This window comes from Saccopteryx leptura, chromosome 3, assembly GCF_036850995.1.
Source record: "Saccopteryx leptura isolate mSacLep1 chromosome 3, mSacLep1_pri_phased_curated, whole genome shotgun sequence".
Lineage (NCBI taxonomy): Eukaryota > Metazoa > Chordata > Mammalia > Chiroptera > Emballonuridae > Saccopteryx > Saccopteryx leptura.
Window position 1 is genome coordinate 182,723,855 of NC_089505.1, and position 144,179 is coordinate 182,868,033.

At 39.9% G+C, this 144,179-nt stretch overlaps 2 protein-coding genes and 1 pseudogene across 4 annotated transcripts; 2 read left to right on the top strand and 1 right to left on the bottom strand.

Moving 5' to 3' along the window:
• Positions 1-10,219: 10,219 nt before the first annotated feature.
• CAGE1 (cancer antigen 1) lies at positions 10,220-57,027 on the bottom strand. Its single transcript, XM_066372679.1, has 14 exons — positions 56,994-57,027; positions 55,731-55,927; positions 54,003-54,078; positions 52,402-52,830; positions 48,599-49,647; positions 39,621-39,770; positions 38,303-38,413; positions 32,553-32,633; positions 32,214-32,321; positions 30,069-30,173; positions 21,049-21,119; positions 15,759-15,827; positions 12,532-12,571; positions 10,220-10,285 (listed from the first exon to the last, which is right to left on the bottom strand). The coding sequence occupies exons 1-14, from the start codon at positions 57,025-57,027 to the stop codon at positions 10,220-10,222; spliced, it is 2,586 nt and encodes an 861-aa protein (XP_066228776.1).
• Positions 57,028-58,842: 1,815 nt separating this feature from the next.
• Positions 58,843-89,673, top strand: RIOK1 (RIO kinase 1). Of its 3 annotated transcripts, XM_066376989.1 has the most exons (18): positions 58,843-59,127; positions 62,028-62,226; positions 63,001-63,042; positions 68,988-69,078; positions 70,608-70,677; positions 71,819-71,861; positions 74,432-74,524; positions 75,582-75,694; positions 75,796-75,876; positions 76,944-77,030; positions 77,428-77,565; positions 77,807-77,910; positions 78,158-78,264; positions 82,413-82,478; positions 83,634-83,753; positions 84,567-84,620; positions 86,293-86,445; positions 87,452-89,673. In XM_066376989.1, the coding sequence occupies exons 1-18, from the start codon at positions 59,057-59,059 to the stop codon at positions 87,560-87,562; spliced, it is 1,743 nt and encodes a 580-aa protein (XP_066233086.1). In that variant the 5' UTR covers positions 58,843-59,056; the 3' UTR covers positions 87,563-89,673. The 3 variants fall into 3 exon arrangements, with proteins under 3 accessions (XP_066233086.1, XP_066233089.1, XP_066233090.1); XM_066376992.1 differs by lacking the exon at positions 63,001-63,042; XM_066376993.1 differs by lacking the exons at positions 62,028-62,226; positions 63,001-63,042.
• LOC136398381 (cAMP-dependent protein kinase type I-alpha regulatory subunit pseudogene) lies at positions 89,106-96,911 on the top strand (annotated as a pseudogene).
• The last annotated feature ends 47,268 nt before the right edge of the window (positions 96,912-144,179 follow it).

The following is a 144,179-nucleotide window of genomic DNA, read 5'->3' on the forward strand; positions in this document are numbered from 1 at the left end:
AACCTGAGGAGCCCTGTATTTTGAAACTTCTTTTACCTAGGCAGGTATAAGATAGTTAATAGTTGATCAACATGATAGTAACAACAGTAAGAAGATTTGTTGGCTTCTGCTCTGATGGGATGCCTGTCCTGAGGGAGGGGGGTTCAGGTGGGGGTCAGAAAAAGATGACTACTGTTATATTTCAAAGGCATGTTATCAGGTACATTATTGTAGATGCAAAAGACAACAGACAGGCTAGATTAAGGTATCGACCTTTGCTAGAGAAAAATACCTCCCTAGGACATGACTACCTACTATGAACTACTTTTAGTTAAAAAGCTTTAATTTATTTAGAAAATTTTTTAATTTTTCTGACTATCCTGTGTAGTTACTTTAGGTCTCTGAATTTGCAAGGCCACCATACAGACTTTCCTTGAGTTTGTCAGGTTCAACATGTAGTCCCTTTTTCATCCATAGACCTAACAGTTTGGTTCCAGCCTCAGTGCTCCACTGGACTAGAATATCTTCATTCTGCAACTGCATTAACTCTGCTCAAGGCCTTATTGCCTCAGGGCCTCTTATACAGGCACTTGTGGCTGCTGCAGCCACTATTCTTGTCTGCTAAAGTCATCACCTGACTGGGCTGGGCTAAACCAACTCTTCTCCACTCCTCTCTGCCAGGCCACTAATGCCCCTGGGGCCGCTGCCACCAGGGCACCATGTAGAAGTGGAGGAACTCCCTAAGAAGGCATCCTCCCACTTTGCTGCTGCCTCTATTCCAATGCACAGCTACGAAAGCTGCCTCTCTGTGCCCAAACCACCAGGACTGCTGACCCACTTTGATGTGACTGAACCTTGCTGAATATACCCCACCAGAGCAGGAAGACTCTTCCTGCCCAAGCCTGAGGCACTTCCTTTTTCAGACTTGCTCTGAGTTCCTGAGACTGATGGGCTTTTTGACAAACATATCCTTCTTTTTAACTTGCTGCTTTTTCTGAGCACCAAAAAGAAACCAGTGTGGACTGGAGGAAAAAGATATAGACATACTGGTATACTCAAAGTCCCTTCTTTTTGTCACTGGACTGATACTAGGTGGCAAAGATTCTCATTTTTTATTTTAAAGAGATTCCTAGTAGTTCTGTCTCTCCAGCTTTTATGACATGTTTAGACATAGTCTAAACCTGTGAGGGTAATCCAGTTTAGGCTTAAACCGGGAATTTCAGTCCAATTTTATTATTAAATGATCACTAATGGATTTTATTTGGGACTTGAATTTTGGACCACCAGCTACTAATGGTACAGCAGACACAAATAAAAGTGTGCTTACTGTACGTGACCGATGTGAGGAACCTAGGGAAAAGAAAAACATACAAACTGAAAACAGAGACCTGTGTAATTGTCCAGTTGGCATAAAAAGAGTAGCCCATGAATCAGGAAAATAAAATCCTCACCCTAATCTTAGTGCTCACAAGTTTTGTGTTTTGTGATCTGTGTTCTCCCTTTAATAAGCAGCTTTCCCTTGGTGCCCACCCAAGAGCTCTCTCCCTTAGCTGGTTCCAACATTTAATTTATAAAATTAAGAATTCCATTCATTGGCCCTGGCCGGTTGGCTCAGTGGATAGAGCGTCGACCCAGCATGCAGAAGTCTTGGGTTCAATTCCTGGTCAGGGCACACATGAGAAGCAACCATCTGCTTCTCTCCCCTTTTTTCCCCCTCCTCTCTGTCTTCCCTTATAACTTATTTGGTTTGAGCATTGGCCCCAGGCGCCAAGGATAGCTCAGTTGATTCAAACATTGGCCCCAGACGGGGTTGCCAGGTAGATTGGAGGGGGGCACGCAGGAGTCTGTTTCTCTATTGCCCCTCCTTTCAAAAAAAAAAAAGGAATTCCATCTATTAATTTACTTAGGTTCTCCCAAATATTGCCCCATGTTCTCTCACTGTCACCTCTGACCTATCATCTTGAAGATAATTGTTTTCCACAAATGTGCCACATTCGGTTATTCTCACACATATAGCTCGGGCAAATCTGCAGTTGATTCTCCACTTCTATTACTTTACTCACTTAGAATTTGTAAAATCAGAGCCTTCTTTTACTTTGATTACTTAAGATTTACTTCATCATTTTTAACAAATGTGCTTAATGTAGCATGCACCGGGTACGAGAACAGACGTCGGAGACTTTCAGGAGTATAGATGTTTCTTTATTGGCCAGTTTAACCTGCGCAGGGGCAAATTCCCAGGTGTCCGGAGACACGGTACCCACAAGGAGCTACAAACGGGAATCGCCCCTGGCACTTACAGCTCGGTCCTTATATATCCTAAGTAAGCAAGCATTATACAGAAGCAAATGTAGTAGTTACCTATTCGCTAAGGGGGTCGCACACAGCATAGCAACAGGGACTGGGTCTAGCTCATTGGCAAATTTCAAACATAAACTTCTGATAAGGGTCTCTGACCAATGGAATGCAAACGTTTGTCTTCCTTTGTTCTCAGCCTCACAGGGTCCCTATCATTACCTCCCTGTCTCTGCTTCTACACTCTGGTAATCCCAGCACACTTTCCTGAATCTAACAATTTGATCTTTTCTTAGTCCTTACACTTAATAGCATTGATTTTTGCTCTTTTGTCTTCACTCAGGTAATTGTGTAGCTAAGGAACTTCCTCTTGTTAAACATTTGCTCAACTGTCACTTGTCAGTGAGTGTAAGGCCAGTGGCCACGGCCAGGGCTACCATCACAGCAGCCCGGCCCATGCAGGTTCGCTTTGGACTCGGACAGTCGGTAAAGAAACAACGGAGCCAAAAACTGGTGGGCCATAGTCTTTAATCCTAGCTTGCACCCGGCGGGCAAGTAAAAACACACACTGGGCTCCAAAACCCACTCACATTCAGTGCTCACAAAGCCACTGACTTATCCGAGTTTCCTAGAATCAAAGGTTTCTAGCTCACCAGCCTTATTTTCCTCAGTTCCCCATCTCCTTCCTTCTCTCTACTCAAACTCAACACAAACTGGCATCTCACTCAGCACTCCACCATCTTGGCTGCTTCTCCTGGCCACATGGCCTCTTTCCGCTGCTCTCTGCTCTGCTCCCTCTGCTCTCTCATGCTAATCATCCCAGGAACCAAGAGAGCAAGCTCCCGCTCCATCCCCATTTTATAGTGTAGAAATCCAAACCCTTAATCCAATATACAAAATAGGGAAGTCTCTAATACAAAGTCACCCTCTGAGGCATGATAGGATTGTACCAACCCACATCAAAAATGAGTGAGAAAGGCTTAATCCCAAAACCAAGCCCCAGGCTACAAGGATTCTCAACACACATTAATATCACCTGGGCAACGGCCTCTTTAACAAAGTGAGCATAATACATTTTATCTGCCCAACAGTGAGGCTTACCATTACCTCCCAATTTAAAACTATAGCCTTTTCCCCTCCTCTCTCACTCTTTCTCTCTCTTTCTCCCTTCTCTCTATTCTCCCTTTTCTCATAGCACTTGTTATCTTCTAACACAATATAGATTTCATTGTCCCCTTCTTGTCTCTTGTCAACATCCTGAGGCTGCGGATCTTTGCACCTTTGTGATAGAACAGTGCCTCATACCCAGTGGTAACTCAGAAAATATTTTTTGAATTTGTTATATTTTAAAAAATGACATTTTTCCTCCACAAATTTGCAACCCAATTTCTATGTAAACCTGATAAGAAATGAAAAAAAAATCAAGTAAAAGAATAAGTTATGTCTATTATGCAAACAAAGACGGAAGTGTTCTTCCACCTGGCAAGGGCTAAAAAAAAAAACCCCCACAAAAAAACTAGATTTTGTGTACTGTATTTCTGACAGAAAAAAAAAATTCTGTGACCCTTATGAAAAGGGGGCATAATAGGAAAAGGAGACAAAAAATAAGGAAAGCTTTCAAAGGAATCCTGGCTCTCTGGACCAACTCCTCACTTAGAAGGAGGGCCTTCCTTCCTTCCCGCCCTCACAGAGCACTATTCCTACCTGGTCCTCTTTTCTCATAATTCATAGACCTGCCCCATCAGCTCTTCCCAGCTCACCTTTCAAACTGAAGAGAACAGACAAAATCACAAGTACTTGATCATTCACCATGAACTGCCACTGACCCCACCTGTACATGTGTGGTCTGCCCTTCTTGCTGTCACAATTAAAAATGGTTATAGGGCTATCAAAGGCCACCTGTCATTTGAGGTTAGATCACATTTCCTGCTCAAAACATGTGATTCTGAAAATGGTCCTCTCTTTGCTACCTCCTAATAAATTTCTACGTCGCCACTTCATTGCTCCTGTCAGCATACAAATGAATTACCGTATTTTTCGCTCCATAAGACGCACCTGACCATAAGACACACCTAGGGTTTTAAGGAAGAAAATAAGAAAAAAAATATTCTGAACCAAATGGTGTGTTAAAATAGTTAATAAAATATACCACAATAATATTTCAACAATGTAAACTCAACAGCAGTATTAACAACCATTAGCACTGTTACTAACAACTGAGAAGAGACTTTAATGTTCAAATACTCTTCCAGTTGTCCAGGATCCCGCAGCAGCTAAAAAAACATGAACGTTCGCTCCATAGGATGCACAGGCATTTCCCCCTCCACTTTTGGGAAAAAAAAAGTGCGTCGTATGGAGCAAAAAATACAGTATAACATTTCCTGTGTACTGAAAAGCAAACTTTTCCTGTGGCCCCATTCCCTTTTCGGCAGCAGCTTCACTTCTCCACTCTCTTACACAGTACAATTTTGCTAGCTCATTTTTTAGTTTTCTTCTCTGCCTGTTCTGGTTGGACTGTGATTTTCATCCCCACACTAAAACGTGTCCATCTTGTTGAATCCAAAAGTCATCATCTGAGCTGTCCTTCCCCAACCCCTTCTTAAACACTTGGTTCTCTAAGCTTAATGACAACCATCTTTCCTAGCTTCCTTCCACCTCACTCTGGCCTCTCCTTGTCTCTCACTGGCCCCTATATGTGGGCCTGTTAGAATGGAGATAGTAGCAAGGCCAAAAGTTCAGCAGTACATGTTCTGTGAGAGGATCTGGAGGTCACTCTGTTACCAAAACAATAAGAGCATGGTGAGGGGCACTCCAGGCTTGCTGAGGCCAGTGTCAGCTATCCTCCACGGAGTAGGAAAGAAGGGAAGAGATGCTGTTGTGGAACAGGGCCGATAGCAATGGGGATGGGAGAAGGCCTGTGGCACTGCTTGACCATCAAAAACAAGGTGGGCACAAATGATCACCGTGAGCTGCATGGTCAGAAAGGGGGTGAGGCGATGGAGCTAGACAGGACAACTAACCTGCAGAGGCCACGGCAACGATTAGTAAGATAGAGGGGCACTCAAATTATTGCTTAATTTACATAATTAAATATATCAAGAAAGATTAGAAGGCTGAGGGCAGTCACCCCAGTAAAAAGTCAGGATCTATTTCTGAGCCAGGCCTGCATCAGACCTCACTCCCAGAAGCCAGTAGCTGAAGAGAAACCAGCTCTCTGTGATGAGGAGCCCTCAAACCCACAACAGTAGTCATTGTGTAGTGAATACCTACCTCATCCTTCCCCAAAGGAACCTATGGACATGGACATCTACTCACCATATGTATGCATTGAGAAAGGGAAACACCCAGATTTTAGAGGACTGTTGGACACAAGGTCTGAATGACAGTATAACCATGACTGGAAAGACCAACATGAGCCCCCTTAGCATTTGAGTATATGGGAGCCAGTCCAGCTAACATTGGAACTTTCAGGTTATCAGACCTAGCCATCTCTGGACCCTGAAAATGCAGATGGAACGGTGTTTGAGAGAACTCTCCCACAGATTCCTAGTAAGCGCTATTAAGAGTATAGAGAATACGAAAGGCCTAGTGGAAGCTTCTGAAACTGCTGCCACCATTCCCATTTCCAGCCAAGATAGTGAATTAAAAACACAACCACACCCTAGAGAAATGGCAGAGATGTGTGCCATTCTCAAAGTGGTGCTGATCTCTGGCAAACTCTGATTTAACCTGCCAGCTGGTCTCTAGAAAAATGAGAGGGACCGTGGCAGAGGACAGGGAAATACCAAAGCTTTACCAAAGGATTGCCTCAATGCCTCGTGCTCAAACACAGCAGTTGATCAGTTTGTCCGACTAACCCTTCTCCGGGATGTTCCCTGAAACAAGACTGACCAGAATCTTAGTGATTGACTGCAAATAGGTTAAAGAAAAAGGTAACATTTAAAGTAGGCCTTGAAAGATACAAATGTTTTAAATATGAGGAAATAAGTGATGGAGCTGGACAAGGGAGGAAGTTTGGTTTAGTTAGGGCAGCGACAGGTGTTCTCAGAAAATGAAACAACACGGGCCAAGGCACACAATTAGTTTGGGGCCATAGCATGTAAGGCAATTCTACAAAGTAAGAACTTGAAACCCTGCTTGTAAAATATAAAAATAGAATTATATATAAATATATTTATATTTATAAAAATATAATTATATATATTTATTTTTTATTTATAAAAATATAAATATATATATATTCCATGAAATATTATACAGCCTTTAAAAATGAGAGTGACCTATTGAGACTGCCACTGTGAAAAAACTGTGTTTCAGAAACACTATGAGACAGCCAGTTGATTAAGAAAATATGCAAAAGTGCTTTGTAAACCATAAATAAAAATGTTTCAGAAGGTATAATGTGAAGTGAAAAAAGAGGAACCATGACAGTTTTAGAGGAGAAGAGGGCCCAGGATGTTTTTTAGTCTAGGGTAGGAATCCAGTCAAGAGTTATAAACTAAAGGTGTAAGAGGGTAAACATTACTGATGGAGCAAGTCCTCCAGAAGATGCAATGAGTCAGAATCAAGGGAACAAGGGACTAGAGGGAAAGAGAAGAAAGTGAATAAAAGTACAGAAATTGTGAGGTGGAGAGGAAATTGCTACTCATAATACCCTGTGAAGGCAGGGGCTGTGACTATTTCAAACCTGCTAGAATGAGTAAAGCTCTCAGCCTCATCCAGGCTCCCCCAACGTATCCCGTCCCAGCTCACGGTTGCTGAGCATGCCTGCCCTGATTTCCTCCCTTCAGTCTTAGAGGAAGAGCTGTCCTTGTGTCGTCCTATGCTGGGCTGTGGAAGGAACCTAGTTCTCCTTCCTCCTCTTGAGACACTGAATCATCAAGTATGCCTACTTTCTCCCTCATCTTCTGTCCCTTCCTAGACCACTGGATCCTTCTCAACGTTTTTGTAACTGCTTACTAACTGCCTCCCCAATGTTTCAGAGCAACTTCACACTCAGGAGTGCATATCTTTCTTCAAAACCAGCTGTCCCTCTTATACTCTCTCCACCCAGGACCCTGTCAGGCTTCCTAGACTCCTCTCTCTTCAGTCCCAGAGTGAACCAATTCCCCCAAAATTTTCATTTTGCCTTTGAAATCACTTTGCGTTTATATCTTTCTCTTCATTTCCACTGCCACTGTTTTAGTTTCTGGACTCAATTTTTCTTGCCTGGTGCACTATCTTAACTGGTACTTCGATTCTAGCATCACTCACCATTAACCTCCCTATCCTTTGTATCATTATTAGGGTGATCTTTCAAAAATGCACATCTGACCACACTACTCCTGTACTTAAAATCCTTCAGAGCGTCTCATAATGGTGAAGCCCAAATTTCTTAGCATGACATATAATGTGATCTCCTCTTATAGGAATATTATGGGTTTGGACAGTCCTTGTGGCTCAGGGAATGTAACAGGATTATCTCAGGCCTCCGTGATTTGAGAGTGATGTTGCTTTCCTCTTCTGTCTAAGGAATGTCCAGCCAGCTACAATGATCTGGCTCAGGTGACACCATTTCTGTAAAAAATCCCCTGAGGTTTGCTCACATAATCCAGGACCATTTCATCTATGTTCTTAGAGCACCATGGGCAGTTACACCATTCTGGAGCAGTTTATTGATCTATCTCCCTCATTGGAGTATGTAGTCCTTGGTGATCTTTGCTTGATTTTTCTTTGTATCCTCCACATCTAACACAAAAACTGTCACATACTTTATTGAGAGTCACTAAATGATTGTCTTAGACTCTGCATCCTTGATCCATGCACCATAGGAGGTACATTCATTTACCCGTAAGTTAACTATCACAAATGTCTAAAGCTACATTAGCCATCTTTATGTTAGTATTTGTCTTTCTCCTATAATATTTTAATTTTCCCTAGAGGATACCATGAAACTAATGATAATAATAATACCTCTTTTTTAAAACTGGAATTACTTCCAAAGCCTTCAATGCTTAATTTTCTTAAACAATACAGTTATACCTGTAAATTCTCTGTGTATTTCTTATAGTTTGTCATAAATTTTACTGCAACTTTGTGAACTTGAGAAATTAACAAATTTTGTTTCAAAATTCATATAAAACCTGTCTTAAAGTATTCCCCAACAAAAATAACAATAATAACAGCTTTAATTTATTCAGCACTTCTTTCAGGGCCAGATATATTATATATTTTTCTCTTGTACTTACTTGAATAATTTAAGTAAAAAACTAATTTCAATGAGATGAAATAATTTCTTCCTAGTTCTGGCCAGCTGATTCAGTGGTAGAGTGTTGGACTGGCATGTGGATGTCCTGGGTTCAATTTCTTGTCAGGGCAAAAAGGAGAAGTGCTCATCTGCTTACATACCCTCCCTCTCTCACTTCTCTCTTTTTCTCTCTCTCGCTCACCTCCTCCCTCCTTGCAGCTATTGCTCAATTGAAGTGAATTGGCCCCAGGTGCTGAGGATGGCTCCATGGCCTCTGCCTCAGGTGCTAAAAAATGGCTCTGGTTGTAAGCAATGCCCCAAATGGGCAGAGTATCACCCCCTAGTGGGCTTGCCAGGTGGATCCCAGTTGGGGCACATGCGGGAGTCTGTCTCTGCCTCCCCTCTTCTCACTAAATAAAAAAGGAAGGAAAAAAGATAGTATGTGTATTATGTTCATTTATTTTTATGATACATCTCACAAAATTAGCTACCTCTGGTTCTTTTGTTTAAATTCAGAACTACTGTATTTCCCATGTATTAAATGATCCCATGTGTAAGACACACCTTTATTTTGGGGCCTGAAATTTGAGAAGACAACAAATGTGAAAAAGCAGGAAATGCAAGTAAAAAAACTACAACCAGCCTGACCAGGTGGTGGTGCAGTGGATAGAGCGTTGGAATGGGATGCTGAGGACCCAGGTTCGAGACCTCAAGGTCGCCAGCTTGAGCACGGGCTCATCTGGTTTGAGCAAAAGCTCACCAGCTTGAACCCAAGGTCGCTAGCTCGAGCAAAGGGTTACTCGGTCTGTTGAAGGCCCGTGGTCAAGGTACATATGAGAAAGCAATCAATGAACAACTCAGGTGTCGCAATGTGCAACGAAAAACTAATGATTGATGCTTCTCATCTATCCCTCTCTCTGACTCTCTGTCTCTGTAAAAAAAAAAACCCAAAAAAACCCCAAAACAAAAAACTAAAACCACGCCTGACCTGTGGTGGCGCAGTGGATAAAGTGTTGACCTGGAAATGCTGAGGTCACCGGTTCGAAACCCTGGGCTTACCTGGTCAAGGCACATATGGGAGTTGATGCTTCCAGCTCCTCCCCCCTTCTCCCCTTCTCTCTCTCTCTGTCTCTCTCTCTCCCTCTCTCTGTCTTCTCTAAAAATGAATAAATAAAATAAAAAAATTAAAAAAAAAAACAAAAAAAAACAACAAAAAAAACACTACAACCACTGTATAAGATGCACCCAGTTTTTAGACCCCAAATATTTTGAAAGGGGGTGTGTCTTATACATGGGGAAATAGGTAATTCCTCAAAACTTGAGTTAATGTGAAAAATAAATAGTCTCAAAAGACTAGTCCTCTCTTTTGGCTGGGGTTTAATTCCAAAGTATTTAAAATTAATGTCCTTTTAAATTAGGTTGGCAGCAGGAAGAGCCCACCTGCCTGGAAAGTCAAAGGGTGTTGGCCAGGGAAAAAAGTTGAAATGAGATACATGATTATTTTTGTGTGTCATTAAAGACCTGATAATATGGGGATGATATTCTGTGAAAATGAAAATAGATATTGGGAAAATAAGCCATTGTAGAAATAAAGTAATCAATCATATTTTTTGAATGTAAAATTTCACCATTTGTATAATTTTAATGTATCATTTGTGTGGATTAGTCTAAGTACTATACTTAGTAGTGACTCGGCTCCTGAAGTGGTTGACAAAATGATTAATGTTTAATCTTCAGTCCCGTTTTATCTAAGTCATTTCTATTTCCTTCTAAAATATTTGGCATCTAAAAATGAAAGGAAAAAATGTTAAGTTTTCAGGAAAAGACAGGCATTCAGTGACAGAACAGCTGGTTCTTGATTACATATGGAATTCTATTCCATAAACAGCTCATTCTTGATTACACAGGAAAAGGGGATACAAGGAAACCTATAGACAGATGAACATAACACATACTGTATTTTAATCATTATTTTTGTCTGTTTCACCCTTTTTCTCATTAAGGAACATGATAAGGAACAAGGCTGGTTGCGTTTCCTCTTCTTTGGTTTGGCTGCCAGCTGGCAGAATGAAGAAACAGGAACAGAAGCAAGAATCTAAATAGTTATGAAGTGACTCACCAGCCTAGTATAGCTAAGCATTGGTAGTACTAAGGTATCTTCATAACTCAACTATTCTTTTTTTTTAATATATAACTCAACTATTCTAATGGCTGGTTCTCAGTGGGGCATGTAGAGTGAAGACCTTTGATTGTATCCCTCTGCCACAGAGCTATGTCACAAGTAAGCCACTGAGTTTATGAATACAATATATCCATGGCCTTGAGTGAGACAGAGGAAACAACAGCTGTATCTTCTATTAGGAATTACTCCAGCAAACGTAGCTTTGGCCCTGAGTTCCAAGCCAGTTGAACATTCACTCCTATTTGGTACTTATTATGGTATAGGTGATTTGGGATACCAAAATGAAAATGAGACAATCCCTACACTAAAAGACTTCTAGTCACATCAAGGGATGTGTAAGAGAGAACTGTAATGAAATGTCATAGGAGTTTTTGCATCAAAGGTACAGTGTGGGCACATGGGAGGAAGCAAGTCTGTTCTATCTAGTAAACTGGGCAGGAAAGGCTTCATAGAGGAGATGGAGCTAGAGCTGGCAGGTGCTTGTGAGGTGAGGACTAAAGTGAGGAGAAGGGACTCAAAGGAGAGAATTCCAGGTAAAGAAAGGGCAATATCAAGAAGACAAAAAATGGCCCTGGCTGGTTGGCTCAGTGGTAGAGCGTCAGCCTGGCATGCAGGAGTCCCGTGTTTGATTCCCGGCCAGGGCACACAGGAGAAGCGCCCATCTGCTTCTCCACCCCTCCCCCTCTCCTTCCTCTCTGTCTCTCTCTTCCCCTCTCGCAGCTGAGGCACCACTGGAGCAAAGTTGGCCCGGGTGTTGAGGATGGCTCCATGGCCTCTGCCTCAGGTGCTAGAATGGCTCTGGTTGCAACAGAGCAACACCCCAGATGGGCAGAGCATCGCCCCCTGGTGGGTGTGCCGGGTGGATCCCGGTCAGGCGCATGCGGGAGTCTGTCTGACTGCCTCCGTTTCCAACTTCAGAAAAAATAAAAAAAAAAAAAAAAAAAAAAAAAAGAAGAAGACAAAAAATGCCAGAGCCTGTCAGAGGTGGATTAAGGTCAGTTGAGACCCCCGGCACAGAAGAAAATATTGGGCCCCTTAAAAAAAGAGAGGGGGGGGGAATAAAAATACATGTTAACCATATTTTAAAATAAATAAAAAATATGATATACAATTAATGTTAAAATTGCACATATGAAACCAAACTTGATGTCAGAAAAAATATAAAGTTGGGGTTTTGCGGGGCCCTTCAGAAGTCGGGGCGCAGGGCAGGCACCTGGTGCGCCCGCCATTTATCCGCCTCTGGAGCGCATTTAGAAATTTTCAAGTGGTTATATATGGTTGCTGTGTATGATGACGAGAAGATCGGATAGGAAGGAAAGGGCTAGAGCACAGAGGACCTGACGTGCCAAGCTAAGGAGACTAGATTTTATCTTGAATGCAAATGAGAACCACTGAGGTTTTCTGTAGGGGAAGGGCATCAACATATTTTTGCTTCTGAAAGATCACTATGTCTGCTCTGTGGAAGACAGAACGAGAGGAGCTAAACTGGAGGCAGAAACACCAACAACAAGGTGACTACGATAGGCCAGAAGAAAAATGATGAGGCTGTAACATGGAGCAGTAGCTGTGGTAACGAAGTGAAGAGGACAAATACAAGGGCTTCCAATTACAGGACAGACTATGAACAGAGGGAAGGGCTTCCAATTACAGGACAGACTATGAACAGAGGGAAGGGCTTCCAATTACAGGACAGACTATGAACAGAGGCCAAAAGGCCCTCTTCTGAGGAGGGAGGGGAAAGCTAAGCTGAGCATTACTAAAATGTAACTTCAGAAACTAATATTTAATATTTATTGTCAAACTACATGGAAATATAACACTCTTTATAGTGATCATTAATATGACCTACCATAGTCATGGATTCTGGATGATTCTCTAATCTTCTTGGTCTGTAGGAAACAGAAAGAGAATAATGTAAAAAAAGAAAAAGAGAGAGATAGTGGTGGTATGAAGAACTAAAATAGTGAACCAAGCATGGTGTTGTTTAATATATTCCTTTCCTCACTCAAGGAGAAGCTGTCATTTAGGATAGAACTATTAGGAAAGAACTAAAAGATTAAGATAAAGCATTTCAGTATATAATATACAGATCATTCTTACTGCAATTAAATAAATACATTGAGTTACAATCTCATTATATTTTAACATTCTCATAGATTTACTTAGGATAAAATTCTGGCTATGACTTGAAAACCTAAAAAATTTTCTTGAAAGTGATTAAAGACTAGAAACAAGAATAAGACATCTGACAATATTAAAGTGCTCACTTTTCTCTCCCAATTGGCGAAAGCTGAACCGTCATTTTGAGATGATGCAGTCCAAAGCATGTCTCCATGCTGACGTCAATAGGGTCAATCGGACAGTGAGAGACTTCATAGACAGTGGTGGCTGAAGGCAAGTCTTAAGTTTTCTAAGAAAGAGCCTTGAGACCTGTTCGCTCCACTTCACACTTTGGCTTCAAGGCCAAGCTAAATCTATACAAATGGGCCTCAAACTTGTGAAAAGAGGTACATGGTATTTATACAATAAACGAATACCTGAACAAGTGAAAAATATGTATATTTATGTGCAAATTTTCTTATTTTAAAATAATTCTAGAAAAAAAAATTTCACAGTTTCTCTTAGCTACCTAGAAGATGCACATTCAGTTTAAATCAGCAATTACTGAGCATCTGTAATACGCCAGACATCAGATCATAGTCTTTCATATTAAGAAAAAAAATTGTAGTTAACCTATCACTTTGCAGATACTAGTAGAAATCAGCTAAGGGGTTTTGCTTTTTTTTTTTTTTTTTTTTTAAGTGCAAGAGAGGGAGAGACTGGAAAGGAAAGCGATAAGAAGCATCAACTCATAGTTGTGGCACTTAAGTGGTTCATTGATTGCTTCTTGTATGTGCCTTGATGTCAGGGTGGGGCAGGTGGAGGCTCAAGCTGAGCCAGTGACCCCTTGCTCAAGCCAGCAACCTTGGGCTCAAGCTAGCAAACATGGGGTTATGTCTATGATCCCACACTCAAACTGGTGAGCCTGTGCTCAAGCCGGCAACCTCGGGGTTTCAAAACTGGGACTTCATTCTATCCCAGGTCAACATTCTATCCACTGTTCCACCACCAGACAGGCTAAGGGGTTTTTATTTTTATTTTTTTATTTTTTTTATTTTTATTTATTCATTTAGAGGAGAGAGAGAGATAGAAAGAGAGAGAGAGAGAAGAGGGGAGGAGCAGTAATCATCAACTCCCATATGTGCCTTGACCAGGCAAGCCCAGGGTTTTGAACTGGTGACCTCAGTGTACCAGGTGAATGATTGATGCACTGCGCCACCACAGGTCAGGTGGGGGTTTTGATTTTTAAAACAGTTGTATTTGCAAATGGTATGCTGAACAAATGTGACCCATGATAAAATCGAAATGCAAATTTAATGTCTGCCTCTTCCTTCTACTTTAGGTTTTTGTTAATCAGGGAAGAAGCTTTTCCTTTGCCATTAGCTGGCTACACTGTGGGCCCAATGATTTTTACTCAATTTAAGGTGTCAGTCCTCAATGTAAGACATAAACACAGTTTCAATTCAATAAGCAGAATGTCCAGTCTTAAATAATAATCAACCTCTCAGTCTTCATTCAAAGGTAGGACTTTTCCTCCTCTTTTGGCTAAAGCTTTAGTTGGTGGACACCACCTGCCCTGGTGGTCAGCTTCTGCTCTTTGCTCATGACCTCCTCCATTTACATCAGGAGAGAGGGGAAGTAAGGCTGTAGGACATTCTTACTTGCCTGGGTGGCTACAGACTCTTTGGGCTTGGCAAATGACTAAAAGCTGATTCTCTCTTTGGAGCTTGCCTTTGCTAAGGACCTCTTTCCTACAATTTCCTTGACCTAGGCTGATGCATCTCTCCTGCGGTGGTCACTTGGTATTTCTTGATCAGCCCTGAGGAATTGGGTGTTCTCTTTCAGCTTCTTGCTATTGGTACCCTTCTAGGCAGCTTTGAGCAGAGCCTAGAATAACTCAACACTCACCTACATGGTTCTTAAGGCATACTTTATATCCAATGTGCTGATCATAACCTCAGGGAAAACAGGCCACCCCAACACAGCCCCTCTGTCCTGCGCTGCCACAGCTTACTTTATTTAGTTTTCTCAGGTAGGAGTGAGTCATTGATGCTATTTCCCAACTTCTGGGAAAAGCATTTCAAAGCTCTGTAGGTGATCTCCTGGAAACCCCTTCACAAGCTTCTATGTAAAAGAGGTAGAAGTACTTGGTGTAATGGAAGCTCACAACTTGATGGAGTCAGAGAAATCCATTCTCTTTTCTTTTCCCCTCTTTTATATGTTAGATCTGGCCAAGGGATAGGAGTCATAAAACAAGTTCCCTGACATTTCCTTCAGAATCTCTTCACCTGGAGAAAACTCACTCTTATTTTGGGAATAAATGATTTATTAGCACCTGAGGAATCAGACCAGGAACAGTCCAATTTAAAAATCCTACTGTTGCCTGACCTGCGGTAGCGCAGTGGATAAAGCGTCAACCTAGAAGGCTGAAGTCACTGGTTCAAAACCCTCCGGCTTGGTTGATCAAGGCACATATGAGAAGCAACTGCTACGAGTTGATGCTTCCCGCTCTTCCCCTCCACCTTTTTCTCTCTCCTCTCTCTAAAATTAAAAAAAAAAAGGAAAGAAAATCCTTCTGTGGTCTTAACCCCATTAGATTTACAAATATACCTTGTAGCATTAAATACAGACTACAATAGTTAACATTAGTGCCACAAAATCTGGTCTGTTATATATTTATAGCAGGGTAAGCTGTTTTATGGTAGACAAATCTTTACTCATAATCTTTATAGGATCTTCCTTGGAAGTGATCAGAAGATCCAAGAGGACAGGGAACCTGGCTTTCCAGTTCAGATCCTACAAAAAACATTTATCAAGCAATTATTTTTTGCTAGGCAAAAGAACCCCAAGTATTTTCATATAATATCATGTTTATCTTAAATTGAGATAAAATCTTTTTAAAAATTTATTACTTATTATTATACATATGTTCTAAAGTTAATGACATTATTTATAAAAAGAAAAAGAAACACCTACCTTGGTTTTCTAGCTCTCTCTCGGGGTCTCCTAATTAAATCTTCCAAATATTTATTTCTCTCTTCTAAACTGAAAGAAGAAATAATACAAATTTATGACTATAATTGGCTTTTCTACACTAACATTTTTATAGATTCTTTGGAAGATCTGAGTAGATAAATTCAAATGTGATCTAGCCTTCTCCACATTATGCATCCATCTCACTATATGGGTGTTTGGGATTCTTTCCTAGCAACTCAAATTATTTAAACAGTTTTTCCTTTTATAGGTTCCAGTGGTGATGCAGGAAAGTAGATAGTAGCAAACCTACAAAGTGACACTTAGATGTTCTATTTATTTACACAGTGGTAGAGAACTGATCACCCTGTATGAGTAAGTAAACACAACACTATCCTGGGATTACCTATGAAAAACACGCCCTGAGCAGTGAACTGCTTTAACATGGGGAAGTGTGCAGTGGTGTTACAGGAAGAATCAAAGCATTCAAGGGGCATGCTAAAGATTTTCTTGTGTTCCATTTTTTGTGTTTTAGCAAAAGAGATACTAGTAGGTACTCTTGTTGCCCCATGAAGGGCAAATTCAATTGAGATAACCTCCTCCCAAACTCCATTCCCATCCAGGGAGGGCATATTAGTTCCCTGGGGCTGCTGTAACAACCATACAAGTGGAGGCTTCAAACAACAGTTATTCTCCCATGTCTGGGGGGTCAGAAATCTGAAGTCAGTTTCAATGGGCTGAAATCAAGGTGTCTGCAAGGAAAGGCTCCCTCCAGAGGCTCTGAAGGCAAATGCTTTGCAGTGCTTTTCCTGTCTTCTGTAGCTGTCTTCATTCCTTGGCTCACGGCCCCTTCTTAGCATTGTCTTTTCTACCCCTGCTCCTGTGCCCACAATGCCTTTTTCTGTCATCAAATTTCTTTCTTCCACCCTCTTGTAAGGATAATTGTAATGCATTTAAGGCCTGGTGCACTACACAGGATAATCTCTCATATCAAGATCCTTAATTCAATCACATTTGCAATGTTTCTTTTGTCATGTAAGATAACATTCACAGGATCCAGACACTAGGATTTGGATTATCTTTAGGGACCATTATTCAGCCTGCCATAGAGTGTATTACAGACCCTTAGGGGACAGGAAATTCTATTGCAAGGGTCTTTACCTCAAATGCTATGGGAGAGTCAGGCAAGTATGTGACATGACTAAAGCTAGATAAATGTGGATTCAGACAAACCAGAGATTACCCTATCCCCTGACTAAAGAAAGAAGTTGTTGTCCCTGACCGGTTGGCTCAGTGGATAGAGTGTCAGCCTGGTGTGCAAATGTCCCAGGTTCAATCCCTGGTCAGGGCACACATGAGAAGTGACCATCTGCTTCTCTATCCCCCATTCCCCCTTTCCTCTTTCTTCCCCTCCTGTAGCCAGTGGCTTGATTGGTCCAAGCATCAGCCTCAGGCACTGAGAATAGCTCGGATGATTCCAGCATTGGCCCCAGATGGGGTTGGGTTGCTGGGTGGATCCTGGTTAGGGTGCATGTGGGAATCTGTCTATCCCCACTCCTCTCACTTAAAAATAAAGTTGTTATTCAGCTCTTGCCAAATGTTGCCATGTGAGATTGCTGCAGCTATGATGTCAGGTCTTATATTTAAAGAAGAGAGGCAAATCTAAATTTTTACAGAAAATCATTCTTTTAAAATTTTGGCAGTAATTCAAAAATACTTTAAATATCATATGGACCAAAAAAACAAAACAAAACAAAACCCAGAACTGACTCAGGATATAACTCGTAGGCTGTCATTTTGAAAACAGCTTAAGAGTCCAGAGTTATCAAAATTTTGTTTTCAGCCCTGGCCAGTTGGCTCAGCGGTAGAGCGTCGGCCTAGCATGCGGAGGACCCGGGTTCGATTTCCGGCTAGGGCACATAGGAGAAGCGCCCATTTGTTTCTCCACCCCTCCGCCGCGCTTTCCTCTCTGTCTCTCTCTTCCCCTCCCGCAGCCAAGGCTCCATTGGAGCAAAGATGGCCCGGGCGCTGGGGATGGTTCTGTGGCCTCTGCCTCAGGCGCTAGAGTGGCTCTGGTCGCAACATGGCGATGCCCAGGGTGGGCAGAGCGTCGCCCCTGGTGGGCGTGCCGGGTGGATCCCGGTCGGGCGCATGCGGGAGTCTGTCTGACTGTCTCTCCCTGTTTCCAGCTTCAGAAAAAAAATGAAAAGAAAAAAAAAAAAATTTTGTTTTCAAAGGGTAAAGACAAGAAGTTGTCCAACCCAGGAAGTAATGACAATATTTATTATTTATTAAATATGTCAGTCCTTTGTATACCAAACCTGAGTCTATCATGGTTCATTATCAGAGAAATGGCATGGAATAAATGTTTTGTATTTATAGAGTTGAAAAAAAAAAAGGCCAACCCTTGGGGGAAGAGGATACTCAGAGAGAGAAAGTGAAGAGTTTTTCCAGGTGTGAGCAAAGCACCAGTAAAATATATTCTCACACAGTGTTTCTGTGTATAGAGCTGAGAGCGAAAAGCGACAACCCAAGCCTAAGTAGATGGAGGTCCCTGGTTTACTGTGGCGGGACGGATGTCCTCCCTTAGAGGGTGAAATGATGATGCTAACTGTACCATGCCATCAGGTGGTGAGATCTCCCGCTTGGGAGGTGACATCTCCCATTCAAGAGTGGAACTCAGACTTCCCCTCCATTGAGTTGGCATGTATTTAAAGTGTATAATTTAATGTTTTGACACACATATACAAGTGGGTAGCAATTATCACAATCAGGATATGAACATATCCATAACCCTCCAAATTTTCCTCATATACCTTTGTAACTTCTACCTCCCATTCCTCCTCGCTCCCACATCCACAGAAAACTACCGATCCATTTCCTTTCACTATAGATTAGTTTCTATTACCTAGAATTTTATATAATAGAATCTCATACTCAGCTTAATTATTTTGAGAGTCATCTATGTTGTTTTATGTAATATCATTCATTTATTATTATTATTATTATTATTATTATTATTGCTGAGTAGTATTCCACTGTGTGGCTACATCACAATTTGTTCATCATTTCACCATTAGAGGGACATTTGGGTTGTTTCCAATCTGAAGCTTTACAAAAAAAGCTGCTGTAAACATTAATTTTTGTGTAAACATATGCTTTCTTTTTTCTTGGATCAACACACAGGAGTGGGGTGGCTGAATCATAGGGTGGTGTATATTTAATTTTTTAAGAAGCTGCCAAACTGTTTTTTAAAGTGGTTGGGTCATATCGCATTTCCACCAGGAGGGTATGAGTACTTCAGTTGCTCCATCCTCTCCAAGACTTGGTATGGTCAGTCTTTTAGACATTCTAATAGGTGTATTGTGGTATTCGTTGAAGTTTTAATTTGCCTTTTAATCATTTCACATGCTCTTCCTGGTAAAGTGTTCAACTCAGTTTAGTTTTATTGGGCTGTTTTCTTTTTCTTTCTTTCTTTCTTTCTTTCTTTCTTTCTTTCTTTCTTTCTTTCTTTCTTTTCTTTCTCTCTCTCTCTCTCTCTCTCTCTCTCTCTCTCTCTCTCTCTCCCTCCCTCCCTCCCTCCCTCCCTCCCTTCCTTCCTTCCTTCCTTCTTTGAGAGAAGCAGGAAGGGAGAGAGATGAGAAGCATCAACTCATAGTTGTTATTAGTGTTCAACTCAGTTTAGTTTTATTGGGCTGTTTTCTTTTTCTTCTTTCTTTCTTTCTTTCTTTCTTTTTCTTTCTTTCTTTCTTTCTCTCTCTCCCTCCCTCCCTCCCTCCCTCCCTCCCTCCCTCCCTCCCTCCCTCCCTCCCTCCCTCCCTCCCTCCCTCCCTTCCTTCCTTCCTTCCTTCCTTCCTTCCTTCCTTCCTTCCTTCCTTCCTTCCTTCCTTTTTTGAGAGAGGCAGGAAGGGAGAGAGATGAGAAGCATCAACTCATAGTTGTTATTACTTTAGTTGTTCATTAGTTGCTTCTCATTATGTGCCTTGACCAGGGGGCTCCAGCCAAGCCAGTGACCCCTTGCTCAAGCCAGTGACCTTGGGCTCAAGCCAGCAACGTTGGGCTTCAATCCAGCAACCTTTGGGCTCAAGCCGGATGAGCCCATGCTCAAGTCAACAACTTCGGAGTATCAAACCTGTGATCCCAGCGGCCCAGGGGGATGCTCTACCCACTGCACCACCACCAGTCAGGCAATTTGATATTGTTTTAAAAATATTTGGTTATTCATTATTTTTGTATTTCATGAGCCCCTGATGATTGGGCTGTTTTCTAGATTCTAAAGTAGTGGGGAGTCTAATTTTATTGCTCTCAAGTGTACAACAATGTTGCCTGCCCCTACCAAATTTAAAACTTGCCTACATCAGTCTGAAAAGTAAGAAAAAAATTTAAATCACTCATTCTGCTTAGAAACAATAGTAAAAAACAAAAGAAAACTTTCTGAATTACAAAAAACTATGCTGTCTTCAATTATCTTGTGGTGAGTTAGCCTTATACAAAGTTCATATATTGGGAGGTGCCTAAGCTCTAGAAATAGCCAGAATAGTATAAATAAAATTGGAGAGAGGATAAAGGAAGAAGCACATGAGAAACTAGGATAATAAGTAAGTAGAAAACTTTGCAGAATGTGAAAACACCAATTTGGGAGTGTTTCAAGCTAAATTTCATTGTAAAGAAAAAGTTTATTTGATTCTTTATATACGTATGCATGTTTCATTTGGGGTACATTAAAAAACTCTTTGTGAATAAATCCTAAGCATTTCAATGTTAGTTTACTGAATACCACAGCAATGTTCTCCAAAATTCATTGGATGTTTCTCACTGATTCCTTCACTGCTCACGCCCGTACCCTCCTTCCCTGAAATCAAAAGGAACTCTGAGAACAGAAGATGAAACTCTGGTGATTCAAATAGTCCAGACATTCAACAGACTAACTGTATTACTGAAAAATGGTATTAAGTTATAAAACTGCAGCCCAGGTTGGGTAGCTCAGTTGGTTGGAGTGTTGTTCCAATATTCCAAGGTTTTGGGTTTGATCCCTGGGGTCAGGGCACATACAAGAATCAACCAATGAATACATAAATAAGTGGAATAACAAATAGATGTTTCTCTCTCTCTATCCTTTCCTCTCTCCCTAAAGAAAATACATACATACATACATAAATTTTTTAAAATGTATAAATCTTCATTTTTCTTCTTTCTAAGGGTCTAAGGACAAATGAATCTAACAAGCCAGAGAGCAAAATAAAACATCAGCAAATGTTTACAAAATTAAAAATTAAGCTTTTTTTCTACTTACTGTGTAATATGGGAATGAAATATCTTGAGCCGTTGGTCAGCACATTTAATAATTTCTTCATATGATGTAACCTTGAAAAAATAAGTTTAAATTATTCTTGGATAAATTCTAGAATTTTAATTTTGTGGGTTTTTTTCTTTTGAAAATCTCGACAAATTGAAGTTCCATTATGACTCTCATGAATGAAAGTTTTATAACAGGCAAAATATGATTATATTTTGAAAACAGAAATAGAAATGGAATTATAATGTGTCTGTTCATCATGCCGATAGTGACAAAAAGTAGACAAATGCAGTGAGACAACTATGATCTTGTTGTCTTCCAGACAAGTGGTGCTAAGGAATACAGTCCATTTGGTTAAAGTTGATGCAGTTTATTTTTAAAAAGTTTTTATTAACCATTTATTAAGATATTATTCACATAGTATACCATGTACAATGACTTTTCATGTATTCACAAATATGTGCATTCATCACCACAATCAATTCTAAAATAGTCTTATTAGCCCAAAAAGAAACCTCACATCCCTTACCTGTCACTCCCTACACCCTCCATGTCCCTAGCCCTGGGCAACCACTAATCTACTTTCTGTCATAGATTTGACCATTCTGGATTTTTCCTATAAATGGAATCATATACAGGGGGTCATCAGGTTACGACAATTTCAACATACGATGTTTTGAGTTTACTATACTCACTCCCATAAAACTTAAAAAAATTAAGATGAGAAATAACTGAAAACTGGAGGCAGACAACACCAAGCCTAGACTCAACCAACTCTACAAATAAAAACCCCCAAAACAGACAATGAGAAAACAAAGAAGTGCAATCCAAATGAAACCACAAGAGACACCTTCAAAAGATGAACTGAGTGATATGGAAATAATCAAACTTCCAGATGCAGAGTTCAAAATAATGATTGTAAGGATGCTTAGGGATCTTAGAACAACAATGGATGGTCATTATGAACACCTAAATAAAGAAATAGCAAGTATAAAAAAGAATCAGTCGGAGATGACAAATACAATATCAGAAATAAAGACCACAATGGAAGGAATTAAAAACAGGATAGATAGAGCTGAGGATCGAATCAGCGAGTTGGAGGACAACTGGAATGAAGCCATGAAAGCAGAGAAGAAAAGAGAAAAGAGACTCAAAAAGTCAGAGGAAACCCTTAGAAAGCTCTGTGACAACATGAAGAGAAATAACATCCGCATCATAGGGGTTCCTGAAGAAGAAGAAAAAGAACAAGGGATAGAGACTTTGTTCAATCATATCATAGCTGAAAACTTCCCTAAATTAATGCAAGAGAAACTCTCACAAGTCCAAGAAGCACAGAGGACTCCATTAAAGAGAAACCCAAAGAAACCTACACCAAGACACATCATAATTAAAATACCAAAGCTAAGCGATAAAGAGAAAATATTAAAAGCTGCAAGAGAAAAAAAAGCTATCACCTACAAAGGAGCCCCCATAAGGATGATATCCGACTTCTCAACAGAAACACTTGAGGCCAGAAGGGAATGGCAAGAAATATTCAAAGTAATGCAGAACAAGAACCTACAACCAAGATTACTTTATCCAGCAAGGCTATCGTTTAAAATCGAAGGAGAAATAAAAAGCTTCCCAGACAAAAAACAACTCAAGGAATTCATTACAACTAAACCAATGCTGCAGGAAATGTTAAGGGGCCTGTTGTAAACAGATCAAAGTGGGAAAAGAATATAGCAAAAAAGGAATACACCTTTAAAGAAGAAAATGGCAATAAACAACTTCATATCAATAATAACCTTAAACGTAAATGGATTAAATGATCCAATCAAAAGACATAGGGTAGCTGCGTGGATAAGAAAACAGGACCCATACATATGCTGTCTACAAGAGACACACCTTAGAACAAAAGATACACATAGATTGAAGGTAAAAGGATGGAAAAAAACATTTAATGCAAATGGAAATGAAAAAAAGCTGGGGTAGCAATACTTATATCAGACAAATTGGACTTTAAAACAAAGGATATAGTAAGAAATAAAGAAGGCCACTACATAATGATAAAGGGAGTAATCCAACAGGAAGATATAACTATTATAAATATCTATGCACCTAATATAGGAGCACCCAAATATATAAAGCAGACTTTGATGGATTTAAAGGGCAAGATCAACAGCAATACTATAATAATAGGGGATTTCAATACCCCACTAACATCACTAGATAAATCCTCAAGAAAGAAAATTAACAAAGAAACAGCAGACTTATTGGAAACACTAGATGAACTTGATTTAATAGATATCTTCAGAACCTTTCACCCTAAAGCAGCAGAATATACATTCTTTTCAAGTGCTCATGGTACATTCTCTAGGATAGACCACACGATAGGGCACAAAAGTGCTCTCAACAAATTTAAAAAGACTGAAATCATATCAAGCACTTTCTCCGATCACAATGGCATGAAACTAGAAATGAACCACAACAGAAAAGCTCAAAAATTCTCAAACACATGGAAACTAAATAGCAGGTTGTTAAATAATGAATGGATTAAGAATGAGATCAAAGATAAAATAAAAAAATTCCTAGAAACAAATGACAATGAGCATACAACAACTCAAAATTTATGGGACACAGCAAAAGCAGTACTAAGAGGGAAGTTCATAGCACTACAGGCACACTTTCAGAAGCTAGAAAAAGCTCAAATAAACAACTTAACCCTGCATCCTAAAGAACTAGAAAAAGAACAGCAAGTAAAGCCCAAATGTAGTAGAAGGAAGGAAATAATAAAGATCAGAGCAGAAATAAATGACATAGAGGCTAAAGAAACAATACAGAGGATCAATGAAACTAGGAGCTGGTTCTTTGAAAAGGTAAACAAGATTGATGAACCTTTAAGTAGACTCACCAAGAAAAAGAGAGAGAGGACTCAAATAAATAAAATTAGAAATGAGAGAGGAGAAATAACAACTGACACAACAGAAATACAAAATATTGTAAGAAAATACTATGAAGAACTGTATGCCAAAAAACTAGACAACCTAGATAAAATGGACAAATTCCTTGAAACATACAATCTTCCAAAAATCAATCTGGAAGAATCAGAAAACCTAAACAGACCGATTACACCAAATGAGATAGAAACAGTTATCAAAAAACTCCCAACAAAGAAAAGTCCGGGGCCCGATGGCTTCACAATGGAATTCTACCAAATATTCAAAGAAGAACTAACTCCTATCCTTCTCAAACTATTTCAATAAATTCAAGAGGAAGAAAGACTTCCAAGCTCCTTTTATGTGGCGAGCATAATTCTGATTCCAAAACCAGGCAAAGACAACACAAAGAAAGAAAATTATAGGCCAATATCTCTGATGAATATAGATGCTAAAATCTTCAACAAAATACTAGCAAACCAGATCCAACAATATATGGAAAAAATCATACACCATGATCAAGTGGGATTTATTCTGGGGAGGCAAGGATGGTACAATATTTGTAAATCAATCAATGTGATTCATAACATAAACAAAAAGAAGGAGAAAAACCATATGATAATTTCAATAGATGCAGAAAAAGCATTTGATAAAACCCAGCACCCATTCATGATCAAAACTCTCAGCAAAGTGGGAATACAGAGAACATACCTCAACATGATAAAAGCCATCTATGAGAAACCCACAGCCAACATCATACTCAATGGGCAAAAATTAAAAGCAATCCCCTTAAGATCAGGAACAAGGCAGGGGTGCCCCCTTTCACCACTCTTATTTAACATAGTCCTGGAAGTCCTAGCCAGAGCAATCAGACAAGAAGAAATAAAAGGAATTCAAGTTGGAAAAGAAGAAGTAAAACTATCATTATTTGCAGATGATATGATATTGTATATAGAAAACCCTAAAGTCTCAGTCAAAAAGCTACTGGACCTGATAAATGAATTCAGCAAAGTGGCAGGATATAAAATCAATACTCAGAAATCAGAGGCATTTTTATACACCAACAATGAACAGTCAGAAAGAGAAATTAAGGAAACAATCCCCTTCACAATTACAACCAAAATAAATAAATAAATAAAGTACCTAGGCCTGACCTGTGGTGGCACAGTAGATAAAGCGTCGACCTGGAAATGCTGAGGTTGCCGTTTCGAAACCCTGGGCTTGCCTGGTCAAGGCACATATGGGAGTTGATGCTTCCAGCTCCTCCCCCCTGTCTATCTCTTCTCTCTCTCTCTCTCTCTAAAATGAATAAATAAAATAAAATTAAATTAAAAAAAAAATAAAGTACCTAGGAGTAAACTTAACCAAGGAGACTAAAGACTTATACTCGGAAAACTACAAAGCATTGATAAAAGAAATCAAGGAAGATACAAACAAGTGGAAGCATATACCGTGCTCATGGTTAGGAAGAATAAACATCATTAAAATGTCTATTTTACCCAAAGCAATCTATAAATTCAATGCAATACCAATTAAAATACCAATGACATACTTCAAAGATATAGACCACATATTCCAAAAATTTATATGGAACCAAAAGAGAACACGAATAGCCTCAGCAATCTTAAAAAAGAAGAATAAAGTGGGAGGTATCACACTTCCTGATATCAAGTTACACTACAAGGCCATTGTACTCCAAACAGCCTGGTACTGGCATAAGAACAGGCATATAGATCAATGGAACAGAACAGAGAACCCAGAAATAAACCCACAGTTCTATGGACAACTGATATTTGACAAAGGAGGTAAGGAAATACAATGGAATAAAGACAGCCTCTTTAACAAATGGTGTTGGGGAAATTGGACAGCTACCTGCAAAAAAATGAAACTAGATCACCAGCTTACACCACTCACAAAAATAAACTCAAAATGGATAAAAGACTTAAATGTAGGCCGTGAAACCGTAAGCATCTTAGAAAAAAACATAGGCAGTAAGCTATCCAACATCTCTCGGAGCAATATATTTGCTGATTTATCTCCACAGGGAAGTGAAAGAAAAGACAGGATAAACAAATGGGACTATATCAAACTAAAAAGCTTTTGCACAGCTAAAGACAACAAGAACAGAATAAAAAGACAAACTACACAATGGGAGAACATATTTGACAATACATCTGATAAGGGGTTAATAACCAAAATTTATAAAGAACTTGTAAATCTCAACACCAGGAAGAGAAACAATCCAATCCAAAAATGGGCAAAAGAGATGAATAGACACTTCTCCAAAGAGGACATACAGATGGCCAATAGGCATATGAAAAAATGCTCAACATCACTAATCATTAGAGCAGGGGTCCCCAAACTATGGCCCGCGGGCTGCATGTGGCCCCCTGAGGCCATTTATCCGGCCCCCGCCACACTTCCAGAAGGGGCACCGCTTTCATTGGTGGTCAGTGAGAGGAGCATAGTTCCCATTGAAATACTGGCCAGTTTGTTGATTTAAATTTACTTGTTCTTTATTTTAAATATTGTATTTGTTCCCATTTTGTGTTTTTACTTTAAAATAAGATATGTGCAGTGTGCATAGGGATTTGTTCATAGTTTTTTTTATAGTCTGGCCCTCCAACGATCTGAGGGACAGTGAACTGGCCCCCTGTGTAAAAAATTTGGGGAATCCTGCATTAGAGAAATGCAAATTGAAACCACAATGAGGTATCACCTCACACCAGCCAGAATGGCGCTCATCAACAAAACAACACAGAATAAGTGCTGGCGAGGATGTGGAGAAAAGGGAACCCTCCTGCACTGCTGGTGGGAATGCAGACTGGTGCAGCCACTGTGGAAAACAGTATGGAGATTTCTCCAAAAACTGAAAATCGAACTGCCTTTTGACCCAGCTATCCCACTTTTAGGAATATACCCCAAGGACACCATAGAACGGCTCCAAAAGGAGAAATGCACCCCCATCTTTGTGGCAGCATTGTTCACAATAGCAAAGATCTGGAAACAGCCCAAGTGTCTGTCAGAGGACGAGTGGATTAAAAAGCTTTGGTACATATATACTATGGAATACTACTCAGCCATAAGAAATGATGACATCGGATCATTTACAATAACATGGATGGAACTTGATAACATTATACGGAGTGAAATAAGTAAATCAGAAAAAAACTAAGAACTATATGAATCCATACATAGAAAGGACATAAAAATGAGACTCAGAGACATGAACAAGAATGGGATGGCAACAGGGTGGGGCGTGGGGGGAGGGGGGATGGGGTGAAGAAGGAGAGAGGGGTTGGGGGATGGGAGGGTCACAAGAAAACCAGATAGAAGATGACAGAAGACAATTTAACTTTGGGGGAGGGGTACACAGCACAATCAAATATCAAAATAATCTAGAGATGTTTTGTTTCAACATATGAACCCTGATTTATCAATGTCACTGCATTAAATTTAATAAATAAATTAAAAAAAAATTAAGATGTGAGTGTCTTGGTTTACGCTGTTAGCATCGTACTTACAGACTATGTGGATGTACTACTTAGTTTAGAAGTACAATGTACAGGACAGTATATTTATGTCTTTTTCCTTTTTCTGTGGTTTAGTTGTGTTTTTTCGTTCTAGATTATGATTTTACAACTGTGTTAGGACAGGTAAATGACATAGGCTAGGGTGTGTTTCAACTTACACCAAATTTCGGGTTATGTTACTGTCATAGGAACAGAACTGTGTTGTAACCTGAGGATCCCCTGTACTGTGTGACCGTAAAAAAGAAGAAAACCTTGCTTTTTAAAACAGCATGGATGGACTTGGAGATTATTATGCTAAGTGAAATAAGTCAATCAGAGAAAGACAAGTACCATTTAATTTCACTCGTATGTAGAATTTAATGAACAAAATGAACTAACAAGCAAAATAGAGACAGATCCATACATAGAGAGCAGGCTGACACATATAAAGGGAATGATGGGGGGTTGGCCGAGGGAAGTGGAGGGATAGACCAAAAAAACAAAACTCGTGGACATGACCAACAGTGAGGTGATTGCTAGGGGCATTAGGTAGAGGTGGGTATGGGGCATAAATGGTGATGGACAAAGACTTTACTTGGGCAGGGCGTTAATACACAATACAGTATACAGAGATGTGTTGTAGAATTGGGCACCTGAAACTATATAATTATGTTAACCAGAGTCACCCTAATAAATCCAATTAAAAAATAAACAAAAGTGTTTTATTAAACGCCCCCCCCCCCAAAAAAAAAGAAAAACTCACAATACCCATAGATTCATGTAAAGGGAAAGTTACCTTTTTTTACATTCACATTATTTTGTATTGGTTTCAGGTATAAAGCATAGTAGTCAGACAATCATATACTTTATAAAGTATTTCCTTGTTATTTCTAGTACTCACCTGGCACCACACAGAGTTATTACAATATTATTGACTATATTCCCTATGCTGTGCTTTATATGACTATTCTGTGACTATCAATCTGTACTTCTTTTTTTTTTTTAGTTTTTTTTTTTAAATTTATTCATTTTAGAGAGGAGAGGGAGAGACAGAGAGAGAGAAGTGGGGGAGGAGCTGGAAGCATCAACTCCCATATGTGCCTTGACCAGGCAAGCCCAGGGTTTCGAACCAGTGACCCCCATTTCTAGGTCGACGCTTTATCCACTACGCCACCACAGGTCAGGCCTAATCTGTACTTCTTAATCCCTTTACCCTTTTCACCCAGTTTCCCAACCTCCTTCTCTGGCAACCATCATTCTGTTCTTTGTATTTATGAGTCAGTTTCTGTTTTGTTTGTTCATTTATTTTGTTCTTTAGATTCCACATATAAATGAAATCATACAGTATTTGTCTTTCTCTGACTGATTTATTTCACTTAGCATAATACCCTGTAGTTTCACCCATGCTGTTGTAAATGATAAAATTCCATCCTTTTTATTGTCAAGTAATATTCCATTGTATATATGTATCACTGCTTTTTTATCCACTGGTCTACTGATGGCTACTTGCACTGATTCCATATGTTAACACAGTTTCTTTTTTCTTTTTTATTTTTAGTGAGACAGACACACAGGAAGTGAGAGAGATGAGAAGCATTAACTCATAGTTGTGGCACTTTAGTTGTTCACTGATTGCTTCCTCATAGATGCCTTGATTAGGGGGCTCCAGCCGTGCCAGTGACCCCTTGTTCAAGCCTGCGACCTTGGGCCTAAACTAGCAACCTTGGGCTTTAATCCAGTGACCTTTGGGCTCAAGCCAGCAACCATGGGATCATGTCTATGACCCCACGCTCAAACTGGTGAGCCTGCACTCAAGCTGGATGAGCCCATGCTCAAGCTAGCAACCGCAGGGTTTTGAAACTGGGTACTCAGTGTCCCAGGTTGATACCCTACCACCCGGTCAGGCTGTTAACGCAGTTTTTTTTTTTTTTTTTTTTTTTTTTTTTCTGAAGCTAGAAACGGGGATGCAGTCAGACAGACTCCCGCATGCGCCCGACCGGGATCCACCCGGCACGCCCACTAGGGGGCGATGCTCTGCCCATCCGGGGCGTCACTCTGTTGTGACCAGAGCCAGTCTAGCACCTGGGGCAGAGGCCAAGGAGCCATCCCCAGGGCCTGGGCCATCTTTTGCTCCAATGGAGCCTCGGCTGCGGGAGGGGAAGAGAGAGACAGAGAGGAAGGAGAGGGGAGGGGTGGAGAAACAGATGGGCACCTCTCCTGTGTGCCCTGGCCGGGAATCGAACCCGGGACTTCTGCATGCCAGGCCGACACTCTACCACTGAGCCAACCGGCCATGGCCAACGCAGTTTCTAAAAAACAAACTAGAACACCGAGAAGGCAAGATTTTAAATTACTCTCAAAATGAAGTAGCAATATTAAGACTTAAAATTACTGATAGCAAGATAGACACATCCTGTTGGTAACTTTCAGCTAAAAGGCTAATGGAGTTTGTTTTATATAATGCCATTGCAAAGTAAAAGGAAATCAATATAAATGTCTCTCTCAGATCCTTTTTAGCTCCAAGATTCTATTTTTTTTATATTTGGCACAGTTTTTAAAAGAGAAATTTCTGTAAGAATATTTGTACCTGATTCATTAAGTTGCCTAAATGTCTTTGATACTTGTCATTTTCTTCAATGAGTTTGGTGCAGTGGTCGTCTTTTGACTCTAGATGATTTCCCAATTTTGTAATCTATGGAGAAACACAAGTAAAAATATTAACCTGGAAATAGCTGTGAAAGTATGGATGCTAAGGACAAATGGGAACCGTGAGCTATACTTTATTCCAATATTCTCTCAAACTGAGTTGTAGTGTAGATGAATCAAGAGATACTATGGACCAACACAGACAATAGTATGGTATTTATCAAAGGGACAGGGGAGAGAGAAAAGGGTGGCAACAAAAGGAGACTTGATTTGGTTGGTGAATGCACAATGCAATATACAGATTATGTATTATAGAACACTTGAAAGTAGAATAATTTTCTTAACCAATGTCAACCCAATCAATTTAATAAATTATTTTTTAAAGTTGCTATGAACCAGATCTTAGATTGCATTTAGAGCAAAGGAGCAGAAATTATGTTTTAGCTTTTTTCCAATTTAACACAATGAAATAGTTTTGCAAATCATTAAACACCTATTGGTGAATACAAATATTTGTTAGTCCCAACCCTTCACTACCTTCCTTCCATATGTTACCAATGTAGAGACTTACTTGCTTCTGAGTAAGCACTGATGTTGTGGATGATGATGCATTTCCAGGTTGCTGGTTTTTTTTTGTTTGTTTGTATTTTTCTGAAGTGAGAAGCTGGGAGGCAGAGAGACGAACTCCTGCATGCGCCCCACTGGGATCCACCTGGCAAGCACACCAGGGGGCAATGCTCTGCCCATCTGGGGCGTTGTTCAGTTGCAACTGGAGCCATTCCAGTGTTTGAGGCAGAGGCCAAGGAGCCATCCTCAGTGCCCAGGCCAACTTTGCTCCAATGGAGCCTTGGCTGCAGGAGGGGAAGAAAAAGATAGAGAGAAAGGAGAGGGAGAAGGGTGGAGAAGCAGATGGGCGCTTCTCCTGTGTGCCCTGGCTGGGAATTGAACCCGGGACTTCCACACACTGGGCCAACGCTCTATCACTGAGCCATCCGGCCAGGGCTGCATTTTCAGGTTTGATAAGGATTCTCACTTGCGTAAATGATTGCTGGTTTTTAAAAAGATTCAGCTCATGTGGAAGTCCTGGGTTCGATTCTCAGTCAGGGCACACAGGAGAAGCACCCATCTGCTTCTCCACCTTTCTCCCTCTCCTTTCTCTCTGTCTCTCTAAAAATCAATAAAAATTAAGCCCTATCCAGATAGCTTGGTTGGCTGAAACATCGTCCTGGAGCACAGAGGTTGCCAGGTTTGATTCCCGGGTCAGGACACATACTGGAGCAGCTCAATGTTCCTGTCTCTCTCTCCCTGGCCCTCATAAATAAACAAATAAATAAATAAAACTTAAAAGAAAGAAGTATGGTAGACTTCTTTGCTGTGAAAAATAAATTATGTTAATTAACCACCTTTTCATTATAGTGGGATCTAATTGGATTGTAACTCTATAACTACTTAGCTACCAAGATCATATTTTTATTTACTTCTAATACTTTTCCTGTTTTATCTGCCTTCATTTTTTTCCAGCCTCATTGAGATATAATTGGCATATAACATTGTGTAAGTTTAAAGTATCCAATTTGTTTATCTGATACACAAATATACCATAAAATAATTACTACCATTCCATTAGCTAACACCATTAAGTAACATTACCATTTCTTTTCTGCAGTGACACCTTTATCTTTAAATGCCACCTAAAGTAAACTATGAGTGTTGTTTCCCAAACCACCCTTAATCATGGTTGTTGTAAACAGCTATTGCTATAAGAATGGTGGTAGCACAATGATGTAAATATGCTTCATTCACTATGAAAGAATTGCACATATAATTTGATTTCTACATTTTGAAAGAAATTAATCTGATCAGTCTAAACAGAAAGCAGATGGGACATTACATAAAATTTCAAAACCTGAAGATGCAAACTTCAATTTTATAATTTCTCAGTGAATTATACTGCCACAATGCCAGTGTGTGACCATTTTTATGGGCAAATTTTTTTTGTAGGTTGATAATTTCTTAAACTTGTTAATGAAATGGTGTTGTGTATAAAAATGATAGCAAAGCAAAAAAGAAAAACAAATTTTCTTACCAAGATATTAAGCTCTGCATTTAGACTGTGGTACTTATCTAGTTTGGCTTCCAATAAGGTAGGTACATCTCTAACATTCTTGGCTTCATTTGAATCAAAGTCTGTAACCTGAGATTAAATACACTTGTGCTGACTTTCAGTACTTTCACACTCTTTTGAGCATTTGAAAACAAATACTTTCTTAGTGAAACAAACAAAGAAATCTTTAGTGGCTAGAATAATAGAAGTATACAACTTAGAGTTAGAAAGATTTAAACAAATTTACTGAAAGAATATAAATATCTGAAATTATGATTTTTATGTCAAAGACAGACAGTACATAGTAAAAGTTAAACTCACATCAATAACCTGATCTTGAAATGCTTTCTCATTAGCAATTAATTCTCTGAAAGTTGCAATTCTGTCTTTATGTTTCCATAGCTAAGAAAAAAAATGCATTTTATATTTCAGAGGAGAGAAAAATAAAACTGCATTCTGTAATATTTATGATATCATCAAACCATACACCAGGGGCCCCCAAACTACAGCCTGCAGGCCGCATGTGGCCCCCTGAGGCCATTTATCCAGCCTCCACCACACTTCCGGAAGGGGTACCTCTTTCATTGGTGGTCAGTGAATGCATCCTGTGCTCCCGGAGTACTGTATGTGGCGCCGCTGCAAAGCACTGCGTCCCTCACGTACAGTACTACTTCCGGTGACGTGGGGTGCACATGTCACGACTCCGGAAGCATGTCATATCACTTGTTATGGCTAGCAGTGACAAATATGGAACTGGACATTGACCATCTCATTAGCCAAAAGCAGGCCCATAGTTCCCATTGAAATACTGGTCAGTTTGTTGATTTAAATTTACTTGTTCTTTATTTTAAATATTGTATTTGTTCCCATTTTGTTTTTTTACTTTAATTTTTTTTAATTTAATTTAATTTTTTTTAGAGAGACAGAGAGGGATAGATAGGGACAGACAGACAGGAATGGAGAGAGATGAGAAGCATCAATCATCAGTTTTTTGTTGCGACACCTTAGTTGTTCATTGATTGCTTTCTCATATGTGCCCAGACCACGAGCCCTCAGCAGACCGAGTAACCCCTTGCTGGAGCCAGCGACCTTGGGTCCAAGCTGGTGAGCTTTGCTCAAACCAGATGAGCCCACGTTCAAGCTGGCGACCTTGGGGTCTCGAACCTGGGTCCTTCCGCATCTCAGTCCGACGCTCTATCCACTGTGCCACCACCTGGTCAGGCTTGTTTTTTTACTTTAAAATAAGATATGTGCAGTGTGCATAGGGATTTGTTCATAGTTTTTTTTATAGTCCGGCCTTCCAACAGTCTGAGGGACAGTGAACTGGCCCACTGTGTAAAAAGTTTGGGGACCCCTGCCATACACAGTCCAATCCCTGGTCTCCAAAAGATACACTGTTTTTACAGCTCTTGTCCAGAAAAGAGTTGGCAGAGCAGGCTAGAGGTTGCTCTTATAATGATCTGCTAACCAGGTGGCCCCCTGACTGTATCTGGGGACTTGAATGGTGGGAGGCTTCACTGTGCCTAACATATTTGTACAAAGACTGTGGTTTGCACTGAACACCTCTTTGCATTTGTAATTTTGGTGAGTGCTAGGCAGAAGGTGCCTATGTGAACAAGCCCCCAGGAAAAACCCAGGGTACAGTCTCTAATGAGCTTCCGTAGCAGACAACATTTTCACACATGTTGTTGCAACTCACTGCTGGAGGAGCAAAGTTCATCCTGTAACACTCCCCTGGGAGAGAATTCCTTGCATATGGTTTCCTCTGGACTTAGCCCTATGTGCCTTTTCTGAAATTGTATTTCTGCTCCATCCTGCTCCAATCCTCAACTGTGTTTACTTTTGAAGACTGGTTTAAGAAGTGGAGGACAGTAATTTCTGAGCATGTCTGTCTATTTCTTGATCGTTTTCTCTACAGCAGGGGTCTCAAACTCAACTCAGCATGTGGGCCGCAGAGCAAGATCACAGCCATTCGGCGGGCCGCACTAGGTCTACAAAAGGCAACTGTTACGCAACACTTTTCTCACTGCAGTTGAAAACAAAAAAAAATCAGTACAACAAGCACAATCGTACATGCAGTTTACTCAGTGTCACAAAACGACCAGAAACTGTAGTTCGCATCACAACTGCTGTTAACTAAGCTAATATCTAGCTAGGATGCTAGAGAAATGAAAAATACAAGTAGGCCCCTAGGCTTACTTAATTTTATCCAAAATATTTTGAACTTCGTGGATTAGTCTGCGGGCCGCACAAAATTGTTCGGCGGGCCGCAAATTTGAGACCCCTGCTCTACAGGTTAGATAGGAGATAAAAGATTCCCCAGGATACCTGCAACACATTTCCTATCTACCTCAATTCGGAAAAGTAATTTCCTTATAGTACAGGACTAAATTTGTTTATAGTGATCCAAGATCCCAGATTTGAATGCTTTTATTGCTTTAGTCAAGATAAATTTGTCACTTTTGTATTCCTCTCAGATTTAAAACAGCACAAGTTAACATACTATTATCACCTTCCCTAGTTAACCTACACTCTTTTGTCCTTTAATCTCTGTAGCATTATACTAAGAAAAGAATAACTGAAGAAATTTCAGGAGCCTCTTCCTTTACTCTTGTCCCACATCTATATAAATAAAAATGTAAATGTTCGTTTGTTCAAAATCTTAAATCTCTGAAAGTTCTTCACCAATTGCTTTGAAATTTTGCTATAACGTTGCATTTGAATATGTGCTCTTTTTTATATACCTACTATTATATAGATATAGATGTCACACCTGTGACAGGTAAAAACATGCTTTTTGTTTTTTGTTTTGTTTTGTTTTGTTTTTTAACAGAGGCAGAGATAGACAGGGACAGACAGACAGGAACGGAGAGAGATGAGAAGCATCAATCATTAGTTTCTCGTTGCGCATTGCGACTTCTTAGTTGTTCATTGATTGCTTTCTCACATGTGCCCTGACCGTGGGCCTTCAGCAGACCGAGTAACCCCTTGCTGGAGCCCAGCGACCTTGGGTCCAAGCCGGTGAGCTTTTTGCTCAAACCAGATGAGCCCGCGCTCAAGCTGGCGACCTCGGGGTCTCGAACCTGGATCCTTCCTCATCCCAGTCCAACGCTCCATCCACTGCGCCACCGCCTGGTCAGGCAAAACATGCTTTTTTTGAAAAACAGCGCCATCTGTTGTTTTTTAAAAGCAACACACGCTATACTAAATATTTTATGATTCCATTTCAATGTTTCTGATTTACGATCCATTTACGTGCACTCAGACTTGGGGATGCACGGTTGTGATCACGGCAATTGTGTTCTGCAGCTTCAGATCTGCTTTGTTCTCAACAGAATGAACGCAACAGGCTGACAGTGGCTGAAAGACGTCAACAAGAAACAGCAGATCAGCATCAAACACAACTCCGTGCTCATCAATAATGCAATTACAATCACCTTGCATTCTGGTACAACCCAGCTGATGATTATAGTTTGAGCCGGCATGTTCTCATTGGCACTATGACTGAAGTGTGTCCTTATTGCAAGGCTCTGAAATTTAATGGAGAAACAAAAGGAATGTGTTGTGTAGCTGGAAAAATTAAACTGCCTCAATTTGGAGAACTGCCAGAGCCATTAAAAATTTGCTTGCCAGATATACCACTGAATCAAAGCATTTCTTATCTAACATCAAGAAATAGAACTCATGCTTCCAAATGATGTTGTTCGGCGCAGAAATTGTAACAGCTCAATTCATGCCAACTTTCAAAGTGAAAGGACAAATTTATCATAAAGCCGGCTCCCTGCTTCTGTTCCCAGATGGTCAACATAAATTCCTACAGATGTATTTCATCTGTGATGGCAATGATGAATTAAATTCATACTGCGGAATTTCTACTGGCATAAAAAGGTCCATCGTTTCCCAACTGCAAGAGCTTCTTCACGAAAAAAACAATTTAGTGCATTTGTTCAAAACAGCAATTGACATGATGCCATCTGATACACACAAGATTGTTATTCATGCTGACAGAACGGCTGCTGGAGAACATGTGCGAAGATTCAATGCTCCAACTATAGATGGTGTGGCAATTGTTATAGTCGGAGATCAATTCCAACCTAGAGATATTGTTCTTCATTGGAGAAACAATCAATTGACAAAACTTGCAGAAACTCATCGATGCTACGATGCCCTGCAATATCCAATCATTTTTTGGGATGGTGCTGATGGATATCACTTCAATGTTAAGATGATAAATCCAGTCAGTGGTGAAGAAACAAATATGAAATGCAGCGCAATGAACTATTATTCATACTGATTAATGATTCGAGAGAATAAAGACAATCACATTTTAAAATGCCGTCAATTGTTTCACCAATACATCATAGATATGTATAAAAAAATCGAAACAGAACGTTTGATATTCATCCGTTTGAATCAGACCAAGCTTCGCTCTGAAGAATACGTTCATTTGTGAGATGCAGTTGTAAATGATGGTAATACAACTAACGTTGGAAGACTAACAATTTTGCCATTTTCATATACAGGCAGTCCACGTCATATGCATGAGTATGCTCAAGATGCAATTGCGTATGTTCGTCACTACGAGAGTCCAGACCTATTCATTACATTCACATGCAATCCACCTTGGGACGATATACAACAGCTCTTACTTCCTGGCCAATCACCTGTGGATAGGCATGACATCACAGCACATGTTTTCAGACAGAAGCTGAAATCACTGATGGATTTCATGGTAAAACATAAAGTGTTGCCTGACCTGGTGGTGGTGGTGCAGTGGATAGAGCATCGGACTGGGATGCGGAGGACCCAGGTTCGAGACCCTGAGGTCGCCAGCTTGAGCGCAGCTCATCTGGTTTGAGCAAGGCTCACCAGCTTGGACCCAAGGTCGCTGGCTTGAGCAAGGGGTTACTCAGTCTGCTGAAGGCCCACGGTCAAGGCACATATGAGAAAGCAGTCAATGAACAACTAAGGTGTTGCAACAAAAAACTGATGATTGATACTTCTCATCTCTCTTTGTTCCTGTCTGTCTGTACCTGTCTATCCCTCTCTCTGTCTCTGTAAAACAAACAAACAAACAAAAAAACACGAAGTGTTTGGGTTTGTGCACTGTAAAAAATTAATGAGCAATGTCGTAGAAGCAACAATCTTGACAGGACCTTTCAAAGGTGAAATGTCCTTATTCCTCGCATTCCTATGATTCTAATGGATATGCCATTTCAATTTAAGAGATTGCAGTTCTCAATCCGATTGGCGTTGCAATCACCATCAAGAAAGCTCAGGGCCAATCTTTAGAATTGTGCGCTTTAGATCTACACACAGATTGCTTCTCACATGGACAATTATATGTTGCGTGTTCTACACTCGGCAAACCAGACAATCTCTATATCTGCACAGACAATGGAACAACAAAAAATATTGTATACCCACAAGCATTGTGAAATTAAACATATTAGAAACGTGCGCTTTCTCTTTTCTTTCTTTTCCATTTAACCAGACTGAGCCACAGCAACACGTGGCTGGGTACAGCTAGTGAGAAATAGAATGGCTTGTTTCCAGTTTACCCATTATGCCAAGTGATAAAGTTTGAAATCACTACAGAAATGTCAAAATACATGTAAAAGTGAAAAAAAATCATACCATTTTTTTTGGTAGATGAATGAGAGTTTCTAATACAGACTTACACTATAAAGTAAGTCAAATGTTGATCAATATATCTCCTAGTGAGGGCTACAGTAAAGCTAACCTGACCACAAAAACAATTCTTTTTTTAATCCAAATTTTAGGAGTATCTTTGTACTTTTCTGCTACCTCTTTTTTATTTAATTTTTAATTATTCATTTTAGAGAGGAGAGAGAGAGAGAAATGGGAGGCAGGGGGAGGAACAGGAAGCATCAATTTCCATATGTGCCTTGACCAGGCAAGCCCAGAGTTTTGAACCAGCGACCTCAGTGTTTCAGGTTAATGCTTTATCCACTGCACCACCAGAGGTCAGGCCCTTTCTGCTACCCTTTACTTTGACTATTTTTCACTGAAAATAATACAATTTTTAGAATGGAGAATACATACAGTACCTCTTCATCTAAATTTTTCTTTTTAAAATGGAAGTTCTTCAATTTTTGTAGCAATGGATCACTAACTTTCTCACTCTCTTTGAAAGGTTCAGCATCAGGATTGTTGATGTCCTAAAGATAACAGTTTGAGAAGCCAGATTAACATTGTTTTCAGTAAAGCTAAAAGAAGGAAAAAACACAAATGAAACAAATCTCCCTCCCAAAATTAGTAACCAAACCAAAGGAGATAAAATAATATTAAACACAATTCTTCAATCACTCATTGTAAGACATTCAATAAAGGGTTAGTGTGGAAAGAATTAATATAGATTTATACTCATATATAAATTGTTATTGGGACAGATTAGTATAATCAATGGAAGGTTAACACTCATTTATAATAACTATACATGCTCGTGAACTCATACATGTATCCCTCTTAACCTAGTCAGTTTACAAATCCAAATTTTAGACATACTACTGTAACTGACACAAAAATAATCAGACACCCTCATCAGTACTGAAACTCTAGATATTTTCAGAGTACCCAGAATGAAGGTGCTTGTACCACAATAACCTAAGGTCAGAAGCTCATATATATATTGGAGTCAGACGACTCTGCCACTTTATCATATGTGAGACTTCAAACAAGAAAGTCAGTATTCTAAGCTTTGGTTTGTTTTTTCATGCTTTAAAAAAAGCTGGATAATATAAAGAACGGTGTAAGAGATAACCTATGAAGATCAGAAACAGTAAACTTAAAAGGCTCCAAGAACAGGTTGGGAAGTCAGCAAATATTTGGTGAGTGCTTCTTAAGAGCTTAACTTGTATTAGGTACAGTGTAAGACTACTGCTCTGAAAAGCTTTCCTGAAACATGGAAAGTACCAAGTGAAGCATTTCTCTGGGAATCTTTATTTTTTTAATTTTATTATGTTACTATGTTGTAGACTTGAGAGAATTTGGTGTTGAAGAGAGATAAACAGAAAAAATCAGTAGGAGGAAGGAAAGACTAATTGGCTTATCAAAGGATCTCTATTCTGTCTTCCATTCTTTTCTTTTTTTCTTATAGGGGGGGGGGGGGGAGGGAGAGAGATGAGAAACATCAACTTGTAGTTGCATCAAGCTGGTGAGCCTGCGCTCAAGCCAGTGACCTTGGGGTTTCAAACCTGGGTCTTCAGTGGTTCAGGTCAATGCTCTATCTGTTGCGCCACCAACTGGTCAGGCTGTCTTCCATAACTTAATTCTGTCATCTCACATTGCCTCTTTTGGTTTAAGTCCAACCTTTGTATTGCTCCCACCACCCAATAAAAATGTCCTCTTTTAAATTATTATTATTACCTGGCATGTGAGAAGTCTTGTGATCAGAGCCAGCAGATTGTGAATTTTGAAGGCTGGCTGAGAAGTCCTTTTCATATCTGGAGGATTCAGGCTCTCTTCTTCACAAAGTGAGCAATTCAGGAACAAATTAGAATGTATTAACATCGCATCCTACATGTACACAATTTAGATGTGTCACAATAAAGGCAAACAATCTGGATTACTCTTAATGTAAAATGCTGAATAGAATATCACTCTTAAAAACTCTGAATAGTTTTCAAACTTTTTAATTTTCAGGCTCCCTTCATACTCTTAAACATTATTGAGGACCTCAGAAACATTTTATGTAGGTTAAATCTATCAATATTTATTGTACTAGAAATTAAAAGTGAGAACATTTAAAAATATTTTACTTTTAGCCCTGGCCAGTTGGCTCAGTGGTAGAGCGTCGGCCTGGCGTGCAGAAGTCCCGGGTTTGATTCCCGGCCAGGGCACACAGAAGAAGCGCCCATCTGCTTCTCCACCCCTCCCCCTCTCCTTCCTCTCTGTCTCTCTCTTCCCCTCCCGCAGCCAAGGCTCCATTGGAGCAAAGATGGCCCGGGTGCTGGGGATGGCTCCTCGGCCTCTGCCCCAGGCGCTAGAGTGGCTCTGGTCGCAACAGAGCGATGACAGGGAGGGGCAGAGCATCGCCCTCTGGTGGGCAGAGCGTCGCCCCCTGGTGGGTGTGCCGGGTGGATCCTGGTCGGGCACATGCGGGAGTCTGTCTGACTGTCTCTCCCCGTTTCCGGCTTCAGAAAAATACAGAAAAAAAAATTTTACTTTTAAATAACAATAAATCTATTGTGTCAATATAAACAACAATTTGATAATAAAAATAAAAACTACCACATCTTCCAAAACAAAAAAATAGTGAAAATAATGGGACTATTACATTTTTGGCAAATATTTTTAATGCTGACTTCATAATGGAAGACAGCTAGATTCTTATATTTGCTTCACATATTGTATCAAATATGAAAACAATTACAGCATCACATGTCATTTAGTTTCTGGAAAATTTCACTGTATATTAATGAAAGAATGAGAATGTAAAAAGCAAGAACTCTTCCTATTAATATTTTTTACCTCACAGACACTCCCAGACCACACTGAGAAAATGGCCTAGATGTACCTCAATTTTTTTTCTTTTGTTTCCCCTGCCCAAGGAGATATATCAGCAAAAATATTGCTATGAGGGATGACTGAGATTTTACTACCTATGTTTTCTTCTAGGATTTTTATGGTTTTATGACTTACAGTTAAGTCTTTTATCCATTTTGAGTTTTTACTTGGATATAATGTAAGTTAGTGATTGAGTTTCTTTTCTTTTTTCTTTGCATGTACTTGCCCAATTTTCCAAACACCATTTATTGAAGAAAATGTCTTTACTCCATTGTATGTTCTTGCCCCCTTTGTCTAATATTAATTGGCCATAAAGGCTTTGTTTATTTGGTTTATTTCTGGGATCTCTTGTTCTATTCCATTAATCTATATGCCCATTCTTATGCCAATACCAGGCTATTTGGATTGGTTGAATGGACTTGTTTTATAGTTTGATATCAGGTAGTATGATACTTCCAACTTTGTTCTTCTTTCTCAAGATTGCCAAGGCTACTCAGGGTCTTTTTTGATTCCATATAAATTTTTGGAGTATTTGTTTTAGATCTGTGAAATTTGCCATTGGTATATTAATAGGAATTGTGTTGAATCTATAAATTGTTTTTGGTATTATTGACATTTTAATGATGTTAAGTCTTCATATCCATGAACACAGTATATGCTTCCACTTATTTTTATCTTCTTCAGTTTCTTTCTTAAGTATCCTATAATTTTATGAGTACAGGCCTTTTACCTCCTTGGTTAAATTTATTACTAGGTACCTTATTTTTTTGTTGCAATAGTAAATAGGATTTTCCCAATTTTTCTTTTTGATAGTTCATTATTGGTGCATAACAATGGCACTAATTTTTGAATATTAATTTTGTACCCTGCTACTTTGCCAAAATTCACTTATTAGATCTAATAGTTTTTGGTGGAGTCTTAAGGGTTGTCTACGTACAATATCAGGTCATCTGCAAATAATGACACTTTAACTTCCTCCTTTCCAATTTGGATGCCTTCTATTTCTTCTTGTCTGACTGCTATAGCTAAGGACTTCCAGTACTATGTTGAATAAGAGTGGTCAAAGCAGATATCCCTGTCTTATTCCTGATTGTATGGGAAACACTTTTAGTTTTTGCTCATTGAGTACAATGTTGGCTGTGGGTTTGTCATATATATATGGCGTTTATTACACTAAGATTTGATCCCCCTATTCCACTTTGCTGAGAGTTTTTACCATAAATGGGTGCTGGATTTTATCAAATGTTTTTTCTGCATCTCTTGATATGATTATGTTATTTCTACCCCTCATTTCATGTGGTGTATCACATTTATGGATTTGTGGATATTGTACCAACTTTGCATCTCCACAATAAATCCCATTCGTTCATGCTGTATGATCTTTTTCATGTATTGCTGGATCTGCTTTGCTAGTATTTTGTTGAGGATTTTAGCATCTATGTTTATCAGGGATATTGGCCTATAATATTCTTCCTTTGTAGTGTCTTTATCTGGCTTTGGAATTAGAATGCTGGTCTCATGAAATGAGCTTGGCAGTCTTGCCTCCTCTTGAATTTTTTGGAATAGTTTGAGAAGGATAGCTATTAGTTCTTTGGATGTTTGGTAAAATTAACCTGTTAAGCCATCTGGTCAATACTTTTGTTTGTTGCAAGTTTTTTGATTACTGCTTCAATTTCATTAGTTGTAATCAGTCTATTAAGGTTTTGATTCTTCCTGATTATTTTAGATTATGTTTCTAGATATTTATACATTTCACCCAAGTTGTTCAATTTGTTAGTATATAGTTGTTCATAGTATTTTCTTATAATCCTTTGTATTTCTGTAGTGTCAGTTGTTACTTCTTTTTTATTTCTGATTTTACTTATTTGGGTCCTCTCTTTTTTTCCTGATGAGTCTGGTAAAGGTTCATAAATCTTTTTTTTTTTTAATTAAGTGAAAGGCAGGATGGCAGAGAGACAGACTCTGGCATGTACCCCAACAGTATCCACCTGGCAAGCCCCCCATAGGGTGATGCTCTGCCCATCTGGGGCCGCTGCTGCCTTGCACAGCAACTGAGCTATTTCAGTGCCTAAGGCAAGGCCATGAAGCCAAACTCAGCACCCAGGGCCAACTTGCTCAAATTGAGCCGTGGTTGTGGGAGGAGAAGTGAAGGAGGGGGGAGAAGCAAATGGTTGCTTCTCCTATGTGCCCTGACCGGGAATCAAACCTGGGACTTCCACACGCTGGAATGATGCTCCACTGCTCAGTCAACTGGCCAGGGCCAATCTTCTTTATCTTTTCAAAGAAACAACTCTTGATTTCACTGATCTTCTCTTTATTTTTTTTTAGTTATATTTTTGTTATTTATTTTTGCTCTGATCTTTATTATTTCCTTCCTTCTACTTAGTCTGGTCTTTGTTGTTCTTTTTCTAGTGTATTTTCTAGGTGTAAATTTAGATTGAGATTTTTCTTGCTTCTAAAGGTAGGTCTGTAATGCTATGAACTGCCTTCTCTCAGGACTAATTTTGCTGTGTGCCACAGATTTTAAGTTGTGTGTTCACGAAAAAGCTTTTGCATAGCAAAAGAAACCATTAACAAAATGAAAAGGGAATCCATTGAATGGGACAATGTATTTAACAATGATACATCTGCTAAAGGGTTAATTTCCAAAATACAGAAAGAACTTATATAACTCAACATCAGTAAGAAACAATGCGATGACAAAATGGGCAAAGGACCTGAATAGACACTTCTCTAAAGAGGACATACAGAAAGCCAATACACATGTGGAAAAATGCTCAGTGTCACCAATCATCAGAGATGCAAATTAAAACCATACCTCATACCTGACAGAATGACTATCATCAATATATCAACAAACAGCAAGTGTTGGTGAAGATGTGGGGAAAAAGGAATCTTCATGCACTGTTGGTGGAAATGCAGACTGGTGCAGCCGCTATGAAAAACAGCATGGTGTTTCTTAAAAAAATTAAAAATGGAACTGCTTTTTGACCCAGTGATCCCACTTCTAGGAATATAGCCTAAGAAACCTGAAACATTGATTCAAAAGAATATATGCATCCTTATGTTCATTGCAATGTTATTTACAATAGTCAAGATCTAAAATAGCCCAAGTGCCCATCAGCCAATGAATGAATAAAAAAGCTGTGCTATAAAAAAAAAAAGCTGTAGTACATTTACATATGAAATACTATGCAGCTGTAAAAAAGAAAATCTTACCTTTTGTAGAAGCATGGGTGGACCTGGAGATTTTTTAAAAATTAATTATTTATTTGTCTCAGACATAGAGGGAGGAGGGAGATTCTTTCTTGTATGTACTCTGTCAAGGATTAAACCTGCAACCTTGGTGCACTGGGACAATACTCTACCCAACTGAGCTATCCAGCTAGGGAAGATCTGGGTATTTTTATGCTAAGTGAAACAAGCCAGTCAGAGAAAGACAAATACCATATGATCTCACTTATCTGTGGAATCTAGTGAACAAAATAGAAACAGGCATGGATACATAGAACAGACTGACAGCTGTCAGAGGGCAGGGTTTGGGGAACTGAATGAAAGAAGGTGACGGGATTAAACAACAACAAAAACATATAAAACACACAGACACATTGTGATAGCCAGAGGGAAAGAGAAGTGAAGGATAAGTGGAGATGGGTAAGGGGGGGGGATAAAAAATTACTTTGCTTGTGGCGATGGGTGCACAATGCAGAGTGCAGATGATGTTTTGAGTTGTACACTTGAAACCTGTATGGTTTTGTGAACCAATGTTTCCCCAATAAAGTAGTTTTAAAAAAATGGACCTAGAGCCTGATTAGGCAGTGGCACAGTGGATAGAGCGTCGAACTGGGATGTGTCGAACCCAGGTTCGAGACCCCGAAGTTGCCAGCTTGAGTGCGGGCTCATCTGGTTTGAGCAAAGCTCACCAGCTTGGACCCAAGGTCGCTGGCTCGAGCAAGGGGTTACTCAGTCTGCTGAAGGCCCTCGGTCAAGGCACATATGAGAAAGCAATCAATGAACAACTAAGGTGCCGCAACGAAAAACTGATGATTGATGCTTCTCATCTCTCTTCATTCCTGTCTGTCCCTATTTATCCCTCTCTCTGACTCTCTATCTCTGTAAAAAAAAAAAAAGGACCTAGAGTTAATATAAAGATTTGAGGATATTAAAGTAATTGATTAGTTGCCTGACCAGGCGGTGGCGCAGTATCCACTGCATTGGACTGGCACGCAGAGGACCTAGGTTCGAAATCCCGAGGTTGCCCGCCGGTTTGAGTGCAGGATCATCAGCTTGAGCATGGGATCATAAACATGACCCCATGGTCGCTGGCTTGAAGACCAAGGTTGCTGGCTTGAGCAAGGGGTCACTCGCTCTGCTGTAGCCCCCCAGTCAAGGAAATATGAGAAAGCAATCAATGAACAACTAAGGAGCTGCAATGAAGAATTGATGCTTCTCATCTCTCTCCCTTCCTGTCTGTCTATCCCTATCTGTTCTTCTCTCTGTAACAAAATAAATAAATAAATAGATAAATAAATAAAGTAATTGATTAGTCAAGATAAAATGAAACTTTTTCCTGTTAAAAAAAAAAAGCTCAAGGCCCTGGCTTGTTGGTCCAGTGAATAGAATGTCAGCCCAGCATGTGATGTCCCAGATTTGACCCCTGGTCAAGACACATGAGAAGCGACCACCAGCTTCTTTTCCCCTTCCTCTCCTTCTCCTCTCTCTCTCCCCCTCTTGCAGCCTATGGATCAGTTGGTTCTAGCATCAGCCCTGGGTGGTAAGGATAGCTCAGTTGATTCAAGCATTGGCTCCGGATGGGGGTTATCAGGTGGTTCCTCGTCGAGGCGCATGTGGGACACTGTCTCTCTATCCCCACTCCTCTCACTTATAAAAATAAAAATAAACAAAAGCTGAAGTCTGACCTGTGGTGGTGCAGTGGATAAAGTATCAATCTGGAATGCTAAGGTCACCAGTTAGAAACCCTGGGCTTGCCCAGTCTAGGTACATCAGAGAAGCAACTATGAGTTGATGCTCCCGCTCCTCCCCCTTCTCTCTCTCTCCTCTCTCTAAAATCAATAAAAATCTTAAAAAACAGCTCAAGAAAAAAATTATATACTGTGATAAACTTCTGTACAGTCACACTAATTCATTCAGAATTTACCAATTTAGCCTGACCAGGTGGTGGCGCAGTGGATGGAGCATCGAACTGGGATGCGGAAGGACCCAGGTTCAAGACCCCGAGGTCGCCAGCTTGAGCGCGGGCTCATCTGGCTTGAGCAAAGAGCTCACCAGCTTGGACCCAAGGTCGCTGGCTCCAGCAGGGGGTTACTCAGTCTGCTGAAGGCCCACGGTCAAGGCACATGTGAGAAAGCAATCAATGAACAACTAAGAAGTCGCAACGCGCAACGAGAAACTGATGATTGATGCTTCTCATCTCTCTCCGTTCCTGTCTGTCTGTCCCTATCTCTGCCTCTGTAAAAAAAAAAAAAAAAAAGAATTTACCAATTTAAAATTTGTCATAATTTGGTGTGCAGCTGAACCTAGTTATCTTTGCTTAGGTTAGTGGTTCTTAAAGTATGATCCCTGGGCCAGCAGCATTAGTGAGACCTATGATCTTGTGACAAATGCATAGTCTCAGGCCCCACCACCTACCTACTGAATCAGAAACTCTGGGGTGGGCCCCAATAATCTGCATTTTCACAGCTGATGTTGGTGAATGCTAAAGTTTGACAACCACTGGCCTAGACAATCCTTCTTTCTTTCTGGAGAAAAGATCATACAGAAAATTTTTTAAACAGAGAGAATGTTTTCCTAAGAATCATTAAACTACTTACCTGCAAATAATACATATATGTACCGATTAGAGATTCAGGAAACAGTCTACTCAGGACATCTTCCAAGCGACATATCAGCTAAGTTCAGGTTACTATAAGAAATATAGGCCCGCCTGACCAGGCGGTGGCGCAGTGGATAGAGCATCGGACTGGAATGTGGAGGACCCAGGTTTGAGACCCCGGGGTTGCCAGCTTGAGCGCAGGCACATCTGGTTTGAGCAAGGCTCACCAGCTTGAGCCCAAGGTCACTGGCTCGAGCAAGGGGTCATTAGGTCTGCTGTAGCCCCTCAGTCAAGGCACATATGAGAAATCAATCAATGAACAACTAAGGAACTGCAACGAAGAATTAATGTTTCTCATCTCTCTCCCTTTGTTTGTCTGTCCCTATCTGTCCCTCTCTCTGACTCTGCCACACACACACACACAAAAGAAAATATAGGCCCTGGCTGGTTGGCTCAGTGGTACAGTGTCAGCCCAGTATGGGGAAGTCCCAGGTTTGATTCCCAATTAGGGCACACAGGAGAAGTGACCATCTGCTTCTCCATTCCTCCCCCTTCTTTCTTTCTCGCTCCCCCTTTTGTAGCCATGACTCAAATGATTTGAGTGAGTTGGCCTGGGGTGTTGAGGATGGTTCCATGGCCTCCACCTCTGGTGCTAAAATGGTTCAGTTGCTGAGCAATGGAGCAGCGGCCCCAGATGGGCAGAGCATCTCCTCCTAGTGGACTTGCCAGGTGGATCTTTGTAAGGGCACATGCGGGAGTCTGTCTCTGCCTCCTTGCCTCTCACATAATAAAAAAAAAATTAAAAAGAAATAAATATAAAAATAAACATATATTATTCTTGCCAGACTAGCCTTTCTAAGAAGTCAGTTAATAGAATTGTACTATAAATATTTTAAGGCAGGCCTACAAAAGTGAATTAGCTGTGCTGTGTCTTGTGCAAATTAGCACTTCCAGGACATACTTCCAGATTTTTGAGTGCCAAAAAACCCACTTGAACTGCAGAGAACACCAAATTACAGCCCTTCCACAAATAGTCATACAAGGCTTTTATGCTGTTTTTAACTGACATTAAGTGGATCTCCTGTGGTGATCATTTGCTATGTATACAAATATCGAATCATTATGATGTACACCTGAAACTAATATATTATGCGTCAATTATATCTCAATAAGGTTTATAATTTTATAAAATTAATATGTGGTATAATACAGATTTGTTTTACCATGTAAACTAAATGTGCCATTATATTATTAACTTTTATTGTTGAAAAGGAAGACATGGTATAAAAAGATTGAGATCTCCACTTAGAAAAATCTTTTCTCAAAGGATGTTGCAGATGATTGGTCAGCGGTACCAGAAAAATTCTCATGTTAATTAATTTTCATCTTTACCAAAATAATCACAAGAGGCCATAAATAGCTGTTCTTCTTCTTTTTTTTTAGGTGAGAGGAGGGGAGATAGTAAGGCAGATTCCCACACATGCCCCAACTGGGATCCACCCAACCTCATCTTGGGCCAATGCTCCAGTAACACGCTATTTTTAGCACCTGAGGCTGATGGCTCCAACAGAGCTATCCTCAGCACCAGGGGCCACGCTTGAACCAATTGAGCCACTGCCCAGGGCAATGCTCGAACCATTCGAGCTACTGGCTGCAGGAGGGGAAGAGGGCAAGGAGGAGGATAGGGAAGGGGGGGGGAGAAGCAGATGTTTGCTTCTCCTGTGTGCCCTGACTGGAAATCGAACCCAGGATGTCCATATACCAGGTCGATGCTCTATCCACTGAGCCACCAGCCAGAGCCATAAATAGTTGTTTTTTTAATGTGAGTATCCAAGAACCAAAGAAACTTCTCCAAAGCTGTGGTGCACTTTCCATTCTCTCTCTTTTTTGGTTAATGAGTCTCTCTGCAAACAAATCTGTATAAATGTTATACTTAAATATGCATCACCAGATTATTAGAAACTCCTGAAACTCTGCATTAGAGATTTTGAATTTGTGAAAATACCTTTGTTATATCTGACTTCATTACTTCCTCTAAGTGCTCCTTTAACTGAGCTATCTCAAACTTAGGGATACAGTTTTGCTCCTTGCTCCTTGCAACCTGCTGCTGAAGTTTTGCGTTTTCATTTTTCACTTCATTGATCTGCTGCTGAAGCTTTGTATTCTCAGCCCTTTCACTTTCAGATACAGATTGCAGATTTTTAAGTTGGGCCACCAATTTCTCAAGTGTACATTTCAGCTTTTGTCTTTCTTCCAGGTTTTCCTTTTCACGTTTCTGAAATTCTCCCTGGAAAGACAGAAACTCTTGTTCTTGGGTCTCTCTTTCCCTTTTCAATAAGTCCAAAGCAGAAGTGGTGGCATTTTCCAACTCTCCTTTGAGTTGTTGCAGCCTCTCTACCTCTTCCTCTTTCTTGCTTAAGACTTTACCCATCTCTATGTACTGACTAACAGCTTTGCTTTTTTGTTGCTTTTCTGTTATGTACTTGTCCTGTAGACAAGCATAGTTTTCCTTGATCCTCTTAAACTCCACTTGTAAGGTTTCCTTCTCTTTCTTAGATTCCTGAAGATGCTTTTGGGTGTTAGTTAAAATATTATGCATGTTCTGCAATGTCTTATCAGTTTCATTCTTCTCTAGCATTACTCTGTATTTGTCTTCAATTAATTCTTCAATGTTCTCCTTTAGCTTATTTATGATGTCAACAGATACTTGCTGCTTGTTAGTCTTCGCCTGTAGTTCTTCAACCTTCTTCTCTAAATACGTGTTAGAACGCTGTAGGTTTTGGATCAGAGTTTGCTGCTTTTTGTTGGTATGTTTTAATTTCTGTAAGACTTCATGTAAAGCCATATCCTCTTCCAAAGGCTGTAAGCTTTCCAGGCTTTGATCTGTCTCAGGTGTCCTGTAGTCTTCCTGAGATGCTCCACCACTCCAAGAAATGCCTGCAGGAGAATGACTGGACACAATCCCTGGACTCTCCATGCCCTCCACTGTGACTTCCTTTTGGTGACTGACTGCCATCTCAGGAATCTCCCCAGAATTCTGTATTCTTTTTGAAGAAAGTACAACCTGTAAGTTATAATAAATAAATGTGAAAGAGTAGAATTACCTCAAACTTTGAAGTCAAGCTGGCACTGAATTACAGATCCCTAGTTTGGTTTCTTCACCTATAAAATAACAACTATAATATCTACTTTCAACAATAACATGTACTTAAGAAAAATACTTAAATTTTAATTGCTAAATGTACATATAGCACCTAACAGCATAGCAAAGCACAAACAACAGGTATATGATGAAAATGTGTATCGAATTTACTTTAACGAGAAAACTAAACTTTGATATATTCTCACCATTTTTTTATGATGCAAACTTTTCTGGACACATAGAACATACTTTGACTTCACATGAATAAAAAAAATTTATAAATTACCCTATAGTCCATGAGGCTTTTTTAAAATACTTTTTTTATTCCTCATTAAATCATTACCTTAATGTACTATGACTCTTATGAATATTAGAATGCCAGATGAACATGTCTTGTAATTGATTTCTGTTCACAATACAGGTTTTGGGGGGTTTAAAAAAGGAAAGTAAGTGGCATTAAAACAAAGTTGAAATAAATATGACATAAAACCCAGTAAAAAATATCTGTATGAGTGGGCTGCATGACTTTCTAGAATTTAGATATTGGACCTCTGTATTTTAATGTTTCTTCATTGTAGTAGAATAAAGACAACTATCCTTACTGAAGCCTACAAGGTCCTACATCTGACCTTGATATTTGACCCATGTTACCTCTCCACCCTCATCTACTACATCCCTCTTGCTTCTTCCAACCAGCAATCCTGGGATTCCTTCAAGACCTACCGGGACCATGCTCCCTGAAGCCACAGGTTTTTTTTGTTTTTTGTTTTTAGATTTTATTTATTCATTTTCAGAGAGTGCAGAGAGAGAGAGAGAGAGAGAAAGGGGAGGAGCAGGAAATATCAACTACTCTCATATCTGCCTTGATCAGGCAAGCCCAGGGCTTTGAATCGGTGACCTCAGCATTCCAGGTCAACACTTTATCCAGTGCGCCACCACAGGTCAGGCATCGAAGCCACAGGTGTTTTTGCACACGTTACTTCTGCATGGAATGCTCTCCCATGCCCGGTGACCTAATTAACTCCTACTCATTTTTCAGAGGTCAGCTCAATTCCCACTACATCAGGGAAGCCTTCTCCAAACTCCCGGATCAGGGCAGTAAGACAACCATCATACTTTTATTTGCAACACTAATCATTGCTGCAAGTTTATATGTAACTTTCTATAATATTATATACATTTTACATATACTTTATATGTAATTTTTATTCACGACACTTACTATAGTTGAAAATTATGTTTATTTGTGTGATTTTTTATTAATGTCTACTTCGTCTACTAGGATGGGATGACAAAATCCAGATTTTCTTAACCTTTATATATCCAACATATAGCACAGGGCCTAGTGCATAGTATATGCCTGAAAGTATTTATTGACAGAATGAATAAATGACTAAATACAATGGAAATAGTAAGGAAGAACCTTAGAAAATCCTGATTAAACAGATTTTTAAAATGTTATTTTCAAGAAACTAATATAGGGGAATAAAGTCCACTTTTTTTTTTTCATTTTTCTGAAGCTGGAAATGGGGAGGCAGTCAGACAGACTCCCGCATGTGCCCGACTGGGATCCACCCGGCATGCCCACTAGGGGGTGATGCTTTGCCCCTCTGGGGCGTTGCTCTGTTGCGTTCAGAGCCATTCTAGTGCCTGAGGCAGAGGCCACAGAGCCATCCCCAGTGCCCGGGCCATCTTTGCTCCAATGGAGTCTTGCTGCGGGAGGGGAAGAGAGAGACAGAGAGGAAGGAGAGGGGGAGGGGTGGAGAAGCAGATGGGTGCCTCTCCTGTGTGCCCTGGCCAGTAATCGAACCTGGGACTCCTGCACGCCGGGCCGACGCTCTACCGCTGAGCCAACCGGCCAGGGCCAAAGTCCACTTTTAAATGCTGCTTTAAAATAAATAACAAAAAAAAAAAAACTAGTCATACTTGCAAATTAAATATAATAATCATAGCTTTTCTCATCAAACTCACAATGAAATGGTATTATTTGTTCTATTCTTTAATTATTTCTACTTGTCCATACAATGCTTAAAATTTTTTTTTTTTGTTCGGAGCACATTGCATTTACACTGTTAGCATGTTCAGTGCTCTTAGGATATTACATGCATGCCTAGGATTAAGAAACCAAAAGACAAGTTAATGTTTTCGCTTTGGTAAAAAATATCAGTTTTGCTTGTCAGTAGAGATCCCACATGATAGAAAAAAATTGTAAGTTTTCACTGTCAAATAATTTAATACTCCTGTACTGCTTCTTAATATAAACTGAATTCTAGCCAATTTAATTCACCAAATATAAAAGCTTGTCATAGTCAAGGCACCATGTAGATGCTAAGATGCACAAAAGCAGTAGAGACAGAGCCCTAATCCTCAAAGAAATTATCATTTGGTAAAGCTAATCCCCAAGTATGGACTTGGTTTTATTAGAAAAATCTGTTTCTAAATCAATCAACATCTAGGAAGGCTTTTTCCCCATGAGAGAATCAATGTCTCTTATGTTGACTAAAAAATTTATCACTTGGAAAAGTATCAGATTATATACTTAAAAAACAACAACACATCCTTCAATAACTACATCAAAAATCTTACCTCCTTTGTTTTATAATTAGCTCTCAAATTATACAGGTTAAAGCTATTCTCTTTGTAAAATGGGTTTTCAACATCATTGTGCACATATTCCATACACAAGAAGCTTTCAGGTTGACTAGGGATGAGGGCCGATTCTTTGACAGTGTTTTTAGCCAGTGACATTTCCGTTAATTTCAACATCTCTCTAGGTGGGCTTCTAGGAGGCTGCCTGACATTTTCATGAGCAAGTTGGTCTTCATCTGTGGAAGTGCTAGTTCCCAATGAATTTTCTTCTTTAAATGAATCTTCCTTTATATTGTTGTCTTTTGCATAATTATATACATAACTTTGCAATTCTGGCTTCTCTGTGTAAGGCAAGCTGCCTGGTAGATTTTGAAATGTTATCATTTCATCATTAAATGCTTCCCTCTGATGAAATTTGCAAATGGGTTCACACTGTCTGAAGGAAGAAATGCTAGTGTCAACTGGCCAAGTTAGCACATCCTGTGAATAATTTCCATTGCTGAAAGCTCATTAGAAAGAGAGAAAAAAATAAGAATTAGCTGACCATAAATTTGTGTTGTTTTATTAACACAAAATAAAACATTAGAGCCTTTTAAGAATTCTTTCTTTTCTTCTGTCTTTCCTTTTTTCTTTCTAGTGTGTGAAGGGGAGATAGTGAGACAGATTCCTGCATGCACCTCAACTGGGATCTACCCAGCAATTCCTGTCTAGGGCCAGTGCTCCAAACAATTGAGCTATTTTCAGTGCTTGAGCCAAGAGAACTATTCTTAGTGCCTGAGGCCAATACTTGAACCAATCAAGGCACTGGCTATAGGAGGGAAAGAGGGAGAGAAGGGGGAGAGGGTAAAGGAGAGAGGCAGATAGGCACTTCTCTTGTGTGACCTGACCAGGAAATCAAAACTGAGATGTCCATATGCCAGGGTGACGTTCTATCCACTGAGCCAACTGGCCAGGGCCAAGAATTATATATATTTTAACCTTTTACACTTGAGTGAATTTTAGCACGGCTTGTGCTAGCAAATAAAACAAAGTAACTTTTTACACAAGGGGAAAAGTTTTCAAATAATTTTCTGGTCAAATACCATTACAACAAAGTCCAAGATATCTTCAAAATTCTTTTGTTGTACTGTAATTTTAAAATGTTTTAATTATAAAATATTCAAAAGATAAAAAAGCACAGTGAATAATATATAGCGAACACACATACAGTTGTTTAATCTTACAGAAATCCCATGAAGTCAGTATTGTCATTATCCTTGTTTTACAGATAAGGAAATTTGACATCTTGGGGATGTCATATCACTTGCCTGACATCACAGTGCTGGAAAAAGTCTAGAATACAACTTCTAAATGGTATGCTATATACAGTTTCTCAATATGACAAATAACCCAGGTTGAATACATTTTTAATAATCAGAAGCAAAAAGGGCAAAACAGAAAATGTTGTAAAATTGATTCCTTCCTTCTGTCTAAATGCCTTTCTCTCTCCCCAGAGATGATCACTATTACTGAAACCAGTATGTATTCCTTCTTCCTATCCATATTTTTCTTTTACTATTCATTTTTTGTGTCCTATAATAAGAATAATAGTGAGGTATTGTGCTAGGCATTTCATATACATTATCACATATAATCCATTTAGTTTCTGTTTGTATATTGCCAACGAAGAGATACTCACCACCTAACATGCTATAAGTTTCTTCAGGAAGTGTGAGGTTAGACTCATTTTCCCTTTTTACATTCTTTATTTCATTCTGTATTAATAATAAAAATGTGTTAATATTAATACTTCAAACATCATAAGCCTCTTGGAAAGGTATTTGTGCACTGCTATGTAATTTTTGTTAGTATCTTTTATTGCATGGGTAGACAGTGTTTTCTAGTATATTCCCCCCACTGTATATTTGAGCTCCCTTTTAGTAAAATCATGCTAATAAAGTTACAATATTAAATGAGAGTTAAACAGTTTGCTACTTTAATACTTTGGGGTTTTTTTGGTAAATCAAATCATATTCCTACAAACCTATATATTTCTTATTGATAATTCCTTGATGTTTGTTAAATCTGGTCTATCCAACATTGGCGTAGTTGTTATGTTTTTAAATGTTGGCTATATAAAACAGGTATCTAGTAATAAGGTTATATCTGAATCCAGTAAATAGAAATCTATAAAAATTCATGTAGGGCTTATCCTCAAAGTTTATTTATTTATTTTTTTGTGACAGTGACAGAGAGAGAGAGAGAAGGACAGGTAAGGAAAGACAGACAGGAAGGGAGAAAGATGAGAAGCATCAATTCTTTGTTGTGGCACCTTAGTTGTTCATTGACTGCTTTCTCATATGTGCCTTTACCCAAGTGGCTACAGCAGACCGAGTGACCCTGTATTCAAGCCAGTGACCTTGGGGTTTCGAACCTGGGTCCTCCACATCCCAGTTCTATGCTCTATCCACTGCGTCACCGCCTGGTCAGGTTCAAAGTTACTTTAATGTTACCTAAGATAAAGGTTTATTAAGTAAATTAAAAGTATAAATAAGATAGTACAAAAACTATTTTAAATGTTTAAGAAAAACATTAGTTTAATAATGAATAGTAAATCAAGTCTGTGGACCTAAATGATGCTCTAAAAAAGTTCTTATTTTATTAGTCAGCTGGTTTCAAATTTCTATTCAATATGTTTTTTATAGCATTGTTGCATTTATTGAATATACCTGAAATACAACAGAAACTGAGTTGTATAATTGTCTGTTTTTTGGACCTGTTGCTAACTCAGACCATTCTTTCTAATTAGATTTTCAAAGTATCAGAAATATACTTGCAAAATAAAATAACACTAGTCACATGTATTGATGTTATATTTACACAAACTTCTTAGGACTCCACCACTCATTAAATTTCAGAGATCACCTCAAACTCTTGTTTTACATATTACTGTTTTTAGATAAAAAATGCCTTTTGTTACTGTATCTATAAATTTTCTATAAAGAAATCCAAGAAACCCAAGAGGGAGGATCTCTTTACATAAATAATTTAAGTCATTCTTTCTTTTCTATTCGGTACATAGTAACTTGGACCCTAATTTACACCATAATACTGTGAACAAATTTTTTCAAAATGAAAATAGACCAGATGTCAGGCACCTGGTGTTCTTGTCTTGCCTTTGTTGAGTTGTTGTGGCCATGTCCTCTGGCTATACTCATGGTACTTCATGAACAGGCTAAAAAGAATAAGTTTTAACTCTTATTTGTAAAATTCTACCTTTCTTGAAAATCAGTTCTACTATTCTCTCTTCTATGCCTCCACTGGAGATTCCTTTATTATTCCTCATATTTTTGAAGAAATTTTCATATGGAATATATTATAAACACTAATACACCTGTATCTCCCGGAACTTACAAGCAATGCACACCTGGGGCAAGTCTGAAGTAGTACTGCTTGTTGCCATGTACAACGGAGAATCTGAGTGGGGCAGGTCTTGACAAAGACTGCTGAAATTCATGGTATTTGCTTCTGACATGGTTTCTAATTTTTCATGAGAAGCATTCACTTCAAAATATACAGAATTGGAAGGTGATACCCAAACTTTTTGATAGTTCTTGTTCCTAACTGTTGAAGGATAGAAAGCTTCTTTTAAAAAAAATAATTTTAAGATTAGCATATGCAAACAAAAAGCTTCCCCCCAATCCCTCTGCACATTAAGAAAGCAGTTCATGATCCTAAATTTTAAAATGTCATTTGTCAAGTCATTGGAAAAATAAAAATTTTAGTCTGAGTATACCATGACAACTTAGCATGGTAGTAAATACTAACTTGGACAAAAGAAAATCAGTATGTGTGGCTACTACCCAATAATTACCTAAAAGACTTGGGACCCAGAAGGTGAAGGGATGTCTTAAGTTACTTAATCAATAGATATTTGCAAAATATTATCAGAGACCTATCAGTTCCCACCAAACGCTGTACTTCTACTTACTTGATACTTGCTATTTGAATATCGCTTATCAAGTCAAATTCAACATTGTCAGATTCAGGGTCTGAAAACTTAACATTCTTCTACTTCATTGTCTATGAGCTATTCAGTTACCAACATTTGCCTATTTATCCTTTAAAAGTGATTTTCAGGCCCTGGCCGGTTGGCTCAGTGATAGAGCGTTGGCCTGGCTTGCGGAAGTCCCGGGCTCGATTCCCGGCCAGGGCACACAGGAGAGGCGCCCATCTGCTTCTCCACCCCTCCCCCTCTCCTTCCTCTCTGTCTCTCTCTTCACCTCCCGCAGCCCAGGCTCCACTGAGCAAACGATGGCCAGGCGCTGAGGATGGCTCCTTGGCCTCTGCCCCAGGCGCTAGAGTGGCTCTGATCGCGACAGAGTGATGCCCCGGAGAGGCAGAGCATCGCCCCCTGGTGGGCGTGCCGGGTGGATCCCGGTCGGGCGCATGCGGGAGTCTGTCTGACTGCCTCCCGGTTTCCAGCTTCAGAAAAAAAAAATAACAAAAAAATCTTAAAAGTGATTTTCATAACCCAAGCTTTCTTTCTAGTCCTTAGGTTATCACACTGGTCCACATGTTAGTGATATATCAGGTCTGTTAGGGGATGGGGATGGAAAGGCTGTCTTACCACCCTGACTTCAAACTCTTCTGCTTGACTCGGATGTTTTCCGTAGCCTGAACCACTTACCTAGCCAGTATTCCTCTGCTCTAGTTAAGGTCATGCTCACTTCCCTGCAAATAGGCCATGCCCCTAACCACTTCAGTAGTCTGACCTGGCGAGTACTTCTCTCTCCTAAAACCTATCTATCCATTCACCTATTTTTAAAATTCCTACAAGGTCTTTAGTCTCAATCTCACACAATTCAGTAACTATGCATTTTACTGTTTTAGTCTTAACCATTGTTTCAAGGTGTATTTGTATTTATAGATTATATATTCTGCGAGAAGAGTCTATTTATGGTTTTTCAATACAACCCAGAGCAAACAGATCAGTGTTGTTCAAAGTAAATATTTAATAAATCCTACAAATTATTTACTCCTATTAAACCTTCTCAATCTAGTTACTACCCATTTGCCTGGATTATTTTATTGAGGCTTATTATTTTTTTCAAGCTTAATTAATAACTTATTGAGGATCAATAAGTTAATTAAATTAATTTATTTATAAATAACTTATTAGTTAATAAATAAATAAATTAATAACTAACTTATTGAGGATTTTTTTTTTTTCAAGTTTATGTTATCCTTGGATTAAGTATAAAAAAGCCACCGATCCTAGCAGGCTAGTCAGGATTGATGAATGGTCCAACTTCATGGTCAACTTCTCCCTATTTTATAAACATATAAATGCTGCCTAGGTTGTGGTGAATGCAGTTTGAAGAACCCTTGTTTTGTTTTCCAGATGCAGAAAACGCACGGCCCTCATTTGTCAAGGAACTGCGGAGGCGGCCTCCTAAAAGGCTGGGTCACCTCTCCCCCTACCTCCACCGGTTCGCCTTGCCCTCCTGCCAGCCCCTCCGGCTTGCAGGCTCCTTTCTTCTTCCCGTCGAGGCCTTCTTTCTTAAACTGGTGAACCCACAACTTCCAATTACACTTTTACAACTATGTTAATGAAGGACAATCTGCCAATTTATTTTAAGTTAAGCCTACTTTCTCCATCTTTCATTCTCACCCTACCAGTTGTTAGACTTTTAAAATGCTTATTCAAATGTTTCCATAGGTATTCCAGAGACCCTCTAAAGCTGTTTCAAGATAGGCGTTAAAAGAAGGACCACCCGATCTCGTGGGAAGTACCTAGGGGCGCCAGCCGGTGCACCTGCGCCCGCGTCCTCCGCCCCACCTCCCAGGCCCCGGCGCCAGCGGGCGGGCGGGCGGGATGCACACGAAATACATGAGTTATGCAGGAAAAAAAAAGGGGTGTGTCACTGGAGTTGCTGGTCAAAACTCTTCAAGTTTTAAGTTCTATGACAAACTTTCTAAAAACACTTAACTCATTTTCAAATCAAAACAATGCACCAAACTCTTTTAAACTGCAAAAGTTTGCTCACTTCCAGGGTCCATGCAGTTTCATGCATTCACCGTAAGGATTTCGTGCTTACACCCACCGCATGGGTTTTGCGGGAGGGACAACACTTTTCAACCACTTCCACGGACTGCTATTAGACTCGCAGTTGGGATACAGGCGCGACGGAACGTTCCCGTGTGACGTCCGCCGCCTCCATCCGCGCAGCCAGTCTCCGTGGGGAACTAAGCACGCCAGACTTCCGTACTCCCAGCGGCGCGCCCTGGGGGCCTTCGAAGTAACGTGGGTGTGAGTGCCCGCTCTGAACAACCAGTGGGCTGATTGGAGGGGCCTTGTATGAGAGAAACACAAAGCAGGGTGCAGACACTGAAAGCTCGGCGTGGACCTACGGGCCCAGGATCACCGAGGGAAACGACCTAAGTTCACGTAACGCTTCCCAGCTTACCTCTCGCGCACCGTCTGGCAGAAGACCCAGGCACTCAGAAAGGCGCAGGGGCGGGACTTCCGGAAAGCGCAATTTCCGGTATCGGCTGAGTTTCCGGTCGGGCGGGTTCCCGTCAGTAGGTTTTAATTCCTCAAAGCATGTGGTGCACTCCTTGGGCATAGGGTCTTCGGCTCGGTCGGCGAGGCGGGCATCGCGGAGACACCGTGAGGTTGAACCGTTTCTGTGTGGGTCCTGGTCCAGTTCAGGCGGCCTCCAGTGGCGTGAAAGCTCTACGCGTTCCGTCATGGACTACCGGCGCCTGCTGATGAGTCGGGTGGTCCCCGGGCAGTTTGACGACGCAGACACCTCCGACAGGTAGAAGGCGGCCAGTTACACCGACTCCGTTGGGATTTTGCTCGCTACCGCCGCCGCTCTCTTGGGGAGTTAATGAGAGGGAGGCCGGTAGTTCATCGCTCTGGGTCTCTCTTTGCAGCCTTTCGCGTCTTTCTCCATCCCAGCCAGGACTTGGGTCCCAGTTTACGGCTGCTAATGAAAGCCACTCGTCAAGGAGTTGAGGGTTCCAAGGTTGGATAGCATCGCTGAGAGGCCAGGTTGAGAACAGTGATTCGGAAATACGAGTTTTGCGCTTTAAGTATGTTCAGCGTTTAGAAAGACGTGAGCACCTAGTAAGTGTCAGGTTCTATCCTTAGCGCTGGGGACAGTGACGAGCAAGACAAACTAAGTCCTGTCATCGAATTTTTCCTTCCATTTGAGAGGGAGGGAGGGCAGACAGTTAAGTACATAGAGATAGTTAAAAGCCAACAACAAAAAACAGATAAGAATGTATACTATACAAAAAATATGTCATTTGAGAGACTAAGTTATGATTTGGTCAGAGAGGGGTTAAGTTCGGATCTCAACGACGAGAATAAGTTAATCTTAGGAAGAGGAGAGAGAGAACCAGCCACCGGGAAGAGGGGACAGCAAGTGCTAAGTCTGAGCAGTGGCATCCCTCCTGGTTGTGAAAGGAAGATATAAAGGCAGTTGTGCCTAGAGCACAGTACAGGTAGTTGAGAAGATGAGTGAGTAGGTAATGACATGGAAGTGAGAAGGGGTCATATCTTTTAAATCCTTACAAGTGATGGTAAGGAGTTGAGATATTCCACGTCTTACAGAAAGCCATAGGAGGGATTTAACGGGAATGACATCATCTGATTTATGACTTAAAGGAATCACTATGCTATGGAGAAGATAGTTGTGGAAGGCAGAGTGGAAGCAGTACAAAAGTAGTAAAATAATTTGTTTCAGAGATGATGTACTTTAGAGATAGTGTCATAGGGATATGTTTTGGAGTTAGAAGTGACAATTTGGTGGTAGATTGGATACGAGGTATGAGGCAAAAGGAATTATAAGGATAACTTCTACATAAATGCAAAATGGAACAATTATTTTAGAATTCCAAGAAAATGGTTTTTACTTTATGTTTACAGTAAGATTTCATTGCATTTAAAATTATTATTGAAGATTTTTTAGTATATATATATATGTTGATTGCTTTCTACGTATCAGATTTAATCTTGGTAGAGGTACATTGGTAAACACCACTCTGACAGAGTTTGCACTGTGGCAGGGAAACATTAAATAATTAGACAAATGATTTATATTATAATGGGAAGGACATTCCTGATTTATGTTTACTCAGGAGCATACAAAAGGCCTTAGGGAAGAAGTTAAGGGGAAAGAAGAAACACAGCCAGTGTGACAGGTGAATAGTAGAAGGTAGTGAGTGTGCACTGGTTTACATCCATCACTGAATACTGTATATATAAATCAATGGACTTTTTTCTCCCTTCCTCCATGACTTCAAACAATTTCTGAAGACATTTTTGTCACAACTGGGGATGCTGGTGCACTAGTGGTATTTGTTAGGTAGAAGTCAGAGATGCTGCTAAAAATTCTACAAGGCACAAGATAACCTTTCATAACAAAAATTTGTCTAGTCGAGGTTGAGAAGCCCCAGTATAATTTTAAATGCCACTCTAGGTTATTAGTAAATGAAGATCGATTTATGCATTATCTTTATGAAATTCTAGTAAATAGATGTTTAATGCTTATTTGCTCTGTGGAGATTTGGAGCCCTGTAAACTATGGCTAATTAATAAGTTGGTTGATAATCTGAATTTATTTAAACTCAATCTGACTTTTTGAACTGGTAGTACGTATTATCAATTGTTTTATAAGGTTTCTATCCCTATTCTTTACAGGAGAGGTCAAAACTGGTAGTACCTCTGTTGAATCTGACTTGCAGACATGTTTTGTTTGGTGTACACAGTGTTTTGTTAAAATTGACTATGCCAGTTAAGTGGGAGTTTTACATAAAAACCCATATTCCTGGCCCAGGTTGATTGGCTCAGTGGTACAGCATCGGCCCTATGTGTGGAAGTCCCAGGTTTGATTCCCGGCCAGGGCACACAGAAAAAGTGCCCATCTGCTTCTCTACCCTTCCCCCTCTCCTTTCTCTCTGTCTCTCTCTTCCCCTCCTGCAGCCAAGGCTCCTTTGGAGCAAAGTTGGCCCAGGCACTGAGGATGGCTCCATGGCCTCCGCCTCAGTCGCTATAATGCCTCTGGTTGCAACAAAGCAATGCCCCAGATAGGCAGAGCATCGCCCCCTAGTGGGCATGCCAAGTGGATCCTGGTCAGGTGCATGCAGGAGTATGTCTCTCTGCCTCCCAGCTTCTCACTTCAGAAAAATACAAAAAAAACCCCCAAAAACCCCATATTCCTGGCTTCTCTTTAAAAATTAAGAAGATATGTTAATGCTGCGTCTGAATTCTCACATGATGAAAACAGACCCTTTCTCTATTCTGTGCCTGTTCTCTGGGTTTTACAATCCCTACTTCTGTTTAATTATATCCAGCCTACTTTCCTTTTTGTGGTGCTTGGATTCACCATTCCTTCCCTTCATGAACAAGGGTCTGGAGTACTGATCCGAGCCAGTTCATTCAGCAGAGAAGACAGCAATATAAATTCTAATTTAAGACAGTTGTGGATTTAACACCTAATGTACTTCTTGAGTAGGACCTAGAGAATAAGCAAACAGCTGGAACAGAGCTCTGAAAAACAGGAGAATTTTGTATCAAGATTGAGTTTATTGGTAGATATGTTGTAAGGGAACCTTTTAAATTTGTTACTAGATTTGTTCTATTGTATTGTGAACAAATACATATATAAGTCCAACTTGAGTATATGTAAACATGCTAAAACGTTATTTCTAGTGAAAACATTGACTTGAAGACAGTCAAAGAGGAGGATGACATTCTGTTAGAAGACTTTCAAAATAATGTGCATGAGAAGATGAATAATGAGGTAGAAGATGAGGAGGAGTGTTATGATGATGACGATGATTGGGACTGGGATGATGAAGTTGGAAAACTCACCAAGGCTTATATTTTGAATGGAGGAAGTAACACACAGGTATTTTACAAGTGATTTTATGTATGTTTATGTATTTGCTTATGCCTTCTTATCTATTTAGTTATTTTTGAGGGTATGCTTCTGTTATTTTTATTGAATTTATTGTGGTGACATTAAATAATAAAATTATAGCCTGACCAGGCGGTGGCGCAGTGGATAGAGCGTTGGACTGGGATGCGGAAGGACCCAGGTTCGAGACCCTGAGGTCGCCAGCTTGAGCGCGGGCTCATCTGGTTTGAGCAAAAGGCTCACCAGCTTGGACCCAAGGTCGCTGGCTTGAGCAAGGGGTTACTCGGTCTGCTGAACGCCCACCGTCAAGGCACATATGAGAAAGCAATCAATGAACAACTAAGGTGTTGCAATGAAAAACTGATGATTGATGCTTCTCATCTCTTTCCGTTCCTGTCTGTCTGTACCTCTCTATCCCTCTTTCTGACTCTCGCTCTGTCTCTGAAAAAAATAAATAAATAGAAATGTAAAAAAAATTATATAGGTTTCAGGTGTACAATTCTATAATACAGCATCTGTGTATTGTATTGTGTGTTCACCAGCAGGTCAAATCTCCTTCCATGATCTTTTATCCCACCTTTACCCTCTTCTACCTCCTCCCACCCCCTTTCCCCTCTGGCAATCACCATACTGTTGTGTCTGTGAGGCTTTTTCTTTATTGCTTATTTCTTTACCTTTTTTCACCCAACCCCTCAACCTCCTCCTCTCTGGCAGCTGTTAGTCTGTTCTCTGTATCTGTGAGTCTGTTTCTATTTTGTTTTTTAGTTTATAATAATGCTCTCAGGTCCATCCATGCTGCTGCAAAGGGTAAGATTTCCTTTTTTATGGCCAAGTAGTAGTCACTTGTGTATTTATCCACTCGTTTACTGATGGGCACTTGGGCAGCTTGTATATCTTGGCTATTGTAAATAATGTTGTAATGAACATTGGGGTGCCTATATTCTTTCAAATCGGTGTTTCAGGTTTCTTTGTATATATTCCCAGAAGTGGAATTGCTTGGTAATAAGGCATTGTCATTTTTAATTTTTTGAGGAAAATTAATACTGCTTTCCACAGTGCCTGCAGCACTCTGCATTCCCACCAACAGTGTACGAGGATTTCCTTCTCTCCACATCCTCCGAAACACTTAATGTTTGTTGATTTATTTATTTATTTATTTATTTTTAAAATTTTAAAAAAATTTTATTTATCAATTTTACAGAGAGATGAGGGGAGAGAATAAGAAGTATCAAGTCATAGTTGCTTCACTGTAGTTGTTCATTGATTGCTTGTTGTATGTGCCTTGACCGGGCAAGCCCAGGGTTTCGAACCAGTGACCTCAGTGTTCCAAGTCAATGCTTTATCCACTGCGCCACCACAGGTCAGGCTGTTTGTTGATTTATTGATGATAGCTATTCTTTTTCTTTATTTTTTAAGTGAGAGAAGGGGAAATAGTGAGACAGACTTCTGCATGTGCCCTGACCAGGATCCATCTGGCAACCCCTGTCTAGGGTAGATGCTGAAATCAAATGAGCTATCCTCAGCAACTGAGGCCAAAGCTCAAACCAATCAATCCACTAGCTGCAGGAGAAGAGGGAGAGAAGGAGGAGTGGGTGGGGAGAGAAACAGTCGCTTCTCTTATGTGCCTTGACTGGGAATTAAACCCAGACATCTATATGCTGGGCCAATGCTCTGTCCACTGAGCAAAATGGCCATGGCTGATGATAACTATTCTGACAGATGAAAGGTGATATCTCATTGTGGCTTTAATTTGCATTTCTCTGATGACTAGTGATGTTGTGCGTCTATTCTTATGTCTGTTGTATGTCCTTTTTGGAGAAATGTCCTTTGGCCATTTTTAAATTGGATTGGTTTTCTGTGTGTTGAGTTGTATAAGTTCTTTATAAATGTTGGATATTAACTCCTTATGAGATGTATCATTGGCAAATATATTCTGCCACTCAGTGGATTATCTTTTCATTTAGTTGGAAATTTAAAATATAAATTTGAGTTCATAAACTAAAAATAATTTGAGTTGGTTCTTTTTTTTTTTTTTTTTACAGAGATTGGGAGAGTCAGAGAGAGGGACAGATAGGGACAGACAGACAGGAAGGGAGAGAGATGAGAAGCATCAATTCTTCATTGCCACATCTTAATTGTTCATTGATTGCTTGTTCATTGATTGCTTTCTTATATGTGTCATGACCGGGGGCTTGGGGGGGTGACCCCTTTGCTCAAGCCAGTGACCTGGGTTCAAGCCAGCAACCATGGGGGCATATCTATGATCCCATGTTCAAGCCAGCAACCCTGTGCTCAAGCTGGTGAGCCCGCTCTCAAGTCACAGACCTCAGGGTTTCTAGCCTGGGTCTTTAGCGTCCCAGTTCAATGCTAGCCTTTGCGTGACCGTCTGGTCAGGCAATTTGAGTTTATTCTTGTGTGTGGTGTAAGAAGGTGGTCCAGTTTTATTTTTGTGCACATTGTTCCAATTTTCCCAACACCCTTTATTGAATAGACTGTCTTTACCCATTGTATGGTCTTGCCTCCTTCCTCAAATATTAATTGACCACAGAGGTGTGGGTTTCTGGGCTCTCAATTCTGTTTTATTGGTACATATATCTTTTTTTTTTTGTATTTTTCTGAAGCTGGAAATGGGGAGGCAGTCAGACAGACTCCTGCATGCGCCCAACCGGGGTCCACCCGGCACGCCCACCAGGAGGCGATGCTTTGCCCATCCGGGGTGTTGCTCTGTTGCGACCAGAGCCACTCTAGCGCTTGAGGCAGAGGCCATGGAGCCATCCCCAGCGCCCGGGCCATCTTTGCTCCAATGGAGCCTCAGCTGCGGGAGAGGAAGAGAGAGACAGAGAGGAAGGAGAGGGGGAGGGGTGGAGAAGCAAATGGGCGCTTCTCCTGTGTGCCCTGGCCAGTAATCAAAACCGGGACTCCTGCACGCCAGGCTGACGCTCTACCACTGAGCCATATATCTTTTTTTTATGCCAGTACTATGCATTTTGGTTACTATGGCTTTATTGTATAGTTTGATGTGAGGTAGCATGATTCCTCCAATGTTGTTCTTCTTTCTCAAGATTGCTGTTGTTCTATACAAATTTTTGGAATATTTGTGCTAGTTCTGTGAAATACGTCTTTGGTAACTTGACAGGAATTGAGTTGAGTCTATAGATTGCTTTGGGCAGTATGGATATTTTGGATTTTCTGTCATTTAAATTCCAAATTTCCATGTGATTGAGATTGCTTTCTGGAGATTATCCCTTTTCTTTCTGCACTGCATGTCTTTCTTCGTTACTCATGGTCTTAAAAGGAGTTTTCTCTATCTAGAAGGCATTTGAGAGTGATACTGCACTTGCAAGAGGTTTTTCTATTATTTTTCAGCAGGTGGCGCTTGACTACAAGTTTTAACTTTGTGAAATCCCTGGCTGCCCCCACCCCTCGCCCCAACTGTGCTATGAGCTGTGATGCTGTAGCTGTGATGATTGGTGGTGGTGGTGGTGGTGGTGGTGGTCGTGGTGGGGCGCAGGCTGTGATGACTTTTTCATCTTTGTTCTTCCTCCTGGTAGTGGCGATCTTGGGCTTCCATGTGTTCTTTAGGGGAAACAGTGGTTCTGCAGAGTTAGTTCTAGGATATGCCACTGAAACTCTCTGCACACCATGAAGTGAGACAGGATCTGGGAGTTTGGGGGGCCTGTGGCATGTTTATATATATATCCCTTCTCTGTCCCCAATGCAGACTGTGAGATCCCCAGCAGTATCTAGAGAGTATCGTCTTCTCTCTTTCCCTGCACTGAGCGGCTGATCTAGTTTTGTACTTTTAAGAAAATACCCTCTCCCAATTTCTTCACTCTCCCCAGAAGAAAGAAACCCAGACATATCAGTTGTCTCCCCTCCCTAGAGTCCCGCTGCAAGTGCTCAGTTTCAGGGCTGCGTGCTTATCTCTCTCTCTCTCTCTCTCTCTCTCTCTCTCTCTCTCTCTCTCACACACACACACACACACACACACACACACACACACACCATTACTCCCTGTCCACCTTTAGTTTGAATGCCTAGATCTTTCAGGCCATCCTATAAGCCCAGCTGGGGTTCCTTCACTGAGTTTAAATTGTTGAAATTTCAAGGGGAGAAATCAAGGGTATCTCTCATGCCACCATTGCTCTGACGTCACTCAAACATTTCTTTGAAAATTAAAACAGCTAAATTGTGGACTAGAATGCATGAATTTTAAAAATAACCTAAGAATGGCCTGGCTAAGGTTGGCTCAGTGGTCGAGTGTTGGCCCGGTGTGTGGAAGTCCCCGGTTCCATTCCCAGTCAGGGCACACAGGAGAAGTGCCCATCTGCCTCTCCACCCCTCCACTTGCCGTTCTCTCTCTCTCTCTTCTCCTCCAGCAGCCATGGCTCAAATGGTTCAGCAAGTTGGCCCTGGGTGCTGAGGATGCCTCCATGGCCTGCCTTAGGTGCTAAAATAGATCAGTTGCCTGAGCTATGGAATAGTGGCCCGCCCTAGATGGGCAGAGCATTGCCCAGTAAGGGGCTTGCCAAGTGGATCCTGGTCAGGGTGCATGCAGGCGTTTGTCTGTCTCCCTCTCTCTCTGCCTCTCACTTAATAAAAAAAAAAAAGGTTTTAAAAATAATTGAAGAAATTTCTCACTTGTGGTTTTGTTTTGGTAACTTTTTCATTGATTCATAGGTGACACATTTAGCAATTTTGACATAGAGTGTAGTTGGTTTTAATAAAGCCAGGGGAAAAAGTTATGTGCTGAAATGTTAACTGTTATTTTTGGGCACTGGGATTATAGGTGATTAAAATTTTACCTGTGTTTTCTACTGTGAACTTGTATTATTGTAATTTAAAATTTATCTTTAAAGTTATGTTTAATAGAACAGTTTTATGTAAACAAGAAACAATTTAGCAACCAAATTCTTAGCTTAGATAGCAGGATTGAAGCAGTATTTGTTATAGGCCCTTTTCATGTATGCTGTACTTGATTCTCTTATTTATAGGTTCAGGACGTCACCTCCCCTTCTCTTTTTGCCATTATTTCAGTTTGTGCATAGCAGCAGTCTAAGTGCTAAGCCTCATTTTATTTATTAAATTTTATTTATTTATTTAGATTTTATTTATTGATTTTTGGAGAGAGGGAAGAGAGGAAGAGAGGGAGATTGAGAAAGAAGAGAGAGAAGCAGGAAGGATCTAGTTGGCAGTAGTTGCTTTCTATATATGCTTTGACTGGGCAAACCCAGGGATTTGAACTAGCAACCTCAGGGTTCCAGGTTGATGCTTTATCCACTGCACCACCATTGGTCAGGCACTAAGCCCCATTTGTAATCTTTTCTTTTTCTGAGATACTAGGTCCCAGTTTATTATTGGTCCTGGCTCTTTATTTACTTTGGGTGTAAATGAACATTTTCAAGTTTTAGAACTATAATCCAGGCACATTAGAAAAATGCATTAAATGCTAATAATGTATTTGTAATAATGAAGAATATGTTGTAAACAGATTTTTTAAAATCCTGCCCAGCCTGACCTGTGGTGGTGTAGTGGATAAAGTGTTGACCTGGAATGCTGAGATTGTCGGTTCAAAACCCCAGGCTTGCCTGGTCAAGGCACATACAGGAAACAACTACTATGAGTTGATGCTTCCTGCTTCTCCCCCTCTTCTCTTTCTCTCTCTCCCCTCTCTAAAATGAATAATAATAATAAAAAAACCCACCCCAATTATTCAGACTGCATAATTTAATTTATTTATTTATTTATTTATTTTTGTATTTTTCTGAAGCTGGAAACGGGGAGAGACAGTCAGACAGACTCCCGCATGCGCCCGACTGGGATCCACCCAGCACGTCCACCAGGGGCGAGGCTCTGCCCCTCCGGGGCGTTGCTCTGCTGAGACCAGAGCCACTCTAGTGCCTGGGGCAGGGGCCAAGGAGCCATCCCCAGCGCCCGTGCCATTTTTGCTCCAGTGGAGCCTTGGCTGCAGGAGGGGAAGAGAGAGACAGAGAGGAAGGGGGAGGATGGCGAAGCAAATGGGCGCTTCTCCTATGTGCCCTGGCCAGGTTCGAACCCGGGTCCCCCCGCACACCAGGCCAATGCTGTACCGCTGAGCCAACCGGCCAGGACCCAGACTGCATAATTTTAGCCTGTGATTTTCTTTTTTTTTTTTATTTTTTATTTTTTATTTATTCATTTTTTTTAGAGAGGAGAGGGAGAGAGAGAGAGAGACAGAGAGGAGAGACAGAGAAAGAGAAGGGGGGAGGAGCTGGAAGCATCAACTCCCATATGTGCCTTGACCAGGCAAGCCCAGGGTTTCAAACCGGCAACTTCAGCATTTCCAGGTCGACGCTTTATCCACTGCGCCACCACAGGTCAAGCTAGCCTGTGATTTTAATCTTCTGTTTCAAATGCCTTTTTCGAAAATTTGAGCATTTTTTATTGATTCTTACCTCTCCTTATCTTTTCAACCACTGGCCCACCAGATACTTTATGCTAGTCTGTGGAAGAGTTAGCTACCCTGATGTTGTATGAAATTTATAGTCTATAATCATTGATTCTATAATCTTCATACAACATCAGGGTGGTTAACTCCTTCGTGGACCAGTACCGGTCTTCAGACAGACAGTTGAAAACCACTGTTTTATGTACTCCTTTAAATATTGATGCTTTAATAGTTACCAGCGAACTATGGGAGAAAACATTTGATGATGAGCCTTAGGTTTGTATTTATAATTATTGCCTTAAATTCTGGAACTCATTTCTTCTAGGCAAATCGACAACCTTCCAACTCTAATTCAGCCAGAATGTCTACTCCAGCAGACAAGGTCTTACGGAAATTTGAAAATAAAATTAATTTAGGTGAGTTCATAAAATCCATTTTCTCATTGGGCTGTGAAGAAATTCTTCAAAAACACACGAAGTGTTATAAATTTTATTGGATCAAGAAATGAATATATACATTGTTACAGGAAACGTGCAGATACTCCAGTACTTTCTGCCTTTTGTAGAGTGCATTTCCACCAATGGAAAGTTGGTTTTGCATCTCATTTGCATAGTCAAACAACTTTCTTTAACTTGTCATTGCTTTTCTTTTTTTTTTTCTTTTTTTTTTTTGTATTTTTCTGAAGCTGGAAATGGGGAGAGACAGTCAGACAGACTCCCGCATGCGCCCGACCGGGATCCACCTGGCACGCCCACCAGGGGCGATGCTCTGCCCACCAGGGGGCGATGCTCTGCCCCTCCGGGGCTTTGCTCTGCTGCGACCAGAGCCTCTCCAGTGCCTGGGGCAGCGGCCAAGGAGCCATCCCCAGCGCCCGGGCCATCTCTGCTCCAATGGAGCCTCGGCTGTGGGAGGGGAAGAGAGAGACAGAGAGGAAGGAGGGGGGGGGGGTGGAGAAGCAAATGGGCGCTTCTCCTATGTGCCCTGGCCGGGAATCGAACCCGGGTCCCCCGCACGCCAGGCCGACGCACCACCGCTGAGCCAACCGGCCAGGGCCAACTTGTCATTGCTTTTCTGATATTCTTGTTTAATAAAAAAAAATCAAATGCTTTTTTTATTGTTTCATATTCATTTTGAAATATCCTCTTAATTTTGTGAGCAGTATATTTAAAATGCCTTTGTTTCAAGAGGAAAGACTTTAGCTTATGCTTTTTTAGTTGTTTTCTTGCCCATTGTACAAATACAAAGCTACTGATGTAGTCATGTTTTTGTCTGTATTAAATTTTGTAGTCGGAATATCTCATAATAGTTTTTTGAAAATGCTAGCACATTGAATATCATTACATTTGGTTTGCCAGAGATACTTTATGTAGACGTAAATCATTTAGTGAGCTGCTGAATGTAAGGAATCAGAATGTTTTGAACTACCACCTCTTGAAAAATGCAAGGTCTTTTTCTTTTAGGCATTGATTTGTTACAAACCTAGCAGTGTCTTATATCCTGTGATTACCTATCATAGACATATGATTTGAAATGAAATTGAAACTTGAGATTTAGGCAGTTACATTGTATTAGTTGTACAAAATATTAAGTGTCTGAAATTCAACATATGCAGAGGTAGTATTTTTGTGAGGTTTCTTCTAGATTTCTATGGCTCAAAAATTGCAGCTGTTGTGATGAAAGTGACACTCATTATTAAGGAAACAGTTTAGTGCTTACCTTTAAAAACGAACATTTTTTCATTACTAGAATATATTCTATGTATAATAAAATATTTAGAAAATAGAAAAGGAAGAAGGGAGAAGTATTTTATTCAGAAAGACTATATATGTTCTGTGTATACTAAAAGATTTAGAAAATGGGAAGGAAGAGCGGAGGAGTATTCAGAAAGATTTAATATCTTTCTCTTACATGCTGTTGACATTGCCGATTTTTTTCTTTTTTTTAGATAAGTTAAATGTTACTGATTCTGTCATAAATAAAGTCATCGAAAAGTCTAGACAGAAAGAAGCAGATATGTAAGTAATATTTTAACTATAAAACATGTCTGATAGTGGCTAATTCTAAACAAATTAGAGTCTTGATTGTAATTCTTTTGCAAAGGATTTGTTTTTGGGGTTTTTTTTTAGTTTAAATGAGGGTGGTAGCCTGTGGCTTTGTAAACTGAAAATATTAAATGAGTTTTCTTAAGAAAAAGATGGTAAAACTGTATAATCTTGTGAAATTCACAAATGTGTCCTTAGAATAGTGTTTGTAAATTTGTTTAAATATTTAAATTGTTAAAAGATTGAAATTTTAGCATAAAAATGCTCCCCTTTTAGAATTTATTAAAAATTGTTCCCTTTCCTGATGTATTTTTGAAAAATCAAGGGAAGATTTAAAACTAAATAAGGATATAACTGAAAACATTACATTTACACTTCTGTTCTCAAAACCAGCTGTTTAATTAAGATCTGGCTAATTTATATATGCTATTAACTCTTAAGACATTAACAGTGTATTATAGAAAGTGACACTAAGATTATACAACTAAAAACTAGTATTTTTTCTGGTTTATTGCTATGTCTAAGCAGTACTATGGTAACTTTCAGAGAAACATTGTAGTCATTTGTTATTTCATTGAAGTGTCTGAAACTTTGTGTTTGAATCTTTATTACTTTAGTTAAGTGTGCTAATTGAGTCACTTAGTGTGTGACCTGAAGCTAATCAGAGTTTGCATTTCAATACAGAACAAAGTAACTGTCTTGAAAGGTTGTTTTGATTCTAAAGAGGAGGAAGCCTTATAAATTGACTTTAGTTCTCTACTGATAGAATCATTAAAATTTGAAGGACGTAGACTTGATCTTTTCTTTCTCACAGCATAGTTCACTTTTACCCCACTTGTTCTTTTTGTTTAATGCTCTAAAATATGGATAGATTTTTATTTACACTGCAGATATAAGCTCCTTTTGCTCTAGGGAACTAAATTGCTTTTATTAAGGGGAAATGAAAAGGAGTGTCACAGAGTGATGAAACTACAATGAGCTCATGAAATTTGTTATTACAGAAACCACCTGCTCAGAAATTTTGTAGAATGGTATACATGTAGAAACTTTATTTTGGCTTCTCTGACTGAATTTTGAATGTCTGCTCTACCTTTTTTTTTTTTTTTTTGGTTAGGTATCGCATCAAAGATAAGGCAGACAGAGCAACTGTAGAACAGGTACAATTTAAATGTGTTACAAGTTCTTGTTTTAAGGTAGCATTTTTTCTCCTTGAATTGTAGTTTGCTTTCATCCTTCTTGCTTAATGCTAACGTTATCTAAAATTAGTCCTGTATAAAATTATCCCTTAATAGTTTTGAGTTTAGAGGTCTACATTTTGCTTTAATTATAATAGAACTATTTTTTTCTGTGATTTACTGTTTTTTATTTTAAATTGAATTTATTAGGGTGATCTTGGTTAAAAACATTACAGAGGTTCCAAGTGTATCATTTCATCATACATCATCTGTACACTGCACTGCATGTTCACCATGTAACGGAACTACTGTGTTAATAGACCAGTTAGTCATGCCCGCTCTGTGTCCCTGCGTAGCCACCATTCAGCGCTTTCATCTTCTAGGGGGAAACAGAATTGATTGTAAAACCAGGAATCTTTTGTCTTAAACAAGGTCTGAAGGAATTTTATGAACTTTCTCAGAAGATAGGTTGGGTATCTGCTACAAAGTAGGGTGGGTGGTAGTGTGTGTGTGTCCATATGTATGACCATGAGCATGAGAGAGAGAGAGAGAGAGAGAGAGAGAGAGAGAGAGAGAGAGAGAGGATGCCTTAAAATGTTCAATTAGAAATCCTTTACTAATGGTTTAGAAATTATGCTTATTTTAGTCTTTATATTCAAAAATGGGGAAAAGTTGGCCCCCAGTTTTCCCAGGTGTAGAGAGTTGTGATTGGATGTTAACATTGATCCAGATTTTGATGTGAACAAAATGATAAAAAGGGTCAGAACATTGCTACTGTATAACCTACCACCCTCTCCCCACCTATACAATGTGTAGAGACACATTTTGCAGAGTGTCCTCTTTGATTCAAGACGTAAGTACTCTTTTTACTATTTAGCTCAGGCCTCCAAGGAGTAACACCTAACCTGAGCTCACATATAGGCAGGAACAGGTCTGGGATCTTTGTCTTCGTTGTTCTCTAATTTATTTTGTGTGATTTCTTTTTGTGATTGAAAACAAAGTGTAGTCCAGCTCAGACAGATTGAGGCAGCTTTAATTTTCAAAAATCCTAAAATAACTCAGGCAGAAAATCCATTCTTTTTCTTTTTTTAAATTAATTTCGAGTGACAGTATGTAACTTGAGTTTTAAGCTGTCTTTATAAAACACATTTGTAAGCTTATGCTTGTATCATATTTCTCTTTCTCTATTTTGTTGTTCAGCCTTTTTGGCATGTTGCTCCTTTCAGTCCCCTAACTTGGCTGCCTACAGTTTGGCAGAAGCACAGGTCTCTATCTAGATGCATGGGATTTGCCTGTGTAGTAGAGGAGGAAAGTTAGCTCTTTATTGCTTTTTCATTCGCTTTTCTTTCATTCTCTTCAGTTGCCATGCTGGTAGTTTGGGTTTTAGTCCTGCAGTCTTTTAAGGTTATTTAGTTTCTATTAACATAGGTTTCTGGTCTGACTGCAGACACCTCACTGAAGGGTAGACCTACAGTCTTCCTGGTTAGATTTCTGGTCTGACCGCAGACCCCTCATTGACGGATAGACCTAGAGTAGACCTAGTTAGATTTGGCCACCTGACATCGTCTCACTTGTGAAGTTGAAGGGGCTGCCTGAGCCACGAGGAGTGGAGGGGCGATCGTGGGCATCCCTTGAAATTACATGTAAATACGTGGCTGCTTCAGTTTCTGACACGGATAGGAGCAGGCTTTAATTCATTGCCTTCTCTTTGTTAAAGAGGATTTTGGGGTCTTTTTAAGTCAAAGTTGACTACTTTGACTTTGATTTGAAGGAGACCCTTTCCTGGATAATCTCATCTGTAGCAAGGGGCTGCAAACTCCTGTAAAGGGCTAAAGAATAAATACTTTGAGCATTGTGGTTCATGGTTCCTTTTTAGTTTTTTAACAACTATTTTGAAATGTAAACACCATTTTTAGCTTGTAGGCTGTAGAAAAATAGGCTATGGCCTGGATTTGACTCCTGAGTGGCAGGATACTGACCCCTGGTTTAAGAGGGCGGCTGAGCACTGGAAGTGTGGCTCTTGAACTGAGGGGTGTCGTAAATGGAAATGTACCCTGGACTTGGAAGACTCAGGGCAAAAAACAGAGTGTTAGCTCTCTTACTAATAACTTTTCCTATATTGATAACATGTTGAAATGATAGTATATTAGATGTATTGGGTTAAATATAATATATTAAAACCAATTTTATCGGTTATTTTTTACAGTTTTTAATGTGTTGACTAGAAAATGTGAAATTGCATATATAGTTTGTGTTATATTGATATTTCTATTAGCGGGTGTTAGTGCAGAGTCGATTTCTGCTTCTGTTGGACTTGATAGCCTTTTTTTTTGTGACTGAACTTGTTGGTTTATTGTCTCTCTGGTTCCCTTGGCCTTCATCTCTTATTCTTTACTAAAAACTAGAATGAATATAACACCATAATAGTGATTCATTTAGCCACCAGGATTATACTGTACAGCTAAGCTTTTCATCGTATTAATTGTCACATTCTTCAGTGAGAAATATTTGGTACTGCCTTTCTAAACTTTGTTTTTTGCATTTCTTTTTAGGTGTTGGATCCCAGAACACGAATGATACTATTCAAGATGTTGACTAGAGGAATCATATCAGAGATAAATGGCTGCATTAGCACAGGAAAAGAAGTGAGTTTTTCTTTGGATGCATGAATGTTTTCATGTTAGTTTTCTTATTTCAGATAACAAATGAAACTAAGATACTTCATAAATAAAACGTACCTTTTAAAAAAAAAACACATACACAAGTCAGGATAATTTCATCACTGTTTATTGATGTTTATAGCTAGGCAGGATGCTGTGCTCACTGGTGCCTTTTCACTGCTGTTTCTTCACATGCCGTTGGGTCCAGGTGGTGATGCTCAGCAGCAAGCCTAGGTGGTCAGGTTGCTACAGGCTGAGTCCTCAACAAGTAGTTACTAATAGGGGCAGGGGGTTATGGTTCAGTTTCTGTGAGTCAGCTGATGTTTTTTCTCCTTTTTTTTTCTTCATATATGGAAATGAAGAAAGAAAAACATTTTTTTTAATCCTGTGAGAGACAGACAGGGACAGACAGACAAGATGGGAGAAAGATGAGAAGCATCACTTTTTTGTTGCAGCACCTTAGTTTTTCATTGATTGTTTTCTCATACGTGCCTTGACCGAGGTGCTCCAGCTGAGCCAGTGACCTTTGGAATCAAGCTGGTGAGCCTACGCTCAGGTAGATGAGCCCACGCTCAAGCTGGTAACCTCAGGGCCTCACACCTGGGTCCTCTGGGTCCCAGGCCGACACTGTTCACTGTGCCACTGCCTGGTCATACCAAACACAGTGTTTTAAAATTAGAGAGTCATTCTTTGGAAAGCAGTTTTTAGTAAAATTCAGTTTATAAATGATGAGCTGTGAGAATGTCCTCAAGTATTTTCCACATGCTTGAAATAGAAAATTGTTTTAAGCTGCTTCTTACATGTATTTAAGTTAGATTTTACTATATATGTAATTTGGAGATATGTTTACTGTATCTTGTGGTATGAGGTTTTATATTTTAATTCATATCTTCAAGATGATGGTGTTCCTTATGCATGTTATTTCAGTTCACTTTTTCTTTTTTTAACTTTTGAGGATAGAATCAAATAGATTGAAAAAGTAAAATAATGTTTGTAGTTATTTAACACTGACTTAATTTTCTTTGGTTTTGACTTAAAATAGGCTAATGTATACCATGCTAGCACAACAAATGGAGAGAGTAGAGCTATCAAAATTTATAAAACTTCTATTTTGATGTTCAAAGATCGGGACAAGTATGTAAGTGGGGAATTCAGGTGAGCTCAGATCCCCCCCCCCCCCAAATTGGCTTAATTTCTATATCCTAAAAAATGGAAACTGGAATTGGATGATGCAAATACATTTTTTCTTGTTCCAGATTTCGTCATGGCTATTGTAAAGGAAATCCCAGAAAAATGGTGAAAACTTGGGCAGAAAAAGAGATGAGGAACTTGATCAGGTGACTGTCTGGGGTGTGTGTCTGTCTGTGTCCTGCACACTGGCTTCGGCTGTTTTCTACGAGCAGATCTTAAGCATGGAAGTTACTCTAATCAGGTGGTGAGAATGATGCATCATTTTAAAATAGGTTTTAGAGTTTTAGTAGTTTTATTAGGTCTAAAACTCTTCTATCAGTTTCCTTTTCTTATTTCAGTTCAATTTTGGACACATTTATGTATTTTCTGAGCTGACACTTTATATGCTTTACACAGGTGCCATACACTGGCTATTTTAGTGATAAGCAGGTATTAATGCTTGTTTGGAAAGCCCTCCTGAAACCTGCGTGTGCTCTATTAGCTATTATGTATGAGTCCAACTGTTTTTACTAATCCTTGTTCAGGCTGGTCAACTTGGAAAGATCATGGCAGATATATCTGCTGTATTTTGTCAACTCTAAGACTCACATATTTTTTTCAGCTTAACATCTCTGGAATTGGATTGGATGTTAGAAGCTATGGGACATTGTAGTTGAATTGCCAGTGTTTTGTCATTCTTGGTGTTACATGATGGTGCCACTTAAAATCATGGGTGTTTTATAGTTTTTGAAATACAGTAATGAAATTGAGAGGCCCTGGTGCTGTTTCTGAACACCAGTATTAATCCTGTGCACTGTAGCTGTTATAATTTGCTTTATTTATTTATTTATTATTTTTTTACAGAGACAGAGAGAGGGATAGATAAGGACAGACAGACAGGAACGGAGAGAGATGAGAAGCATCAATCATCAGTTTTTCCTTGCGACACCTTAGTTGTTCATTGATTGCTTTCTCATATGTGCCTTGACTGGGGGCTGTAGCTGACCGAGTAACCCCTTGCTCAAGCCAGCAACCTTGGGTCCAAGCTGGTGAGCTTTGCTCAAACCAGATGAACCCGCACTTAAGCTGGTGACCTCGGGGTCTCGAACCTGGGTCCTCTGTATCCCAGTCCGACGCTCTATCCACTGTGCCACTGCCTGGTCAGGCTGTTGTAATTTGTTTTAGATACTGTTTCGACTTTTCATTTGTCCTTTTATCTGCTTTAATATCACAGGCTAAATACAGCAGGAGTCCCGTGCCCAGAACCTATCCTGCTAAGAAGTCATGTTCTTGTCATGGGTTTCATTGGTAAAGAAGACATGTGAGTATGTGGAAGACCTCTAATAATTACGTGCTCAGAGTTGTATTTTTAAGTGCTTTGAATTAGCAGTACACGGATATTTCTCATTCAAGTAGCTTGTTCCATCTTAGAATATTTTTTATGACTTTTCAACTGTATTAGTGCATAGAGTAATTATTTTATTTTTTAAGCCTCAAAATACTTCAGAATAGCAAAGTTCACTATGTTTCTGAGGAACATTTTGAACAGTAAGCTAGGAAACACCTGTTTGTTGACAGCTTTTTGGAATGGTACATCTGTAGTGCACTGGATTGCTTTGTGATGAGTTGTATAAGAGAAGTGCTTATAACAAATGTATAAAGCAAGAAAACTTGTCTTGGTCAGTTTATCTTCATTGTTCATTTTATTCTTATTAAAGGCCAGCGCCACTCTTGAAAAATGTCCAGTTATTGGAATCCAAGGCTCGGGAGTTGTACCTGCAAGTCATTCAGTACATGAGAATAATGTATCAGGATGCCAGACTTGTCCACGCAGATCTCAGTGAATTTAACATGCTGTGAGTATGCTCTGTCCCAAGAACCTCCCATAAATCTTTTCATGTCCTTTAAAAAGATAAAATTCCAATCCAGGATGTCATACTAAATCTAAAGTTTTAAAGTTGTCTTCCACATGGTCATAGTACATGGTGTGTTTCCTGCCTTCGATGCCCTCAGCCATTGAACCAAGCCATCACATTCCCATAGTGGGAGTGCTCACGTCCCTGCGGTTCTCACAGCCTCTGCGGGTCTGGCCCACAGGTACAGTGGTGGCAGTGTGCACATCATTGATGTTTCTCAGTCTGTGGAGCATGACCATCCGCATGCCTTGGAGTTCTTGAGGAAAGATTGTTCCAATGTCAGTGGTGAGTGGAAATTTTAGTTTCCTACCAGCTTGCTTGTGTATTTTGATTCTGTAATCTAAGCTGTTGATGTAAAACCTTGGTGCTAGATCATTAGTTGGAATGATACACCATTAGCTGGTAGATGGTATGGTTTTATGTCTTTGTTTCTCTGTAAAGTGGTGCGTTTTTATTTCTTAGTTTCTCTATAAAGTTCTCTGTAATGACCTTTTCCCTTGTAAAGCTATCCGTAACATTTTACTTCTGATAGATTTCTTTTTGAAGCACAATGTTGCTGTGATGACTGTGCGGGAGCTCTTTGAATTTGTCACAGACCCATCAATTACACAAGAGAACATGGATGCTTATCTCTCAAAGGTGAGATGGGGAAAGGAAGGAAAAAAATAGAAAATAGCCGTAGTAATTTGCCTTTATGTAGCACTTCTGACTATTCAAATTGCTCAGCAAAACTTTTGTTTGTTTGACAGCTTCCTAAGACCTTTTCCCTCTGATTTCACAGGTGGGGAATCAAAAGTATAGTAAAAAGCCAGTGCTAAAGCCAAATTTGTTGACTGTAATTATCATGCAAGATTAAATTTTCAAAGTTATGAACATTTAGTAAGAAACTTTTTGTTAACTATTGGTCATTAATTCCTTTCTCTTGTTTCTCAAAAGGCTTTCTGAATCACAACATTTTTAAAATGTGGTAAAATATGCAAAGCATAAAATTTATAATTTTAGCCATTTTAAAAATTTTATTTATTTATTTATTTATTTATAGAGAGAGGGATAGATAGGGACAGACAGACAGAGAGAGATGAGAAGCATCAATCATCAGTTTTTCGTTGCAACACCTTAGCTGTTCATTGATTGCTTTCTCATATGTGCCTTGACCATGGGGCTACAGCAGACTGAGTAACCCCTTGCTCGAGCCAGCTACCTTGGGTCCAAGCTGGTGAGCTTTTTGCTCAAGCCAGATGAGCCCGCGCTCAAGCTGGCCACCTCGGGGTCTCGAACCTGGGTCCTTCTGCATCCCAGTCCAATGTTCTATCCACTGCGCCACTGCCTGGTCAGGCAATTTTAACCATTTTTAAGTGTATACAGTTCAGTAGCATCAAGAACATTCACGGTGTTGTGCAATCATCACCACCATCCTTCTTCAGAACTTTTTCATTTTGTGAAACTCTACCCATTAAACACTTAACTCCCCATTTCTCCCTTCTCTCAGCCCATTCTACTATGATGTTGAGTACTCATAAAAGTAAAATCATACATGATTTGTCTTTTCTGGATGACTTATTTCACTTAGCATAATGTCCTCAGAGTTCGTTCATGGTGTAGCATGTGTCAGAATCCCCTTTCTTCTGAAGACTGAATAATAATTCCACTATATATACACCACATTTTGTTTATCCATTAATCCATGTATGAACATCTGGGTTGCTTCTACCTTTTGCCTGTTGTGACTAATGCTGCTGTGAACATGTGTGTGCAAATATCTCTTCAAGACCCTGCTTTCAGTCCTTTTGGATGTATACCCAAAAGTGGAATTAACTGGATCATATGGCAGTTCTGCTTGTAATTTCTTTTTTTTTGAGTACCAGCCATACAGTCTTCCTTAATGACTGTACCATTTTACATTTCCATCAACAATGTGCAAGGGTTCCAATTTTTCCACATCCTCACAAACACTTGTTATTTTCTGGTTTTATTTTATTTTTTTGAGTAGCTAGCCTGATGGGTATGAGGTGGTGTCACATGGTTTTGATGTGCATTTCTCTAATTATGTTCAGCATCTGTTCATGTGCTTATTGGCCATTCGTTTATCTTCTTTGGAGACAGTCTTTTTAAGTCTTTTGTCCGTCTTTTAATCAGATTTTTTAGTTAAAGAAGTTCTTTATATATTTTGAATATTATTAACACTCTGTGATTTACAAACATTCTCTCCTATTCCATAGGCCAGTGGTCCCCAACCCCCGGGCCGCGGACTGGTACCGGTTCGTGGGCCATTTGGTACCAGTCCGCAGAGAAAGAATAAATAACTTACATTATTTCTATTTTATTTATATTTAAGTCTGAACAATGTTTTATTTTTTAAAAATGACCAGATTCCCTCTGTTACATCTGTCTAAGACTCACTCTTGATGCTTGTCTCGGTCACGTGATACATTTATCTGTCCCACCCTAAAGGTCGGTCTGTGAAAATATTTTCTGACATAAAACTGGTCAGTGGCCCAAAAAAGGTTGGGGACTACTGCCATAGGCTGCCTTTCCACTCTGTTGATTATATCCTTTGATGCACAAAAGGTTTTAATTTTTGTGTCTAGATTATCTGTTTTTCTTTTGTTATCTCTGAATCACAGGATATTGAACATATGTCATATATGCCCCTACACAAGTTTGCAGGTTTTATCACACTTTTTCATATTTTTTTCCCCTAGATGTCTTCCCATTTCTACCTTTGCTCATTTTGCTTTGCCAAATGAACTGTAAAGGTCAGTTCAGAAAGCTTTCCTGAGAAATCAGGCAGAAATAATTATTTTAAAAGATGTACAGTCATCCCCCAATATCCAAGGGGGACTGATTCCAGGACCTCTCTAGGGGATACCAGAATACAAGGATGCTTAGTCCCCTTATATAAAATGGAATAGATATCCATATAATATACACAAGGCCTTCCCCATACTTTAAGTCATGTTTAGATTACATAAAATTCCTAATGTAACATGAATGCTGCATCAATAATTGTTACACTGTATTGTTCAGGAAATAATGAGAAGAAAAAATGTTTGTGCATGTTCAGTACAGAGACAACCATCACAGGCCTAACTATATAGTACATGACAGCAACAGTGTAACGCTCTTTTAATAGTGTCAATCCAAGAACCCACAGATACAGATACACAGATATGGGGGACCAACCTTATTTTCATATTATGTAACTATAATTGAAGTAGTCACCTATATACTTTCATATATAAAGTTCTTTTTAATTATTTTAAATTTTGTCACTTTCTACTAGACTGTGAACTCCTAAGGGACAGGGCTTTTATCTTGAATTGCCAGCACCTAATTAGTACCTGGCAATAGAAAGTAATCACGTCTGTTAATGGAATGAATAAATATTACATTATTTTTGGTACTAAACTCTTAACACTAATTTTAGTGTCTGACCTTAAAATTGAAAGCTACTGGTACCACTTTTCTTTCCTTTTTTCTGAATATTCTAATTAGAGTAGAGAACAAATCTTCATTCTTACAGTTTTACAAGCTGAAAGAATCCTGCAGAATCTTTGTCACATTTTTGGTGTCAGTCATCATTTGTGCAGACTTTTTTCTTTGGTAGTTTGCGCTGCAGCAGCATTAGAACTTCCTATTCCAATTAGAGCTCTCCACTTTCTCTTTGATTCCCTTCATTGACTGCTCAAGAGTTAAGAAATGGTTTTTTCATTCTTTTAGTTATTTTTATTTTTATTTTTATTTTTAAATTTTATTTATTTATTTATTTATTTTTTACAGAGACAGAGTGAGTCAGAGAGAGGGATAGATAGGGACAGACAGACAGGAACGGGGAGAGATGAGAAGCATCAATCATTAGTTTTTCATTGCGACACCTTAGTTGTTCATTGATTGCTTTCTCATATGTGCCTTGACCGCGGGCCTTCAGCAGACCGAGTAACAAGTAACCCCTTGCTGGAGCCAGCGACCTTGGGTTCAAGTTGGTGGGCTTTTGCTCAAACCAGATGAGCCCACGCTCAAGCTGGCGACCTCAGGATCTCGAACTTGGGTCCTCTGCATCCCAGTCTGGCGCTCTATCCACTGCGCCACCTCCTGGTCAGGCATTTTTAATTTTTATTTTTTAATGAGAAAAAGAGAGAAACAGACAGGAAAGGAGGGGGGTGAGAAGCATCAACTTGTAATTGTGGGACTTTTAGTTGTTCGTTTATTGCTTCTCAGGTGTGCCTTGATCCTGGGGCTCCAGCTGAGCCAATGACCCCTTTCCTAAGCCAGAGACCTTGGGCTCAAACCAGCGATCTTGAGCTTCAAGCCAGCAACCATGGGATTGTGTTGGTAATCCCACACTCAAGCGGCGACCCTGTGCTCAAGCCAAATGAGCCCACACTCAGGCCTGTGACCACTCTGGTTTCAAACTTGGGCTCTCAGTGTCCCAGGTCGATGCTCTGTCCACTGTACCACTACCTTGTCAGGCTCTTTCACTCTTTGGGTCTCAGTTTTCCTTTACTAGATATTCTTGCTAATCATTTAAAAATTAGTAAAAGTGGTATTGCCTTTGAGGAAGGGGCTAGGGATTCCCTGAGGCTGGACAAGTTTGATTTATTCTATTACTTTTTGGTGAGATCTAACATGGAGAGATATCCTGGCCACTAGAAGACATCAAGTCCTTTCTTTTAGGCATGTGAGAAGCTGATCCTGAGAAAGTTTAGAACAGATTTATACTAAAATTGGGAAATGGGCCTGTCTTCTGTAGGTTGTGTGTGAAGGAAAGTAATTGTTTTCTTCCTAAGGCCATGGAAATAGCATCCCAAAGGACCAAGGAAGAACGGTCCAGCCAAGATCATGTGGATGAAGAGGTATGATTTATCATCTGTTGACAGCCTTAGGAAACACTAGTGCTTTTTAAAATGATACTATTTCCTTGAGATATAATATGTTGCAAAATTGTATAACTTTCATCCATTTCATCCTTCTACTCAGTCCATAGCCCATTGTCTTAGAAGAACCTTTTGGAATATGTGACTCAAGAAGGAAAAGCCTGTTTTCATTTGCAAACGTGGCTTTTTAAAATGATTTAAATGTTGAGTCCAGTAACATTATATATTTTAAATATTTATATTTAGTAAAAATAATTTTTACTCTTGGGAATTAGTGTGTTTTGTGAAGGTGATTCATACTAGGCTTTATTTTACTACTTTTTAAACTTTCATAGCTCTCACTGTGCTGCATGAACACAGGGTCGCCTAGATTTATCAGCAGTTGTGAACATTTGTCACTGTAGCACAGAATGGGTAGTGTTCATCTAAGAACACATTCATTGTAAGGCAGAGCCAAGAAAGTGCATTCCTGTCTTTTCCACCCAGAAAAATATTTTTGAATGCAAACGACAGGGGAGAGAAGTGTTATTCTAAGGGTAACCTTAAATCATATTTAGTCTTTTATCATTGGTAACATTATTTTTGGCACAGTACACAGCACATGCAACACCAGCCTGCAAACACAGCCTGGCTGAGAATTAGTGTTGTAGTAGATGATGAAGGTATATTTTATTTATTTATTTATTTATTTATTTATTTTTTTTTTTTTTTCATTTTTCCGAAGCTGGAAATGGGGAGGCAGTCAGACACCCGGCATGCCCACCAGGGGACGATGCTCTGCCCCTCTGGGGCGTCACTCTGTTGCATCCAGTCATTCTAGCGCCTGAGGCAGAGGCCACAGAGCCATTCTCAGCGCCCGGGCAATCTTTGCTCCAATGGAGCCTCGGCTGCGGGAGGGAAAGAGAGAGACAGAGAGGAAGGAGAGGGGGAGGGGTGGAGAAGCAGATGGGCGCTTCTGTGTGCCCTGGCCGGGAATCGAACCCGGGACTCCTGCACGCCAGGCCGACGCTCTACCGCTGAGCCAACCGGCCAGGGCTGTAGATTTATTTTTATGACCTGATGGGGGTGAGGATGCTGAGTGAATATGAGAATATATGAATAATAGTTCCGATTTTACTCTCCCCTGTTTGTTAGGTGTTTAAGCGAGCATATATTCCTAGAACCTTAAATGAAGTAAAAAATTATGAGAGAGATATGGATATAATGATGAAATTGAAGGAAGAAGACATGGCCATGAATGCCCAACAAGACAATGTGAGTAGCTTGGTTTCTATGTAGCAAGTGAGTTTACAAAGGAAACTACCATCCCAAACCTGCAGTTTTGAATGCTGGCTTCTAATCTAGGGAGCTTGCTATTTCCCTTTGCATTAACATATTCTTTGTGCACTTTGGATGTAAAAGGAATTCATTGGTATTTATGAAAGAAAATAACACATTTGAGTGAGTCCAACAGACTATAATTGCAGAAGAAAGAAAATTTGTATAGTCTAGGATATACTATAAATGGTTATTATACTGGATCCACTAACGTGTATTTTCGGGTCTGGAAAATCTTTTCTGTTAAGGGGCCAGATTAAATATTTTGACTGCAGGCCAAGAAGCAAAATTGAGGATATTCTGTAGGTCATTATATAAAAAGAGAAAAAATTTCCCCAAAATTTTTATTGATAAAATAAAAAACTTTAATAGTCTTTTAATACAGCTTTTATGATGCAGGTCTACTAATGAGAGAAGATGGGATTATCTTGGAAAGGAGATTACATTTTATTTCATTGAGATTCAAAGTCAGAGTTTTCTGTCATCAAATTAAAAGTTCGTCAGTGGAAACCATCAACCTTTTGGGTGGATTTGGGCTGTGGGCTGGAATTGGCTGATGTGTGTATGACAGGTGGACAAGAATAACACCCTGCTATAAACTTTCTTTGTTATCGTAAGATATATTTTAGGCAACTTTTTATAATTTCACAATATATCATTTAGACCACAGTGTTTTCTCTTAATATTGGAGTGTGATATTTCATTGTCTAGTTTTATGTTAATTTTTGTTTTTTTCTTTGTGGTTACAAGATTCTGTACCAAACCGTCACAGGATTGAAGAAAGATTTATCAGGCGTTCAGAAGGTATAAAGAATATGTTTCTATTATGTGAAAGCTCTTTTAAAGGGAGTAAAATTTAATGTAAAGTATTATTAGAATAGAATTAACAGTAATATAGTTACTAGTATGTACACAGACTTTCAAAGTCTGTGAGCATGTTCAGAAATGCTTTTTTAAGGGTCTTTTTTTTTTTTTGTATTTTACTGAAGTGAGAAGCTGGGAGGCAGAGAGACAGACTCCCACATGCGCCCAACTGGGATCCACCCAGCATGCCCACTAGGGGGTGATGCTCTACCCATCTGGGGTGTTGCTCCATAGCAACCGGAGCCATTCTAGCACCTGAGGTAAAGGCCATGGAACCATCTTTGCTCCAATGGAGCCTTGGTTTGTGGGAGAGGAAGAGAGAGATAGAGAGAAAGTAGAGGGGGAAGAGTGGAAAAGCAGATGGGCGCTTCTCCTATGTGCCCTGGCTGGGAATTGAACCTGGGACTTCCACACACTGGGCTGATGCTCTACTGCTGAGCCAACCGGCCAGGGCCTTGTGTTCATCCGTTTTAACCATAAGACTGAAATACAGAAATTTACAGTTTATTTTTTATTCTGCTTCTGAATTGTGCTGTTGTTACAACTGAGGCATTGATCCTTTTTGTATCCAGGTCTTCATTTGTGAAGTTATTAATGATAACCATGTACCTCTTGGTGTTTTTACAACCAACTTAAAGTGTGTAGGAAGAGCAGTGTCGTTGAGTTTAGTATTCTTACAGTGCTGAAGTCCTGTAGTGTTAGTTTTTTTCTTAAAACAGTCTTGTTTCACATTTTAGAACAGCAGGGAATATTTCTAATTAAGCAATAATAAAAGTATTTCTTAATTTTTTTAATGTTTTCTAATTAAAGGCTTTAACATAAAGGATCACAGTTTGCTCTTTGAAAATTTACCTTGTCTTTTTTTGGGGAAAATTACCTTTTAAATGTGTGTGGGGTTTTCTTTTTCTTTTTTTGTTTGTTTTAATGCATAAAAGAGAAAACCTCTTCCGACCGATCATATTAATAGTAATTGTTACTTGAAATTTGATTTATAGGAAAACGGCTATAAAAATATCCCAATAAGTATTTTTTACTTCTGTCTGTATTTCAGTCATCACCACATAGCCATGTTTCAGTTAACGTAAGTTTATAATGGACCTGGAAGATTCCTATCACCTAGTGACATTTCAACATCTTAATGTGACACATTACTTGTGTGTTTGTGGTGATGCTGGTATAAACAAACCTGCATTAATAGTCATAAAAGTTACAGCCTATATGGTTGCAGCAGTGTGGTGTACAATGTTCACACTGTGATGAAATCGCTTAACAATGCATTTCTCAGAATGTCTCTCCATTGCTATGCAGCACATGACTGCACTTCCAAATCCCAACTTAGTTCTCCTTTTCTGGAGAATAGTCACGTTGTTTTTCTGGGTCATCCAGTGAAGCCCCAGTTTCTTCATTTGGGGATGTTCTTGGACCTTACTGGAATGGCTAGTTTCAGGCTTCCTCCCTAACATTGATTCTGTTGTTTTCATGCTTTTATATGACAGACATTTGTTTTTCAAAGTACATCTGCAAGGCTAAAATCTGAATTCTGTCACTGATACATTTAATAAGGATAGATAATGATTGGTTTAGAATAACATGGTTCTGTAATATTTTCAAGGTTCCTGCACTCCTAGAAAATCATGATAAGGAAAAGAATTGTTCTGATTCAGAAGATACTGGAAGCTCTGAGTGTTCTGATGCAGAGTCTGGAGAGCAGGGAGGCTGTGCATGTTCCAAGAAGCCCACCAGTGACCTTGGAGTTGATAAAAAGGTGAGCCATGAGTGAATATTCCCTTGACCTTTAACTTGACAGCATAGGTACTCTCATTTCTCTTTGCTTCAGTATCTAGATTATCGTGCCTGAAAACATTGATCAGCAAACACCTCCAATTGTAGTTTCAATTCCTAAGCATGAACTTTTGTTTTGGTGGTAACATTACATATGGATTGGGCTTCTATTGGGAGTTCCTCGGGCACTGCTCAGGAAGGGGACACACTAAATTCAGTACATTGATTAAAAATGATTATCTTTCACTTGAAGTACAAAGGATGTTTACATGGCCTCATGGTGAAACACCGACGAGCCATTTTAGGGGGGATTTACAGCCCAGAGTCCTAGACTCTGAGAGACTAATCTACTCATAGCTGTAGATGGAAGAGACACTAGTGGTTGAATTATACACGACTGCTGTGTAACTATTACTCTTCGTTCTTAGCTTCATCCTTTAAACTTTATAAAGTTTGGATCTTAAGAGAGACATACCCAACTTGCTATTATTACATTTTTCTCTCTCTGTCTACTGGAAATAAATATTTTTATCTCTTTGTAACCTTTATTTTTGTTAGAATATGAAACTTGTAAAGAAATATAGTTGCAAACATTTAATAACATCCTTGTGGATATTTCTGTTTGTCTTCAAATTTCTGTAAATCTACCACCAAACAATAATCATTTTTATTTCTTCATGTTATACTTTATCTTTTTACATATATCTTTTTATTTAATTGTAGCAATATGAGTAATCCAAAATGAATGGATTTTTCTTAGAAAACTTCATCTTTAAAAAAAAAGTTATTTCTGCTGTTTTAAAAACTGCTGAACTTCAGGGTAAATGAAAATTTGTTTAAATATCTTCACTCTTGATTGAATTAATAGCAGTGTTACTTGAAATTTGATTCATAGGAAAACAGCTGTGAAGTTATCCAAATGGGTCTTTATTTTTTACTTCTATATGTATATTATAGATTTTTAAAATTTTTTTGTCATTATTTCACAGGAAAGAAAAAAGATGGTCAAGGAAGCCCAGAGAGAGAAAAGAAAAACCAAAATTCCTAAACATGTGAAAAAAAGAAAGGAGAAGACAGCGAAGACAAAAAAGAGCAAATAGAATCAGCACTCTGTTCCGTACAGTAATCTTCCATCAGTTACTTTTCCTACCTGTGCACTAAGCTGCCTCTGGAAGGCAGGATATTGATGTTAACCAAATGGTTATTATGGCTGTGTCTGTGAGGACTGATCCAAGTTTTCTCGTGTCATTATGTAAAAAGCTCCAAGCTCTGTTGTCCAGATCCAGTCACTGGCTCTCTGTTATTGACAGAGAATTTATTTAATCTATTTTAATGGAGAACTTTATACAGTGTTAATTTTTATATATATTTTTCTCCTCCAGTATGTTTTTACAAAGCATTGAAAATATTTAAATGTAATGAATGTCTGCCACCTTGATGTCAGTGTAAAGGTACTTTCGACAGAGTTGGGCCAGTTGTTTTGCTTTGTTTCTACATGCCAAAGACCCATCTGAAATCGTACGATTAAAAGGCCATGTTTCCTATAAAATCAGGTTAAGGAAAAGAATTGTTCTGATTCAGAAGAAGCTGGAAGCTCTGAGTGTTCACTTAAAGGAGAATTCAGCTGCCTGTTTATGTAGTCATTCATTGCAACTTTGTTCTGTGTGCATTGATGATCATATATAATGCACTTTTTGTCTTTAATCTTTTTTGAGCTAGGATCTCCCAGTTCATAAGCAATTTCATGTTCAACTATTTGGCAGTTCATTTATTTATCAACTATTTGAGTATTTTAGGTGCTGGGGACACAGCAGTAAATAAAACAACAAAAATACTACTTTCAGGTAATTTATATATATATTTAAAGATTTTATTTATTGATTTTAGAGAGATGAGAGGGAGAGAGAAGGGGAGGAACAGGAAGCATCAACTCCTATATGTGCCTTGACTAGGCAAGCCCGGAGTTTTGAACTGGCCACCTCAGCGTTCCAGGTCCACACTTTATCCAATGCACTACAGGTCAGGTCAGGTAGTTTACATTTTAATAGGAAGACAAGGCATTGAATAAAGTAAGTATAGCTGGTGTATCAGCAAGTAATAAATTCTGTGGAGGGAACTGTTGCAGAGAAGAAAGAATGGTTGGGGAAAAGTGAGTTTGCCATTTTAAATTAGGCCACACTGAGGTGTTATACTTGAAGAATATGAGTCATGTGCATATCAGGAGAGAGGGGAATTCCAAGCAAAGCAAACAGCAAATGCAAAGACCCGGAAATGTTCCAGAAACAAGAGGCAGCGCTTCATAACCAAGGGACAAGATAGCAAATGAAATCAGATGGTTAGGCTATTGGAGGGTTTTGAGCAGAGGAAAGATATGATCTGACTTCTGTTTTGAAATATCACTGTGTGGCCTCTGGAGAATTGGTGAGGAAGTAAGGGTGGGAGACCAGTGGAGTGTTTATTGTAGTAACCCACAGGAGAGATGATGGTGATGATGATGATGATTATGGTGGTGGTGGTGGTGGCTTGCTCTAGAACAGTAGCAGGGGACATGAAGAGAAGTGGTTGGATTCTAGATAAACCACAAAAGTGTAGTGAACTGGATTTGCTAGGAAATATATGAGAAGTATGGAGAAAGAATGAAGGATGACATCAAAGATTCTGACCATAGCAGCTGAGACACTGCTGAAACTGCCTCTTACTATGTTGGGAAGGACTGGGGGTGGAGCAGATTTGGGGTGAGAACGAGAACAAGGGTGCAATTCCAACAAAACACAAAAATTACTGAAAAAAAATTGTTTTTGCCTTATACTCTTTATTAGAAATGCTAATTTAAGCCCTTGCATCAGACAATTTCTACAAATAAACTTAGTTTCCCTCAAACTGAAGCTTGGGCTTGCTTGTTTGAGAGTTGATGGGTTATTGGAGTGGGTAGGTAGGGGGGTTCAACTAAACTTTTAAAATTTTAAGCCAAATTTATTATGTTCATAATATCCGCCTTTCTGGAGTTTAAAAAGTTCAAAACAGCCCTGGCTGGTTGGCTCAGCGGTAGAGCGTCGGCCTAGTGTGCGGAGGACCCGGGTTCGATTCCCGGCCAGGGCACACAGGAGAAGTGCCCATTTGCTTCTCCACCCCTCCGCCGCGCTTTCCTCTCTGTCTCTCTCTTCCCCTCCCGCAGCCGAGGCTCCATTGGAGCAAAGATGGCCCGGGCGCTGGGGATGGCTCTGTGGCCTCTGCCTCAGGCGCTAGAGTGGCTCTGGTCACAACATGGCGACGCCCAGGATGGGCAGAGCATCGCCCCCTGGTGGGCAGAGCGTCACCCCTGGTGGGCGTGCCGGGTGGATCCCGGTCGGGCGCATGCGGGAGTCTGTCTGACTGTCTCTCCCTGTTTCCAGCTTCAGAAAAATGAAAAAAAAAAAAAAAAAAGTTCAAAACATGAAATAGAATTTCAGTGAAACAACAGTTGCCCCATGAAATATTCTATAATTAACAAAAGAATGCAAAACAGATTAGTGATGCTGTATACTTTCGGGGATTTTTATCTTCAAGATCTTTCGATTCTTGTATTTGTTGGGTCTTATTCTGACAAAGTTGTATTTTTTCAATCAATAGACATTCATTATATTAGTTTAAGGCAGTGGTTCTCAACCTTTCTAATGCCGTGACCCCGCAATACAATTCCTCATGTTGCGGTGACCCCAAACCAAAAAATAATTTTGGAGGCTACTTCATAACTGTAATTTTACTCCAGTTATGATTCAGAATGTAAATACCTGATATGCATTATGTATTTTCCAATGGCTTTAGGCCACCCTGCCGGGGTTGCTACCCACAGGTTGAGAACCGCTGGTTTAAGGGGTATAACAGGGGTTAGACATTTATGTTACTTATGAAGTGATTTCCACAAAAGTCTAGTGTTCACCTGGCTCCATATATAATTATTATACTGTTACTGGCTATATTCTCTATGGTGGACTTTACATCATCAGACTATTTTGTAACTACCAATTTGCACTTCATTCCTTCACTTTTTTCACCCAAACTCCCAACCCCTCTCACACTTGGCAACCACCAGTTTGTTCTCTATGAGTTAGTTTCTGGTTTTGCTTGTTTGCTCTTCAGACTCCATTAACAAGTGAAGTCATAAGATATATTTGTCTTTATCTGAGTTACTTAGCATAATACCCTCTAGGTTCATCCATGTTGTTGCATATGGTAAGATTTTCTCTTTTTTTTATTGCCAAGTAATACTCAGCTATATGTATGAATCACATCTTTATCCAATGGTTTGACAGACACTTAGGTTGTTGCTTCCATATCTGGTTATGTGAAATGTCCTTTTTCTCTTTATATAGTCTTTGTTTTAAAGTCTATTTTGTCTGATATGAGTATTGCTACTGTAACTTTTTTTCATTTCCATTTACATGAAATATCTTTTCCATCCCTTTATTTTTAGTGTGTGTCTTTCCATCTGAAGTGGATCTCTTGTAGGCTGCATATATTTGAGTTATTTTCTTATCCATTCAGTCACTCTATGTCTTTTCATTAGAGCATTGAATTCAGTGACATTTAAAGTGATTATTGATAGATAGGTTGTTATTACTATTTTATTATTCAATTTATTTTTTATAAAGAAGCCCCTTTAACATTTCTTGATGTAGCAAACATCTTTAGCTTTTTCTTGTCTGGGAAGCTCTTTATGTGTGATTCTGAATGACAGCCTTGCTGGGTAGAATAATCTTGGTTGTAGGTCCATGCTTTTTATCACTGAAACAAGAAGGGGAGACAAGTTGGATGTTTATTTTAGTAACCCACAAAAAAGATGATGATGATGACTTTCTCTAGGGCAGTTCTCAACCTTTCTAATGCCATGACCCCGCAATACAGTTCCTCATGTTGCAGTGACCCCAAACCAAAAAATAATTTTGGTGGCTACTTCATAACTGTAATTTTGCTACAGTTATGATTCGGAATGTAAATATCTGATATGCATTATGTATTTTCCGATGGCTTTAGGCGACCCCACCGGGGTCGCAACCCACAGGTTGAGAACTGCTGCTCTAGGGAAATAAAAGCAGAGGCCATGGAGAAAAGTCATATACTAGGTAGAACACAAAAGTGGAATGAACTAGATTTGCTAGCGAATATATGCTATTACCACTGACTATTTTGTGCCAATCCCTTCTGGCCTGCAAGGTTTCTGTGAGAAATCAACTAACTGTCTTATGGGAGCTCCCATGCAGGTAATTAGCTGCTTTTCTCATGCTGATTAAGATTCTCTCTTTGTCTTTAACCTTTGGCATTTAATATGGTGTGGGTCTCTGGGTTCATCTTGTTTAGGACTCTCTGTGCTTCTAGTCCTTGTATGTCTATTTCCTTCACTAGGTTAGGGAAGTTTTCAGTCATTATTTCTTCAAATAGGTTTTCAACTGCTTGCTCTCTTCTGGTACCTCAAGGATGTATGTTACCCTTGATGTTGTTCCAGAGGCCCCTGAAACTGTGCTCATTTAAAGAATTTTTCTTTTTGCTGTTCTGATTGGGTGATTTTTACTACATGGTCTTTCAGATTGCTGATTTAAACTGATGTTGGTTCTATCTACTAGATTCATTTCAGCTATTCTTCATTTCTGTCTGATTCTTTTTTATGGTTTCTGTCTCTTTGTGTAAATTCTCACTGACTTCATTTATTTTTCTCCTACATTTGTTGAACATCCTTATAAGCAGTGTTATATACTCTATCTGGTAGATTGCTTCTAATTTTTTTAGTTCTTTTTCTGGAGATTTTTCTTTCATTTGGGATGTTTCTTTATTTTGGCTGCCTTCCTGTGGGTTGTTCCATTCCTCTCTAAAAATCAATAAATACAATTTTTTTTAAAAAAAGATGGGCTTTTCTTTATTTGACAAATAGGGAAAGTAAAAATTGGAGTTGTTATTAGATGATAGTAAGGAACTGTTAATTTTATTGGATATGACAACGGTGTTGTGCCATTTAAAAATTGTTCTCTGAGTGAACTGAAGTATTCCTGGATGAAATGAACAGGATGTCTGGGATTGCTTTAAAATACTTCATCTCAGTTCCTATTCCTAAAAAGGGGGGGGGGGGGGTGGAGTAGGTAAAGCCAGAACAGCAGAACATTAATAGTTGCTAAAGCTGGGTAATATATATGTAGGATTCATTATACTATTCTCTTGAATTCATGTATAAAATTTCTAAGGTTTTTTTTTAATGAGTTAAAGTATATTAAGTACTTAAAACAGGACTTGTCATGTAGTACTATATTATACAAGTGTCTATTTTTATCTTGTTAATTGTCAACTGTTTTAATGGAATTTATTAGGGTGACATTTAGTTAAGAAATTTATATAGGTTTCAGGTGTACAGTTCTACAACATATCATCTGTATATTGTATTGTGTGTTCACACCAAGTCAAGTCTCCTCCCATCACCATTTGTCTCCCCTTTACTCTCTTCTACCTGCCCTACCCCCCTTTCCCTTTGGTAATCACCACACTGTTGTCTGTGTCTGTGAGTTTTGTTTTCCTTCCTTCCTTCCTTCCTTCCTTCCTTCCTTCCTTCCTTCCTTCCTTCCTTCCTTCCTTCCTTCCTTCCTTCCTCCCTCCCTCCCTCCCTCCCTCCCTCCCTCCTTCCCTCCCTCCCTCCCTCCTTCCTTCCTTTCTTCTTCCTTTCTTCTTTCTTCTTTCTTTTTTGCTTAATGCCTTCATCTTTTTCACCCAACCCCTTCACCCCCCTCCCCTCTGACAGCTGTCAGTCTGTTCTCTAGACAGGGTTTAGTTACGTGGTCCAGAAAGTAGGTGTAGGCAGAATTGTAATGCATACTGTTGACCTAGTGAGGTATCACTTGAAACAGTTTTTGGGTTCTGATATTTCGATTCGACTAGTGGATGCAGTTACAGAACTGGTATACTGAAAAAATGCTGATAGAATTTTGAGTTCTGCCAAAACTGATCCTTGTTTTAAAATATAATGTCACCTTCTCAGGGACCTATCTATACTTACCACTCTATTTGGAATTATGGTCTGCCTCCTTCCCAATTGTCCTTGCTCACCTTATTGCCTTTACATTATTTCTCTATAGCTATATAACAAAATTACTTACATATTGAATTTACTTCTGCATTTTCCATCTACGACCGGGAATCTGCATGTGTAGAGGGCCGACTGTAGTTATTTTTTATTGTGTGAAGGTTTGGCGCCCCTAACCCCCATATTGGCATTGTTCAGGGGTCAATTGTATATATTGTGTGACCTTCTTCATCTTCCAACCTGTGATTAGTGTGTAAGCTCCACAAAGGCACAGATTTTTATCTTTGTTTAGTTTTGGATCCAAGCACCTAGAACGGTGTCTGAAGCATAGTAACTGCTCAATATATATTTAAGAGAATAATAGGTTGCGTTTCTTAAACAAATTTGAGGGTATTATGTGAATTGGATGCATACCTCATGTTTACAATAAAGAAAACTAGGAGTTGGTGTGGATTTATTTGTGCCCTCTAGTCCTACCCTTCAGTGACCAGAGGTGCCATTTACGGTGACTGACCCGAGAGCTGCAGCAGTCTTTGTCATCAGGCCAGTGGAACTGATGAATCTAAAATGGATTCATTTTGTCTTTGACTGTTACCCAAAGTGAGCAGCCAAAAATGGGTTGACTAATGAATTATTAAATCCTAAAACACCACACTGTACACTTTGAAACCAAGGCTTATATTTGCACTTTTTGCTCTTTCCAAATATATACTGAAAGTTTTTAAGATGAATTGACTTTAAGATGGTCCAAAGTTTTAACAAGACCTCTGCATACTTGGAAAGCAAACAAACTTCTACAGTGAAGCATTATCATGATCTTTTCCTTCAACAGTGCATAAAATAGTATCCCAGTTCCAGGAATGGGCATGATTGCTCATACATGTTTGGTCTTGTCCCACTGGTTTTTCATTAAATGATACCAACAATGGCAGTAATGTTGAGAGCTTGTCTCCTGCTGCCCCAGCATGTAAACATTGCAAAGGCTTGCTTGAGGGCCTGGGGGAGCCACTAGCCCCTAATTGCTCCTGATGGGATGGGTAAGTCACTTATTTGGGGGAAGTTTCTCATCTGTAGATTGAGGACATTGGAAAAGATGGTCATAACATTTCTTCTTTACAATACTGTGGCTTTAAAATGTGTAGCAAATCAGTGCTTTAGAAGAAAACCTTCTGAAGGCCCATGGGCCAAGTTAGAATTATATCTCTTAAAAGTGTGGAGAGGAGAGGGAAGGAGCAGAGAGCAGCAGTGACGGGAGCTCCTGACAGCTGCGTGGAGAGGGAGTGAAAAGCAGAAAGAAGAATAAGGGGAACCTGTGGCATCCAGAGAGCAACAGAGAACCAGGCTCCCTACCACACCATAACCACTGAGGAGGAGGCAGGAGGAACATGAGCTCTATGTGCAGAAGCACAATAGTAGACTGTGCAGCTGTGCACTGCTCGGAGAGACCCATGCCATTCCTAGGGAATACTTTGAGAGATTGGAGAAAGAGGAGGCAAAACACATTCAGAATCTGCAAATAGCAAACAGTCGTGGAGATTTAAGGAAGAAGGAGATCTCTCTTCCATCCAACCCAGTGGTTAAAGGCCAAAGGGGAGGTGCTATCAAGTGTTAAAGTCTACATGTAGAAAGATGCCGCATAGATCAGGCTATCTGATCTATGTTAGAAAGGTTGCACCATAGATCATAAGACCACTTTTATTTATGTCCATGAGTCTCATTTTTATGTCCTACCTATGTATGAAATCATATACTTAGCTTTTTCTGATTTACTTACTTCAGTTAGTATAATCTTCACAAGGTCCATTCATGCATATGATCATAAGACAATGGCTGCTTTAGCCAAATCTATTGAAAAGAATGCCCTGTTACCAGAGGCTGATTAATGTTGGTTGACGCTCCAGGCACAGAAGAAAATATTGGGCCCCTTATATTAAAAATGTATAAAGTTGGGGTTTTGCAGAGCCCTTCAGAAGTTGGGGCCCAGGGCATGTGCCCAGTGCGCCCGCCATTAAATTCACCTCTACCTATTGCCCTCTGGATAGCTCGGTTGGAGCATCATCCTGGAGCACAGAGGTTGCTGGTTCGATCCCTGGTCAGGGCACATGCAGAAGCAGCTTGACGTTCCTGTCTCCCTCTCTTGCTAAAATCAATTTTTTTTTAAATGCACTGTTTTCTCATCTTGATGATGAGAAAAGTGGTATTTTTGATGCCATGTTTCTTGGTTTCCTTTATTGCAGGAGAGACTTATTGAGCAAGGTGATGAAGGGGATAATTTCTATGTGATTGATCAAGGAGAGATGGCTGTCTGTATCAGTAATGAATGGGAAACCAGGGTTGGGGAAGGACAAAGCTTTGGAGAACTTGCTTTGATTTATGGAACCCCTAGAACTTAGTCGTAACTGAAACAAATGTGAAATTGGTGTATTGACTGAGACAACCATGGAAGAATCCTTGTGGGAAGCACTCTGAGAAGAAGCTGTATGAGGAGTTTCTTTGTAAAGTGTCTTATTTTAGAATCTCTGGACAAGTGGGGATGTCCCCCCGCCAAGTTGATACATCGGAACTGGTCCAGTTTGAAGATAAGTGGAAGATTGTGGTGCTGGGAGAACCAGGGGATGAGTTCTTCATTATATTAACAGGGTCAGTTAGGTCAGAAAATGAAGTTTGTTGAAGTGGTAAGATTGGGGTTTCCTGATTATTTCTGTGAAATAGCACAACTGATGAATTGTCACTGTGTTGCCTCGGTGATTATGGCCATTTGTCTGAAACTGGCTCTGATTATTATTTTTTAATGTTTATTTTATTGATTTTAGAGAAAGATGAGAGAGCAAGAGAGAGACACAAACATCTGTTCCTGTATGTGCCCTGACTGGGGATTGAACTGGGAAGACACTCCAACCAACCAAGCTATCTGGCCAGGGCATGGCTCTGATTATTAATCCCTTTTTCTACCCTTTCCTAGGTAATGTAGATTGGTCATGGTAGATTTTTTTTTCATAGGTTTGAACAGTTTTTAAGTTGTTACTAGGTTTGGAGTGTAATGTGGGTAAGAGGTTTTATTCACATTTTAGTGTGAGATAGCCATTTTATTACAATTTTTTAATGTTTCAAAATGATCTATATTGAGGGTTTTCTGATCTAACTTTGTGTTTAGCTACCTTTTTATATTTAAAAATAAAAATTGGCCTGACCAAGCGGTGGCGCAGTGAACAGAGCATCGGACTGGGATGCGGAGGACCCAGGTTCTAGACCCCGAGGTCACCAGCTTGAGCGTGGGCTCATCTGGTTTGAGCAAAGCTCACCAACTTGGACCCAAGGTCTCTGGCTCAAGCAAGAGGTCACTTGGTCTGCTGAAGGTCCACGGTCAAGGCACATGTGAGAAAGCAATCAATGAACAAAAAAGGTATCGCAACATGCAACGAAAAACTAATGATTGATGCTTCTCATCTCTCTCTGATCAGAAAATATGCTTGGTACAATTTCAATTTTTCTAAATTTGCTGATATTGTCTTTGTGGCCCAACATATGGTCAATTCTTGAGAATGTTCCATGTACACTAGAGAAAAATGTATACTCTGTCGCTTTGGGATGAAGTGTCCTGTAGATGTCTATCATATCCAGGTGTTCTAGTGTTTCGTTTAAGGCCACTATGTCTTTGTTGATTCTCTGTTTGGATGACCGATCTAGAGCCGTCAGCGGTGTATTGAGGTCTCCAAGTATGATTGTATTTTTGTTAGTTTTTGTTTTAAGGTCAATAAGTAGCTGTCTTATATATTTTGGTGCTCCTTGGTTTGGTGCATATATATTAAGGATTGTTATGTCTTCTTGATTCAACTTCCCCTTAATCATTATGAAATGACCATTTTTGTCTCTGAGTACTTTTTCTGTCTTGTAGTCAGCATTATTAGATATGAGTATTGCTACACCTGCTTTTTTTTGGGTGTTGTTTGCTTGGAGTATTGTTTTCCAGCCTTTCACTTTGAATTTGTTTTTATCCTTGTTGCTTAGATGTGTTTCTTGTAGGCAGCATATAGTTGGATTTTCTTTTTTAATCCATTCTGCTACTCTGTGTCTTTTTATTGGTAAGTTTAATCCATTTACATTTAGTGTAATTATTGACACTTGTGGGTTCCCTACTGCCATTTTATAAATTGCTTTCTGTTAGTTTTGTATCTAGTTTGATTCTTCTCTTTTGTTTTTCTATCATTTGTTTTTGTTTGTTTGTGTTCCATACTTCTTTCCTCTGTTGCTACCTTTTTTAAGTCAAGTGTTTTTGTGGTGGTTTTTTCAAGGGTGGTTACCATTAAGTAATGAAAAGGGTACCTACCATATTCATTGTAGTACCCTATCTTATAAGTATTTCTGCACTTCATCGTCCTTTGCTACTGTTAATCTCCATCCTCTCCCCCCTTTTTTTCCTTTGTTCTCACAGTTTAAGTTTGGTTTTATTGTGTTCTTGGTGGAGCTGTTACTTGTGGTGTTGTTTTCTTTTGTTCTTTGAATCTGGTTGGAAAACCCCCTTTAGTATTTCCTGGAGTGGGGGCTTTCTGTTGATAAATTCTCTCATTTTTTCTGTATTTGTGAATGTTTTTATATCTCCTTCATACTTGAAGGATAGCTTTGATGGGTATAGTATTCTTGGCTGAAAGTTCCTCTCTTTCAGGGCTTTAAATATTGGGGTCCACTCTCTTCTAGCTTGTAGAGTTTCTGCTGAGAAATCTGATGATAATCTAATAGGCCTTCCTTTATATGTTGTACTCTTCTTTTCCCTGGCTGCCTTGAGAATTTTTTCTTTGTCATTGGTTTGTGTCATCTTTATTATGATGTGCCTTGGAGTGGGTTTGTTGGGGTTAAGAAAACTCGGTGTTCTGTTTGCTTCTTGAATTTGAGGCTTTAGTTCTTTCCACAGGCTTGGGAAATTCTCGTCTATTATTTGTTTGAGTATATTCTCCATTCCATTTTCTTTTTCTTCTCCCTCTGATATACCTATTATTCTTATGTTATTCTTTCTGATGGAGTCAGACAATTCCTGTAGGGCTTTCTCGTTTTTTATTATTTTTGAGTCTCTTTCTTCTCTCTGTTGTGCCTCAAGTTGTTTGTCTTCTATTTCACTAATCCTATCTTCAATCTGGGCTGTTCTGTTAGCTAAGCTTGTTACCTCGTTTTTCAGCTCGTGAATTGAGTTTTTCATTTCTGTTTGATTTGTTTTTATAGTTTCAATTTCCTTGGTAATATATTCTTTGTGTTCATTGAGTTGTTTTCTGATCTCCCTATATTGCCTTTCTGTGTTTTCTTGTATATCTCTGAGTATTTTTAAGATTTCTATTTTAAATTCTCTGTCATTTAGCTCCAAGGCTTCCAATATGTTAAATCTTTTCTCCATGGATTTTTCCACATCTATTTGTGTTACCTCTCTTTCTTTTGTATCCATAATATTCGATTTCCTCTTTCTTATCGGCATCTGAGGGTGGTCTTGTTGATAGCACTAATTAGAATTAATAAAGAGTAAAAAGTAAAAAAAAAAAAAAAAAAAAAAAAGGTAAAACACCCCACAAAAAAAAACAGTAATAATTTATTATTTCCCCCTTTTTTCTTTCTTCTCTTTCCCTCCTCTCCCCTCCTCAGGGAAATATCGTGCCTATAATGGAGGGCCTGATTTGGGGTGAAGAGTTCAAGGGGCAAAAAAAGGGAGTAGGGACCTACTAAATGCAAAAAAAAAGAAAAAAAAAGGAAGAAAATCTTAGACAAGCATAAGATGATTTGCTTGTAAGTGATGGTCAACTAAGAGATATAATGAGAGGGATAAGAGGGAACCAGAAAAAAGGACCAAAAAAGAATAATAAAGAAGAAAAAAATAAAAATAATAAGTAAAAATCTGTTGTATTAAGTGGAGCGAAGACTAAATACAATGGAGACCTTGGGTTGGGAGGACCCAAAATGCCACAAAAATAAACAAACAAGAAAAAAAATAAAAACAAAAGCAAAAAAGAAAAATAAAGCCAAAAAATGCCTTGAGTCCCAAATTAACTAATTTGTTCGTGATTGAGGATTAAATGGGAGGAAAGTAAAATGAGAAAAGAAAAAACGAATAGAAAGGAAAAAATAAGAAAAAGAAAAATGAAGGAAGAAATAAAATAGGAAGAGAAAAAAAAACAAAATAAAGCAAGACAAAAAAAAACAAAAGAGGAGAGAGTGAGAGTTAAGTGTTTTGGAGTATAACCTTAAAGGAGGGTGAGGATGAAGAAGAGAAATAAAATGTAACACTCATGGGTAGTGTAGTTCAAGAAAAGGGAAGCATAAGATGGGCAGAGAATAGAAGGACCGAGGTGGAGGAAATAAAGGCAATAAGATAGAAGAAACAAACAACAACAACAAAAAAAGAATTAGTGGAACAAGTTGTAAAGTCTGTGGATTTTTCTTGATTTTGAGAGGTTAACTTCTTCCTTTATCTTTTCTCTCCCTCTTCCTGGTCGGTGACTCTGTACCCCAGGCTCTGCCCCTGTGTCACACTTAGGTAGGGATTTGCAGTTGATGGGATTCTATGGCAATGTCATATAATTGGCTTTAGTCTTGCTGGTAGTCAAGGCTTGTTGGCGTTTGCAGGGTCCAATGATGAGAGAGTTTGCTTTCCTGGATTCTCTCTCCTAGTCCCCCCTTTCTGAATTAGCAGCCTGGTGATCCAGCTATAAGGCTGCCACTGCTTCTGCCTGGGGAGTAAGAGGCTCAAAGAGCTGGGAAATCCCCACTCTATCCCCACTCAGTGCAAAGCTTTGGGAAAGGCTCTGGCAGTCAGGGCCTCCAGTGTAATCAGGCGGGGGGTGGGAGTCAATTGTTGTCAAGGTGACTGTTCAGCACCTATCATTCAGTTGGACCTCTCAACCCAGGCTTTCCACACTTTGTAGCCTGTTTTTGCTGGGAAGGAGAGGCACTAGTCTCTGCTTGCGACTAGTGTAGTATAGATCTTATTATCTGCCAAGTCCTTCTTGTTAGCGTTTATCCCTGAATATGGAGGCTCTATCAATCAGAAGTTGCCCCCGCCCCTTTAGCGAGAGGCACTAAAAAATATCACGCCTCTTGTCTTGGATCGCTGAACTGAGAGAGATCTTATCAATTAGAACCGAGGGTGCGCAGATTTCATGGGTTAAGCTAATTTCAGTGATTGGGTCGCAGCTGTGCTCCCGAAGGTATTTTAGGCTGCCTGCGCGCACCCCTCCCCCAACGCTTGATTGTTAGCTTGAATGGCTGGGTGAGGTGCCCCGCCCACGGAGAGAATCTCCCAAGCCTCTCCCGCTCGCCCTGCCGCTGGCGGCTGGATTGCACCAGGCGCAGGATAATGGGGCCTCCTGGGTGTGCGGGCCAGTAGGGCGCTCTGGATGCGTGGAATGCCCAGGGCACGCGCGCGAATGGGGTGCTCCGGGCACCGGTGGCTGGCGACTCTAACTCGTAGTGCGCGGGCCACTGGGAACGTAAGCGGTGCTCACTCTGCAACTGGACCGAGCCCCGCGGCTCGCGGCGGCTCGGCTGGCGGCTCGGCTCGCAGCGGCTCGGCTCGCGGCGGCTCACGGCTCCCGAGTGTGGGCTAACTCACCACAGGTGCACTTCCTCGCGGCTTGAATGAACGTCCCTGCGGTAGCTTCCTCCACACCCTCGTCTCTCAGATTCAAGTGATAACAGTCCTTTTGCTATCAGTTTGTGTGGAATTCCGGAATGCTCCGAGGATAGATTTTTCTGTTTCTAGTTGATAAATTTGTTGTGATTTAGGGGAGAGCTGTCGGACGCGCTGCTCACGGCGCCATTTCCATGACGTCACTTCTCTCATCTCTCTCTGTTCCTGTCTATCCCTATGTCTGACTCTCTGTCCCTGTAAATAAATAAATAAATAAATAAATAATTGTTATTAGTGTAAATATATAATCTATTATGACATATATAACATTATTTATATATATATACATATATATATGTATATATAAATGAATTTAAGGTGCCAGTTACCACACAAGTAAGATGATATATACATGAATCATAGTCTCTGAAGGCAACTTTTCTCTTACTTGGGTGCCTCTTGAATTTTGCAATAGGAATTCTGTTCATTGTCCTTGCAATAATATTTGCTCGTCTAGAGGGAGGTGTGCTCTTGAATTAGAATTATTAACTGCAGGTGTGTGAATGGAGAGGAGGCTGTTGATTGCCAGAACATGGAGACCGCACAGGATGCCTAGGACTAGTGAAGTTCTCTGTACATTCCCCTTAAAGAAGGATTAAGTGAACTGATCCTGATGATGGCAAGTACATGTTTGGTGGGTGATTATTAAATTAATCCTCTTAAGGAACTCTGGAAGAAATAACTCTTCAATAATATTTTCCAGAATTTATAAGCTCATTTCATCAGTTGTTTGTTTGTTTTAGTTTAATATATGTACTTGAAGAAAAAAAACACCACACAAAAATTTAGACTTTCAAAGGGCCTCAGACTAGAAGTCAGACACGCAATTAACTTGCTGAGACTCACTTCATCTTTCTGGGCTTCAGATTCCTCGCCTATGAAATGGAGATGTTGGAGTGAGGAAGTGTGTGATAGTTCTAGAGCTGTGCTTTCGTTTATGGTAGCCACAGCTACATGTGACTGCCACGCCCTTGCAATGTGATTAGATTGTAATGATGAAATACCTACCAGATTTTGAAGACTATTGATTACAAGTTGAAATATTTTGCATATACTGTGTCAAATAAAATATTTTAAAATTAATTTCACCTATTTTTAATTTTTTTGTGGGGGAGAAAACTTTAAATGTGATTATGTAGTATATAAAGATAGAGCAACATGCAAACAAAAGAATGAGCAAGATTTGCCCCCTAAATATGCCTAATCCGATCTTCTAAGATATATTTAAAATATCATATTTAGGGATATTTATTATTTCTGAAGGTAAAGTTGCCATTTCAATTTGTTTAAATACAGATAATATATACATTGAATGAGGGAAAATGGGGCTTCTTAAGAATAAATAAATAAAAGGAGACATTAAATACTTGTTTTTTTCCCACAGTACAAGCTAGGACAAAAGTAGGCTTCAGTTGTGAGTATGCAAAACACAGCTTATTCTGATACTATTATTTATTAATTATTCTCTATATTAACAACTGTGAGCCTACTTTTGCCCATCCTGTATTTTGTTAGCTTGTTAGTTTGCGCCTCAAACTTTTTCTACCAAAGGTGCTCTCATGGGAACAGAGGAGCATGGCCCTTGGCTGCCTTCTGCTCCACCTCCAAGCACTTCATGTCAAAAGAAATTTGATATTTCTTCCAAATCTCTTTTTTCAGTTTTAAAAAATGTCCATGTGAATTCTGCATTCTACTTTATAATAAATTCCTGCAAAATACTGTTTGGAAAGTTTTAAATTACCATCAAGTAATATTGGTAGTCCAGGAGTCCTGTTTTGCGTTAATCGAGGTTTCTTTGTGGTGCCTCAGGAGATCATAATGGTATTTTAAATTCTGTTCTGGATAAGCATAATGTAGCAGGATTTTTGCTTGTACATTGTAGGTTAATAGTATTCATAATATTATAGTAAGGATTAAATTAGATATAATGCAGATAAGTCATTTAGCACACTATAGATGTTTATAAAAAATAAGTATTAGATCCTTGGCTGGTTAGCTTAGCCACTTAGAGCATTAAAATACCAAGGTTACAAGTTTGATCCCCAGCCAGGGTACAAATGTGCAACCAATGAATGCACACCTAAGTGGAACAACAAATGAAGGCTTCTCTTTTTATCCTTCCTCTCTTTGTCTCTCTAGAGTAATAATAATAATAATAATTGGCTATTTTCTTATTTGGTTCCTAACAGGTGGTATTCCATATAAAATTAAACATAGTGGCTAAAGGATTTTTCTTAGAAAAGGTTGACTGAGCCTTGGCTGGGTAGCTCAGTTGGTTAAAGTGTCATTCGGACATGCCAAGGTTGTGGGTTTATCCCCAGTCAGGGCACATACATGAATTGACCAATGATTGCTAAAATAAGTGGAACAACAAATTGATATTTCTCTCTCTTCCTTTCTATCTCTAAAATCAATCATTTTAGAAAAGAAGATACCTATTTTATTTACATTTTTGTTTATGTAGGTATTAGTAGGAAGCCATGGGGTATAATTGAAAAACTCCCAGATTTGAATTAAGAAACTTTGAATTCTAGTCCACAATCTGCTAGATTTTATTATATATATGTGTGAATTATAATTTGTATTATTTTTATTTTATACAAGGTGTATGAAAAAATTTTAAGTGATTTTTCAGTAAAAGCATATTTAATGCTATCAATAAAAAGAGCAAAGTCATTAAGAAAGTACGTTATTACAGCAAAACATAAAGGCTCATCTACTTGTTGCCTGGCTGAGTTTTTTTAGTTTTTGGGTTTTGGATTAGTGAACTTGGGAAAGTCATCTGAAAAATTGGGACAGAAAGAGACATTGCTTGGGGCGGAGAGCACATGATCTGGTAGGCAGATGGTGTTTTATTGAGTTGTGCACTTGAAACCTGTATGGTTTTGTGAACCAATGTCATCCCAATAAATTTGATTAATAATAATAATAATATTAAAAAGAAATCCAAAGTTGAGGAGAAGTCATTTGACATAAGCTCTTGTCTTTTCATCTTCATGAGGAGGAGGTCGGACTAGATGATTGCTAACAGGTCTTCTGTTCCGAAGCACTGAGCCTGCAAGTCAGACAGCCTGCTTTCACTCTACCGCCAGTGTTTGCTAGCTAGATGAACTTGGTAAGCAGAACTTTCTGAACTTGTTTCTTTATTTGTAATGAGGATGGCCTGAAAGTCAAATGTGTTGACAGTGAAAGGTCAAACCTGACACTTGGAAAATTCTCAGTTAATGTTGGTTTCTTCGCAGAATCTATATATTTTATTATGTGAGAGGTAGGGAGGCAGAGAAAAGACCTGCATCTTCCCTAGCTGGGGGATCCACCTGACAAGCCCTCTAGGCGATGCTCTATACCTATCTGGGGCCACTTCTCTGTTGCTCAGCAACTGAGGCATTTTAGCGCCTGAGGCAGATGGAGTCATCCTCAGTGCCCGAAGCCAACTCTTGAAGCCAATTTGAGCCAGGACTGCGCCAGGGGGTGGGAGTGGGGGGAGAGGGGAGAAGCAGATGGTCACTTCTGGTGTGCCCTGACTGGGAATTCCACACACTTGACTGACACTCTACCGCTGAGTCAACCAGCCAGGGCTAAAAATCCTAGGAAATTCTAATGCAAGTTCACTGGCAGTGCCACTTTATACCTCTTCCAAAAGGAATGCATTTTATATTACAATCAGGGTCACCTGAAGCTTATAAGCCAAGAACTCTAGAGGGAGTGGTCTCCAAGTCCATGGACAGCCTTTATAGAAGTAGGGGGGATCTGTAAGAAAATGACCTTCACCACCAACACTCTGCTTCTGGAAAATGTCCTTAAGATCATATGAAGGGGTTGCTTTAACTTAATTTTTAAAAATACTTTTGGTGGTTTTCTTTTTTTAAAGATTTTTGTTTTTATTGATTTTACAGAGAGAAAGGGGACCAAGAAGTATCAATTCATAGTTGCTTCACTTTCGCTGTTCCTTGATTGCTTGTCCTATGTACCTTAACCCGGCAAGCTTAGGATTTTGAACTGGCAACCTCAGCATTCCAGGTCAACACTCTATCCCCTGTGCCACCACAGGTCAGGCTGAAACGTTTTATTTTAATTGGAGATAAATTCATACTAGATTGTAAATGGCTAACTTCCATTGAGTGAATGAACTTTTACAAGACAGAAGTCCATGGAATGTCCACAGGGGTATGGTGGGAAGCTGGGAGAGAGGCGCAGAGAAGAGAGGGTGAATAATTCCAAAAGCCAAACTTCCTGACTTCACAGGTTAATGTGGGACTGTGGGACCGGCCTTGCCAGAGCTCAGAACAGGGAGAAGGGTCCTGGCCAAGCGGCTCAGTTGGTTAGAGCAGTGGTCCCCAACCATTTTGGGGCCACGGACCGGTTTAATGTCAGAAAATATTTTCATGGACCGGCCTTTAGGGTGGGATGGATAAATGCACGAAATAAAATTATGCAACCGGCGTAAAAACTGGTATTTTTAAATACAGTGTGTCTGTAAAGTCATGGTTCACTTTTGAACGGTCACAGGAAAGCAACAAAAGACAATAGAAATGTGAAATCTGCACCAAATAAAAGGAAAACCCTCCCAATTTCTGTAGGATGATGTGGCAGCATGTGCGCAAGCGCAGATGATGACGTAACACCGTGTATACAGCGGAGCAGCCCACGGCCATGCCAGTCGAGATGTGGATGGTACAGAGGAAAGTTCAGTGTGTTCTGTGGCTTGCTAAATTTTAATCCATGTCCAAAGTGTAACATGAATATCGGCGCATTTATAACGAAGCGCCACCACATAGGAATAACATTACTCGGTGGGATAAGCAGTTGAAGGAAACCGGCAGTTTGGTGGAGAAACCCCGTTCTGGTAGGCCATCAGTCAGTGACGAGTCTGTAGAGCAGCGGTTCTCAACTTGTGGGTCGCAACCCCGGCAGGGTCTCCTAAAGCCTTTGGAAAATACATAATGCATATCAGGTATTTACATTCCAAATCATAACTGTAGCAAAATTACAGTTATGAAGTAGCCACCAAAATTATTTTTTGGTTTGGGGTCACCGCAACATGAGGAACTGTATTGCGGGGTCATGGCATTAGAAAGGTTGAGAACCACTGCTGTAGAGGCTATACGAGATAGCTACCTAAGGAGCCCTAAAAAATCTGTGTGTGAGCCCACATCAAACTGCACTGAATAGGTGTGAAACGGGGAGAGTTTTCCTTTTATTTGGTGCAGATTTCTCATTTCTATCGTCTTTTGTTGCTTTTCTGTGACCGGTCAAAGGTGCACCATGACTTTACAGACACACTATATAATTGTCAAACTTACGATATTTATTGGGCTAAGTTAAAGGAGGAACGAGCATGTCCTCATTATTCAGGCTGTATTTAAATTTGTTATTCTGACAACGTTTCATGTCTGACATCAACATGTAATATGATAGATTCAGGCTTGCTACCAATCACGAACCTATGACAATAAAAATAAACATGAATCCACTGTGTACTCGTATGCAACTTTATTAGAAGCATCCTCTTAACATCGCACCAACATGAGTAACATCCTCTCTGCCTCCACTTTCCAGTCGCTATGGTAACATTTAAACATGACTTAAAAATAAGATACAACATAAAAACAAATATAAAGTGCATGAAAAATACAACTCACCATTGTTATGAATATTGTAAGTTAAGGGTTATTTATTATAATGTTTATATAGAATGAGAGATAGTAGCCTATCTCTCAACAACCATAACGCTAAATCAGTGGGAGCCCTGAGCTTGTTTCTCTGCAAGGAGATGGTCCTATCTAGGGGTAATGGGAGACAATGACACCCAAAGTGTGTTCCTTATGTCCAGTCTATTCCGTAATATTGTTTTGGTTGCTGTAACTGCAGAAAATCCCGCTTCACACAAATAGGATGTCGGAAATGGCAACAGGGTTTTTAGTGCTTTTGTGGTGATCTAGGGTATTCTGCAATGACTTTACTCCAGAACACCGGTAGAGTTGTAGTCTCGAACATATTTTTAAGGCCGCCATCATGCGATCTCCAGTAGTTGATCCTCTTCTTGCATAGACACGCTGGATTCACCTGGTTTGTTGACAAATGGATCACGGATCCATTCCTTAGCAATTCATGGGTCTTTTGTGGTTGGGAAGTAGCGTTCAAACTCTTTTAAAAGCAAATACAAGTGATCGTGCACCAGCTGGGACAATGAAGGCTTGGGCTCAGTCTCTTCCAAAATTCCCGTGAATGTTTGAAACATGTCAAATATACTCCTGTTCACGCGTCGTCCCCACAAATCCAGTTTGGCTTTAAATGCAGCTACTTTATCTGCCAACTTGAAGACAGTTGTCATTTTCCCCTGAAGTGACCGATTGAGTTCATTGAGGAGGTTAAATATGTTGCACAAGTAAGTGAGTTTTGTGACCCATTCCTCGTCCCTGAAATGTTGTGCTGCTAGCGGTGACTTTTTTTCTGAGAGAAATCTGCAGCGGCTCTTTGGAGTTCAAACACTCTGGCCAGGGACCTCCCTCGGGATAACCATCTTATTTCTGTGTATAAGAGAAGGTGTCTGTGCTCCGCGTTCATTTCCTCACAAAGCTGCTCGAACAGGCGCGAGTGAAGGGCATGTGCTTTGATGTGGTTAATAACTTTAACGACATCATTCAATATGCTGTTAAGTTCTGGTGGTATATTTCGGCTAGCCAGCATTTCCCTGTGAATGACACAATGCGTAGACTCGCATTCAGGTGCAACCTCCTAAATCCAAGTAGTTAAACCAGACATCCTTCCGGTCATGGCAGCAGCTCCATCTGTGCATATGCTGACACAAAAAGACCATTTCAGTTTTCCTGATATATAGTGATCCATCAATTAAATAGTTCTGTAGCTGTGGTTTTGGTTGGCAATGATAGTGCACATAACATATCCTCATGAACATCCTCTTGATAAAGATAGTGCATGTAAACAAGTAGCATTGCCTTGTCAATATCTGTAGATTCGTCAACCTGGAGAGTGTACCATGGTAATTTATTAATCCTTTCTACCAATTGTGATTCAATGTCCTCTGCTATTTCCTCAATGCGCCGTGTGACAGTGGTAGCTGAAAGAGGCATCTATGCTATCTTTTTAACCGCAGCCTCTCCTAGAAGTTCACAACAAATGTCTTTAGTGGCTGGAAGGATCAATTCTTCAATGGTGAATGGCTTCTTAGCCTTAGCAATACGATTAGCCACGAAGTATGATGCTCTCAGTGCACTCACATTTATTGATGTAGTGGCCACCAGTAATTGTTTCTGTCCTTCTTGTTCATGCTTTTTTTCTTTCGAAATACTCAAAAGGCTTGTCTTTTAAAGTAGGGTGCTTGGTCTCCAAGTGGCGAAGCAGTTTTAAAGGCTTCATTGCCTCATTACTTAGTCGGTCACCACATATTATGCAGAGTGGCCTTCGTGCGCGAGAATCACCAGTTGCGATAAATCCATACTTCAAGTAGGATTCCTGGTATTGTCTGTTAAATGAAGCCTCCTTTTTCTTCGAGGTTGTAGGTTCTTCTGTCTCTTCACTGGCCCTTTTCTACTTCACAAAAAAACTTTCAATGGAATTTTGTTTTTCACTCATTTTGCTCATATGGGTTTAATTTTAGCAGCAACATATCACGTGACCAAGACAAGCATCAAGAGTGAGTCTTAGACAGATGTAACAGAGGGAATCTGGTCATTTTTAAAAAATAAAACATCATTCAGACTTAAATATAAATAAAACGGAAATAATGTAAGTTATTTACTCTTTCTCTATGGACCGGTACCAAATGGCCCATGGACCAGTACTGGTCTACGGCCCGGGGGTTGGGGACCACTGGGTTAGAGCATTGTCTGCCCAAATCCCATTACTCAAGGTTGCAGGTGTGATCTTTGGTTAGGGGACAGTAAGTAGAGCAACAAATTAATGTTTCTCTCTCTCCTCCATCCCTTTCTCTCATTCTAAAATCAATCAATCAATAAAAATAAAATAAAACAGAACAGTTAGCTTTCAGGCTTTCTCATCCTGCTGGGAAAGCACTCCCTTTTGGGGCATTGGTCTGAGCATGCTGCTTGCGGGCTAAGGTGGAATGGCAGCCACACGGAACCCCTGAGTATGCGGAGCAGGCCTTCCCTGTCAGGTGAAGGGTGCACACTTCCCCCAGTGGCGGCTGTGGGGCTGAGGCTGGGAAGTCAGCTCAATTTCTGACTCCACTCCGCCTCAGGACCCCAGAATTTCTTGGCATGAAAGCCAAGCTGTAATTAGGATTCTCAATTAGATCCATGGGTTGGTTTTGTTTGTTTTTGTTTTTTGGGGGGTTGTTTTGCTTTTTGCCTAGTTTTTGTTGGTTTTGTTTTGCTTGTTGTAGGTTCATGGCAGCCTGTGGAGTACCTAGTTACTGAGCCCAGAGGAGAGGAGAGTACAGATATCTCTTCCTTTTGTTGGAAGGCCCAGCTCTGGCTAGCATTCCCCTTCCTTCCTGCAGGAGTGTGTCGCTGCTTCTCTTCCAGGTTATGAATGAGGACACATTTTATGCTTGCTGCTTTTAACCTGTGTCCTTACCAGAAAAGCAGCAAGCAATGATGGGCATTAGCTAGAATCACTCTCCCAAAATCTCTCTGTAATAACTTTGACCTTGGGAAGTCCCTGATGGCCCAGAATTGGTAAATGTCCCTAGCTCTGAAGTCTGGGGATGTGGAACAAAGAGTGGATTCTCTGGGGACAGCTCTCCAGAGGGAAGCAAAGTTTCCAAAGGTGTCACAAAGATGGAAATCTGGCTCTCTGACTGGAGCAGGCTTGCTACAGACAAGTAGTCTTGGGGAAAAAAAAAAGAAGAAAAGAAAGAAAGGAAGAAAGAAAAAAAACACCCTTTAAAGATCTTAACTGTGGGAAAACATTTTTGCAACAAAGAAAGAACAGGCCCCTACAGAAAGGCAAGTGCATAAAAGATCTCTGAACAGTTCTATTTAGGGTTTGAAATTTCAACTGTTTTTGTCTTCAGGCCCAAAGGAGGCACCACTCAGCCTTGTGAGCTCTCTCTAGTCCAGTCACCTCCCCTCCCTCCGGGGCTTCTGCTCTTATGGTGACAACATGCCAGTCAGTATCAGTATCCCAGCAAACATAGGAGTCTGTTTTCCAAATCCATGTCTGTTGAGGGGGAGAAGACTCAGAGGCAGTGTGTTAGGGGTGCTTTTGATGTGGCTGTTGGAGGCGTGGTTGGGGCTTGCTGTGCTGCCCGAGGCTGCGTGCTGCTGCTTTCTGGAGTTGCAGTCACACTGAGGTGGTACATGCACACCAAGGCACATGGAAAGCCACTGTCTCCAGACAGTAACGGACATTAAAGAAGGCCTCCCAGTGCATGGGAGCAGAGGGCTGCAGGGTCCATCTGGACTTTTAGGAATGTGCATGGTCAGTGCTGGTGGACACTCCCAGGAGTGGAAGCTCAGCCCCACACAGCCTGGGTTGCGCTATAGTTGCATGAATGTGGGGTGAAATTCAGTCAGTCTTAGATTTGAGGATGTGGCCATTAGGTTGCTTTTAGAGTGCTCCCCTTCTCAGATCATCTCCTGGAAGCAGACTAGAGGTCTAGACACATGGAGCAGGCTCTGGACGCACCTCCTGGCCGCTGCCCATTTTCTTGACCCCAGCTTAGGGCAGGACTGTTGTTAAATCTATGCCCTGGATGTGGAAATGGGGTCCACATTCCGACAGCCTGTTAGGATCTGTCTTAAAGGGACTTTAGTTGTTCTCTGTCACACACAATTCCAAGAAGTGTAAGGGAAAGTGGGAAGTTGGAAAGACATGATGGTCAGCACTCCGCTCTTGTTCTGATGGTAGTAGCTTGATTGCGCTCCCACAGAAGTGGCCAGGCTGCTCTGGGGCTGGCCCCAGAGCTCCTCAGACCACATAGCTGCTAACAAGACTCTCAGCTGCTTGTCAATCTGTTCCGGGTTTTGTGGTGGTGGGCTTTTTGAAGTTAAAAAATAGGAAGAGCAGAATGAAATTTCATCTAGAGCCTTCCTTGGGCTCTGGTTTATATATCTTTCATGTTGCATTCTTAGAGAGGCTTTGACCTATGGAGTTGGGTCTGAAGTCGTGAAAGAGATTTAAGAGCTGGGAGTAAACTTTTACAATAAACACAGACTTGCATACCTTAGATTTTTTTCCATTACCTATCTCCCCCCCCCCAAAATAAAATAAAAACAAATCCCCCTGCTAACAAATGGAAAATCAATCAAAATCAACACTAAATATATAGTTCATTCACTTTTTTTTAATCCCCAAAATTAATATTATTCTGAGCCTAACAATGATATGCTATTGGGAGATATACAAAGGCTCCTGCCCTTAATGTTACTATTTTTTTTATTTCTTTTTTTTGTTGATTTAAATTTATTGTTTACATAGATTCAAGTGTCCCACTGAATACATCCTCCACCACCCCTGAATTCCCCTCAACGTCCCCCCTGCCCCCCCAACACCCTCCCCGCTTTCCTCCAGGATTTGCTCTTCTGCTCTCTATAACGCTGTTATGTATATATAATTTCACGAAGCTCTTTTCCTTCTCTGATCCTATCCTTTCATCCCCTTTCCCTCTGTCCGCTTTCCCGCTGGTCCCTTTGATCCCTCCTCTGCCTCTATTCTGTTCCTCAGTTCACACTGTTCATTGGATTCCTCATATGAGTGAGGTCATGTGATATTTTTATTTCTTGCCTGTCTTATTTCACTTAACATAATAGTTTCCAGGTCCATCCATGTCGCAAAAGGTAGTATTTCCTTTTTCATGGCCCCATAGTATTCCATTATGTATATGTACCACTGCTATTTAGTCCACTCGTCCACTGAAGGACACTTGGGCTGTATCCAGATCTTGTAAACAATGCTGCCATAAACATGGGGGTGCATTTCTTCTTTTGAATCAGTGATTTGGTGTTCTTAGGATATATTCCTAAAAGTGTGATGGCTGGGTCAAAAGGCAGTTCCATTTTTAATTTTTTGAGGAATCCATACCGTTTTCCACAGTGGCTGCACCAGTCTGCATTCCCACCAGCAGTGCAGGAGGGTTCCCTTTACTCCACATCCTCACCAGCACTTATTATATGTTGTTTTGTTAATTAGTGTGATTCTGACTGATGTGAGGTGATATCTCATTGTGGTTTTAATTTGCATTTCTCTAATGATTAGTGATGTTGAACCTTTTTTTTTTTTTTTTTGTGCCTATTGGCCATCTGTATGTCCTCTTTGAAGTGTCTATTCATTTCTTTTGCCCATTTTTGATTTATGTTCCTGGTGTTGAGTTTTACATGTTCTTTATAAATTTTGGTTATTAACCCCTTATCAGACATAGTGTCGAATATGTTCTCCCATTGTGTGGTTTGTCTTTTTATTTTGTTCATATTGTCTTTAGCTGTGTATAAGGTTTTTAGTTTGATACAGTCCCAGTTGTTCATCCTATCCTTTATTTCACTTGCCTGTTGAAGATAAATCAGCAAATATATTGTTGTGAGAGAGGTCAAAGAGCTTACTGCCTATGTTTTCTTCTAAGATGCTTATGGTTTCATGACTTACATTTAAGTCTTTTATCAATTTTGAGTTTATTTTTGTGAATGATGTAAGTGGTGGTCTACTTTTATTTTATTTTATTTTATTTTTTTGCAGGTAGCTGTTCAATTTTACCAACACCACATGTTAAAGAGACTGTCTTGATCTTGATAACATGATACGAAGTGAAATAAGTAAATCAGAAAAAACCAGGAACTGCATTATTCCATACGTAGGTGGGACATAAAAGTGAAACTAAGAGACATTGATAAGAGTGTGGTGGTTATGGGGGGAGGGGGGAGGGGGGAGAGGGAGAGGGAAAGGGGGAGGGGGAGGGGCACAAAGAAAACTAGATAGAAGGTGATAGAGGACAATCTGACTTTGGGTGATGGGTATGCAACATAAGTGAACGACAAGATAACCTGGACTTGTTATCTTTGAATATATGTATCCTGATTTATTGATGTCGCCCCATTAAAAATAAAATTATAAAACTGCTAAAAAAAAAAAAGAGACTGTCTTTACTTCATTGTATGCTCTTACCTCCTTTGTCAAATATCAATTGTCCATAGAGCTGTGGGTTTATTTCTCGCTTCTCTGTTCTGTTCCATTGATCTGTATGCCTATTCTTAAGCCAGTACCAAGCTGTTTTGAGTACAATGGCCTGGTAGTATAACTTGATATCAGGAAGTGTGGTACCTCTAACTTTATTCTTCTTCAAGATTGCTGAGGGTATTCATATTCTTTTTTGGTTCCATATCAATTTTTGGAATATTTGTTCTATATCTTTGAAGTATGTCATTGGTATTTTAATGGGAATTGCATTGAATTTATAAGTTGCTTTGGGTAATATAGAATTTTAATGATGTTTATTCTTCTTATCCTTGAAGATGGTATATGCTTCCACTTGTTTGTATCTTCCTTGATTTCTTTTATCAATGTTTTATAATTTTCTGAGTACAAGTCTTTAGTCTCCTTGATTAAATTTACTCCTAGGTACTTTCTTTGTTGTTGCAGTAGTGAAGGGATTGTTTTCTTAATTTCTCTTTTGGACAGTTCATTGTTGGTGTATAAAAATGCCACTGGTTTTTGAATATTAATTTTAAATCCTGCCACCTTGCTGAATTCATTTATCAGGTCCAGTAGTTTTTTGACTGAGACTTTAGGGTTCTATGTACAGTATCATATCATCAGCAAATAATGATAGTTTTGAGAGTAATGGCGGGGTAGGAAGCGATACCGATAAATCTCCCCCAAAACTCAACAAGATCTTCAACCAGAAACAGAAAAACCTATCCTTGGAGCCTCCAGATGTTTCGCAATACACCCGAAGGTATGGTCGAATGAGAAATTGGCTAAATATATAACCAAACCCTGAAGGAAATAGGGAGTAAGAAATGCTCCGCCTTCCTCACTAACCTAAACAGGGCGGCTTTCTCTGGGATCCGTGAATATAGAAACTGAGGCGGGCAAAGGGGGTGAATAGATCCAGGCCGCGGCACAAACGGCCGAACCAGGCTGTGGCACGGAGATCCAAGCCGAGGAAAAACTGATCCTGTGGCAACCCGGGCAATACAAGCTAACACTCACACAAAACCCAAACAAAGACAGACAAGCGGGGCAGCCATTTTACCCGATCTCCTGGTCGGCGCACGCAGATAGTAGGCGAGAGATTTCTTCCTAAGCCCCGGAGTGGGTGCCCGTGTTACCCCACAGAGAGGCAGAGTCACAGGCCTTTGTGTGGGCCGAAAGCGGAATCTCTGGGCAGCCCCAGCCCCCTGGGAAAGCCGTGCACAGGAGGGAGCGAGAACTAATTCCAACGGTGAAACTTTTCCGTGCTGGTGGGGGTTTCTCTCAGAGGGAAACGCGGCCAGCCTGATATCCTGGTCTGCGCACGCAGATAGTGAGAGATTCCTCCGAGTGCTTCGGCAGTGCGCGCCCGTGTTATCCCACAGAGGGGCAGAGTCAAGGGCCTTTGTGTGGGCCAAAGCGGAATCTCGGGCTGCCCCAGCGCCTTGCAAAAGCCGCACACGGGGACAGAGCAAGAGCCAATTCCAACGCAGGAACTTTTCCATGCGGTTGGGGGTTTCACTCAGAGCTTGAGACTGCTGGCCAGATATCCTGGTCTGCGCACACAGATAGTGAGTGAGAGTTTTCTCCAAGCGCCCCGGAAGTGGGCGCCCGCCCGTGTTACCGGACAGAGTGGCAGAGCCAGAGGTCTTTGAGTGGGCGGAAACCCCGCCTGATTATGCTAGCAGCTCTGACTGACTGAGCCTTACCCAGAGCCCTGTGCTGAGTGGAAATAGAGTGGGGAGTTGCCAGCTCTTTGAGCCTCTTACTATCCAGGCAGAGGCAGCAGCAACCCCATAGCTGGATTATCAGGCTACTAATTGAGGAAGGAAAGACTAGGAGAAAGGCTCCAGGAATACGGACTCTCTCACTGGTGGAGCCTATAAATGCTAATGAGCCTCGACTGCCAATGAGACTAAAGCACAATACATGACATTGCCATAGAGACTTATCAACTGCAAACCTCTACCTGAGCGTGCCAAAGGGGCAGAACCCGGGGTACAGAGTCACCGACCAGGAAGAGGGAGAGAAAAGAAAAAGCAAGAAGATAACCTCTCAAAATCAAGAATAATCTGCAAACTTTATAACCTATCCCATTTTATTATATTTGTTCGTTTGTTTCTCTTATCTTCATTCTTGATATTTTTTTTCATCCTCCAATTTGGCCGATTAACTCTCTGTCGGTCTTACTCTCTCCTCTCCTTGAACTACACTACCCATAAGTGTTACATCTCCCATTATCTTTTCTCTCCTCTTCCTTTCTCTGTATGAGGGTTGCACTCCAAACCCTTAACTCTCTCTATCTCTCCTCTTTTTTCTTCTTTTAGTGGTTCCCTCTTTTTTTCTCTCTCTCTCTTTCTTTTCTCCCTCTATATTAGTTTCTTCCTTTCTCATTTACATCTCCTCTCATTCAAACCTCAATAACAAACAAATTATCTTATCTGGGACTCAAACTTATGTTTGTGGCATTTTGGGGGGATTTTACTTCACCTTTTTAACTCACTAGCAGTGCTCCCATCCCTGGCTCTCCATTTTATCTAGTTCTTGTTCCACTAAATAGAATAGTAATTTTTTAATTTGTCCCCCCATTTTTCTGTTTTCCTCTTATTCCTCTCATCATACCTGTTAGTCAACCAACACCTAAAAGCAAATCATTTTATTCTTGACCCAAATTTTTTCCTTATTTGCTTTTTGAGTGTCCATACCCCCTTCTTTTTTCTTTCTTTTTTTTTCTTTTCTTTTTTTTGTCCCTTTATTACTTTTCCCCAATTCAGGTCCTCCATTACAGGCATTGTTTATTATAATTCACAGTTCACCACCAGATTTTCTCAAGAAAGAGGGGAGAGGAGAGGAGAGAAAAAAAGGAGGGGGGGAATAATTTCCTTTTTTTTAAATTTTTATTTTATTTTATTTTTCTTTATTTCATTAATTTTTTTTTAAAAAAACTTCGATTTTTTATTTTTTAACTATTTATTCTTTATTAAATCTCATTAATACTATCAACAAAACCACCCTCAGATGCCATTAAGGAAGAAAAAATCGAATATCATGGATACAAAAGAAAGAGAGGTAACACAGATAGATGAGGAAAAATCTATGGAGAAAAAATTTAATATATTGGAAACCTTGGAGCTAAATGACAGAGAATTCAAGATAGAAATCTTAAAAGTCCTCTGAGATATACAAGAAAACACAGAAAGGCAATTTAGGGAGCTCAGAAAACAACTCAATGAACACAAAGAATATATGTCCAAGGAAATTGAAACTATAAAAACAAATCAAACAGAGATGAAAAACTCAGTTCACGAGCTGAAAAACGAAGTAACAAGCTTAGCTAATAGAACAGGTCAGATAGAAGAGAGGATTAGTGAAATAGAAGACAAGCAACTTGAGGCACAACAGAGAGAAGAAGAAAGAGACTCAAAAATTTTAAAAAATGAGGTAGGCCTACAAGAATTATCTGACTCCATCAAAAAGAATAACATAAGAATAATAGGTATATCAGAGGGAGAAGAGAGAGAAAATGGAATGGAGAACATACTCAAACAAATAATAGATGAGAACTTCCCAAGCCTGTGGAAAGAACTAAAGCCTCAAGTTCAAGAAGCAAACAGAACTCCGAGTTTTATTAACCCCAACAAACCTACTCCAAGGCATATCATAATGAAATTGACACAAACCAACGGCAAAGAAAAAATTCTCAAGGCAGCCAGGGAAAAGAAGAATACAACATATAAAGGAAGGCCCATTAGATTATCATCAGATTTCTCAGCAGAAACTCTACAAGCTAGAAGAGAGTGGACCCCAATATTTAAAGTCCTGAAAGAGAGGAACTTTCAGCCACGAATACTATAGCCATCAAAGCTATCCTTCAAATATGAAGGAGAAATAAAAACATTCACAGATACAGAAAAGATGAGGGAATTTATCATCAGAAAACCCCCACTCCAGGAATTACTAAAGGGGGTTCTGCAATCAGATACAAAGAACCAAAAAAAAAAAAAAAAACAGAGCCACAAGTAAAAGCTCCAAGAAGAACACAATAAAACCAAATTTAAACTGTGACAACAACAAAAAGAAAGGGGGGGAGAAGATGGAGATTAACAGTAGCAAAGGACGATGGAGTGCAAAAGTACTCACAAAATAGTTCGCTACAATGAACAGGGTAGGGACCCTTTTCATTACTCAAAGGTAACCACCATTGAAAAAACCACCACAGAAGCACATGAGATAAAAAAGATAGCAACAGAGGAAACATGTATGGAATACAACCAAATAAAAACAAAAGATAGAAAAACGAAAGAGAAAGATCAAACAAGACACAAAACTAACAGAAAGCAAGATATAAAATGGCAATAGGGAACTCACAAGTGTCAATAATTACACTAAATGTAAATGGATTAAACTCACCAATAAAAAGGCACAGAGTAGCAGAATGGATTAAAAAAGAAAATCCAACTGTATGCTGCCTACAAGAAACTCATCTAAGTAACAAAGATAAAAACAAATTCAAAGTGAAAGGCTGGAAAACAATACTCCAAGCAAATAACATCCAAAAAAAAGCAGGGGTAGCAATACTCATATCTGATAATGCTGACTACAAGACAGCAAAAGTACTCAGAGACAAAAATGGCCATTTCATAATGGCTAAGGGGACACTGAATCAAGAAGACATAACAATTCTTAATATATATGCACCAAACCAAGGAGCACCAAAATATATAAGACAGCTACTTATTGATCTTAAAACAAAAACTGACAAAAATACAATCATACTTGGAGACCTCAATACACCGCTGACGGCTCTAGATTTGTCATCCAAACAGAGAATCAACAAAGACATAGTGGCCTTAAACAAAACACTAGAGCACCTGGATATGATAGACATCTACAGGACATTTCATCCCAAAGTGACTGAGTATACATTTTTCTCCAGTGTACATGGATCATCCTCAAGAATTGACCATATGTTGGGCCACAAAAACAACATCAGAAAATTCAGAAAAATCGAAGTTGTACCAAGCATATTTTCTGATCATAAAGCCTTGAAACTAGAATTCAACTGCAAAAAAGAAGAAAAAAATCCCACTAAAATGTGGAAACTAAACAACATACTTTTAAAAAATGAATGGGTCAAAGAAGAAATAAGTGCAGAGATCAAAAGATATATACAGACTAATGAAAATGACAATACGACATATCAGAATCTATGGGATGCAGCAAAATCAGTGATAAGAGGGAAGTTCATATCACTTCAGGCATATATGAACAAACAAGAAAGAGCCCAAGTGAACCACTTAACTTCCCACCTTAAGGAACTAGAAAAAGAAGAACAAAGATAACCCAAAACCAGCCGAAGAAAGGAGATAATAAAAATCAGAGCAGAAATAAATGAATTAGAGAACAGAAAAACTATAGAAAAAATTAATAGAACAAGGAGCTGGTTCTTTGAAAAGATCAACAAAATTGACAAACCCTTGGCAAGACTTACCAAGGAAAAAAGAGAAAGAACTTATATAAACAAAATCCAAAATGAAAGAGGAGAAATCACCACGGACACCATAGATATACAAAGAATCATTGTAGAATACTATAAAAAACTTTATGCCACTAAATTCAACAACCTAGAAGAAATGGATAAATTCCTAGAACAACCTTCCTAGACTGAGTCAAGAAGAAGCAGAAAGCCTAAACAGACCTATTAGTAGAGAAGAAATAGAAAAAACCATTAAAAACCTCCCCAAAAATAAAAGTCCAAGCCCTGACGGCTATACCAGCAATTTTATCAAACATTCAAAGAAGACTTGGTTCCTATTCTACTGAAAGTCTTCCAAAAAATTGAAGAAGAAGCAATACTTCCAAACACATTTTATGAGGCCAACATAACCCTCATACCAAAACCAGGCAAGGATGGCACAAAAAAAGAAAACTACAGACCAATATCTCTAATGAATACAGATGCTAAAATACTAAACAAAATACTAGCAAATCAAATACAACAACATATTAAAAAAAGAATACATCTTGATCAAGTGGAGTTCATCCCAGAATCTCAAGGATGGTTCAACATACGTAAAACGGTTAACGTAATACACCATATCAACAAAACAAAGAACAAAAACCACATGATTTATCAATAGACGCAGAAAAGGCTTTTGATAAAATACAACACAATTTTATGTTTAAGACTCTCAACAAAATGGGTATAGAAGGAAAATATCTCAACATGATAAAGGCCATATATGATAAACCATCAGCTAACATCATATTAAATGGCACTAAAATGAAGGCTTTTCCCCTTAAATCTGGAACAAGACAGGGTTGTCCACTCTCTCCACTCTTATTTAATGTGGTACTAGAGGTTCTAGCCAGAGCAATCAGACAAGACAAAGAAATAAAAGGCATCCAATATCGGAAAAGAAGAAGTAAAGGTATCACTTTTTGCAGATGATATGATCCTATACATTGAAAACCCCAAAGAATCCACAAAAAGACTACTAGAAACAATAAGCCAATACAGTAAGGTCGCAGGATACAAAATTAACATACAGAAGTCAATAGCCTTTCTATATGCCAACAATGAAACATTTGAGAACGAACTCAAAAGAATAATCCCCTTCATGATTGCAACAACAAAAATAAAATACTTAGGAATAAACATAACAAAGAATGTAAAGGACTTATATAATGAATACTATAAACCATTGTTAAGGGAAATCGAAAAAGATATAATGAGATGGAAGAATATACCTTGTTCTTGGCTTGGAAGAATAAATATAATCAAGATGGCCATATTACCCAAAGCAATATACAAATTTAATGCAATTCCCATCAAACTTCCAATGACATTTTTTAAAGAAATAGAGCAAAAAATCATCAGATTTATATGGAACTATAAAAAACCCCAAATAGCCAAAGCAATCCTAAAGAAAAAGAATGAAGCTGGGGGCATTACAATACCTGACTTCAAACTATATTATAGGGCCACGACAATCAAAACAGCATGGTATTGGCAGAAAAATAGACACTCAGACCAATGGAACAGAATAGAAAGTCCAGAAATAAAACCACATATATATAGTCAAATAATTTTTGCTAAAGGGGCCAAGAACACACAATGGAGAAAAGAAAGCCTCTTCAATAAATGGTGCTGGGAAAACTGGAAAGCCACATGCAAAAGAATGAAACTGGACTACAGTTTGTCCCCCTGTACTAAAATTAACTCAAAATGCATCAAAGATCTAAACATAAGACCTGAAACAATTAAGTACGTAGAAGAAGACATAGGTACTCAACTCATGGACCTGGCTTTTAAAGAGCATTTTATGAATTTGACTCCAAAGGCAAGAGAAGTGAAGGCAAAAATTAATGAATGGGACTACATCAGACTAAGAAGTTTTTGCTCAGCAAGAGAAACTGATAACAAAATAAACAGAAAGCCAACTAAATGGGAAATGATATTTTCAAACAACAGCTCAGATAAGGGCCTAATATCCACAATATACAAAGAACTCATAAAACTCAACAACAAACAAACAAACAATCAAATAAAAAAATGGGAAGAGGATATGAACAGACACTTCTCCCAGGAAGAAATACAAATGGCCAACAGATATATGAAAAGATGCTCATCTTCTTTAGCTATTAGAGAAATGCAAATCAAAACTGCAATGAGATACCACCTCACACCTGTTCGATTAGCTATTATTAGCAAGACAGGTAATAGCAAATGTTGGAGAGGCTGTGGAGAAAAAGGAACCCTCATACACTGTTGGTGGGAATGTAAAGTAGTACAACCATTATGGAAGAAAGTATGGTGGTTCCTCAAAAAATTGAAAATAGAACTACCTTATGACCCAGCAATCCCTCTACTGCAGGCTTCCCCAAACTACGGCCCGCGGGCCACATGTAGCCCCCTGAGGCCATTTATCCGGCCCCCCACCACACTTCCAGAAGGGGCACCTCTTTCATTGGTGGTCAGTGAGAGGAGCACTGTATGTGGCGGCCCTCCAATGGTCTGAGGGACAGTGAACTGGTCCCCTGTGTAAAAAGTTTGGAGACCCCTGCTCTACTGGGTATATACCCCAAAAACTCAGAAACATTGATACGTAAAGACACATGCAGCCCCATGTTTATTGCAGCATTGTTCACAGTGGCCAGGATATGGAAACAACCAAAAAGCCCATCAATAGTTGACTGGATAAAGAAGATTTGGCACATATACACTATGGAATACTACTCAGCCATAAGAAATGATGACATCGGAACATTTACAGCAAAATGGTGGGATCTTGATAACATGATACAAAGCGAAATAAGTAAATCAGAAAAAACCAGGAACTGCATTATTCCATACAAAGGTGGGACATAAAAGTGAAACTAAGAGACATTGATAAGAGTGTGGTGGTTACGGGGGGAGGGGGGAAAGGGAGAGGGAAAGGGGGAGGGGGAGGGGCACAAAGAAAACAAGATAGAAGGAGACAGAGGACAATCTGACGTTGGGTGATGGGTATGCAACATAATTGAACGACAAGATAACCTGGACTTGTTATCTTTGAATATATGTATCCTGATTTATTGATGTCATCCCATTAAAAAAATAAAATTATTTAAAAAAAAAAGTATTTACAAAATAAAAAAAAATAATGATAGTTTTACTTCTTCTTTTTCAATTTGGATGCATTTCTTACATCTGAAATCTACATTCCTCTTTTACTAGATTCCCCACCACCCCCCCCCCCACCCTTGTTCTGTTTACAACAGGACCCTTAACATTTCTTACATCATTGGTTTGGTTGTAATAAATTCCTTGAGGGTTTTGTTGTTGTTTTTTTGTCTGGGAAGCTTTTTATTTCTCCTTCTATTTTTAATGATAGCCTTGCTGGATAAAGAAGTCTTGGTTGCAGGCTCTTGTTCTGCATTAATTTGAATATTTCTTGCCATTCCTTCTTGCCTCAAGTGTTTTTGTTGAGAAGTCGATGTCATCCTTTTGGGGTCTCCTTTGTAGGTGATTGACTGCTTTTCTCTTGCAGCTTTTAGTATTCTTTCTTTATTTTTTAGTTTTAGTATTTTAATTATGATGTATCTTTGTATAGGTTTATTTTGGTTCCTTTTTAATGGGATTCTCTGTGCTTCTTGAACTTGTGTTACTTTCCTGCATCAATTGCGGGACATTTTCAGCTATGATTTCTTTAATCAGGTTCTCTATCCCTTGTTCTTTCTCTTCGCCTTCAGGAACCCCTATGATGCAGATGTTGTTTCTCTTCCTATTGTCACAGAGCTCTCTTAGAGTTTTCTCAGACATTTTTTTTTTTGTATTTTTCTGAAGCTGGAAACGGGGAGAGACAGTCAGACAGACTCCCGCATGCGCCCGACCAGCATCCATCCGGCACGCCCACCAGGGGTGACGCTCTGCCCACCAGGGGGTGATGCTCTGCCCCTCCGGGGCATCGCTCTGCCGCGACCAGAGCCACTCCAGCGCCTGGGGCAGAGGCCAAGGAGCCATCCCCAGCGCCCAGGCCATCCTTGCTCCAATGGAGCCTTGGCTGCGGGAGGGGAAGAGAGAGACAGAGACGAAGGAGGGGGGGTGGAGAAGCAAATGGGCGCTTCTCCTATGTGCCCTGGCCGGTAATCGAACCCGGGTCCCCCGCACGCCAGGCTGACGCTCTACCGCTGAGCCAACCAGCCAGGGCCTTCTCAGGCATTTTGATCCTCCTTTTCTTTTGCTGTTCTGCTTCTGTGCTTTTGCTTATCTTGTCCTCTAAATTGCTGATTCGATCCTCTCTTTCATCCTGCCTGCTTTTCATTCCTTCTAGTGTAGTCTTCATTTTTAATATTGTGTTTGTCATTTCTGTCTGATTCTTTTTTATGATTTCAATGTCCTTTTTTGATGCCAGATATCTCTTTGTTTAGGTGCTCATGTTGTCTATCTATGGTTGCTCTAAGATCCTTGAGCATCCTAACAATCATTATTCTAAACTCTGCATCCGGCATCTTAGTTATTTTCATTTCATTCAATTCTTTTCTGGGAATTTCTCTTGTTGATTCATTTGAATTGCACTTCTCTGTCTTCCCATTTTGTCTCTGTATAGACTGCTCCTTCAAATATGTTGTTTGTGTAGCTGAGTATAGGGTTGGTGTTGTCTGACTCCAGCTTTCAGTTGTGCAATTTCTAAATCTTCCTGGGATGGCTTCAGCTGTTTGTAATCCACTGCGGGCTACTTGTCTGCTGCTACTGCTCTTCTTGCTGTTTGTGATAATGTTTTCTATGCCTTAGCTGGGTCAGGTGCGAGGAGCCTTTCCTTAAGATACCACTCTAACTATGGTTGTTAGGTCTTGAGCTGATGCATTCTGTATCTGGCCACTGGATGTACTGGCCCTAGACCTCACAGGCCGGAAACTGGCCAATACCAGTGGGAGTCACTACTTTTGACTGGCCCTCACCAACTTCCTTGGAGCTACAGGCGATCCAGAATCATCTTCTCCTTATCCGACACCCAATCCTCCAAGTCAGCCATCTTGGGCTGCACTATGTTACTATTTTTTGATGAAATAAAACACACACACATGTAGGCACTCACACTCACACATACATACACGTCTGCACACTAATACACAAAACAATTAGGAAACAATGCAAGGCATTTTACATGCTAACTTGTGTGGCACAGAAAATGTATGCTGTAGATGTGCAGAGCAGGGAGCATGGGTTGGAGTGCTGGGTGGGGCTGGAACCTCTACTGAGGGATGGGAAAGCTTGGGTTGGGGCATAGGAGGCTGAGAAGCTGAGCTTGTGGCAGAGAGCAAGACTGGAAGAGCTGCTCTTCTAGGATTGGGTGGGAAAGGGTGTCAATTAGCATGCTTTTGGTTGCAAGTAACAATAACCTTTGATTCATGCAGCTTAAACAGTAAGGACAAAAATTATTATTCTTTTATTGTATAACTGTTTGGGTGTAGATTTTAATGTTATAACTGGTAAGATGGACCCTGGCTGTGGTGACAGAATAGAGATTTACAGGCCTCTGCTAGGATCAGCCTGTACCCATTGTGGAGGGATACAGGAAAGTCTAGCAAATTCCAGGGCAGGAATGAGACACTAGGGTGATAGAGTCACTCAGGGGGCTCTGAGCAGCAGCTACGAACAAAGCAGCACAGGAATATTTCAATATGCTACCAACCTACATGACTGATCTGGTGTGAACCTGCCAAATGTGAGCCTTGAACACGACAAATGTATTTTCTCACAGTTGTAGAGGCGGGACCATTCAGGATGGTTAAGCCAGCAGTCCAAGGTCTTCATCAAGGACCTGCTTCTTTATGGTATTTTCTCCTGCTATCATTAGGACATCTCATTCTCATGACAGTATCCGGAGGTAAAATAAATAAATAAAAAGGCCTAGCCTGCAGTCGTGCAGTGGATAGAGCATCAACCTGGAGCTCTGAGGTTACTGGTTCAAAACCCTGGGCTTGCCTGGTTAAGGTACACACGACAAGCAATCAATGAACAACTAGAGTGAAGCAACTACTTTTCATTTCCCCACCTCCTTTCTCTGTAAAATCAATGATAGTTATTTTTTTAAAAGAACTTTATTTTCTGCTGTTTTTCTTTTTATCAGCCAAGACTATGTCTGTCAGAGTCTCCCTTCAGATCTATGTGGGAATTGCACTACACTGCAGTAACTAGCCTGGAAACGGTTAGGGTTAACCCTGTGGAGGAAGGGGCCACTTTCCCTTTGGCCTATGTTCATCACCCAGAGGTGGGCCTGTGCTTGCATGGACTTTGGGTTCTCTCAGGAGGAAAAGAGGAAATAGTGTTGGGTAGGCAACCAACACTGTGTGCCTTGCTGGGTTATAGGAAGTGGGATGGAACCATCAATAGATGGCCTCTCCAGGTGAAGAAGCTCTGGTTAATCAGTAAACCATTAGTGTAATGATAGTGACCATTTGGTGAGCACTAACTGTGTACCTCCACGCTGTTTTCCGTAACAGCTATTTCACTTACATCCCCATCAACACTCCACAAGGATTGCAGGCACTTTGCATGCATTATATCACTGAATCCTCATGAATGCCTAAAATGATGGAACTGAGCACTGACGAGTTATAGACCCTGCAGAGTTTACATAGATGGTAAATGACAGCGCTGGGATAGGTGGTGTATTGGAAGTGACATTTTCATTTCAGTGGTGTGTAGAATAGACTGGGAGGCAGAGAGGTTGATGGCATGACAATCGATTTGGAAGCTCTGGAAAATGATGCTGCTAGGAGAGGATAGGGCCTGGACTATCATGAAATGACATTTTGAGCACCTGTTGTGCAAGATGAATTCTGCCAGGCTGGTTTTCTCATTTAATTTTTTTATTCTAGCAAGAATTCTGTGGAATAGGTGTTTTATTTTTATTCTGGCAAAAAAAACCCACCCATATAATATTAAATTTACTATCTTAACCATCTTAAACTGTACCATTCAGTAATGTTAAGTAGCCTCACATTGTTGTGCAAATGATCTCAGGAAGCTTTTGGCTTGAAAAACTGAAGCTCTATGCTCACTAAGCACTAATTTCCCCTTCCCTCTTTTCCTAGTCCCTTTCATCCTTCTGTTTCTGTGCTTTTGACTTCTTTACATACTTTATATGACTAAAATCCTACAGTATTTACCCTTTTGTGACTGACTTATTTTACTTAATGTAATGTCCTCAATATTTATCCAAATTGTAGCATGTGACACAATTCCCTTAAAGAGGCAGTCTAATATTCCATTGTACTACATTATCTTAATCACTATTCTTTTGATAGACATTTGAGATGCTTCTCCACCTTTTGGTTGTTATGGATAGTAATGCTGTGAATAGAGGTGTAAAAACACTTACTTGAGATGCTGCTTTTAAGTCTCTTGGATATACATCCAGAAGTGGGATTGCTGGATCATATAGTTCTATTAATAACTACATATAATTTTGTATAATTACCATATTTCCCCATGTAGAAGACTCTCCCATGTATAAGATGCACCTTAATTTTGAGGCCCAAAATTTAAAAAAATATGTATTACATAAAGTTATTAAACTCAAGTTTTATTCATCATAAAATTCATATAACTCCTCATCACTGTTAAAACTTCCATCCATTAGCTTGTCCTCATCTGTGTCTGATGATGAATCACTGTATTCATATATTGCCTCATCCTCAGTTCCATCTATGGCATTTGAAATGCCACAACCACTGTACGTACCCAGTTTTAAGACCACATGGGGAAATACGGTATATAATATGGAATCATATACTTGTATTTTTCATTTTTTTGAGGAACCGCCATATTGTTTCCATAGTGGCTATTTCATATTACATGCCCACCAATAGTGCACAAAGATCCCAAATTCTCTGCATCTTTGCCAACACTTGTTATTTTCTGTTCTTTTGATAGTAGCCATCCTAGTGAGTGTGAGGTGTAATCACACTGTGGTTTTGATTTGCACTTCTCTTTGATTAGTAGTGTTGAACATCATTCTATATGTTTGTTAGACATTTGTATGTCTTCTCTGGAAAATTGTCTATTCAAGTCTGCCCATTTTTAAATGAGGTTGTTTTTTGTTTTTTAGTTGTAGAAGTACCTTATCTATTTTTGGATATTAACTCCTTATCAGATATATTATTTGCAAATGTTTTCTCCCAAGTTGTCAATTGCCTTTTTACTTACTGTTTCTGTAGGGTAGATATTTAATACTCATTATTGCAATTGAATACATTAACAATTGGATAACTAGTTCACATGGCTTTCTCCTCATATAAACTGAGACACATAAGATCCTTTTCTTGTCTTTGTATCCCTGGCAGCAATGCAATGCCTTCCTGTGAACACTTGTTGAATGAGAGAATAGACTGAGCCTCAGCAATTATGTGGCTTTCTCAAAGTCCCGCCACTACTAAGACTCTATCAGAATTTGAACTCAGGGATCCAGCATCAGTTTTCCTTCTACTATACCAGTGATTCTCAAATCACTGTCAAACATCTTCTTGATCCAAAAGCCTGAATCCTCACTTTGATTTCATGGGTGAAGGATGCATGATTCCAGTGATTTTCATTGTTAAATATGTGAAGGGTACTTACTAGTAACCTGCTGAAGGAGTTAGTGAATATTACTAAAACATGATATTCATAAACCAAAATTAGCATATCACTTCAGGTTCCTGAGGACTCAACAGCCATGTTTCTCCTAAGAGGTCTGACTGCTGCTCCATGCTTGGCAGTTACAATGTTTCTTCTGCACATAATGCATAGATAGCTGGATCAGGAACTTTGGAAACAGTTTGGCATTATTTAGTCAAGTTGAGGTTGCCATCTGAAGACTTGCCAATTTCACTATTATGCATATACCTTATACTTGTGCTGTCTAATATGGGAGCCTCTTGGCTACATGTGACTATTTAAATTTTAATTAAGTAAAATGAAATAAAAATTCAGTTCCTCAGTCACATTGGTCACATTTTAAATGCTCAATAGCCACCTGTGGCCAGTATCACTGTATTGTCCAACACAGATGTCAAACATTTTCACCATTGCAGAAAGTTCTACCAGATAGTACTGTGCTAGAGAAATCTGTGCACATTTGTTCACCTAGAGACAGAAACAAGAATGTAATACCCCCAAACTATTAGCAGTTCAAGTGTCCATCAGCAGTTGAATAGAGAAAAGAGGCTTATTCATACGATGAAATATTTTGCAACTAAAAATGAATAGAGGTGCATGCGACAAAGAGTAGGATTAAGCAAAAGAAACAAAGCACAAAAGAATGCAGATTAATTGATTATCATACAGATATTCTATTCCTATAACATTTAAAATCATTCAAAACTCTTCTAAATTATTTAGTATAAGCAGTCCCCTGTTATCTGTAAAGGATATGTATAACAGATGCCTGAAACTATGATTGTGCCAAATCATATATATATAGTCTACCGGAAAGTTCTGTCCGTTTCTGTCACAAGTGTCAACACGTAAGCACATGTTTATTTGGCGCATGTGTGCCTCTCTATTTTTATCATTTAATGTATACATACTGATGTAGCAAATTAACTAAAACAAAGTTGATTCACGTTAGTCTTATGTGTGAAGCGATAGTGTACCCATGGCTACTGATAAAGTTCATTTACGCCACTGTAATTTTTACTAATTTCAACAAGGAAGAAATGCTACAGAAGCATGTCTGTCGCATCCACCATATTCCCCGGACTTAGCACCCTCCGACTATCACTTGTTTTTGTCCTTACAAAATTTTTTGAAGGGCAAAAAATTCAAAAATTAAGAAGATATCAAATAAGCACTGGTTTAATATTTCACAATAAAAGATAAAACATTTTTAAAAAATGGGATATGCAAATTGCCCTCACACTGGCAAGAAATCATTAATAATAATGGCAATTATATTATTTAATAAAGTTTATTGACAGTAAGAAAAATTTTATTTTGTTTTATTCCAAAAATAGACAGAACTTTCCCGTAGACCTTAAATATGGTTTAATTTAAAAACTAGTCACAATAAAACATTAACAACAACAATAATAAAATTGAATAATTATAATAACATACTGTAATAAAAGTTATGTGAGTGTGGTCTCTCTTTTACTCTCTATAACCAATCTGATAACCAGACAGGTCCTAAGTGACTAATGGCCAGGGAACATATGCAGCATGAAGGTGTTAGGAAAAGGGATGGTTTACTTCCCAGATTGGATGAAGCCGGATGGTGGGAGATTTCATCATGTTATCCAGAACAATATGTAATTTAAAACTTACGAATCGTTTATTTCTGGAATTTTCTGTAATATTTTCAGACCTCTCTTGACCATGAATAACTGAAACCATGGAATGAGATATTGCAGCTAAGTGGGGACTACTGTACTGTGGGAAAATAGTAAATAAAAACAAGAAAGTTATTATTCCAATATTAAGGTAATACTAGGACAGTAGTTCCTTTCCATTTGGTTTTCAAGGAGACCGGGCCGGTGGTTTGGTCAAGGAAATGTTTTTGTTCTCTTAGACTACTGAGAAAGAAGATAATAAAACAATAGTTATCTCAGTGAATTAGTCAATCCATATAAATCTCTTCTAAGGTAGGTGTTACAGACTGAAAGTTTGTGTGCTTCCTAAATTCATGTTGAACCCTATCCTCAATATGAATGTACTTACTGTATTACAAGCCTGGCCTCTGGGAGATGACTAGGTCCCGGGAGTGGAACCCTCATGAATGGGATTGGTGCCTTTGTATAAGAGCCCTCAGAGAGCTCCCTGAACTCTTCAGCCATATAAGGACACAGCCAGAAAAACTTCTGTCTCTGAACCAGGAAGCAGGCTCTCAGCAGACATTAAGCCTGGAGGTGCCTTGATCTTGGACCTCTAGCATCCAGAACTGTGAGAAGTAAATTTCTGTTATCTCTAAATCATTTGGCCTGTGGTGTTTGTTCTGCTGTAGCCACCTGGACAGACTAGACAGGTAGCTGCTATTGTGGGAATCATTTGATGTATTATTTTAAAGTGAAGGTGGTATAATTTACCATTTCCTCCTGATGGGATGGTTTTAAAAGTTCATAGGGATTATAGTCATCTAATGTAATATTTAAATGTTTATATTTTTAAAGTCATCTAAATCCATCAAACAAAAAACAGTCCCAGACCTTTTTCCTCATGTTTCTTCCTCCCCAGTTCCTCCTTCATAGTGTCAGCTATGTGCTTTTAGTTGATTGTTTTGGTTTTTATATCACTAATTTACGAGCTTGTGTTGTTTTGCCATATTTTCTAGTGTAAGGCGTTAGTTATTTTATTTTCTTCCGTGAACAATGAGGACTCAGTTCTTGCTCCTCCCTCAGTCCCCTCCCGCACTCATGCATCCTTTCCTCCTCCTCCTCTTCCCTCAGAGCAGAGCCTGAGTACTTATTTGTCTCTCCAGTCTATTAGTTTCCTCCCAAATTCACAATTACCTTTATAAAAAATTTTTTTTACTTAATTTTCTGTATGGCTGTAACTAATTCAATCCCAAACTATTTGCCAGTTGTCTAGATCCCTTCCCAAAATGTTCATTTTCATCAAACATCCTATCAGTTTCATCTTTGTGAAAGCTCTTTGAGCTGGTAGCCACTGCACAGGTGTATGGCTGTCATCTTGGGGTTTCCCTACACTGTCTTTTGGGGCTCTGTTGGTCAAATAAGTTTGTAAATATGACATATAATGTTTGCTCACTTATAGTTTGCATTGGATGTGGGGGACAGGCTGTAAGCATGCAGGGTTGTTATAACCTAAGGCTTAGTTTTAACACTAACCCTTTTTCACCCTTGACTATTGCATGTTGTGGGATGGTGCACTCTCATGAGCAATCCCATTATGCCTCAGATAAGTGACTTTGTATCAGAGACTTCCTTGTTTGTATATTGGATTCAAGGTTTTGATTTCTACACTATAAAATGGAGTAGACTGGGAGCTTGCTCTCTCTTGGTTCCTGAGATTAGCGTTAGAGAGTAGAGCAGAGAAAGGGGATGTGGAGGAGAGGAGAAGCAGCCAAGATGGTGCAGTGCTGAAGGAGAAGCCAGTTAGTGCAGAGTTTGTGCAGAGAAAAAGAGATGGGGAACAGAGGTTGTAAGGCCAGTAGCCACGGCCACCATCACAGCTGCCTGGCCCGTGCAGGTTTGCATTTGATTCAGACAGACAGTAATGAAACAACGGAGCCAAGAACTGGTGGGCCATTAGTTTTAATCCTAGCTTGCATCCGGTGGGCAAGAAATACACACAGTGGGAAAACACTTCCCTTTCCAGTCAGGGCTCCCAAAGCCACTGACTTATCCGAGTTTCCTAGAATCAAAGTTTTCTACCTCACCAGACTTATTCACCTCTGTTCCCCATCTCCTTCTCCCTGCACAAACTCCGCACAAACCGGCTTCTTCCTCAGCACTCCACCATCTTGGCTGCTTCTCCTCTCCTCCATGTGGCCCTTCTCTGCTCTTTTCCAGCATTGGCTCCTCTGCCCCATTTTATAGTGTAGAAATCAAAACCTTTAATCCAATATATAAACAAGGAAGTCTCTGATACAAAGTCACTTAGGGTGGGAAAGGCTTAGTCTTAAAACTAAGCCTTAGAGTATAATAACCCTGCCTGCTTACAGCCTGTCCCCCACACCCAATGCAAACTATAAGCGAGCAAACCTATATATCATATTTACAAACTTATTTGACCAACAGAGGTGAATAAGGCTGGTGAGGTAGAAACCTTTGATTCTAGGAAACTCGGATAAATCAGTGGCTTTGGGAGCCCTGAATGGAAAGGGAAGTGTTTTCCCACTGTGTGTATTTCTTGCCCGCTGGGTACGAGCTAGGATTAAAGCTAATGACCCACCAGTTCTTGGCTTTGTTGTTTCATTACCGTTTGTCCAAATCAAATGCGAACCTGCACGGGCCAGGCTGCTGTGTTGGTGGCCGTGGCTACTGGCTTTACAGGCTCCCTTCACCTGTCTCTGATGCTGGATTGCCAGTTCCCTGATTTATTTTCATCTCTGCATTTTGCTCTGGGAGACAGATTTCCAATCCTACTTGAACTTTCCATTTCTGATACTTTTAATTTCTAATAGTACCTCTTTATTCTCTGAATGCACTTTTTTTATATTATATTCCTCTCTCACGAACACACAGATCCCTTTACCTATATATATTTTTAAAAATACTGTCTTGACCCAGTATTGAGGCCCTGGCTGGAGACTGGACAGTTCTCCTTCATGCTTGACAGGGTTCTGGAAGCTGTCTTCTCACTACTGTGCCCCATTTCCTCCAAGTTGCTTTCCTCCTTCTTTGTTTTGTTTTCTTGCATGTTGAGACTTTCCTCAAATGTTAACCTTTGGTGGCCTGCTTCTGATTAAGAATTAGGACTAAGTCCCTAATTGGGACCTCTGAGAACATGAATAGGGTTTGTTGACTGAGGGCAACATTTTAGAGGGATTTGGATGGGCCATTTGATGGGCCTGCTAAGTCTGTCTATTTAGGTCTTTCTTTAGGTTGGTCAGGTTAAAGACATGCACACCCACATGCACACACACATGTGCATATGCATGCACACATACACATACACAAGCTAGTGCTGAGCCCTGCTTGGAGGTGAGGAGCAGCTCTGGAAGCCTTGTGCTGGGGCTTCCTCATCCCTCAGTGTGTAGCATTTATACCATCCTCCCCCTTCAGTAGAGTCTCTTCACATCTTACTGTGCCTCAGAGAGCTTCTCTTTGCCCTTTGCCCATAATAGGTCTCCTACCTTCTGCCTTGGGGAGGGGAAGGAGTGGCGTGAGAGAGGGGAGCCACTGTTACTGCTTCTTAAAGAGCTTTTACCCTAGTCTCCTGAGGATAAAGACCACACCTCCTTCACTCCTGTTTTTCAAGTCTCTTAAGGATTCTGGGGTGTACACCAAGTTGCTCTCAGCGTTCCCCATTTGTTTAGCATATAACTTCCTCAGGTCTGGTAAATCCTTTATCACTGGTCCATCTGTTTTCCAGCTTCCAAAGTTGTATTTGTTTCCTCTAGTTCTCCCTGCCCAGTGTGGGTTTGGCTCGTTTCGATTTTAGCATTTCAAGAACGAGTGAAGTTAGGTGTGTGCTTATCACACATCTACCCAGAACTACATTTGAACATTCTAACACTGCTGTTTATCATAGCTAAGGCTAGGCAAACATAGCAGAATGACCCGGCAATTTTTTATTCTACTAGTATCGCCCCTAAGAGAAAACAAAATTAAAATATTACTTTTAGATGCATGCCAAATTCTTTTTACATCCTCTTAAGACTCTTTCAAGCAGGCCAAGGAAGGTAGAGAAGAAGGTAGTTTTATATCATCTACTGAGCTTCTCCTGATCTTTCTCTTTAACTGATAATGCTTTAAACACTTTTGGTCAAATACGTTTGTAAATTGATATATATGTTTGCTCGCTTATACTTTGCATTGTGTGTGGGGGACAGGTTGTAAGCAGGCCTGGTCATTATAGCCTGAGGCTTAGTTTTAAGACTAAGCTTTTCCCCACACCATTGACTAATTGCATAATGTGTGTGGTGCACTCTTTTTTTTTTTTTTTGACATTCCATTTTCAGGCTACTGTTCTTTATTTTATTTTATTTTATTTGGATTTTTTTAAATTAATTTTAATGGGGTGACATTGATAAATCAGGGTACATATGTTCAGAGAAAACAGCTCTAGGTTATTTTGCCATTTGCTTATGCTGCATTCCCATCACCCAAAGTCCAATTGTCTCTCGTCACCTTCTAACTGGTTTTCTTTGTGCCCCTCCCCTCTGCCATCCACCTCCCTCTCCTCCCCCCCCCACCCCATAACCCCCACACTCTTGTCCATGTCTCTGAGTCTCATTTTTATGTCCCACCTATGTATGGAATCATAGTTCTTAGTTTTTTCTGATTTACTTATTTCGCTCAGTATAATGTTATCAAGGTTCATCTATGTTGTTGTAAATGATCCGATGTCATCATTTCTTATGGCTTAGTAGTATTCCAGAGTATATGTGTACCAAAGCTTTTTAGTCCACTCGTCCTCTGAAGGAAACTTGGGCTATTTCCAGATCTTCGCTACTGTGAACAATGCTGCCATAAACACAGGGCTGCATTTCTTCTTTTCATATAGTGCTATGGTATTGTTGGGGTATATTCCTAACAGTGGGATAGCTGGGTCAAAAGGCAGTTTGATTTTTAATTTCTTGAGGAATCTCCATACTGTTTTCCGCAGTGGCTGCACCAGTCTGCATTCCCACCAGCAGTGCAGGAGGGTTCCCTTTTCTCCACATCCTTTTCTCCACATCCTCGCCAGCACTTATTCTGTGTTGTTTTGTTGATGAGCACCATTCTGACTGGTGTGAGGTGATATATCATTGTGGTTTTAATTTGCATTTCTGTAATGATTAGTGATGTTGAGCATTTCTTCATATGCCTATTGGCCATCTGTATGTATGTCCTCTTTGGAGAAGTATCTATTCATTTCTTTTGCCCATTTTTTTATTGGATTGTTTGTCTTCCTGGTGTTGAGTTTTACAAGTTCTTTATAAATTTTGGTTATTAACCTCTTACCAGACACATTGTCAAATATATTCTCCCATCATGTAGCTTGTCTTTTTATTCTGTTCTTATTGTCTTTGGCTGTGTAGAAGCTTTTTAGTTGGATATAGTCCCATTTGTTTATCCTGTCTTTTATTTCACTTGCCTGTGGAGACAAATCAGCAAATATATTGCTGCAAGAAATGTCAGAGAGCTTACTGCCTATGTTTTCTTCTAAGATGCTTGTGGTTTCACGGCTTACATTTAAGTCTTTTATCCATTTTGAGTTTATTTTTGTGAATGGTGTAAGTTGGTGGTCTAGTTTCATTTTTTTGCAGGTAGCTTTCCAATTTTCCCAACACCATTTGTTGAAGAGGCTGTCTTTACTCCAATGTATGCTCTTACCTCCTTTGTCAAATATCAGTTTTCCATAAAGGTGTGGGTTTATTTCTGGGTTCTCAGTTCTGTTCCATTGATCTATATGCCTGTTCTTATGCCAGTACCAGGCTGTTTTGAGTACAATGGCTTTATAATATAACTTGATATCCAGAAGTGTGATACCTCCCACTTTATTTTTCTTTTTCAGGATTGCTGAGGCTATTCGTGTTCTCTTTTGGTTCCATATAAATTTTTGGAATATTTGTTCTATATCTTTGAAGTAAGTCATTGGTATTTTAATCGGTATTGCATTGAATTTATAAATTGCTTTGGGTAATATAGACATTTTAATGATGTTTATTATTCCTAACCATGAGCACGGTATATGCTTCAACTTGTTTGTATCTTCCCTGATTTCTTTTATCAATGTTTTATAATTTTCCGAGTACAAATCTTTAATCTCCCTGGTTAAATTTATTCCTAGGTACTTAATTTTTTTAGTTGCAATGGTAAAGGGGATTGATTCCTTAATTTCTCTTTCTGACAGTTCATTGTTAGTGTATAAAAATGCCTCTGATTTCTGAGTATTAATTTTATATCCTGCCACTTTGCCAAATTTGTTTATCAGGTCTAGTAGTTTTTTGACTGAGACTTTAGGGTTTTCTATATACAATATCATATCATCTGCAAATAATGATAGTTTTACTTCTTCTTTTTCAATTTGGATGCCTTTTATTTCTTGTCTGATTGCTGTGGCTAGGACTTCCAGAACTATGTTGAATAAGAGTGGTGAAAGGGGGCACCCCTGCCTTGTTCCTGATCTTAAGGAGATTGCTTTTAATTTTTGCCCATTGAGTATGATGTTGGCTGTGGGTTTGTCATAGATGGCCTTTATCATGTTGAGGTATGTTCCCTATTCCCACTTTGCTGAGAGTTTTGATCATGAATGGGTTCTGGATTTTATCAAATGCTTTTTCTGCATCTATTGAAATTATCATGTGGTTTTTCTCCTTTCTTTTGTTTGTGTGATGAATCATATTGATTGATTTGCGAATATTGTACCAACCTTGCCTCCCCAGAATAAATCCTACTTGATCATGGTGTATGATTTTTTTCATATATTGCTGGATCCGGTTTGCTAATATTTTCTTGAAGATGTTAGCATCTAAATTCATCAGGGATATTGGCCTATAATTTTCTTTCTTTGTTTTGTCTTTGCTTGGTTTTGGAATCAGAATTATGATCGCCTCATAAAAGGAGCTTGAAAGTCTTCCTTCCTCTTGAATTTTTTGAAATAGCTTGAGAAGGATAGAAGTTAGTTCTTCTTTGAGTAGTTGGTAGAATTTGCTTGTTAAGTCATCTGGCCCAGGACTTTTCTTTTTGGGGAGCTTTTTGATAACTGTTTCAATCTCATTTGTTGTAATTGCTCTGTTTAGGTTTTCTGATTCTTCCAAATTAATTTTTGGAAGATTATATGTTTCAAGGAATTTGTCCATTTCATCTAGGTTGTCTAGTTTTTTGGCGTACAGTTCTTCATAGTATTTTCTTACAATATTTTGTATTTCTGTTGTGTCAGTTGTTATTTCTCCACTCTCATTTCTAATTTTATTTATTTGATTCCTCTCTTTTTTTCTTGGTGAGTCTGGTTAAAGGTTCATTGATCTTGTTTACCTTTTCAAAGAACCAGCTCCTGGTTTCATTGATCCTCTGTACTGTTTCTTTAGCTTCTATGTCATTTATTTCTGCTCTGATCTTTATTATTTCCTTCCTTCTACTAGCTCTGGGCTTTACTTACTGCTCTTTTTCTAGTTATTTTAGATGTAGGGTCAAGTTGTTTATTTGAGCTCTTTCTAGCTTCTTGAGGTATGCCTGTAATGCTATGAACTTCCCTCTCAAGACTGCTTTTGCTGTGTCCCATAAATTTTGAGTTGATGTAGATGTATGCTCCTTATCATTTGTTTCTACAAATTTTTAAATTTCTTCTTTGATCTTATTGTTTACCCATTCGTTATTTAATAACATGCTATTTAGTTTCCAAGTGTTTGAGTATTTTTCAGTTTTTCTGTTGTGGTTGATTTCTAGTTTTATGCCATTGTGATCAGAGAAAGTGCTCAATATGATTTCAATCTTCTTAAATTTGTTGAGATCGCTTTTGTGCCCTAACATGTGGTCTATTCTAGAGAATGTACTATGAGCACTTGAAAAGAATGTATATTCTGCTGTTTTAGGGTGAAAGGTTCTGAAGATGTCTATTAAATCGAGTTGATCTAGTATGTCCTTTAAGTCTGCTGTTTCTTTGTTAATTTTCTTTCTTGAGGATCTATCTAGTGATGTTAGTGGGGTATTGAAATCCCCTACTATTATAGTATTGCTGTTGATCTTGCCCTTTAAATTCATCAAAGTCTGCTTTATATATTTAGGTGCTCCTATATTAGGTGCATAGATATTTATAATAGTTATATCTTCCTGTTGGATTGCTCCCTTTATCATTATGTAGTGATCTTCTTTATCTCTTACTATAGTCTTTGTTTTAAAGTCCATTTTGTTTGATGTAAGTATTGCTACCCCAGCTTTTTTTTCATTTCCATTTACGTGAAATATTTTTTCCATGCATTTATCTTCATTCTATGTGCATCTTTTTTTTTAAGGTGTGTCTCTTGTAGACAGCATATGTATGGGTCCTGTTTTCTTTTTTCTTTTCTTTTTTTTTTTTACATAGGCAGAGATAGATAGGGACAGACAGACAGGAACGGAGAGAGAGATGAAAAGCATCAGTCATTAGTTTTTCGTTGTGCGTTGTGACTTCTTAGTTGTTCATTGATTGCTTTCTCATATGTGCCTTGACCGTGGGCCTTCAGCAGACCGAGTAACCCCTTGCTGGAGCCAGAGACCTTGGGTCCAAGCTGGTGAGCTTTTTGCTCAAGCCAGATGAGCCCGCACTCAAGCTGGCGACCTCGGGGTCTCGAACCCGGGTCTTTCCGCATCCCAGTCTGACGCTCTATCCACTGCGCCACCACCTGGTCAGGCTGGGTCCTGTTTTCTTATCCACACAGCTACCCTATGTCTTTTGATCGGATCATTTAATCCATTTACATTTAAGGTTATTATTGATATATAATTGTTTATTGCCATTTTATTCTTTAAAATTGTATTCTTCTTTTGCTATATTCTTTTTCTCCTTTGATCTGTTTACAACAGGCCCCTTAGCATTTCTTGGAGCCTTGGTTTGGTTGTAGTGAATTCCTTGAGTTTTTTTTGTCTGGAAAGCTTTTTATTTCTCCTTCAATTTTAAACGATAGCCTTGCTGGATAAAGTAGTCTTGGTTGTAGGCTCTTGTTCTGCATTACTTTGAATATTTTTTGCCATTCCCTTTTGGCCTCAAGTGTTTCTGTTGAGAAGTCGGATATCATCCTTATGGGGGCTCCTTTGTAGGTGATAGTCTTTTTTTCTCTAGCAGCTTTTAATATTTTCTTTTTATCATTTAGCTTTGGTATTTTAATTATGATGTGTCTTGGTGTTGATTTCTTTGGGTTTCTCTTTAATGGAGTTCTCTGTGCTTCCTGAACATGTGAGATGTTTTCCTGCCTTTATTGAGGGAAGTTTTCAGCTATGATATGCCTGAACAAAGTCTCTATCCCTTGTTTTTTCTCTTCTTCTTCAGGAACCCCTATGATGCGGATGTTATTTCTCTTCATGTTGTCACAGAGCTCTCTTAGAGTTTCCTCAGACTTTTTGAGTCTCTTTTCTTTTTTCTACTCTGCTTCTGTGCCTTTATTTATTGTGTCTTCTAACTTGCTGATTCAATTCTCAGCTTCATCCATCCTGCGTTTAATTCCTTCCATTGTGTTCTTCATTTCTGATATTGTATTTGTCATTTCTGATTGATTCTTTTTTATTATTTCAATGTTCGCTTTTATATATGCTATCTCTTTATTTAGGTGTTCGTAATGACCATCTATTGTTGTTCTAAAATCTTTGAGCATCCTAATAATAGTTATTTTAAACTCTGCATCTGGTAATTTGGTTATATCTGTTTCATTCAGGTCCTTTTCTGGGGATTTCTCTTGACTCATTTGTGTGCATTTCTCTGCCTTCTCATCTTCTCTGTGTAAAAGGAGGTCTTGGCCACTGGAGTCCACTAGGTGTGGCCTCTGTTCCCTAGGTATGGTCTGTCTGCAGGCCCGCCACCCCCTCTGCTGTTGCTGCATAGGGCATTTGGGTATGGGCGTAGGCAGTGCCTTCCCACTGGGGCTGATGCTGTGGTTTCTGCCTTTTCTTCATGGGGTGGCTGTGATCATGTGCTTAGGTGTACAAGCCTTGGCCTTGGCCTTAGCCCTGCCCCTGTGAGTGGCGTTATGCTTGGCCATGAGGTCAATGGCAGCACCTTTGCTCAGTTGCGGGTCTCCGTCTGTTTCCGGGCTTCCACTTTGCCCTTGCAGGAGGAGCCCGCTTGTGGGAGGGCTGCAAGCTTTGGCTCCACAGGCCAGGTGGCACTGCGTGCCCACGCTCAGTAGCGGGACTCTGCCTGTTCTGGGATTTAGGCTCCACCCCCGTGGGAGGAACCGGCTCCCAAGTCAAGTCACAAGCCTCGTTTCCACGGGCGGGGCAAGGCTGTGCTCCTGCACCCTTGCTCAAGGGCTGTTCTCCACACCTTCCGGGGTTCCCGCCCTTCTCCCACAGGCTGGATTACAGGCGGCCAGCAGCTGGGCTTGACCACTTTTGTACGCCCCCTCCTCCCCAGCCGGGCAAGACTGAGCTCACACCTGGGCCCAGTGGTGGCCAGCAGGCTTCCACCCTTACTGACAGAACCACGCTTCTGCATCCCGCCGCTGCCCGCCCTCCAGCAAGCCCTCAGCTGTGTGGATGGGGGCACTGCAGCTCAGACCCTAAGACTCACTACTGTAGTCCCGAAAGCTCCCTCCTTCTAAGCGACTCTGCTCTGAGTGCCGCAGGAAAGCTTGTTTGGCTGGTGTCCTGCTTCTCTTTGCTGGTATTGCTGTTTCCAGGGGAAATATTCACTTCAGATTTGGGGAGTGACTCGTCCCAGGGGTTAGGGTGGCTGTCTCCCAAAATGTTTCTCCCTGTGCCTCCTAGATTACACTCTCTTCCTGCTACTCCAGTCCTCTCCTCTCTTCCTGTTCCCCGGAGCCCCGGGTGAGTGGTTGTGAGAGAGATGTTCTGCGCGGTCCCTTTAAGAAGAATCCTGGGTCTGAGAAATCAGTCTCTTTCTCACAAACAGTATCCTGACTTGTTTCCAGCTAAATACTGTCCTTACACCTCTTCTGGGCTCTGGGGCTGCAGGCTGGGGCTTTGTTCCTGGGATTCAGGACCCTCCCCTCTCTGCTAAACTCACTTCCCACCACGTGAGTCTCTCCTGGCTGCCGTTCACTCTGGGGAGCTGGGCAGCCTTCTCTGCATTTCCGCTTTTCTTACCAGTCTCGGTGTGGCTTCTTCAGTGTTACTTGTTTGAAGAGTCCTATTAGTTTAGTCCAAAGTTGGTTTTTCCAGATGATAGTTCTTAAAATTAGTTTGTAACCCACTTTGGTTCTGGGAGGTGAGAGTTGGTACGTCTGCCTACTCCAGAGCCATCATGTCTTCTCTGGTGGTGCACTCTTATAAGGAATCCTATTTATGCCTCAAATAAGTGACTTTGTATTTTTCTGAAGCTGGAAACGGGGAGAGACAGTCAGACAGACTCCCACATGTGCCCGACTGGGATCCATCCGGCATGCCCACCAAAGGTGACGCTCTGCCCCTCCGGGGCGTCGCTCCACTGCTACCAGAGCCACCCCAGCACCTGGGACAAAGGCCAAGGAGCCATCCCCAGCGCCTGGGCCATCCTCGCTCCAATGGAGCCCTGGCTGCGGGAGGGGAAGAGAGAGACAGAGAGGAAGGAGGGGGGGTGGAGAAGCAAATGGGCGCCTCCCCTATGTGCCCCGGCCAGGAATCGAACCCGGGTCCCCTGCACGCCAGGCCAACGCTCTACCGCTGAGTCAACCGGCCAGGGCCAAATAAGTGACTTTGTATCGGAGACTTCCTTCTTTGTATATTGGATTAAGAGGTTTTGATTTCTATACTATTAAATGGGGCAGACTGGGAACTTGCTCACTCTTGGTTCCTGCTATCACCATTGCAGGGGCCTCCCTGATCCCTTGCCCTTCATGGGAAATCTGTTTTTCCCTTGTCTTCTCTTGTGGCTTGCTTGTCTTGGTGAGACACCAATAAACAGAATGAACAGAATGGCCCACCATCCTCTGACCCCACCATTTCTTTTTTTTTTTTGACCCCGCCATTTCTTTACCATCTGCCCGAATCCAATGGGAACCTGCATGTGAATGGCCACAATGGCGGCTCCTGGCCATACAAAGACCATATGTAGCTTCACTTAGGACAACGAAAAAGAGGGTCACAAGAGCAGAGTTAGTTGGAGGGCAGGGGAACCAGTGAGTTTTATCACTGGCTTTGTTTAGAATTGCTAGCACCTGTTGATAATAAAAAGCAGTGGTCTTTAATTGGCTTATTACCTTTAAAATCGTCAGAGCCAAAGCCAATCCTTATTGGCTACACCTGAGGCAATGGCTCCTTCCATTTAGTGCACTACTGCATGGTGGTCTTAGCTGAGGATGCTGGGCAAAAGACTGTGGTGATCATGTGGAGATTTAAGACTTCAGGCAGAAAATCAAAAGTTTCGGGGTTTTCAGATATGTTTAAACTCTAGAAATGGTAAAAACTGTAGCTCTTCATATTTCATCTCCATAATATTCCATACGTGTGTTAAACAAACTCCACCTGTAAATTTGAAGATCTAATTGGCTTTATTGACTGATTCTGGAACCTGGCAGCCTCCCCCCTTAGTAAACAGAGAGGTGCTCTGAGGATTTGTGCAAGAGAAAAGGTTCTTCAAAGGAACTGGGCGGGACAAGAGAGTGATTAGCAGTAGAAAAGAAAGGGTCATTTTAGGCAGAGCTAGCCAGACTCTGGAGCAGGCGTCCCCAACTACGCTCCGCAGGCCGCATGCGGCCCCCTGAGGCCATTTATCCTGCCCCCCTGCCGCACTTCCGGCAGGGGCACCTCTTTCATTGGTGGTCAGTGAGAGGAGCACTGTATGTGGTGGCCCTCCAACGGTCTGAGGGACAGTGAACTGGCCCCCTGTGTAAAAAGTTTGGGGACCCCTGCTGGAGGAAAGCCACAAGGGTCTTACCAGGCAGATTACCTCACTAGCGATGATCTGGAAATTCCAGTTTAAAACTCCACTTTTGGAGGGGCTGAAACTGCAATTAAGTCTGGGTTTGCTGTCCTGAGGAAGAGTGACCCCACCTTGGGCCTGTTGCTTCTGTTTCTTTAACATGTGGAAATCATATGTTTTCTCACATTCATCTTTATCCAGGCATGCATTTAATACATATTTATTAAGAACCAATTATGTGCCAGCCCTGTGCTGGAAGTAAAGGAATATGAAGGTATTTTAAGACTTCCCTCAGGGAGTTAGTCTGTAGTCTAGCTGGAGAGAGCAACATTTTTTTTTTATGCATGGTAGGTACAATTTGATAAATAAGTTTTTTTTCCTTTCTTTTTCAATTATAGTTGCCATACAATATTTTATTAGTTTCAGGTGTAGAGCATAGTGATTAGTTGTTTTTGTAAGTTACAAAGTGATCCCCCATGTAAGCGTAGTACCAATCTGACATCATACATAGTTATCATAATACTATAGAGCAGTGGTCCCCAACCCCCGGGCCGCAGACCGGTACCGGTCCGTGGGCCATTTGGTACTGGGCTGCAGAGAAAGAATAAATAACTTACATTATTTCCATTTTATTTATATTTAAGTCTGAACGATGTTTTATTTTTTATTTTTTTTATTTTTTTATTTTTATTTTTTAAATTTATTGATTTTAGCGAGAGAGGAAGGGGGAGAGAAAGAGAGACAAGAACATCAATCTGTTCCTGTATGTGCCCTGACCAGGGATCAAACCAACAACCTCTGTGCTTCAGGATGATGCTCCAAACAACCAAGCTACCTGGCCAGGGCCGATGTTTTATTTTTTAAAGGTGACCAGATTCCCTCTGTTACATCCGTCTGGGAACTCACTCTTGACGCTTGTCTCGGTCACGTGATACATTTATCCGTCCCACCCTAAAGGCTGGTCCGTGAAAATATTTTCTGACGTTAAACCGGTCCGTGGCCCAAAAAAGGTTAGGGACCACTGCTATAGACTATATTCTCTATTGTTGTATAGTAAGCCTCCAAGTTACCAACATCTGACTTACTTACAAATTGTACTTGCAAACAGAGCACCATAAGGGCGATATTGGTAATCAACTGCATTTGGACATCAGTGAGAATGATAGAGAATAACTCAACTGCCATGGCGGAGAACTAACCAATGCAGACCTTATGGAACTACAGCAGCAGATGATAGCATTTGAATTTGAGGTTGATTAGTCTGATAAGTGACTTTCAAAATCAGGTCCAAGGCAGGGCTAACAGCCTACAATTCCTCAGTGGTTCTGACTCAGCCCTTCCTGGGTCCTCTGAATCTCTAGTTTTTAAAAGCTCCCAGGTCTATAACTAGGTTTAGAAAACACTGCTTTAAGCAGTAGGATTCCAGTGACAGAATTTAAATAAAGAGAGAACATAATGAATTGGCATTTTAGAAATATCCCTTTGGCTAATATTTGGAAGTTGGACTGAGTGCGAGATTGGAAACAGAAACCATTCTTAGACTGACAAGAGAGAAAGTGGGCCTGAACTCAGACAGTGGTAGTCAGAACGGCAAGGATTGTACGTGCCCACATAGCGACCCTGTGAAGGGAGGGGAGAAAGAAGTGTCTCGGGCAAATGAGCTGTAAAATCTGCATTTTCTGGTTTTGCTCACTCTTATTGTTGAAATTGGCCACTGCTCACGTGATGCTCTCATGTGATACAGCTAATGACCTTCATGCTTGGTAAAGGGCTTGGTTATGCTAATGTGTTCTGTGGGAGGGCTTTCACGCCAAAAGTTTTAAAAGGAGGAGCTAGGAGGCCATTTGGAGAGACCATGTTGTTGTAGAGAGGGCAGGAGATCATGTTGTAGCAGGGCAGAGAGGCCACGTGGAGGAGAGGAGGCAGCCAAAATGGAGGCATGCAGAGGGGACTGAGTGAGCCTGGTGAGGCCTCTGATTCTAGGAAAAAGCCAGAGAAAGTCAGTGGCTTTGGGAGCCCTGAATGGAAAGGGAAGTATTTTCCCACTGTGTGCATTTTCTCGTCCACCAGTTGTGAGCAGGAATAAAGGGTGGCCCACCATTTCTTAGCTTGGTTGCTTCAATACCGTTTGTCCAAATCAAATCCGAACCTGCATGGGCCGGGCGGCTGTGATGGTGGTCACGGCTACTGGCCCTACAGAGTGTCTTAGTGACTCTGATTTCTGGAAGTGGATGTAGGATTTGGGGGATCTCGCCTGACCTGTGGTGGCACAAT

Coding starts and splice junctions, on each gene's coding strand:
- CAGE1 (XM_066372679.1), bottom strand. CDS start 57,027: ATGACCTTAACTAGAGCAGAGGAATACTGGCTAG. Junction 32,322..32,552: donor TTCAAGATCAGGTTATTGAT/GTGAGTTTAACT, acceptor ATTTAATCTCAG/GTTACAGACTTTGATTCAAA. Junction 15,828..21,048: donor TTTCATTCCCATATTACACA/GTAAGTAGAAAA, acceptor TTCTTCTTTCAG/TTTAGAAGAGAGAAATAAAT.
- RIOK1 (XM_066376989.1), top strand. CDS start 59,057: ATGGACTACCGGCGCCTGCTGATGAGTCGGGTGGTCCCCGGGCAGTTT. Junction 75,877..76,943: donor GAGATGAGGAACTTGATCAG/GTGACTGTCTGG, acceptor TTAATATCACAG/GCTAAATACAGCAGGAGTCC. Junction 77,911..78,157: donor AGATTGTTCCAATGTCAGTG/GTGAGTGGAAAT, acceptor TACTTCTGATAG/ATTTCTTTTTGAAGCACAAT.